General features: G+C 40.4%; 4 protein-coding genes, 1 long non-coding RNA gene and 1 pseudogene across 7 annotated transcripts; 1 reads left to right on the top strand and 5 right to left on the bottom strand.

Annotated features, from left to right (window-relative positions):
- Positions 1–5,317: 5,317 nt before the first annotated feature.
- LOC124864678 (C-type mannose receptor 2-like) lies at positions 5,318–33,018 on the bottom strand. 2 transcript variants are annotated; one of them, XM_047359550.1, is made up of 29 exons: positions 32,714–33,018; positions 26,926–27,324; positions 23,370–23,543; positions 23,096–23,260; positions 22,024–22,137; positions 21,662–21,805; positions 21,379–21,570; positions 20,942–21,096; positions 20,751–20,855; positions 18,190–18,305; positions 17,952–18,100; positions 15,106–15,323; positions 14,850–14,992; positions 13,776–13,872; positions 13,557–13,686; positions 12,589–12,621; positions 12,321–12,487; positions 12,022–12,190; positions 11,765–11,919; positions 11,553–11,658; positions 11,302–11,468; positions 11,114–11,222; positions 10,792–11,030; positions 10,528–10,690; positions 9,595–9,744; positions 9,271–9,384; positions 8,681–8,860; positions 7,478–7,501; positions 5,318–7,399 (listed from the first exon to the last, which is right to left on the bottom strand). In XM_047359550.1, exons 1-29 carry the CDS (start codon positions 32,841–32,843, stop codon positions 7,179–7,181), a joined length of 4,428 nt encoding a protein of 1,475 aa, XP_047215506.1. In that variant the 5' UTR covers positions 32,844–33,018; the 3' UTR covers positions 5,318–7,178. The 2 variants fall into 2 exon arrangements, with proteins under 2 accessions (XP_047215506.1, XP_047215507.1); XM_047359551.1 differs by having other exon boundaries at positions 11,777–11,919.
- On the bottom strand, positions 30,317–32,707 carry LOC124864680. Its single transcript, XR_007037341.1, has 2 exons — positions 32,527–32,707; positions 30,317–32,409 (listed from the first exon to the last, which is right to left on the bottom strand). It is a non-coding gene; the product is annotated as an uncharacterized LOC124864680 (long non-coding RNA).
- Positions 33,019–40,091: 7,073 nt separating the features above from the next.
- Positions 40,092–55,187, bottom strand: LOC124864447 (serine/threonine-protein kinase tousled-like 2). 2 transcript variants are annotated; one of them, XM_047359229.1, is made up of 21 exons: positions 54,537–55,187; positions 53,469–53,551; positions 52,093–52,170; positions 51,927–51,996; positions 51,802–51,845; positions 51,588–51,686; positions 51,045–51,146; positions 48,950–49,042; positions 48,660–48,770; positions 48,409–48,545; positions 48,159–48,311; positions 47,988–48,054; positions 47,796–47,893; positions 45,893–45,974; positions 45,359–45,450; positions 44,820–44,909; positions 44,538–44,707; positions 43,401–43,539; positions 41,428–41,539; positions 40,841–40,948; positions 40,092–40,719 (listed from the first exon to the last, which is right to left on the bottom strand). In XM_047359229.1, the coding sequence occupies exons 2-21, from the start codon at positions 53,547–53,549 to the stop codon at positions 40,546–40,548; spliced, it is 2,100 nt and encodes a 699-aa protein (XP_047215185.1). In that variant the 5' UTR covers positions 53,550–53,551; positions 54,537–55,187; the 3' UTR covers positions 40,092–40,545. The 2 variants fall into 2 exon arrangements, with proteins under 2 accessions (XP_047215185.1, XP_047215186.1); XM_047359230.1 differs by lacking the exon at positions 51,588–51,686 and having other exon boundaries at positions 54,537–55,186.
- A 159-nt stretch (positions 55,188–55,346) lies between these two features.
- Positions 55,347–63,380, bottom strand: LOC124864448 (tRNA N(3)-methylcytidine methyltransferase METTL2-like). The gene is given in 10 exon segments (XM_047359231.1): positions 55,347–55,815; positions 55,923–55,988; positions 57,158–57,264; positions 57,374–57,513; positions 57,592–57,652; positions 57,737–57,786; positions 60,918–61,153; positions 61,156–61,173; positions 61,392–61,480; positions 63,175–63,380. Coding segments are annotated over 10 exon segments (1,059 nt in total). The 5' UTR covers positions 63,327–63,380; the 3' UTR covers positions 55,347–55,675.
- Positions 63,381–65,976: 2,596 nt separating this feature from the next.
- LOC124864449 lies at positions 65,977–101,672 on the bottom strand (annotated as a pseudogene).
- A 24,912-nt stretch (positions 101,673–126,584) lies between these two features.
- Positions 126,585–127,882, top strand: LOC124864754 (reprimo-like protein). Its single transcript, XM_047359657.1, has one exon. It carries the CDS (start codon positions 126,934–126,936, stop codon positions 127,267–127,269), a length of 336 nt encoding a protein of 111 aa, XP_047215613.1. The 5' UTR covers positions 126,585–126,933; the 3' UTR covers positions 127,270–127,882.
- The last annotated feature ends 16,297 nt before the right edge of the window (positions 127,883–144,179 follow it).

The following is a 144,179-nucleotide window of genomic DNA, read 5'->3' as shown; positions in this document are numbered from 1 at the left end:
GCTGATTCTACTTGCGAGGCCAGCTGCACACAGAATGCTCCAAAGCATAGGCTTCTCAGAAATGCAACCAAAAATACAAGTGAGTGATAAGATGTGATAATATATACATTCAACCTAACAGGAAGAAATTGGCGTTTTGAGGAACCAGATCGGCCGGTTACTGATTAATCCAGTCAAGTTAAGCTCAAAACTGGTCAGTTTTGATCACATGGCATTTCCAAAATGATGGCAAGAGGAATCTTCTTCTTAGCAAGTGATTATCCTAATGATAATTTCTCATTCTCTGCTGAATCTCAGCTCACATATTTTATCATAGATACTTAAAATGGGGTTGGTGCTAAAATCGGAGGAAACAATGTGAGACCTAATTAGGGCAATTAAGGATGCTAATTACATACCTGGAAAAATGGCCAATAAAACAAAACAACCATCCCTTCCCTGAGGACATAGACTGGAAACAATGTGTCTATAATCCCTTCCAGCACATTCCTACTGTCCTTGGCCTGAGAAGGAGCAACATCCCGCAGGCGAAAACACATTCTGGTCTGGCACAGGAGATAACTGCATCACACAGCCCTGAGCCACCCAGCCCCTCCTTCACCAACCTGTCTGTGCAGCACCATCTTTCCTCAAAGCCTTGCAAGTTTTCAGGAACAACTATCCCTCAGAGCAGAGGACACATGCAGCCCGTAACTGCAGCACAAAGCCATAAATTATTTAAGATCATTAAAATTGAATATGGGCAACATACTGAGAGCAAGGTATTTATTTGTTTATTTTTTTTGTTTTTCTTGTTTGCTCTTCTGTTGGCATCTAGCTTGAGTTTCTGCTGGTACGGGAATTTTGAAATGTGCACCTTTTAATCTGTATAAAGATTGGTCAATTTAACCCCCTCTCTATAGGGAGATGACACACAGGGCTATTATTTATGACCATAAAAACAATTTTGATTTTAGAATCGGCCTAGAGCAAAGGAGCGAAGAGGTGAGAAACATCTTCATTAAATAAGACTAAATAAATGTACAAAATAAACCGACCATCCATCCGTCCATCTGTCTGTTCATCTACTATACCAACTTAATTCTTTCAGATCATGGAAGGGGGGTACATATCAATAATTCTGTTTTTATACAAAGAATTGGCTTTTAGGATTTTAAATGTAACACAGAAACACGAACACAATTAAAATATCCTCATTTGCTGTTATTGATTGCCTGTCATGGAATAAAAGAGTTTTGCAATATGATGTATTTTCTTCTTTTTGATGTTTTGCCACATTCTTACTGTCAAACCAGGTGTGATACTTTGGCTCTGACATCACCATCCTGTTTTATTTTTACATTTTATAGTTCTGGATCAACTAACTGTTTTGGAATTTAGTTTAGTTTCAATGCACTGATCCCTAGGGATCAGATAATTATTATCTGAGTTCATCACAAAGTGAGTCAGTTAAATTTTCTGTTTTAAGCATTCTGCATGCAGGGGTGAGTGAAATTCTATCAGTGCAGACAGCATGAAGCGTTCTCCTACGACATTGTGTCGCCTAATGGCATTGAAGCAAAAGGCAGATATGCAAAGCTGTGATGAAGGAAAAACAGCACACAGAGGTGCAGGCATCAATAGCTCCATGATTGGCTTCATCTATGAGAGAATGAAGATTTTACAACATCAAGTCAAAAACAAGCACTTCATTTGACTTACCTTGAGGGCATTTCTCTGCTGCATTTCCTCTAAACTGTTCATCATCAGGACATATAATTACTCCAAAATAATTACATGCAAAAGCGTTTTCTCGTCTATCACCAGATTTTGAGTGGCAGAACAGACTTTACAGGCAATTATTCCAAAACATTTCGAATACCCGTAATAAGCCCAAATTATCTGCATGACCAGATACATCTCCAGCCACAAATTAGTTCTGTTGGTGAAACTAACCTTCTGAAAAGAGTCGTCATTTGAACTCTCTTTTTTTTTTTTTTTTTGATGGGAAAAGATGGTTTAGACTCAACTTATTCAAGATCCCATCATGAACATCTTTAAGGCCTTATCCAGTCATTTTCCCACAATAGTAAGTAGAACTTGAGAACTTCAGATTCCAAATGCAGCGAAAAGGACAAATAATGCAGTATGAAAAAAGTTGCAAAAATCAATGGGCAAAAAACAGTTACTGTGGGGTTTGGCCATTATCTTGGCCGGTAAAATCAAATATTATATAAGCTATCAGACTTTAAGCTGAAGCCAATTGATTTTAAAAGCTAACAGCAGCTTAGGGTAGAAAAACATCTATTTTTTATCAAGCACCTTCTTTTGATAAAAGCTTTCTCTCCTGCTGGTTTTCACATTGAACGGAGCACAATCCTGTTCATTTCTGCTATTCTCTTTTCATTTTCTCAGTGAAGGTGTGTCTCTCTTCCACAGCCAGACCAACAGCTGCTTCTCCGTTGGCCGGCCTCCAAATGGAGAATGACTGAAGAGAGTGAATGGGATTTTAATTTCACTTGTTAATGCTGTTTTTCCTCATTCTTCCCCTCCCACAACCCACAGTGCCAACAATACAAGCAGAAACGTTTAGGAGGGAGGCAGAGGAACGAGGGATAAACAGCAGCTTGTGTGTGGCATAAGAGTGCGATCTAAACATCAAGCTTGCAAATTAAGAGGATATTGATGAAGCATGAGTGAAGAGTTTCACTCTCCTTTCTTTTCTCTGTTGTTGGTTAATTAATCATGAAGTGGCTCAGAGGGGGTTAGCAGAAATCAAGCGGTGAGATAGCTCCCAGACCACCACCAAGTGTTTTCTTTAGGATGAAAGACACAAACAACAGTTCTCTGCTAAGTATTTAAGGTGGGAAAAGTATGAAGAAACTGCTCACAAACTGTATAGAAGCTACTTTAAACATCTGAAGTGGAAAAGTTAGATCATTTCTCAACGAGAGATGACAACTTGTAACTTCATTCAGCTGTTGCCAGGGAAACATTCCTAATTCTGTTTCTCAGACAATTTGCACATGTAACCTGCTGTATGAAACACCTGGCAAGCCAAGATCAACAAAGTGCTTGCTCATTAATGTGCAATGCAGTCAAACGAAAATACAAAATGCTATTTGGTTTAATTCCTATTGAAGACGCAACTTGAGTCTGAAATCTCTGAACAATAACATGCTTAAACTGTAAGAAAACATAGGCAGACATGTTCAAAATGATGACTGTCAAGCTTGTGAAACTTAAAAATCACTGCAAAAGCACAAAACCCCTGCATTTGTTTGGAACACGCAGGAAGGAGGGGGTTGGGGTTGAGTTGTGACATCCATCCTAAGTGAGATGGATTACACAGAGCCAAGTGGATTTGAATAACAAGCAATTTACTGGCTCAAATGTGATGCTGCAGAGGTGAAAGTCTCCTGCAAGAGGAGGCACTGAGCTCCCATTACACCAGGTGCTTCTCTGAAACCATTCTTCGGTCTCTCACTGAGCTGACCTGTTCCAACATGCTGGTTGATGAAGCTGTGGGACGTGTAGAAACTCTGCTTTAACTGATGCTGTGAATTTCAGTTTCAGCTTCAGGCAATTGTGAACAGAACGGAACCAGAAATGCTTTAAAAAGGCCATAATCAAGGGCAATTGACCTAAATTAGCTGAAGAGGTTCTTTACTATCTATAGAAAAAAATTATAATTTCATAGAAATCATAAAACAAACATTGACTGTGTGCTTTGCACCACACAGTCTATGCGTCTATGTGGCAACCAATTGGAGCAAGCGGCAGATGGCCTCTCTGGAGAATCCATTAACCCCTGAGGTTACCAGACTGTGACCTCTCTGGGTCAAATCTAGCTCGGGAGAGCCAGTAATTGTTGTTGAGTCAACATGCAGGACTACTTAATAAACTGAACCGAAAAGATGGATGTGGTCATCCGATTATAGAAGGATGATTCAGGACCATTTTATTGTTCTGGGAGACACCTTATCAAAAAGGTATCCATCCACCTTTTGGATTAAATGCTTAATTCTGTATCTTTCGTGTGTGTCATGGTTCTATTAGCTCAAATCATCCGTTCTGAGAATCATATGATGTTTGATGCTTAAATTGAAAGGAGTTTTAGGTTATATAAATAAATAAAGAGAAAAGAATAGAAGGTGTAATGATCAATCTACAATAAAGAGGAATCTCAGACACAAAAACCTAATGAAATTGATTAAACTAATTTATTGTTCTTTCATTACATTAATTTTTCTCTTTTTTCAAACTACAAGAATATACACTATTAATAAATGTTATACATGAAGGATCAAAGTAATATATTATTAGAAGTTTAAAATAATTTTCCTTTATCTTACTTTAAGTGTTTTTTTTCCTTTATCCATAACATTCATTTGGTAACTCAATGCATTATTAAGAAATGCATTTTGGGTGACAAATCTTTATTGAATAAAATTAATATGTGTAATTCTTATTTTTTTTATTTTATACTATCTCAGTGTTCTGTTTTCCCACGTAGTGTCGAAGGTAATTAAAATAAGATTCAATGTAGATATTTATATATATATATATACACATGCACATATATCTAAACATTTGTTTAAAATATAGTGATCAGTTTCACTTTATGGAAAACTGTAAAATCAACATGATTATTAATCTGAAAAACACTTTACAGTCTCAACAAAGAGACAGGTCCTGCAGAATGAGCCAAAAGATCTAAAGTCTGTGTAGCTTCTTTGTAATGTATTTTCATTACATTTCTAATCATTAATAAAGTTTTGAGTACAGTTTCTTTTGTTGCAGGGAAGTTTTGCCCTTCTGTTTTAGATGTTTCCCTGTTCCGGCACATCGGATTTCAATGGTTAAATTACGTTAGCGTGTCATTAAGCTCTGTAAATGCTTGGTAACGAGCTCTTCAAATAAATGAAGTGCATTAAACCAGGGAAAAGCCAGTCTGTTTCTCTGCATATTCCATACTTAAGGTTAAATCATCTTTAATTCAAAGTGAATATTTGTAGTTATACTTGAATAGTGGCTAAAAGACTGATTAAAAAACCTTGGAAACTTGAATTTGGACATACATAAATCTTCACATGGAAAATGTGTAGGAAGCCTACAGACCGTGATGGAAAACTGACAGCAGCCAATGAGGCAGTCAGTGGGTTAAATACACTGGATGAGGTGTGCCCTCTTGTGGAAACAAATCGACACTACAGTACAAAATTATTTTCACTTAACTCAACTAAACTGAAAAACTAACCAGTACGCTTTGAACTTTTGAAAGGTTTTCTGAATCCGTCTTGTGTATCAGTGAATAACAGTCGATGTTAAATCAGAATCTGAGGACATAAACTTTATTAATTGCTTATAAAAATGTCACAGAAATTCTTAGGCATTCCAACAGGTCCTTTGGGTTTATCCACAGGGACACCAGACCTTTTTCACAGACAATGTGGAGCAAAGCGAGTGCACTATTGCATCATTAAACCCTCCCAGCTGCTGCGACCTGTACATGAATCCACCAGCAGAAGACAAGCTGTCTCTGATAAACTCTTCCTTTTCTCCACCTACATCTTGACTTCTCCTTGCACTCCTCCATTTACTCCCTTTTCTCCCCCATCCTGCTTTTCCCTTTTATTTTAGCCCCCGTCCCCCCCTCCGTACTGGCCATTCTGACCCTTCGTGTCCCTAAGCTCTCCTTCTCTGATTGGTTCCAGACGCGTCACTGAGCTCTTCTTGCCGACTCAACATACCACAGCTGGAGACCACGTACGCACATCACACACACCTCTCTTCCTCCCTTCCCCCTCAATCCTAGTTTGTTTCTCTCCCTGCTTTTCACAGCAGCTTAGTGAAACACCAAAAACCTCAGACTGAAATGGCTCCAAAGCATTCCTGCAAGGAGAGAGAGGGAGAGAAACATACTCTGAAGGCTAAAGGAGAATGTATGAAATCTGAGGATGTCAAAAACACAGTAGAGATGGCAAGTTTCTAAATTTGGCTTTAAAAACTCTTTGGCACTGAAACATGTATTTACAACATTAAAGATGTTTTCTCTTGCAGGCGGTCGAAGAGATTAAGAGTTGGCAATTGTTGCAGAAAAGTAGAACATAATGTGCATCTTCGGGACAAAAACTGAGATGATGCAACATACATAGACGTGAACCGGAGGTCTTAAAAACACGTTGCATCATCCAGCTTTCAAATTACAAACCCCACTATAAAAAGATGCGTGCAGACACAATGACTGTGCTCGAAAACTGCTGAATCAGCTCCAGATGGTGGCACAAAGAGCCAAGACAAACAAAAGTTAGGAATCATAGAGATGAAACTGCTCGCCTGTGATTAAGACTAAAGGCAAAACCACAACAATATGGATTTGGTGGCTCCAAAATCCGATCGTGCATCAAAACAACCCCCCTGGGTCTGGCTGCACTAAAAAAAGACATGTCCATTTGAAGACCAACTTTCAATGCAAACTCCTACTTATGTGCACAATTATAGTGTTCGTCCTCACAGACAGTTTGAGCTCAGCAGTCCCTTTTACACTTTTAACACGTTCACATCTGGACTTCTTTCTTCCTCCTCCGCCGCTAGCCTGACAGCCCTTGCTGACGTGTCAGATCGGAGAAGAGGCAGGCTCATGAATACCACCCACATGCATCATGCCTTATGCTTCTCTACAGCTGCACAGATAACCATAAATCAAACAAAACAAACAAAAAATGCGTTCAAGTTTGGGTTAATACTGACATGACAACACGGGGAATCTTACAGAGGAATGTGGTCCTTAAGGAAAATATGTGGCAACAGACAATGAAAACAAAGTGGATTTTAGTCTTTCAGTCAGAATGGGAGCAAGCCAGGAGAACTCTGTATGCTAAAACTGATTTTGGAAACAGGCAAGAGGTAATTTCATAAGACTGGTTTTGTGCTGAATATTTCTCAGCTGCAATTAAACTGTTCACAGTAGATCAATTGTATCTTGCTTATGCGTTTTGGAAGAAGCAGATGGATGTATCTGATTAGTACTTTTTTTTTCAAAACTGGAGATTCAATTAAAAATAGAAACATCTGCTGTGCTCTACACAGCTATTCAGCAACAAAAAAACGCTTTGGTTTAAAAAAGTAAGAAAAAGTGTATCAGAATCTAAGTCTCTCCGGTTCGAGATCGGGTTTGGTCCAGGGTTGGTGCAGAGCTACTCCGGCTGCTCGTTCAGCTCCATGTCGGACACCAAGATGTTCTTCTCGGCCTGCTCGCCGTGGCCCGAGTTGGTGCGGCTGTACCGAGCCCCCTCAAATGAACCATGCGACCCTGCAGTTCGCCGCCGGTACAGGTAGATGACAGTGGCTATCAGCAGAACCAGCACCAAAGCCGTCACAATGACGACAATCAGAGTGGGCAGGTGGTCAACATCCACTGGGAAAAATGACAGAACGGTTAGTACGGAGCATGCGGAAAAGAAATCAAAAAATGGATGAATAAAAAGTGACTTACATGTTGCGGAGGATGTTTCAGCACCTGAAATGAAAAAGAAAATAATCGATAAGCTCCTAGTTTTTAAAAAAACATTTTACAAATAAAAATCTGAAGTGCAGTGTGCATTTGTATTTAGACCCCTTTATTCTGATTCTGCTAAAAAAAAATCAAGTGCAACCAACTAGCTTCAGAAATTCATGAATAGAGTCCACCACTGTGTAATTTGATCCAGGCAAAAAGAGCATTAACAGAGAAGCAGGCAAGAGGATAACTTTGAAGGACATGGAGAGATCCACTGCTCAGGTGGGGGAAACTGTAGACAAAACAACTATTAGTTTTGCAAGAAGCAAATCTGAGCCTCCATAAAGGAAGAGTGGCAAGATGGAAGCCATTGATGAAAGAAAGTCATAAGAGGTCCTGCTTGAAGTTTGCCACAAGCCATGTAGGGACACAGCAGACATGTTGAAGAAGGTACTGCGGTTAGAAGAGACCAGAAATTAAACTGTCTGGCCTACAAGAAAAATGCTGTGTGTAACAGCAAACTATCACTGCACATTACCCTGAACACATAATCCCCATAGTGAAACCAGGTAAAGGCAGCATCATGCTGTGGGAATCCCTTTCATAACCAGGGACAATAAACCAGGTCAAAGATATTTGGAAGGGAAAATCTCTTAGAGGCTGCAGAACATGTGAGACTTTGGCGAAGGTTCACTGTCCAGCAGCACAACAACCCCAAACATACAGTCAAAGCTGAAATGCAATGCTTTGGATAAAGGCATATTCATGTGTTAGGATGGCTCAGTCAAAGTCCAGACTTAAATCCAACTAGGAATCTGTAGCAAGACTTAACTCCTGTTCAGAGATACTCCAATCCAATCCGACTGACTTGAGCTATTATTCAGATAAAAAGGCAGAAACGCATGTCTCTAGATGTGCAAGCACTTGCACCTGTTATTGCAGCAAAAGTGGCACCTTCAAAGCATTGATTCAGTGTAAATATGAATACATGCTACACTTTTCAGATATTTGCATTACTAAAAGGTTAGATTACATTTTTTTTCTTCAACTTTACAACACTATTTTGTGTTGGTAATTCAAATAAAATCAGAATAACATAAAATGACGTTTGTGGTTGTAAGTTCACTAATGTGAAAAAGCTTGAGGGTTATGAATACTTTTGCATGCACTGTCTGACTAGAGTTCCTTGTGTGTACATACTGCGAGGCCGTTTGCAGATCACCCCATGCGTAAGATTTCTGCAGGAGCCGGGTTTCCACCGACCGCTGTTGCTCTGGATCCAAAAGCAGGAATTGATCGAAAGCACTGAGAATGCGACATTGCGTGCTTCCCAGTTGGTGAACGGCATCTCTGTGTCTTCGTTCCACACAAGGCGCCTCTCTGTGACAGGAGCACAAAGCGTGATGAGAGAAGCTTGGAAAAAAACCAACCTCTCATACTGTGTTGGGCCTCAGCTGTGTAGTTTTATTGGATTTAATCTCCTCATTAAACAAGCTAAGCATATTTCACGCCGCTTTGCCCAATTTGCACACATAACACATTTTAAATTAATTAAGCTTTACAAGATAAGTCACCTTGCTTTATCATTACATAACAAAAACTGCTCATCAGGATTCCTTAATGAAATATTAAATGATCAACTTAAACTGTGGCTAAAACCTATTCAATAAAACATTATCTGAAAATAATTGATTAAAGGGAAATGAATAAACCTGTAGTTTTAAAAATAGAATGGTTAATAAGTTCTGTGCAGGAGGGAGTTGAGACTCTCAGAGGTAGTACTACTGGACCTTTTACGCTGATGCCTAGCCAAGCTCCATGCGCCTGTTCTGCATAACTTTGTATATGCGCCCATATAAAGCTGTTCTCTGCCTCATCCAGGATGGAGAGTAGTTCTGCTCCCACTAATGGAAAAAGAATAACACAGACAGAGTTGGAACACAACCAAATTGAACAACTGTGTTATGCGGTCAGTAAAAGAGTGCTAAATCTAGAAGCATATTGACGTGTTATGTTAATTATGTTTGCTGCAGAGAAGGTCAGAGGTGCAAAGTTATATGAGCGGTGTGGGAAAGTAGTGTTGGTTTGGATCTGCTGCTTAGGTGCTTTCTCACTTTTTTTGCAGGATGTGAGTGCATCCTGTTGCAGCTTAAGAAGCTGCAGGTTAAAGGCATAGCAGTGGTTCCTGAAGGGGACCCAGGCCCACTCTCCAATAGAGTGGGGGCACAGTCCAGGGTAGATCCACTGATGGCTCACAGGCTCATCTGTAAGGATAACAACAGCTGAAGTGAACATACAGCAAACTGCGCAAATGTTTTAAACTCTTCCATACTTACATACAAAGAACAAATATGTGAAAAAGCTCATATTCTGTGTTAGGTAAAGTACTAGATTTAAGATAAAAATATGGCAGCCTTTGCCGGAAACCAAAAATGGGTCATCAGTAGGTGTTTCTGCAGCATAGTGATCCAATACATATGGCCAAATCAACACAGGAAGAGTTAATCAGACAAAATCAAACGTCTTCAGACTCCAGACCTGAGTCCTATAGAAAACGTGTAAGGTGAGCTGAGGAGAGGAGCAAAGACCCAGGATGATCGAAAGCGGTTGTTCAAAGAGAAGTGGTCAAAGATTGCTATTGTTCTTACTCCATCACATTAGAGATGTTGCTGTTTGACAGTAAGAGGCAGGAGAAAAAGAGGTCTGGGCTAAGAGTGAATGTCTAGTGGAAGCTTAATGGTGTAAAGGTTTTCAGTTTGCTGGCATCAAGTTCCTAAAAATGGGTCTTGTCTCTAGTGTTTAATGCAAACATAACAGACAGGACTGAAAATGAGGGAAAATGCACCGAGAGTACAAAGAAAAATCCTTGAAAGATCCTTAGCTCCAAAATAAATATCTGTGAAGACCAAATACGACAGAAGTCTGGTTCCTTGAAAGCCAAATATAAAAATATTTTTACGCAGCTTGATATATGATCCTCGAACTACACAGGATCCGCTGAGCTTATGAACGTTCAGTTTACCCCCTTTTGGTATTTAGATACATACCACTTATTTGACATATAGCAGCCTCCAGTTTAGCATCACAGGGAGTCATAGTCCACTCTCCTGTAGTGATCATGTGACCACATCCAGCCATCTGATTGGGCTCTCCGTCTTTCCAGTTTGAGTATTTCACCTCTTCATCACCTAGCCACGTAAAGCTTCGTCCCTGAACATATACGACAAAGCAAATGCATTTGCTAGATACGCTCAGACTGAAAGAAAAATGAACTCATTGATAATGAGAGGATGGTCAGTTTGTGGGCTTACGCCATAGTTATAGAGAGAAATCCAGGCTGGCTGGCGCAAGCTGTTGATAAGCAGCATCAGATAGGCCTGCTGGTAGGGATCCTTCACTACTACAAGGGTCCCGTTCAAAGATTCACAGAGGTACAGAGCACCAGTCCAGTCAAGCCGCTTCTGCACAACCCGATAGGTCACTCCTCCTAGCTCCACCGGCTTTGACAGGGAGGCAGGAATGAGGATCGGAGCAGGAGGCAGGCCCCGATCTAAAGTCAATTGTAATGATTATGCACTGTTTGCTTGCTTATCTATTGCACACCATTGTTCTGTTTATTACTGATCATCATACCTGGCTGCTTTTGACAGATGAAGCCATTGTTCTCCATCTCACAGGCTCGGGAGGCCCACATCCCAGTTTTCCTCTCCGGGTTGCCGTGAATCATCACCGCACAGTTTCCCTGAGGCAGCAGCGAAACAATCAGAACAACAACAAACCAGAGAAAGAGGCATAAAAGTAATAAAGAGCACTGGGAATACCGGTGTCTTGTTGTGATGTGGTCCACTGTTGTCGATTGGCTCTCCTGGTGCCCAGTTGGTGTAACTGAGCAGGGCAGTTTTGGTCCACTTGAAGTGGCCCTTGGAGTCTGAGGTCAGACCCACCCAGAGGTCAGTGCTGACGTTCTTTAACAGGGTGGTGATAAAAGCTGTGAAGGAAAGAATCAGCTGTATCACATCTGCTTCACATTGCTGATTGTACCTTTATGTTGGCTGAAGCCTCCTATAATTACCTTGATCTAAATGATTGGATACCAGAGCCAGCATGCCTCGCTGGCTTTCACATTTCAACTTGGCTGCAGACCATGTGACCCGAGGTGACTCAAATACTTTCAAACACTACAGACACGGTAGATGACATTTCATTAAAAAAATTAATTAAGGCTCAATTAAGGCTTGGGCGCCAAGTTTGATATAATACATAAATTATCTTGAAATCCAGGACCTGCAGATGCACCTTATGCTGAAAAGATGACCACCCATTAGTACAGCCTGAAGGTGGGTGAGGAGTTGATGGCGTCGGAGGGATAGTCCCTGTCACGTTCACCCTCTTACAGATGTACGGCAGGTCAGAGTGACACTTCTGATCCGCCCAGTCTCCTATTTACATGTGACAGAAACACAAGCTCACCTGGTGAACATCTGTTTGGTTTGTTTCTGATTGGATTCATTTTTGGCATTACCTTTGATATTTGATATTACCTTTGCTCGCTAACATGTGGATACACTTGCGATCGCGGCTGACCGCTTGTGGCCTGCCGAGCCCCCATGAAACGTAATTGAGCACAGAGTGATCGGACCAGCGAAAACGCCCGTCATTTTCATAGGTGTGAAGCCCGAGCCACCAGCTGTCCCCCCCTGACTTTACCATCTACGGTGAGATCGAAGAAAAATTTTCAAAACGGAAAAACTAACACAATCATGAATTCAAATTTAATCTGTCAGCGCTTAACAAATGGTTTCCTCCAAATAACGGGAAATTTTGAAAAAGACTGCAGCACCTTGCTTAAAGTGTTGGCCAGAAAAACCTGCTCCTCAGCTGAGTGGATCGAGGTGAGTGAAGAATCAAACCAGGAGCAGATCCTCTGGGCCTGCTCCCAAGTGGTGCGATGGTCAAAAAACTTATACTCTGCCTCCTGGAAGGTGATCCACTCTGGAGATGTGGGCCCTGATTGATAAACAATAGGAGAAGACACGTGTGACGCATTCAATGATCTAATTTCAGTGCATTAAAAGAAAAATTTTAACCAAAATGAAATTAAAACAGACCTTCTGTTACTTCTGGTACCATCTCCACACTTCCTAAAAACACACAGAAAAAGAGAAACATCACAAATGTTTCTGCCTTTAATGTAAAATATATATGCTGTACCACTCATATTAAAATAAACAAATATGCAATAAACTGGTTAAATAAGTGTGTACACCATTATTGTAATGATTTGTTGAAACCACTCTGGATTCAGTTCAGCCATTCCATGTTTAAGATCCCACCTCCAACCAATAACAGATGAACCTGAAATAAAGTTCAGCTCTCCTGGTTGGAATTTCTTGACATTTGTTCATTTGCATCCTTCAGCTAAAGTCACATTTTCAAAGAGGTTAAAGAAGATCAAGATTTTCTGATTTTACAAAGTTATCAGACAGAAAAAGAATACAAAGAAAATCCACAGCGTTATGTTTGTACAGAAAAGACAGTCATATAGATATGAATTAATGGTTTTACTAAAACTATTTCTGTATAGTTCTGGTTCTGTTCTACATGTGACAACATTCTCTTTATTCTCAATGGTTCTGAACTAAGGAGCAGGGTCAAAAGATTATTTTTCAAGAACAGCATCTAGGACTGGCTTAAATCTCCCAAATCCTAGTGGAAAGGGGTGCTATGGTCCAAAAAAGCCAAAGTTGGGACTTTAGGTCCACAATTCTCAAATCTAAGTTTGGCCCAAAAAACAACAGAGCACATGAGGAAAAACAACACCAAGTCCACAGGGAAATGTGGTGGTGGCAGCATCATACTCTGGGATTACTTTTCCTGAGACGGATCTAGACTTTTTGGGATGGATGAAATCATCAGTAGGTCCAAATTGAAGTCAGTATTGACCCAAAACCTTAAGGTGTGTGGGAGAAAGCTTACTGTGCACCAGTACAGAATACCTACATCTAAAATGATGAATTTGTATATGAGCATAATGTAGAGGGGCTTAACATTAATGGAAGGTCTAGTGATTTTATACCTCTGGGAATCTTGCAGATCCAGTCTAACTTGGAGTCACAGTGCATGGCCAGCCAGGTCATAGTGCCCAAATCTGCTGCAGCACACTGCCGGATGTTGTAGTAGTAGCGGCCAAAGTTCCGGTATGTTAGCTGAGATATGAGTAAAGAACGTGTCTTTCAGTCATTCATGTCAGTTTGTTTCTGGAAATGATGGATGTTTGGATCTTGTTTGCACCCACAGGCAGTCCATCGCTCCACTTCCAACTGCCGTTATCCATGGGATTCCTGCGGTTCAGACCGATCCAAAACCAGTGCTGCTCATGCTCCTCTGACTCTCTGTGGGTATTAATATCATCATTATACTGAAAGTAGATGTGTAGATAACAGCAGATACCGTCTCCTGCGCAGAGAATAACATCCCAGGTAAACATTTCTAAAAAACCATAAAATAAATCCATATTCTTGCAACAACATAATCTCACACAACAAATCTCTATAGGATATGGGATAAGATGTTTATGGAAGAATGTTGACTTAGTGTCTGGGAAGCAATTTGTATATTGATTTTCACATATTCTGGATCATTATGTGCTGAAAGACCCAATGGTGACCCATTTTAATGTTTGCTGGCAGAAGCCTCCAGGTTTTTTAAAAACATCCTGATAGTTCATAGAGTTTATGTCATGCACTCTAACAAGTTTCCATAGGGGCTTTGGAAGAGAAACAGGCTCACATCATCACAGATACTCCACTGCACTTAACAGTAGACACGGGGTGATTTATCACATTTTCATAGTCAGTTTGAGTCTGATCTGGCCAAATCACATGGTTCAAGTTAAAGCCCCTGTAGACTTTAAAAACCTCCACATGTTACGTTTCTCCTGGAATGTCTCCGAAACAACGGACTGGCTACACAAAACCTTTAATGGTTTATACGGACACTCGGCTGCAGTTCTTGAGCTTCTGACTGACATGTTCTCTTTTCTTTCCCATTTTGTAAAATGGCTATAAGAAATGGAACTCTATTTCATCTTCATAAAAAGATAATTTAGTGATATTTTATTGGATATGGCAGAGGTGTCAATAATAGTAATGCCAATGGGTTTTTTTCAAAAATATTTAGTGTGAGATTATGCAAGTGGAGCGCAGGATGAAATCACTTTAAGACTTTGTACACATCTTTACCAAAAGTGCCAATTATTGTGGACGCTGCTGTAACAAAACAAAAAAGCTGTAATAACTGTGTTACATAAGCCCCCTTTGATACGATTTCAACATTTAGTGTTTTTGACACCCTCACAGTCCATACCCACCCAAATGTCTCGTGGAGGACCTGAAGGACAAACTGCTCCTCATCAGGGCTGCTGATGCTCAGCAGGTTGGCTCCGTATTCCCGGCAGAACAGGTGAGCATCCAGCCACTTCTGCTTCTGCTCCAAGTAGGAGGAGTGAAAGACCTGCACACAAGCCTGAGGTCAGTCCATTTACAAATACAACAGAACCTGTTTCTCCAACTTACAGTAAGGTGTTAGTACTTCGTGCTGAAGTTGTAAGAATGTGCAGAATGAACCTTGTAACAGTAGCGCAGGTTGCTGTTGCTCTTCCAGCCATTGGGACAAGCACCGCTGAGGCTCGGGGTGGGCTGTGGGGCAGGAGGTTCAGGGCTCAGAGATGTGTCCTGGTTCTGGCGACAGATGAACTTCGCCTTTGCCGAGGCACACTCCTTCACCTCCCACAGACCGGTCGCGGAGCCTGTTGCCATAGCAACACAGCCACCGTGGATGTTCGCTAAATCAAAAAGAGGGCGAGAGGGTTTATAAGTGGAAAATTTGATTTCTCTTTTCCCACGAGTGGAAAAGTGTTTGATCTGTTCTCAAAATGCACAAAGCACAAGTAGAATAGTCTGTGCACACTCTACTGCTCTCATTTTTAATATGAAAAGAAAGAAATAACATGCTCATTCATAGTTGACAAGCATTATACATAGTTAACCTGCTCTCTCACACATATGTAAAGATATCTGCTGACAAAAAGAGTATGAGGACTTGACTGTGTCAGTTAGACCATATAAATACAAGTTACACTTCAAAACGTGAAAAACTAAATGAAAATATTTGCAAATTGTTTACAGAGGTTTTCAAACATTCCCCTTTTTGCAACAGAAGTACTACGACTGTAATATAAGAGAATATCATAGAGTTCTTATATTGCTGAATCGATCAGCTACTCTGAAGCCAGACGGTTCGACCAGCCCTGTTTTATGACCACATCTTCAGGTTTTGTTGGGAAATTATGTCTATTATGAATCAAACTTCCATTACAGCACAGTGAGTACTCCTCTGTTGAGGGTATATTAAGGGATATCATGACTCTATGTGTGCCGTTACATAGCTTTTTTGCTAAATAAATCCAAAACTGGTTCATAGTCAAAAATGAACCTTAGGTTTTAGTGATGTGAAAACCCCAGGAAGTCGATTAGACTAAACTTTAAAAATTCCCTTGAGCAAGAAAACGAATCAATGAAAAACATTCAGAGAAAGGAGAAAAGAGAAAATAGATGTGGAAGCAAGTGAAACAAAAGAGAAAATGTAAACAGAAATTAGAACAAAATGGAGAGAATGCTAAGAGAGCAAAGCAGTAATCAGAGCAAAGGGTAGCTATTTTGGAGAATCTAAAATATAAAAATGTTTAGAGTTATTTCACACTTTTTTGTCAGTCAGTCAGTCATTTTCTATCGCTTATTCCATAGTGGGTCGCAGAGGAGCTGGTGCCTATCTCCAGCAGTCTATGGGCGAGAGGCAGAGTACACCCAGGACAGGTCGCCAGTCCATCGCAGGGCGACACACAAACAACCATGCACACAGTCATTCATACACCTAAGGTCAATTTAGAGAGACCAATTAACCTAACATGCATGTCTTTGGACTGTGGGAGGAAGCCGGAGTACCCGGTGAGAACCCACACATGCACGGGGAGAACATGCAAACTCCATGCAGAAAGACCCCAGGCTGGGAATCGAACCCAGGACCTTCTTGCTGCAAGGCAACAGTGCTACCAACTGCGCCACCGTGTTTACTATATTATTCCATGTGTGTTCATTCACAGTTTTGATGCCTTTAGTGAAAATCTACAATGTAACTAGTAATGAAAATAAAAGACCCTTCAAGTGAGAATATGTATCTAAAATGTTTGACTGGTAGTGTCGATGTAATGCAACGTGACAAGAAAACATGCAATAATGCTGATGAACGTTACATTGATATGATTCGCAGCAAATAAACAAATACTTAAGAACACGGACTAGATGTTGTTCTGTTTTGGGTATTATTGCAGTCACATATAAATGCAAGGAAAAGTTTAGACAATATAGATCAAATTAGCTAATATTTATTGCAATGAATGCAGTTCTTTGTGATTGTAATGTTTAATTTAATTTAGTGCAGCCCTAATATGTATCAGATCACCCTGTGGAGGCTTGTAAAACCTTTGTAAAATACAACATTTGTCTTGCAGGTGAATCTTTTGGCTGACTGGCAATAAAAAGCCCACAGTAGGTTGGTATTTTTTGCGAATCTAGTAAGAGTCCGATAACATATGTCTAGATTGTTCAATGTTAAAAATGTTAAAAAATTTTATTTTGGACTTTTTTGTCCAAAACACCCAATGGAAATCTTAATGACTCTTGATCACTCGGCGTAATTTAGCAATTATGACTGGTTTGTGTGTTGTTGAGCAAGTTTTTATTTTTATAATAAGGCAACAAAATAAGGCTTATTCTTAAGCCTTATTTTTAAGTTTTTTGGTCCCAATATACAGCAAGAGTTCATACAGTTTGAACTGAACCTTTAAATCCACAGCTAAACACAGAAACACAACAAACAAATTGAATCTAAAAAGGCAAAAGCTACAACATTATTTCTTCATTTTTTCCAAATATGATTACATTTACATCCCTGTTTTTTTTTCGTCTGAGTAATTGGCCTGCACAACTTGCTGTCTTTGGAGCATCTGATCCTGCTCCTTTTTTCCGTGGGATCGTTGCCTGTCTTTGCCTCTGATTGGCCACATGGAAAGTCCAGTCTCTACCTGCATGGATTCTTGGTGGAGCTGAATAGGATTTGCTGATGGGGGTCGATTCTTAGAGCTAGCTTAGACTCTTTCTCCTCTTTCAGAGAAGACAGTTGGTAAATATTATGCAAATATGTGTCATTGGGATAGTATTAAGAGAAGAAAACAACATATATCATTAAAATTCAGATTTTTCAGGCAGAGCAATGGGTACTATGCAATTTGTGTGAGAATGACTATTTTTGAAGTGGAACTTGTAATTTTCTAGATCAGCAGATCAGAAAAGATTATCTGACCTTTTTAATAAATTTTATAGCAATTTTATCAGAGCGAACTTGTGAGATTTACCCGGCTGGTCTCGATTCCAGTGGGTGTAGGACACTTCATCTCCACTCAGCCAGCGAAAAGACCCGTGAGTAACCTGGTCATTGAGCCCGATCCAAAATGACTCTCCAGAACGGCCAAACACCAGGCTGTTGGCGAATGCCTGCTCGAATCTTAACAAAATAAAAAATATTCCCCATTAAGCCTTTATATTAGTGCAAAGTTCCATGTAGATCTAAGTATGTTTGTGCTTCGGCTGTACCTGTTTGTAATAGTAACAAGGGCGGATTCCTGTGCCTCACAGGATTTTCTGGCCTCATCAAAAATGGACAAGTATTCTCCGACCCAGTAACAAGCTGGACTGTGCCATTTCCAACCCTGAGAAAATGTAACTGGGAATTAAATCCTTCCTCAAACAAGTCAAAAGAGTCCGAAATAGCAAAATACGTGCTGTTTAAACTCCAGACAGCAAAATCTGACAGATATCAATAAAAAGAAAAATTAAATTAAATATGTTACAGCCAAGTAAATAACACTGCAGAATGAAATGCTCATGTAGAGACACACAGAGATAACATTTTTTTGCCATAAATTTTTCCTGCCAGGTCATGCATTAAATCTGTGAACCTGTCCAAACACAGAGTTCTGCCAAATGAGGTGAGACTCTGGATGAAAATAACTTAACGTTGTGAGAATAAATTCTGCCCAATTTGGTTTTTTTGCAAACCCAAATTAGGAAAAACGTCCAGGTTCTACAGACGTCTCAGTTGCTTGGGAGGACAGATCTGCTGAAACAAAAACCGCTCCTCCCCCTTTTTTTGAGGTATTGTCCTGATTAAAAGTGGTAAGCCAGCTCCTTAAACGTTTTACATTTTATCACCTCACAATCAAACCTTAATGCATTTTATTGGGATTTTATGTGCTTTACCAACACAAAGTAGTGCAGTGGAAGGAAACATTTCACAAATAAAAATCTGAAAGGTGTGGCATTCGTTTGGGTTCAGCCCACCTCAGTCAAAGCTCTGTAAAGACCATATTTTCCTACAATTAGAGCTGCAAGTCATTTGGGGGAATATCTCTGTCAGCTTTGCACACAGAGGAACTGAAATATTTGTCCATTCTTCCTTATAAAATAGCTCAAAGTCAGTGAAATTAAATGAAACATTAAATTTCAAGTCTTACCACAGTTCTTAATTGCATTTAGGCCTGGACTTTGGGCCATTCTAACACATGAATGTTTCGATCTAAGCATCTCTATTAAAGCTCTGGCTGAATGTTAATATTGCTGTCCTGCTGGAAGGAGACCCTTCATCCCAGTATAACGTGTTTTGCAACCTCCAACGGGATTTCCTTCAGGATTGTCTTGCCCATTAACTTAGATGTAGAGCCTGAGAACCACAGCAGGATGTTTTTTGTGTGGTTTTCCACCACACCAAGGATTTTGTACATAGAAGTTCAATCTTGGTCTCGTCTGACAAGAGCACCTTCCTCCACATGTTTGCTGTGTCCCCTACATGGCTTGTGTAAAACTTCACACAGGATCTCGTTTGGCTTTCTTTCAATAATAGATTTTTCTTGATACACTTCTATAAAGGCCAGATATGTGGAGTGCATGACTAATATTTGTCATGTTGATAGATTTTCCCACCTGAGCTGTGGATCTCTCCAGCTCCTCCAGGGTTAAAATGGGCTTCTTGGCTGCTTTTCTGGTCAATGCTCTCACCGTCTGTCCTGTTAGTTTATGTGGCCGACCATATCTTGGTAGGTTTGCAGTTGTACTGCGGTATTTTTATTTTGATGATAGATTGTTTAAAGCTCGGTATATTATTTTATAAGCTAACTGGGTACAAATGCACAACACAATTTCTTTTTTAAAGAGATTTTGAAAACCATGTGTAATTTTCCTTCCACTCCACTATTATGCCGTACTTTGTTTTTGTATATTGCATTCAATCCCAAAAATATACATTAAGTTTTGTGGTTGTAAAATGACAAAATGTGAAAAAGCTCACTGTAGATATGAAGCTCTGTAAAATAAGAAGATAGTATCTGTTAGCAATACTGACCAAAAGCAAAGTCTAAAGTCTTGACTAGCTAAATAATTTTGACACAAATGCAAAGTAGTGCACACACACAATTATGATTTAATGTTGTTCTTGGTATGGTGGTGTTGATGTTCTACTTTCTCTTTATTTATTTACATATGAAACACATAAATTGGAAGCTGGAAACTGGAATCTCTGGAAGCAGATGAAATCGACTGCCCAGAACCGCTCCTCGGGGACAGGGTCAAATTCTCAGGATCGATTTAAACACTTTAAAGCTATACTTGGTAAAAGCAGGCTACCAAACAGGCTTAAAGGTACACTGAGGATAAAGACAATGATTTCTTTTTATCACAATGATCTAGCATTTATTTAAACCCCCTATGACGGGTGGAAATTTCTAAACACTTTGAGCTACGCGAGGTTCAAACTCTCAGGAGGTGATAATTATTAGCTTTAAAACCACAAACAGATGGAGATGAGTTTTAGAAAAACTGTTTCTGTTTGAAATTATATAAATATTTGGGGTATTTTAAAGTCAAACAAACAGATCATATTCCTGAGGTGGATTTTATCTTATCAGAGATTAAGCTTTGAGAAGCATGAACACCGGAGAAGGTTAGAATATAAATTTTGCCTCAAGATGGGCAACAAACCATCCGCAGGGCTTTTAAAAAATAACTTTAATAAACAAAAATCAAAAGAAATAATGTGTTTTGATGTGATTTAACACGAATAAACTCTAGCACCAAACACAATGTAAGAAAAAGTGTAACACCTGTTTGCACTCTTGGTTTTGTGGCTTCCCGTCACTCTTTGTTCCTTGTTTCTTGCAGATGAAGGGCAGAGTCAGATTACAGGGGCTGTCGTCCCAACGGCCGTCCTGCACACAGCAGTTGGTTCACAACACTCACCCTGCATGGGTCCGTCAATGTCAGCCTATTATGTGAAGGTGCAGAGGTTACTCACAGGGCCCCACATTGAGACGCAATCTTCCTGGGTGTTGCGGAAGTTGTTGGGTTCAAACGGGTGCCAGAAGGTGAAGATAACGGGCGTGTGGTCGGTCCACTGGAAGTCCATTTGCATGTCAGTGTCATGGAGCCCTATCCACAACTGGTCGAGGTCTGAAGACAGAAAAAAACAGACAAATAAAAAAATGTATCCTTGTAAGGATTTATTTCCTTTTAAATTAGGCAAACTTTTTTGATCAGGCATGATGCTGTTTCCTTTTACATATGCACAATAAATGCTAAAATCAATTTCTGGGAATGCACCAATCAAAATGTCTATTACACTCCTTAACTTCAGGTTTCACTAGGAAATGCTGAAACACACAAGTTTACAACAAATAAAAGAGGACAGTGCAGGAAAAGAAAGAGTGGTCGAGTGCTATTACAATAAGTCACCTTTCTTAAGGCTGCGAATGATGAACTCCAGCTCAGGTAGAGTATGGATGCTGACCAAGTTGGCATCCATCTTCTGGCATGCTCTCTGAGCTGCATTCCACTCACTCTTCTCTGAGGAGAGCTTGTAGCATCCAGCCTGGAAGGACTGCCAGCCCACATCACACTCATATTTGTGATCATCTGCCCATGAATCTGTAGAAGAAAACCCAATAAATCTGTCTATTTAAAGACTTTAGACAAATTTGAACACATCTGTTTTATTTAGGAAAGCTAATTTATGGACCTGTAGTGAAAGGATCCAGTGTGGCGTTGGGCCTCTTCTTACAGGCGTACGGCAGAGCATCAGAACAATCTCGGTTCTGCCAACGTCCCAATGACTCAGATTTGACCACGACGCAATTCTCCTCCTCTGCGTGACTCGGCTGGTCTGAAGTTGGGTAAAATAGACAAACTTTAAAAAACACAAAAATCACCAATTCACTGTGGCTGCTCTGTAAAACTCACAAATGGATGTTTGAACTGAGAGCTCAGCTATTTCTAAAACGAGTCTGCATGTAGGCCTTTGTGGGAAAGGAACATAGACAAAAAAATGATTGCAGAGTATTTACAAAAACAAAGAGTTTGAGGTTGCTTTTCTAGTCTGACCTGGATCCCAGTTTAGATATTTGACTGGTGAGGAGTCGGACCACTGCCAGCCTCCACTGAGGTCCAAGTCATTGAGACCGATCCATAACGCAGAGCTGTAAGCGTTCAGAATACCTATAAACAAAGGAAACAAGGTTCTTAACTAATGTGAGCTTCAATCAACCAAAATTATGCATTTGCAATTTGTACGGCAAAATAAAAATAACACAAAATAGTCACAACTAATACAAAAACAAATCATGTTGGATCCTAAATACACACAGGAAAGGTCACCAGTTGATCAAACAGGTAACATCATATGCTCTGCTGACAAATAAATCACCAAATAACCCCAAAACAACAGAATTCTCAGAGAACATATATGCAGAATTTGGAAGAATGTACAAAACTGCTTATAATAGTTACAGATGAGATTAAAATGGCAACAGTTCCTGCTGTAAAATACTAACAAAACCTCCTGAAGAATGGCCAATGTAACATCCAGACATGAATGGAGTCAGCAGCCCTATTTGTCTGTGTTGCAATTATCATAAAGTCTACATTAATATCGTAGTTTTAAAAATAGTTATAGGCAGCAAAGTTACCCTGAATTCCCTTTGGATGTTAATTTCTTTTGGAATTAATAAAGTATTTATAAATTTAATTTGAACTGAATTTATCGATAATAACATTATAATGGACAACATGGCTGCTAAACCTAACACAAAAAAACGTCCACGTGTGAAAACAATCCACTTCTTTTTAATCAAACTGTATTGGATAAATATATACCTTAATTTATTTATATGCACTGGTATTAAAGGGATTGAATTTAGCCATATTTGGCTCTATTTATTTTTTCCAAAGTAATTTTGTGTAACCCCAACTTGCTTCTTAAATAAACTTAATTGAACTAAACTAGAACAAATCAAATTAAATACATCTTTTCAGAAAAACATCACCATTAGTGCCTTAGGTTATGTTTCTATCCTCAGTTTTTGTAAACTTGTGCAAGTTAAACTGTCATGACAAAAGCACGACAGCACATTTAAAGCATCTGTTAGAAACTTTTTAAAATAATCTACGTATCTACCATTGATGTAGGTCTGTTCATGTAGCTTGCTGATGCTTAACAGGTCTGCTCCCTGCTGCTGGCAACTGATCCGAGCCTCACTCCAGGACAGAGTAGCTTGGAAGTTAAACTGATAACATCTGTCTGTTACAGGGTCAGTATCCCAGAATGTCTCACAGCTGCTGCCTGACAGGGACAGAAAGGTTTGAAACAATAGTCAAAGGGTTCAGATTCTGCAAAGTTACCATTTATAAATATAGGAATCTAGTTTTGAACATATCAGGTGATGACTTACCCTTCACAGGACAGAATCCCCAGAGTTGGTCTCTGTCATAGTTATAGGTGGTGGCGCACCAAAGGTGGCCATCTTCTCGCCCAGTGCTTGTGCAGTCGTGAAACCACTTGCCCTCATACATGAAGGGAAGGTAGCAGGGTCGGCCATAAGAATTCCCCTGGATTGTGTAGATCTCTAGACAGAAAGCAGAGGAGAGAATTTAGATATTTGTGTGGGCCTTTTAAAGTTCAAATCCTCAGCTGGGCTGACCTGGAATTACACATTTGTTTTCTCAAGAGGCAAACACAGAGGATGATCTTACAATGAAAAACAGGAAGTCAAACAGTGGTGATCGCCACAGTTCTTTTTTGTTGTTTTTTTGCAAAACTAAACATCTATTTTCATGAAAAGATCAGCAGCTATAAAAAGAACAGAAAGACTGTAGACATCAATCAAAAGCATCACAAAATACTACTAAGAGCTGCAGTTTTACTGTCTAGATTCAGATTAAAAAACACAGCAAAAAATGAATAAACTGTAAAGCATGAGAAGCAAGGGAGGAAGAGGAGTTTTTTCCAAAACAAGTCAGGGCAATGGAGGTGGAGCAGCTGTAAAACCACAGAGAAAAAGCTTTCTCTTTCACTGTCTTCTCTCTCTGCCTCCCTTTACTGGACATGACTAAACCTAGGGGCATTTTTGTAAAGCAGCAGTGAGACTATTTCACACAGAAACTTGTTAAGATCGCTGGCTGAAAGCTAAAAACTTAAAGCACACAGCTATCCGGCCACATGAAAGCAAAAAGAGAGGAGAGATGATGAAAAAAGAGTAGGGAGATGTTCTGGTTTTAACTGCAGTCAAGCAGAACCTGTTAACTACAGACTAGACATCACTGAGGCTTGCAGTCATTTCTGAAGAACATTTAATATTTGCAGGAATGACACAGAGAGCAAGAAAAAAGGCTTAGCTAAGACACACAATGGTTAGTTTTAATCTGAAATGAAAACTTTATATACAAACAAATATGCTTAAGGCCAAGGAAAACATTCTGTATTTGATGGAGTTTACAAACACTGACAAGACTATTAATAGTGGGCCACATCTTCTCCTCAAACATCCCCTGAAAGCAGCATTCTCCTTTATCCATTTGATGAGATACAGCTGTGGAGTCCACAAACAGTGAGTCTATGTGCCGCACAGAGGTGGAAACATTCAGGAGGGAGCAGGGTCACAGGGTCGTTGCATGGCTGAGCGTGTGTTTGGGGAAATGTTTGAGATGCACTGGCATCTGTTATCCTTGATTTATAGAAACAGAAACACGTTCCAGAGAAAAACAGGAAACAAATATATTCTGCCTTGTGGTATGGCCCAGTCATGAAGCCCACACCCAAAGCCAGACAACCAGGAATTCCTCCAGATCATTTTGGATCTTTTAAAAAATTCCCTTTTACAGTAAAGACTCAGTAAGACAGTTAATTTTACGGTTGTGTTCAATTTCCTCGGGAGCCAGTGTTGTGCATGTTTCATAGTGCCTTGCAAAAATATTCATGGCACTTGAGCTTTTCCAATTTTTTGTATGTAAAAATATGAAAGGTGTCACATGCATATGTATTATGTCGCCCTTTAAGTGAATCCTCTGTAGACCCTTTAGCTGTAGTTGCAGCTCATTTGAGATAAGTCTCTACCAGCTTTAAACATCTACAGACTGAAATATTTGCCGATATTTTTTTGCAAAATAGCTGAAGCTCGGTCAGACTGGATGGAGAGTGTTTGTGAACAACACTGAAACGTGAAAGTCTTGCCACAAACCCTCAGGTGGATCTAGGTCCTGACTTTGGCTGGGCCATTTAAACACATGAATATGCTTTAATCTAAACAGTTCAATTGTTGTTATGACTGTATGTTTAGGGTTGTTGTCCTGCTAGAAGATGAATATCTACCCCACTCTCAAGTCTTTTACAGCCTCTGTTAGGTTACCTTCCAGGATTGTCCTTTATTGAGTTCCATGAATTTTCTTAGAAACTCTGACCTGATTCACTGTCTCTGAAGAAAAGCATCCCCACAGAATGATGCTACCAGCACGATTATTCATTGTGGGTAGGGTGGGTTCAGGCTGATGTGTGTTTCCTCCACAAAGCATTTTTCATACAAGCGAACACGTTCGATTCAGGCCCACCTGCCCATAGCACCTTCTTCCACATATTTGCTGTGCTCCCCACATAGCTTGTAGCAAACTTTAAACAAAACTTGGTCTGACTTGCCTTCAGTAATGGCTTTCTTCTTGCCACTTTTCCATAAACGCCAGAGCATAACTAACAGTTTAAAGATTCTCCCACTTGAGTTGTGGAGATCTGCAGCTCCTCTCGAGTAACTCCAGAGCATCTTGGCTACTACTCTGATTAATGCTATCCTTGTCTAACCAGTCTGTTTTAAACTTTTTCTCTGACCTGTCTTGTGTGTCCCCTGGTCTTTATAAGGCCTTGGGTTTACTGAGGTTTTCAAACACATTTCTAAGGCCTTCAAACAACATCTGTATTTATACTGAGATTAATTCACACACAGATGTACTCTATTTAGTAATTAGTAGTGGTACTTCTAAAGGCAATCTATTGCACTGAATTTTTATTTAGGGGTATTACAAGTTTTAGATTTTCTTCGGACCAATCACTGATTTGCATTTATCAACTTCTATCAAAATTTTCACCCAATTGGTTTAAGTTCCTTTAGCAACCCTTGCTAACAAGCATTCAAACAAACATGAGCAGAAATAAAGGCACAAGCTAGAACATGCCTCAACACAATACTTAATAAGAAGCTCTCACTAAATAGTTGGGGTGAGAACTTATATTGGAGGACACTCCTCATCTGGATGAATTCAATTTTGCATTCTGGCTTTTATAGTTTTATATGAACTTTTATTTATCCAGGGTGGAATGATTATACAATTACAAACTTCAACTTCAAGACAAGTTTTTTTTTGTGGAAGTGTTTGGACTGTAAAGGTTGTTAAGGAAATCAAACTTGATTTTATTCGGTTTAATCCTGAAATCAGAAAGAAAATAAAACACTTTGAAAAAGAATTTTTACAGCAGTTTAGTTTAAATAGGCTATAGTGCTTGTTTTTCTTTCTTTATTTTACCATTACCTTTGTGAAATTATGTGTTTTATTATGTTTTTTTGTTTTTGTTTAAAGCTGTGGGCTTCATTCTTCATTGTAATTTTCATTAGTAAATCTAACAATAAATACAGATATTTCTCACCCTGTGACTCAGTGGGAAAAGTAGTAATCTTGCAATCCGAACGTTGTACTTTAGATTCCAGCTTCCTAGTGCCCATGGGCAAGGCACTTAACCTCAAGTTGCCTGCCGATATGCATATCGGTGTGTGAATGTGTGCGTGTTTTTGAGTGTGATTGGGTGAATTTGGCTCTAGTGTAAAGTGCTTTGGGTGGTCTGTATGACTGGAAAAGCCCTAGATAAATTCAGTCTATTTACAAACTCAAATAAAATTCTTATAATTGATGTATCTTAAATACTACAGGTGTGTGAAACTAAACATGTCTGACTGCAGTCATGCCTACCTTGATAAGTTTTAGAGCAGAGATCCTGCTCATCACCATACAATCTCCATTTGGCTGAGGTTGAGATAGCTGACCCGTTCCAGGATGCTTGGGATTGAATGAGGCTGTTGAGCTTATCCAGGACCTCATCGCAGTTCCAGGTCCACTCTACTCTGGGGGGCTCTCGATCACATGTATACACTGCCATTGGAGGATCATGGAAACTGTATGTGACATTTCCCGTGTTCAAACCCAGGCACAAAGAGGCACCCAGGTTGAACAGGCGGCCCCGAGACACCCACTTCCATCTTTGGTAGGGTTCCTCACAGGATGGCGTCAGGCTCAGAGAGTTACCCAGCACCCCGAGGCACTTATTAGTGCCCTCAAGGAAGAAAGCAAAATCATCAGGCTCCACCGGTGCTGTGCACAGAGAGAGGGAAACAACAGCAGTAGTCAATAACACTGATGAAAACAGAATTTTGTGTTAACAGCTAAGAAGAGGTCAGGGACCGGATCGATACAACAGATAATGTACGCTCAGCTGGGTTTGAACTAGTTTCAGTCATAGTTGTCAAAGTGTAGCTTCTAACGTTGTAGAAATGAAACATCTGAAGTCATAAAATAACTTCTAAAATTCAGTGTGAAATTACACAATACAACCCGAAATGCATAACAGTGTTAAAAGCTGCAGCATCAGTTAATAATCCAGTTCATACTGTGCACTGCTATTAGTGGGGAGCAATATTAATGGGTTGCACTGCTGAAAAAGGAACTGCTGGTGGTTTTTTGGGGATGAACGTCTTTTTCTTTATCAATAGGGTCTGTGAGATGAATCTGAAACCTTTGACATGAGTCCATAGTAATTTTAACATCTTTGGCAAAACTGTGGTGTGCTTGATCCTTATAGAAGATACATTCCAACAAAAGGCTTAAAAAACGTTTTGAGAAGAGAACTTGTTGACCTTCTAGTGGGAGGAGACACCATTACAAAGACGTTTTCCTCCAACATATTTAGAGTTTCACTGATAGAGACTGGTAATCAACAAACCAAGACTGATAAGCAGATAGAGCTTTAAATATAAACTAAAGCTGTTTAAAAGAAAACTGCCAAAATAAACAGAACTCTCCCCTCCTGAAGTTGATGTTGAGATGAAATATAGAAGAAGACATTCCTTCTCGGCAGGCCCCGGAAGTGAGTTTGTGAACGATTCCTGGACTTTTGGGTAAAAACATGACTGAAGGAACAAATAACATCTTGTTCTGTTCTTATGTACACAGCGGCAATGGATCATCAAGCTTTGCATATGAATCCTTGTAATTTGAAAGAGAGGACTGACACTCTTCTTTGTCCCTTTGTTTTAGCTCCTTACTGTCAGTGTTTGCACATCTGGTGGGTAAAATGCAGGAAACTCTGAATAGGCCCAAACATTTTTGAAGAACACCAAAGATGTCAGCATTTTTGGGAGTTTATAATAATGGTAAAAGTCTTCATTATTTAAATTTTGCTTTACATTATTTCCTAAAAAGCTTTTAAAATAGGGCTTAATAAAAAAGAGAAGTGGGACCTCCTTACTTCCAGTTTACTGTGTTCCTCCCGCAAGACTAAAATCAAACCAAATGTGTTGCCTTTAAAGGGCAAAATAGCATCCCAAACTTTTTAGGGAGGTCAAAAGATTAAAAAAAGTCCAATTAATTTAAGAAACTGATTTCCTTATTTAAAAGAGGATGTACTGCTTTAGATCAACATAACCCAGAACTGGGTCAAACTGGGAAAATGGAAGCAAATACTGTCAGCGTAGATGATGATAAAAATCCTGCCAGTAGTTGCACTGTAGTTGAGAATAAAAATATAACTGAAAAGAAAGAGCCATTTATAATCAGCATTTTGCAAACATTCTTATATTTAACTATGTCTATTCATCATTTCATAAAAATAAAAAATTCGCAGTAACTGTGCACTGCTCTGAAGGATATTTTCAATTTACAATATCTTGATTTTGTAAATATCTGCTTTCCAGGCTCCTGGCCTATACCACTACACTAGCTGTCTTCTGACCATCTGTTCCCAACTTTCACATAATGGTATAGATGTATTCAAAACAGTTAGGTACTTCGTCCTTGTGCAACATCCATGTTCCCTTTTTGATGAAAATAGGGCACTTATGGTTTAAATGGGGGCCACTTCTGGAGTGTTTGGGGCAATAAAAACATGAAATAAACAAACCAATGTGATTTGTGAGTTTACTGTACTTGAATGTCAAGGAGGACAAGTTGAACAATAGTGTAAGGTCGCTTCTGCCTGCTGATCTTCAACACTATAATGAAAAACAATTAATTATGGGACAAAAAGTGTTACTTTAGCTTGCCTCCATAAACAACCCAGGAAGATCAAAGTATGAGGAGATAAATATAAAAACAATAAAATTTTACTGAGTTTTTAGGTAATTTCTTAGTACTTTTTAAATGTATTAGTATTAGTATTTATTTATGCATTTTTTAATTTACATATTACAAATTAATTTTTTCTGTGCTTTTCTCTTTCATCTTCACCCATTCTTGCCAATTTGGCAAAAATATACTGTAATTTATGAGCTAGCACATTATTTTATATAAACAAATATTGTATAAAGTAAACCCAGATTATTAAGTATAATTAGATCACCTGGAAATTAAATTAATTTGTTAATCATGTCCAGATGTGAAACCTGGGTCACCTTGCTGAGATTATTTACCCAACTCAGTGCAGAAAAATTGAAGCAACAGGCTTTGGACCCATTGGTTTTTCTATATATCTTTACCAATGAATAGCTTTCAGCTACATCAAATAGTTTTCTTGTCTGGCATGATATTCAAGCACCTAAAACTTACACGGTTTAATTGCACCAAACAGCAGCAGTTGCTTTGCACGCCATGCACGTCCGCTTTCTCACCAAAGGGCGTCTGTCTCTTTGTGGAAGCTAGTGACACGACATGGAATCTGTATATGATCCCAGTGTGTCTTTGCATGTGATTGGCCGGATCAAAATAAAATCCCACGCCTGTTTGCATCGGTTCTTATCAGAGCTGAGCAGAAGAACCTGATGATTCGGCTCTGCCAGAAAGAGGTAATCTCTTTCATCTGGGTCGTAACGCAAGCACCTCACAAAATTTCTAGGAAGGTAAAAACAAGTAAATTATTATACCGAGGCAATCAACAAAAAAGTTCAATTGTATTTAATTCAGATTATTTATAGCGATTATTCACAAAACATATCAACTCAATGGACTTCCCCTGTTAATAATGCAAACCTGCTTTTTTTTATAAGAAACCAGCCATCCCATTAATTCAATACAATTAAGAACTGAGTCAATAGGGAAAAATATTAAGAAGGACCTACTTCTGTGGAGTCCCTTGAAGGCTAAATAGCAAAAATACTTTTATGAAATACTTTTATTTTGAGCCAAAGGAGCTTCAGGTTATTGGCATACACAAACGTGATGAAGAGAACAGAACAATTAACGCCTCTCATCTCTGTTAGTAACCATATTATTCAGTTAAGACCATAAAATACTCAAGTATGGTTAATATGTATATTTTAATTTTTTACATCTCATGAAGACTTATTTTTGTGCTATCTTCACAATTTTTTTTACTTTTGCCCGCACACAATTGTAAAATTCTACGTTTCAGCATTGCTCTTAATTATTTGTTGTAGTTCATCTCTGTTTTGTGAAAACAAAGTAATGGTTGCCTTAACAACTAAAATAATTTGGTATAATCTCACTTAGTATTAGTCATTTTAATAAAAATAAAAAAAACTAAAAGTATTAATTGTTAATAAGAGCAAACAAATGCTCCAATATATCCCCCTCATCTTGATCCACAACCAACACACAGAATGTCTCCTATTATGATGTGCATACAGGTCAGCCTCCAAACAGCACAACAACCTGAAGCTGAAGTTCGAGAAATCAAGAAGAAAATTCCAGCAGGAGCTTAAATTCCATCCTGGAAAGGACACGACTGGACGTTTGATGTGAGGAAGCTTCTTGCAGATTAACTTGAAGTCACCGAGGCCTGTGAAAGTGAAGCAACAACAGCTCTCCTCCTGTTATCTCAACCTCCTCTTCAACCATTTTCCTCTTTTCCAACGCTGATAAGTTACCAAAAGAATAAAAGGAGATGAAATCGGCATTTACGAGCAGCCAGCAACATTTTCCAAAAGCAGCACATATTCCCAGAATCTTGACCTCATCAGTTATTGAGGACATTATGCAAGACTTCTAGCTGGTTAAGCAGCTGCAAGCCTAAGTTATGAATATTAGGTTTTAAAGAAAAATCTTAATGGACTCTTTAATATGTTGAATATTGAATACAACCTAATGCTGCTGTCAGATCATAGCAGCAGCATTAGTCATTTGATTTTCTCAAACTGTTCTTGTTCTCTAACCTTATCTTAAGAGATGCCTGGTATAAAAAAAATAATAAAAAAAAGGTCATTACTAGTCACTGTGACAAAAAGGCAACCAAATAATCTTAAAATTGCCTGCTGAATATATTTTGTTGGTAGTTGAAAAAGTTTTATCTCATCCCAGAAGCATGAGAGGAAGGAGAGCAAAAGGATTTTGTAAAAAGCATGACAAAGTGGGACCTCAGGAGAAGAGTGTCAGATTTAGACACCAGATATATAAATAAACTGAGCGTACGTTTTCTGTCAGTTATTCACAGACATTTATCACAGCTTAAAGCTACATTTCTGACTAAAGAAAGAACATTATAGAAATCTCCCTGGATGTTATTATACAATATAAACATTTTTGAAGTCCTACTTGGTAAAGAACAAAATACTAAAGATCTATCAATTAAAATAAAGAAAACTCCCCTTAAATCCTCCTGCATGTCACGAATACTACGACATACCCTTTCTCCACATGCATTTGGTGAGATGAAGAGACAACAAAGCCCAACAACAAAACAAAAGAGACCATGAAAACTGTGCTCAGATCAAAGAGTTACACTCAACGGAAACTATTTTTATGATGAATCCAAAGAGAAAGGCTTTTATTTAACAAACCAGCTAATCTGCATATCCTTTCACAGGCATATAGGAAACTAAGCCCCCATAAATGGGCCAAAAACTCTACTGTCAAGTTGTTAAGCCACTGGTTATATCCCTGGCTTTATATTCAGTAAATAAAAATACATCATATTTAACATATTTAGATCATATAACATTTGAAAAAAAAAAATCTATAAATCGGTGATAATTTACTTAGCTTCCATAAGAGTTTTAAACTTTTGGAGAAATTTCAAATTGATCTTGAGGTGAACAGATGAAGCCAAAGCATAAACCCTGTTAACGAGGTTCTTTTTGGTTCTGGAATGGCCTGGTGTCTGTTCGGATCGGACTGTCGGTGTTAATTGCAGCCTGTGACAGGCCGAAAAAGGTCACATCTGCCCGCAGGGAGTCAAATGAAGCGTCACTTCACAGTCTGTGGCTTTAGTAGTTCAACCTAAATATCCATCTGGGACAAAAGCAGAACAAAAACAATCGGTGTTTTTCTTTAAATGAAACTGTAAAATATAGAAATCAAGCCCCTTCCCTGCTCCCCTCATTTGTCTCCACATCTGGTTCCACTCACTGCTCGGACTTTTAGCTCGCAGCTTTCCACAACACAAAAATCCCGAAACATCATCTTTTTAAAATCAGAAGAGCAAACTAAAATCCATAACACGCATTTAGGTTAAATGTCCTGACAAACTGAGTAGTTGTGCCTTAAAAAAATCACGCAAGAATGTTTTTTTTTTTTTTTTTTTTTTCCTTCTCACCCGTGTCGCTCCTCTTCAGTCCCAGACTAAATATGAGTAAATATAAAGTGCATTTGTAAAAAAATAAAAGTAGCCCATTCGTCCATGTTGGCGCAGCAATCTTGTTTCGGTGTTGCTCGTTGCTTTGCATGCTCACAGGAACACAGACCTAACAAAAACAACTCAAACGAAGAGAGGAGAGGAGGGGGGAGAAGCGAAGCCGGGGAGCAGCAACTGACCGAGGGGGTTTCACTCAGGGACGGCGGCTGGAGAGGAGCTGCAGGAGAGTTTGGCCGCTAGAGTTCGGCCTGCCTCTCCGTCAGAAGAGGCAGAAATGAATGGAGCAGAGTCAACAGTGGGAGGTTCCCAACATGAGGTCCGGGGGCTTTAATGTCAGTGAAGTAAAGAACTTAAAGTCTGTATCTTTGGTATTCAGGTTTTTTGATCTGTCAAGTTTGTACTCGGTTTCCATATTAACTCAGCAATGTTTTGCTCTTGGCTGTTCGTATTTATAACGTTTGATTTGCACAAATATTGATATATAACAAAATAATTAAAGCCCCAGATGTTTTCTGAATATGGAGGACCAATCCTGCCATAATTAAGAATATATAAAAAAATAAATGTGTGCCATTAAATGCAAACAAATAATAAAACATAGAGATTTATTCAATAATTGATCAATTAATCAGATATAAATATATAAATGTATTTCTATTTATAACCTCTATTTTTAATTAAACCACTACTTTTCAAATCATATTTTTTCTATAACTCTATATTTTTGCGTTGTTCATTTAATACAAGTGAATTTCTTGCTGTTTTATTTTTCTCAACAATTTTTATTTGTTTCATTTTTTTTTACCATCCAAATAAAATTTTTCTCCTCAAAAATATACTATTTTTCACATTATTTTACTTTCCTTTGATTTCTTAAACACTGATATATTTTCTCTTCTTAATATATCCCTGTTACATTTTTTTTTACCCAACAGATTTCCCTGTTCCCATTTATTTCCCTCTTTCTTGTTTACATTACCCTGTCTCTGTATTCTCTTTTCCTCTTCAACATGTAACTGGAAATGTAAATACGAACGGGGCGGGACTGAGACAGAATGGCATCACCGCCCCAGCTTCTCTCCTACTGGCTGAGGTCAAGCCTCTAGGAAGTGGATGCTGAGCCTCATTATGGCTGCCTGGTTCTGTTAAGGTGCTAACAGAAAAGGCCAACAAAACTTCTGTCATGTTGTTGCTAAAGAAGCCAGGAGTGTTGTGGATTTGGTGGTAGATAGCGCTGTTGGACTGGATAGTTTACTGTGTACTATTGACTCTAACTGAGAGAAGACTTCTGTTTGCCGAAGTACCAAGAGGCATTCAAGTTTACGGACCAGCTTTCAAAATAAAAGCATGACTCAATGATAGACTGTTTTCACAATCTAACCAGGAAAAATATACTACAAGAACTTCAATGTTAAATTAGCATCTTTAAACATTTATAATGATACATTGTCACATGAAAAATAAATAAAATATAGTTACATTTATAAAGACTGAACTCCTAATCAGGACAGAAATCACCCTTGAATGACAGCTTACTTTAAAAAGATTATTAATATGGTGAATAATATTGGCCATATTTACAGCGCTATCTACCACCAAATCCACAACACTCCTGGCTTCTTTAGCAACAACATGACAGAAGTTTTGTTGGCCTTTTCTGTTAGCACCTTAACAGAACCAGGCAGCCATAATGAAGCTCAGCATCCACTTCCTAGAGGCTTGACCTCAGCCAGCAGGAGAGAATCTGAGGCGGTGACGCCATTCTGTCTCAGTCCCGCCCCGTTCGTATTTACATTTCCAGCTGTACATTAAGGAGGAAAAGACAATACAGAGACCGGGTAATGTAAAAAAGAAAGAGAGAAATAAATGGGCACAGGGAAATCTGCTGGGTATAAAAATACAACGGATATTTTAGAGGGAAAAATATATTGGTGCTTAAGAAATGAAAGGACAGTAAAATAATTTGAAAAATAATATATTTTTGAGGAAGAAAACATGTTTTAAATATATTTGTATGGTAATACATATGAAAGAAGTAAAAGGGGCAGGAATAATAATACAGCAAGAAATTCCCTTGTATTAAATAAAGGACTTGAAAATGAGTGGTTTAAATAAAAAGAGCGGATTAAAATAAAAATATATACATTTATATCTGATAAATTAATAAATTATTTAAAAAATCTCTTCTTTTTATTATTTTGTTGCATTTAATGGCACACTAATTTATATTTCTAGCTGCGTTTTGGCCCAGTAATTATTTTATTGAGTCATTTATTTATTTCTGTATATATGCTTAATTATGGCAGGATTGGTCCTCCATACATTTGTTGCATTGAGCATGAAAAATAAAAGGTTTTATAAGCTTTCATAAACATAGTTTCAAACAATTTCTGTCCGTGTAGATTGATTCAGTTCAGATTTGACCCATCTGGATGTTTAAGATTTTTAAATCCAGACATTCCAAATTCCTTTAAAAACTGTTCAATAGGGCTTTACTTTAGCACCAACAATTGTATATCATCAACTTCATTAACCATCACTAGTGAACGGCCATATTTTGTTACAGTGGTACCACTGTACACAACACTGGGCAGCACCAAATTCCCACTTGCTGGAAGTGCAAAAAAGCAATAGAAAACTTGTTTGGGGTGAAATTAAGTTATATTACACAGGTCTGAAAAAAACAGATCTTAAGTCTGTATTTTACTGTTATCTTCAAAATTTTGAGACTTGCCAGAAAATGCAGAAATATTTACCCAGTTGTGTCCAAACTGCTGGAAGAAGTTGGGCTTATTTATGTGGAGAATTATAAGGAAGCTCCCTCCTTTGATAAAAAGCAACCAGACACATGGGTTGGACCGATGCTTCACTGCTGTTAACACACAGTGCTTATCTCCTGGATAAATAACTTTCCAGATGTCAAATCAGGAGGCTTCATCAGAGAAAACAACTGTACAAGAAATCTACTGTGCTCCATCATTGCAGTTCCTGCTCAATTCCAGTCTGTTCTTGGACAGAAGTAGCATCTTTGCTGTCTCAGGTTTGTTGTTTAAAATTCTTTACCTTAGTTAAAAAGATTCACTCACACCCACTTGATTCCAGTGTTGAACAAGCTCTGCACTGGTGGCAACATGAATCCTCTGGGACACTTCAGGAATAGATCTGGAGCTTACATGCGTGGACATCATGAGGCCCCTTCTATAAAGACGTTTTTATTTACAGACTCCTGTCATCTGCAGAAATACTCGGATGATTCTGCAGTCGTGGGGTGGATCAGAGATGGACAAGAAGCTGAGTACAGGAAGGTGGTGGACCGCTTTGTGGCATGGTGTGGAAACAATCATCTCATTTTGAACGTGACTAAAACAAAGGAGATGATTGTAGATTTTAAGAGAAACAGGAATAAGTCAAAAACTATTTCTATCATGGGAGAAGTGGAGGTGGTGGAGGAGTATAAATACCTTGGTGTTCACCTGGACAACAGACTAGAGTGGAGATGCAACTGTGAAGCCATCTACAAGAAGGGACAGAGCAGACTGTACTTCTTGAGGAAGTTTAGGTCCTTTGGTGTTTGCAGCAAGATGCTGCATATCTTCTATAAGTCTGTTGTGGAAAGTGTGATCTCTTCTACCATCATCTGCTGGGGAAGCAGCATCAGAGCCAGGGACTTAAAAAAGCTCAACAAGCTGATAAAGAAGGCTGGCTCTGTTCTGGGGACTCCTCTGGAACCTCCGGAGATCATTGTGGAAAGACGGATTCTTCATAAAATGAAGAACATGATGGAGAACCCTGAGCATCCTCTTCATCAGACTGTCCTACAACAACAGAGTGTCTTCAGTCAGAGGCTTCTTCAGATCGGCTGTAAGACGGAGCGCTACAGGAGATCCTTCCTGACCACAGCCATCAGCATCTACAACGGCTCTTTGTGGAAACCTTCATAATATGAGCTACAACAACATTTATTTTCCCTTTGGGATTAATAAAGTATTTTTGAATTGAATAGAATTAAAGCAACTGAATCTCTAACCCTAAAGTTCTTGCATGCAAAGTCAAGATGGCTGCAACTTTTTTTAAGAGCTAACTAATCTACCAATACTTATATACACAAAACAAGAAACTCGGTCTACGTTTGACTGAAAGGGTAATATCAACTTTTTTTTTACCACAGTAACAATATAACAAAAGATTTTTCTTGCCAACATTTTAAGCTCAGTTTGTTGTTTTTTTTATAAAGATCTAAAACAAAATGTGTGAATTGCAGCTACAAAAACGGAAGCAGCAGAATTTAGCGGATCTGTTGTTGTAGTGGCAGCAACGAATCTTTCGGAATTTAAACAAATCTTACAGTAATATGTTCTGAAAATATCTGCTCAGGACCTTCACAGTGTTATCACCCAAATCATTACTAATTTTTCATCCCACTGGGGACTTGAAGCTTAGCGTTGATTTCCTTTAATACTAATAATTTAATCATAATATAAACTACATTTTCATGCTCGTATAGTCCGGTCATAACTAGAATACCCAATTTAAACTTGTCTACTAAAAGCTGCTATATGTGGAAACATAATTGCAATTACATTTCTGAAATCCACAGCTACAATTTGTGGCCTCAAATTTATAGTTCTAGTATTAGTAAGCACTCCACTCAGTAAATGTTAGGTTCTAATATGACAGATGCATTAATGCCGTTCTTTAGATTCATCTGAAGGCAGAAGAGTGAGAACTCGGTATTCGCACCAGACTTGTGCACTCTAGATACCCTTCAAGGTGTTTACCCATTTGACTGCAACAGTATAGAAATGCTGCGCTCACTCATAAAAATAAGCTCAAGACTGATGCAAACACAAGAAACCTTTGGCCCAACATGATTCATTTATCTGGAAAGTTCCCAAGATATAAATATAAGCAGTATAAACCTGTTTTTTTGGTCATGTGCTGAACATAATGAGAACTGAAGCCAAATATATGGAGAAAAATGACTGAACACTGATAACATTCTCATTTTGAGCTGCATTATGAACTGAATCTTTGCTCTGACAAAAGCACAGAGGAAACAAAGTAATAAGAAGATCAGAACAACAAACACAGTTTAACCAATAGTATTTAATGGTTTATGAGACTTTCTGCTGAAGCCCAAACTCCCCCAACAGTACTATTATGTAAACCAGTCCCTTGCATTTTATTGGCCAAAAATAAATTCAAACATACCTAAATAAATATGTGTTTATCAAAAAAAAGAGGGAGCACAGAGGTGTTGGTGGGTGGGTTGGGTCTTTGCCCAAAACAGTAGCAATTCTAATGAAAGGCAACATGAAAACTGTTTTCCTTATTAACTAAATCAGATGAACATTTTTATGTAAAAGGGGGACAATCCTCTGGTGCTTCCACTCCATGTCGACTAGCACAACTCTAAAACCATTCATTATAAAAACAGGTGGAACACTGCCACCAGCTGGAAGATAAAAGCTTTGGTCACAAGAGTTTAGACTAGATATGAAGGAGAGGGTCGGTGTCATGGACAACTCTGTAATCCCTCGTCAAAAACTAAGTGGGTCTGAAATTTAAACGTGGCAAATTTTTAAAAACAGAGTTAGATGACACGGTGCCACGGGCTTTAACGGTTTCAATCAGTAAGAGCCCAGACCGACTCTCTTGTTTAGCATCGGGGAGAAAACGGCAAACAAAATGTTCGGGTTTGTGAAGTTCTGGCTACCTTGGACCAGAGAGGCTCATGCACGGTTGTATGTGTGAAAGCGCATATGAGTATGAGGCCTTCTGCAGTCCTTTCCATTTGGCCAAGCTGAAGCCATCCTACAGGTCCTTCTCAAAATATTAGCATATTGTGATAAAGTTCATTATTTTCCATAATGTCATGATGAAAATTTAACATTCATATATTTTAGATTCATTGCACACTAACTGAAATATTTCATTTCTTTTATTGTCTTAATACGGATGATTTTGGCATACAGCTCATGAAAACCCAAGATTCCTATCTCACAAAATTAGCATATTTCATCCGACCAAAAAAAGAAAAGTGTTTTTAATACAAAAAACGTCAACCTTCAAATAACCATGTACAGTTATGCACTCAATACTTGGTCGGGAATCCTTTTGCAGAAATGACTGCTTCAATGCGGCGTGGCATGGAGGCAATCAACCTGTGGCACTGCTGAGGTCTTATGGAGGCCCAGGATGCTTCGATAGCGGCCTTTAGCTCATCCAGAGTGTTGGGTCTTGAGTCTCTCAACGTTCTCTTCACAATATCCCACAGATTCTCTATGGGGTTCAGGTCAGGAGAGTTGGCAGGCCAATTGAGCACAGTGATACCATGGTCAGTAAACCATTTACCAGTGGTTTTGGCACTGTGAGCAGGTGCCAGGTCGTGCTGAAAAATGAAATCTTCATCTCCATAAAGCTTTTCAGCAGATGGAAGCATGAAGTGCTCCAAAATCTCCTGATAGCTAGCTGCATTGACCCTGCCCTTGATAAAACACTGGACCAACACCAGCAGCTGACACGGCACCCCAGACCATCACTGACTGTGGGTACTTGACACTGGACTTCTGGCATTTTGGCATTTCCTTCTCCCCAGTCTTCCTCCAGACTCTGGCACCTTGATTTCCGAATGACATGCAGAATTTGCTTTCATCCGAAAAAAGTACCTTGGACCACTGAGCAACAGTCCAGTGCTGCTTCTCTGTAGCCCAGGTCAGGCGCTTCTGCCGCTGTTTCTGGTTCAAAAGTGGCTTGACCTGGGGAATGCGGCACCTGTAGCCCATTTCCTGCACACGCCTGTGCACGGTGGCTCTGGATGTTTCTACTCCAGACTCAGTCCACTGCTTCCGCAGGTCCCCCAAGGTCTGGAATCGGCCCTTCTCCACAATCTTCCTCAGGGTCCGGTCACCTCTTCTCGTTGTGCAGCGTTTTCTGCCACACTTTTTCCTTCCCACAGATTTCCACTGAGGTGCCTTGATACAGCACTCTGGGAACAGCCTATTCGTTTAGAAATGTCTTTCTGTGTCTTACCCTCTTGCTTGAGGGTGTCAATAGAGGCCTTCTGGACAGCAGTCAGGTCGGTAGTCTTACCCATGATTGGGGTTTTGAGTGATGAACCAGGCTGGGAGTTTTAAAGGCCTCAGGAATCTTTTGCAGGTGTTTAGAGTTAACTCGTTGATTCAGATGATTAGGTTCATAGCTCGTTTAGAGACCCTTTTAATGATATGCTAATGTTGTGAGATAGGAATTTTGGGTTTTCATGAGCTGTATGCCAAAATCATCCGTATTAAGACAATAAAAGACCTGAAATATTTCAGTTAGTGTGCAATGAATCTAAAATATATGAATGTTAAATTTTCATCATGACATTATGGAAAATAATGAACTTTTTCACAATATGCTAATATTTTGAGAAGGACTTGTATACTTTGTTTTATTTTCTCTTTTTACGCTGAAAAGAAACATCCAAAACACTCAACCCAATTTTTACCAACACAGTGCCAAAACTCATCCCTTTGCTGCATGAGTCATCCAGGGCTTTGACCCCCAGAACAATGCCATTCTTTTGGGAAGGCAGGACAGGTGGGCTGGGGTGGATAGACATCAGAGGGCTGTCGGGGTGGGCGACAGTTTCCATTCCCAACCCCTGCATGACTTCTCACCCACCCCACGCTGCCATCTGACCAGTTTGCCTTCAACTCTCCATGGCAAGGTGAGATGCTGTTAGGACAGCGGAGACATCCATTCCTGTCCTATAAAATGATCCAGTCAGTCATTTAAGGGGCATGAGTTCAGTTTGAGGCGCTGCTATTGGAGAAGCTGGATGTAGAGGCCACGGCTGTGCTAGAGGTGCCCAAGGAAGCCACTGATTTGCGGTTGTGGGGCATTAGAAAGGGGTCACTGGCCAGCTGGTGCACATCGATGCGGTCCTCCTTACGGTAGACTAGACAGCGCCTTATAAAGGCCTGAAGAAAGACACCATGAGACAGTGGGATTAATGATAAGGTAGAAATATATGAGTTATTAAACCACAAACAAATTTGCTTAGGTGTGGCTTTGGTGGTGTGATGACATGGAAATAAATACCTTCGCTTCAGGGGAGACTACAGGTTTTGGAGGGAACTGAACTTCCGTGGCCTTCAGGATTGTGTTCTCCTGGAGGATGTCCTGCTGAGACTGGTTGTGACCAAAAGGCTAGAGAGAAAAAGGTGGAAAGAGGGTGTTAGTTTTAAATTTTTCAGAAGCCTAGACTCTACGAAACCTAAATCCAAAGAACATGACCACAATGAGTCTACACACACACACACACACACTCTTGTTTTGCTATATGTAGTGAGGACCATGTGTTGACTCCCATTGATTTTCAGTCCTTTTCAACCCTTTCTATGCCCTAAACCTGACAATAACCCTAAACCTAACTATTACCAGTGCATGCCTAACCCTAACCTTAACCTAAACTCAATTCACATCTTAGTCCTAAACCTAACCGTTAGCAAAATAGGTTGTGAGGACCAGCAAAATGTCCTCACTTTGGTACAAACGGTCCTCAATTTGATGGTGAAATCGGGAAAATGGGTCTCACTGTGATGCCAAGACAGGAACACACACACACACACACACTCCAGAACTGAAAACTGCTTCAACATATGGTGACTTTTTATCTTGACTCCTACCTTGCGACCATATAAACACTGGTAGAAAATGACACCCACAGACCAAACATCAACCTTGTTGGAGATCTTTGGTGGCTCCTTGCCAACCACAAAACACTCAGGAGGCAGGTACCTTAAGAGGAAAGCGGAATTCATTTTAATTGGTTTATACGTCACAAAACACTGCCAGGTCTTTCAAACCCGCAACCCTATGTCTTTGTCCAATTACTTCTTGTGACTACATAAAATTAAACCGCGTAAAGGTATACAAGTGACTCTCAACAAATTACAATAGGATGGAGACGTTTTTTTCAGTAATTAAATTTAAAGACAAATGTATAGATTCATTACAATAATTTACTTTGGGTAATTTTGATAACTATGGCTTATAGCTAATTGAAACTCAAAATCTTTTTTTTTTAGCCAATTAGAATATTACATAAAAGGAATAGAAAGAGATTTTAACACATAAATGTTTCAGCCTACACAATCGTGGCGAAGACTGCTGACTTGATGGAAAGTTGAGTGGAAGGAAAAAATGTGGTAAAATAGGTGAACAGCCATTAGAGTTTGGGGGGTCTATGGTGAGACAACCATAAACAGATGTGTCCAGAACAAGGACTACTACTCCTGAACGAGATATGACATCAGAGGCATATTTCCTCGGCTAAGAATAAAAGCAACTAGATAGTTTCTCAGTGTTCAGAAGTCCTGTTTTCAGAAGAAACAAAATTTTGCATTTCCTTTGGAAACCAAGGTCCTGGAGTCTGGAGGAGGGGTGGAGAGGCACAGAATCAAAGTTGCTTGAGGGCCACTGTGAAGCTTCCACAGTCAGTGATGATCTGGAGAGCCACCTCCTCCACTGGTGTGGGTCCACTGTGTTTTACAAAGTCCAAAGCCAACGCAGCCATCTACCAGAAACCTTAAGAGCTCATCATTTTTCCCTCTGCTGACAAGCTTTATAGAGATGCTGATTTCAGTTTCCAGCTGGACTTAAATAAAACAACTTGGACCGGCTCAGCAGAACCCCAGGCTGATCGCATCCATGTCACACTACATTGATGCAGTAATTCAAGTTACTGTATATATTGTAAAGTACATTTACATAATCTTCAGTGGACAAACGTTTTTTTTTTCTATTAAAAAGCCATTTTTTATTTGTTATACATGAAGATTTTATTTATTGAGAAACTGAATTTGGAGTTTTTATTAGCTGTAAGCCACAATCATCAAAATGAACAAAATAAATAAAATACACCAGACATTTATCACTGTGTGCTATTAATCTATGATTTTTCACCTTTTTATTTATAATTTAATTTATTAAGATAAACTTGAATAAATAAATAAATAAATGCATATATAACCTGGAGTTACAGATTCGTTACTTTTCTCCCTCTGCTTTGCAGCGTTATGCCTTCAGTTTGCATCAGCAGGCAAGGATGAAAACATAATTAACATTGTAATAGAACAATCTACATCTAACAGACAAATTTACTGTGCTTCTTTTTGTAAACTGTCTCAGTGTTACTTTTTTACTAAATTCTTTATTTGCATATTCAGTTGCATGTATCTAGCCGTTTCGTATCCCTTGTTTGTACTGCCTGTTGGTGGCAGAATGTTTGTGGTAAATTAATCAGAGTAACATGCTTTTCTGATATTATTTTTTTGCTTTACATTAATACAGCAGTTTCTGACAGGTTTTCTCCTTGATTAATAATTTCTATCTTCCAACATGTAGTTTGGGGGTGCCCGAGTCCAGTCCTTGACAATTACTATCTCGCTACACTTTTAGATGGATCCCTCAGAATCAAGCTGCTGAATTCAACCACCACAATTAAGTCATTCAGCTCTGTGGAGGCCTGATGACAAACCCTTCAATTGACTTAAGTTTGTTGGAGCACAGATGCATCTCAAAAGTTGCAGGATAATAGCTCTCAAGGATCGGACTTGTGTACCCCTGATTTGGGTGTTGGTCTGAGAGCCAATCTTACCAGTATGTTCCCGCTCCCTGTGATGTCAGCTCCATCCCATCCACTGAGTTGTAGCTGTCGTCATCCATTATCTTCGACAGGCCAAAATCTGTGATCTTAATCTCGCCACAAGCAGTGCCGTTCACAAGCAGGATATTACCTAATGAGGGGAAAAATCACTGACATGAGTTGACATTTTACTATTTCATGCCCTCTCTCTCTATAGATGATGCACCTAGCCCTGTCATCCTGTTTAACCTGGTCTGTTTTGAACAAAACCAATTAAGGACCACTGCCACCAACTAGATGTACTGTGTACATCTAGTTGGTGGCCTCAGAGCTTTTCTGTTTAGCTGTGTGTCTTACATAGCTTGAGCCACTAAAGGTACTCATGGACTAATGACATGTTCTGTGTTTTCCTTCGTTTCTGTTCTTTCTTCTCAAACCTCCAGTATACCAATGCCCCATTTCCACCAGTCCCTACTCAGCGTGGTTTGGCATGACTCCACTTCCTTTTTAGGCTTTTCTATTACCGTTACCAACGGGTAGGTTAGAACGTTGCCATTTTCAGTACCTCCTTGGATGTGGTTCCAACCATTTTAAGTGGTGCTGAAAACACTAATAACTAACATCTTCGACCCTTCGTGCTACGCTGGGCTTATTGTATATATGACCACTATAGCAACCTAGCATCAGCTTACCCTCACACTTCTCCGAGATTGTATCCTTCAGTTTGTTGGGAATGAATTAGAGTGTGTAATTAAATTTCAATCTGTCTATACGCCTGGATTGGTTCAGATTGATTGATTATATATATTTCTGTATATCAATTGGATCTTTTGTTTTGTAGTGTCTTGAGGTGATATTTGTTTTAATTTTGCGTTGCATGAATAAAATGAATTGAATCTAAATTATTACAATCTGGATCGTTAGGAAATGCTGAAAGAAAAACTGATAAAGTCACAAGCTAACACTAATTTAGTCTCAACACCTCTTCCCTTAAAATACCGTTTAATAAGAGTTGTTGGGCTCCTGAACCACACACGAATTAATATCAGACCAAAAACAACAAAGTACACAGAAGATTTTTAATATCTGCAAAAAAAGAGAGCAATCAGAACTGCTAAAATGAAAAAGAAAAATAACCCAAAGACTCACCTGGTTTAAGGTCGTAGTGGATAATGGGCGGTCTGATTTCATTGAGGTACTTGAGGGCGTTGACGATCTGCATGATGATGGAGCGGCCCTCCTTCTCTGACATAAGCTTGTGCTGTTTCAGGTAGAAGTCCAGGTCGTTGCCCTCACAGTACTCCAGCACTGTGCAAAACCTGCTCAAACAGAACCAGGGGGCATTCAGCAACTTTCGAAGTATTTGATGCCCAATAAAAAATACAAGCAAAAGAATAATTCAACTGTCATTGACTTCTTCGAGTGACTTACGAGTCAGTGTCAAGTGAAAAGTAGTCATAGAGTTTAACTATCCGTGGATGATCCAGCTCTTTATGGATTCTATATTCTCTGCACGCGTGTCTGGAAACCAAACAAACAAAAGCAATAAGAACATACCACAACACCTATGATTAGTCACCAATGCACAAGGTTCCTAAACTTTTTTCAACAAAAAAAATTCCATATATTTCCAGGCTCAACTTTCCAGAGTTCTTGTTTCTTTACATTCATTGTTCACATATTTCTACAAAGAGCAGGCTTTAAATATAAACCTGCAAAAATAAAACAAAATAGAAGGAGGGAAGGACCTAAGGAAGAAAGGAAAGAAGTAGAGTATGAACTAAGAAAGGAAGGAAACATTAAGACAGTGGGATAGGAAATAAAGTCTATATTTATCTAGACCTGAGAAAATCACCCAAATCCAAATCAGCTTCCATGCTTCTCTATTTTTTACCCAGACTGCATACATACTCTAAATGCGTAGTCTATCGCTATGGAAAAATGTTACGAGAATAATATTCAACACTCACTTGTGATAATTCTCCTTCTTCTCATCCCTCCAGTTCTTGTTTAGCTGGTGGATTTTAATGGCAACGTACCTTTGCTCTGTTAAATCAAAGGCCTGAAAAAGGAAAACAGCCTCCAGTTAGATAGAACGTACATATGGCTTTGTTTTGCTTTAGCTGCACCAAGACTTGCCTCACATTAAAATGACTATGTTCATTAATCATTTTAACTGTGCTGACAGCAGATTCCTGGAACTCTGACACTTTGGCACAGTGATTAACCTCAAAATGTTAGGCTGAAGTTAACATGATACCAGCTAAGGATTGCACAGCACAAGTACAGTTTATTACTACAATGTGAACAGCTCTGAAATTATAAAGCAGAAGCAAATAGGTTGTTTTAAACAGACGCTGAAGATTTTGTTTGTTTTCAAGCCTGTGGAAATACTGTACTACTAGAAACAAAGACTTGAGCAAGGCAGGAATACAATGCAGCTAACGTATAGACAGGCTGACTTTTCCTCTTACAGGTTAGGAAAATAAATGTTTTGGTCTCACCTTGTAAACTTCACTAAAACCTCCTCGCCCAAGCAAATGGAGCAGCAGGTATCTGTCATTTAGCGTAGGATGATCTTTGAATCTATGATGAGGGGGGAAAGGATGGATATACAGTAAATAGGACGTAGGAATGAAACTGAACTCAACTTGTGTGGTTAAACTGATTTAATCCACTTTGTAACAAGGGAGCACTTACTTTTCACATAGGGCCAGGTGGGTTGGATAACTATTGCCCTTAATAAATGAAATCACCATTTGAAGACTTCAATTTATGTTTACTCAGGTTATTTTGGCCTGATAATAAGTTTTTATTTGAATATTTAAAACGTGATACAAAAAAGAGCTCTGTAAGAGGACAAAGGCATCTCTATCGCACTGTGACAAAAATTAAAGAAAGCCCTTATTTATGTAATTCCAAATTAAAACGCCTGACTAAAAATGACAAATACAATTAGACTTAATTGGATATAAACAAAAGCAGGCCCACATTCCGTCAATTCCAAAAGAAGAAGAAAATTACATGCACTTATTACCTGCATGTGTTATTTATAGGGTTGGGCCTCGAGAATTGATAGGAACCAAGACCAACATTCCGATACCCCGGAACTGCCCCAAATGTGGACATTATGATTCCTAGTTTTTATACCCAGTACGCTGACTGGAAGAAGAAGCCGCTTTAATCAAAGACATGACCAGTCGACTCAGTGCAACGCTTGCAGTAAGGTTATATTACGCAAAGGAGGGGGCACAACCACAATTAAACACCTCCGAATTCATGGTGTAGAAGTAACGGAGCGCCCTGGCTTTGTCGCGATGCGCCGACACTCAGCCTAGCACCGCACTGCAGTCAGAATCAGGTAGTAAAACAAACAAAAAACCTCTCGTGCCAACACTGAGGCAGCTAACCGGTTACACTCGACTTAAAACGGTGGCTCAGCTCAAATGCAAATGTTACCCCGTGTGTTTTTGATAGACAAATGACCTGAAATTGCTGGTTGAACTGACTCCGCAACGTGTTACTTTGTTCCCCATAGTGTCCAAGGGAAATAGGTTGGTGCAACAAATTAAAAAGGAAACCATGTGGGCCGCGGCGCGGCGCTGATGGTGTAGTGGTTAAGCGCACGATCATATACGGAGGCTTCAGTCCTCGAAGCGGCCGTCCCGGGTTCGAGTCCCGGACCCAGCGACATTTACCGAATGTCTCCCCCTCTCTCTACCCATCTTTCCTGTCTGCCTACTGTCAAAAAAATAAATAAATAAAAGCCACTAGTGCCGAAAAAAAAAAACGGAAACCATGTGAACTTATAAAGCATGTAAATGTTTTTTGACCCTACCTCCTAAAAGAATCAGAACGCTGGGAACTGGAATCCTTCTAAATTCAATGATGCCCAACCCTAGTTATTTACAGGTTGGTCTGGCTTAAATTTGATTAATTTAGTTATTAACGTGATCTACATAATTAACCGTGTTTGAAAACACGAAGAAGTCAAACTGACTTGGTTGAGCTACTCTCATACTTCAGCCTTTGATAAACTTTTAGAACCCAGCTCATGTGAACCTGTGGCTGATCAACCATAACTAGAACCGAACCACCTGATATATGAACACATGCAAGTACCGTCAGACTGTTTGGAGAAATAGTAACTCTGGACTTTATTTAAAAAAAATTTAAGAAAATAGGGGAAAAAAAGTCATTAAAATTATTTGTGTTGACAAAATATTGCCGGGTTATTTGGTTCAACGTCAAAGATTCCTTCGACTAGTTGTGGTATTGCTGGTTATATTTAGCAAATCTGAATGATACTGTACTTATGTGTAGGAAAGACAAATATATTCCATGTTCAATAAAAAAAAAAAAAAAACATAATGATTTTGTATTCCATGTCTGAAAAGGGAATCTTACTGGGAATTATCTTCGTTGTGGATCCTTTTCAGCTCGCGTATGTGAAGGTTTCTCACTCGCTCCAACCTCTCCAGCTCCGCCTGGATCTCAGCTTCCTCCTGCAAATCCAAACAGCAAAGCAAGAAATCAGCATGCAGAAAATGATTACTAAACAGATCACAATAAGGGTAAAAAAAATACATCATGCATTACCTTTTTAAGATACCCTAATCTCAGTTTAAAGATTTCCTCCTGCTCATGGTACTCCGCCTGTGATAACCTGAGAGGAGACAGAACAAATCTTAGCATAAGCTCAAATATGTAGATGTGCTTGGAGGAAGAGAATACCAATGTCAAAGAGAAGATAAAGAAGAAAAAGTGTACGTTTCGCTTTCTGTCCCATTGGTCTTGCTTTTGCGTTTGTTTTGCTCCAGGCTCGGCGGCGGAGCCTGGGCCATGGAAGGCGGCTTGCGTTTTGCCAGCAGCTTTCTCTGCCTCTCAATATCCTCCCGCTGAGAGTTGATCCTCTCTTGTTGTCTGGAATGCACATAATTATACAAATCCCAAAAATGTGTTTTGACTTTCTTTTTAAGAAACTGCTAAGTTAACAAAAAACCTCTGTTTATAAACTCACTTGATAAGATTCTGGAATGCATATCCATCTGTCCACTGCTCAGTGAAGGATGCTCCATGTCTTACTGTAGTGAAATGGCCCAGTCGAAGTCTATCCTGCATACTTTTATCTCGGCAAGCCATTTTCTCCTGCTTTGACTGGACCGCAGAGGAAAACACGAACCAAAACATCATTGATCGACTGTCCAGTACACGACACGCACTGAAGAGCAACATTTTCAGACAAATCACAGCTCTTGTAAATGAACATACTTTTTCAATCAGCAGCTTCTTGGACATAGTAACACACTTATTTAAGCGTTCCTTGTATCGTTCCAGCATCCTCTGCTGCTCATCAATTTGTCTCCTGAGATCACAGTTTGCCTGGAACAGAAATCACAGAGAAGCAGGAAATAAGCACACATAAAAAGGATTATTAAACTTCATCACACATGCACAAAATCAACACATGCGTGAGTAGAAAACATTTACAGATAATGTGACATTGAAAAAAATAAAACAGTGAGCTAAGTGGCAGGGATGAAATGTAATGAGATTAGTACCCGCAGCAAATCGTCTATTCGGCCTTCCTTCTTCTCCAGGTCAGAGTTCTTGCTGTTCTCCAGGGCTGTTAGTTTCTCTAATGTAAGGTCGGACTAAAGAGTACAGTGAGCAAAAAAGTGGTCGTTAATGGTGGGTTCCTTCTGAACAACTGACAAAATCAGTGCAACAAGGAGTTCCGTGTGGTCCAGTTTGAAATTGTAATCACTGATGTATGGTGCTTCCATATTTTGTTTTACAAACACTGACTTCAGTGCATTCAGTTTGATTCAATTTGATGGACCCACATAAAGTAGCAAACAACTGAGAAAATGCAGGAAAACGATACATGGTTTTCAAAGTGTTCAGCCCCCTCCAATCCAATACCTCTAAATAAAATCCAGTGCAACTTATTGCCTTCAGAATTCAACTCATTAGTAAATACAGCCTATGTGTGCTTAAATGCAGCTGCTATGTGAAGGCCTCAGAGGTCTGCTACAGAACATTAGTGAACAGAATCTTCAAGCCAAAGGATCCCAGCTGAAAGATCAGGTATAAAGTTGTACAGAGTTTTAAAGCAGAGTTCAATCCATCATCTGAAAATGGAGAGTGTATGGCACAAGCGCAAACCTACCAAGACATGGCTGACCAGCTAATTAAAAGGCCAGGCAAGGAAAGAGTTAACCAGAAAAACCGCCAAGAAGACCACAGTCACTCTGGAGGAGCTGCAGCGTTTTACAGCGTAGCTGGGAGAATTGAGAGCACAGCTATAATTCATGGACTTCACAAATCCTTAATGTTAGAATGACTATAAGTAAGCCATTGAAAGTCAAAACAAGTCTTGTTTACAGTAGGGGTGCACCAACAGCAGTTTTCTGGCCGATCACCAAACTTTAAAAAGCCTGACCTGTCGATTACAATATTGGCCGATACCGATTTTTTTGTATAACTGACACTGTCAACTGTTATAAGGTCACACTACACCTTCAATATTCCAATCTTACTTTATTGAAAACCATTGAACAATACCATCAAACAACACAAACCTGTTTTAACTGCACATGAGGCAATGCTCTCAGCATTGCAGTTCCTGTAGCCTTTCATTTTCTACATTTTAAATAGAAACAAAACTTCCACAACAGGTTAGACAAGTCGATAAGATCAGTTGATAAGACCGGTATCACATGTAAGTATCGGCCAATTACCGATGTCCAAAAATTAAGGAAATCAGGGCCGATCGATCTGTGCACCGCTAGTTTGCAGTTTGCCACAGAGAATGTATGGATACAGCCAACATGTGAAAGGAAGGTATTCTGGTGAGAATTGACCAAAATGTAACTATTTATGTAACCTTTGTGCAAAACGCTATGTTTGACAGAAAACTAAAGCTACACGTGACCCTGAACACACGCCCCACAGTGGTGGCAGCATCATGCAATGGGGCAGGTTGTATTCAGCATGGACAGGGGATGAGGGGAAAATGGATAGGGTTAAACACGGGGCAATCTTGGAAGAAAACCCATTAGGGGCAGCAAAAGATGTGAGACTGGGGCGGTGGCTCAACTTCCAGCAGGAGAAGAACCTTCAGGGTTCATAAAACTGTTGGAACACTGAACCTCAAATATACAGCCAGAGCTACAATGGAATGGGTTAGATCAAAATATATTTAATAAATCTGACTCAGGCAAAGTTATTTTTCAAGGATAAATGGAGAAAACAAAAATCTAGTCTCCAGATGTGCAGAGCTAGCAGAGACATACAGTAGTCCAAAAGATTTGTACCTGCAGGTGCAGTGACAGGTGTTCAAGAAAGTACTGACCCAGAGGATTAATACAAAACAAGCCACACTTATCAGATTTTCATTTGGAAACAATGGGGTGAAAACCATATACTCTTTCCCTAACTTCACAATTATGTACCATTTTATGCAGTTCTTTCACATAAATTCCCCCCAAAAAATGCATTGAAGTTCAGCTGTTGCATGACAAAATATGAAAGCCTTTGAGAGCTGGGAATACTTTTGCAAGGCGATATATATGCCAACCATGCAACCTCTTGTAAATTATAAATTAAGTTAATCAGACAAAGAGGCAGCCGCCCAATCAGTGTGTCATGTACCTGTGTAGCTTTGTGGAGCATGTGAAGAACAACAGGCTTCAGTGCACATGTGAAGTGCTCCGTGTTGACGGAGCTGATGGACGAAGGGCTTCCTTGCTGCACCTGAAAGGCAGGAACATCGTTCAGTGAATACATTTCACATGGTCAGGGCGCTATGCATATAAACTGTCCTCACTCTAATAATTTATCAGGACCTGGAGGAACATGTCTTCGCAAAACATGACAACATCCAGACAGTCTTAGGTTGTTTCTTTGACATGAAGAGATGAAGAAATCCAAAAGGACAACCAATTTAATAACATCTTTTGCCACCCACTGTATGTTTGGCTGAGTGAATTTGCTTCATAAATAGGAGTTTAATAAGAGATTTCAAACCAACCAACCATATAATCACTCCTAGAACAGGTGTAAACACATTTGATTTGTCTCACTTGTAAACAAATCTCACCAGTTGGTGTTAGTAACAAGTATGGAATAAATAGTATGACAGGAAAGAGTGTTGTGAAAGGCATGAAAAACACCACAGAGTAAGACAAAGCTCACCGTGACGGGAGGGTTGGACAAAGAGTGTTGTGGGGAAGAGCGGACCACTGGAGGAATTCCCCTAGCAGGGCTGGTACCAGGACCGCTACCTCCCGCAAACTGACAGAAGAGGAAAACAAGACGCCAGATAAACAGAAAGGAAAGGGGTAAGGAAGAGGTTAGAAAGTAAGAAAGAAAAGATATGTGTTGATGTTGATGTAACAGGAGCACTCACCTCAAAATAATCACTAATTTTAAGCCCCTTTGCTCCTCCTTTGCCTATAGAAGAGAAGAAGAGGGTTAAGAAAAGGAAATGTGTGTCAGAAATTATGAAAGGGTCATAAGTGGGGATTATCTTACCTTGGCTGCTGTCAAAGTGGTCCGCTTTGCGTTTCATAACTCTCTGCTCGTTCGCCTTTTTCTCTGGAGTCTGTAAAGAAAGCAGTATGAACCAACCAATCTGTAGAATGGGGTATCTGCAAGGGTCTGCACAAATAAATCTTCTCAGCATGTATGAGAGACTAACCTCCAGCTCTTTGTCGCTAAGTGAACCCAAGCTGCACAGACTCTGATTGGATGACTCATTCTGATTCTGACCCGAGCCCTGTTGACACAAATGCAGGATTTAAATACACACAACAACAAACGTTAGACATATGTACTTGTATTCCTACATTCAACATGTAGGAACTTGTAGAAAAAGGAGGACAAAATCATATGCTAGGAATACTGAGAGACAAGAATGGAGATGCAGAGGTTTGGCTACACACAGTCACCATAAATCCCAACTGTGTGGAGACCTGCATCGGTACTAATGCCGGTTCCCTAGGTGATCCCTGTCAATCAAATGATTCACATCAGAATTCAGCAGGCGCTGTCCAATCAGAAAGAGATACTTATCCATTCAGAGCACACTAGAGCTCTCTCACTGAACCTTCCTAAAATGGCTGAACATTAGGCATGCTGCTGGAGACCCATTCCTCTCTCTCCATCTGCCACCTTTAGATAATGTCATCCATTTTTGCTCTTTTTCACCAGTCTTAATCAGCCGTTTCTAGTATGAAGAAATCCACTGAGAAGATGTGTTTCTATCTAAAAACAAAAAAGATAACTACTATGGCTGTTTTGTTATGCAATCAGCAACTATCACAGGCCACATCCTTCATTTTATCAAAATGTGTTCGATCCCTTTGTCCTTGAAGGATAGGGCTTTACTTTTCAGCTGCCTCTGTGTTTTACACAAACAGCAGCAATTCTAGGTCAAGGAGGAAAAATGAAGCTACCCTGTGACACTGAAGAAGCTATTGGACCACCAAACCACACACCTTCACTCCCACCCATCTTGTACTACAGGGTGAATGTGGCATGATGCCTTAGTAAGCGTCGCCATTTTCTCTGCAGCTCTGCCTACGGTTGGCACAGGGCCTGCACTTGGCACAGACTCCAGCTCCCTAACTGTTCCAAGATCACCTTCTTCTAAGACTGACAGCTCCGTCTATGTAGCGAGGCTGGGGCCGAAGGGGGGAAAAAAAAGGCCACTTCTGATTACACCTGGTCATGAACTATTTCCACATTCTTCTTCTAGCCCCTGCATACCCCGTCCTGTCTGCGGCCTTTTTGGCAGGGGCAGCCGCTCGCATATACAGTCACTACATCATGAGCCAAGGAGCGATGTCACGTCAAAGCTGCCAAAAAACACAGACAAGGCTCAACCTTCTCCGGAGACAAAGAAAAGACAGGAGCCCAAGCTTGTTCAGGCTGAAAGGCGGATTGGTACTGGAGGTAAAGTGGAACAAAAAGGAGTGATTCACAATGATGCATAATGATCTAAATCTGTGCCCATGAGCACTTTCAAGAGATATTTTCCCCAGCCCAACCTTTGTTACATCCCTGCATACAAACCTTACTCACTCCAACCCCAGTAAAGCGAGCCTCCAACAGCTCCTGTCGCCGGGGGTCCAGGCTGTGCAGTTCCTCCATCATGGCTGTGGAGACAAGAGCGCAAATTGAGGAAGGCATTCAACAGCCTGGAATACTGAGATGGAGGACAGATGACGGTTTCAAAAGACACTGGTTGTGATGAGTCATGGCTGTTTTTAGCTATACGAATGTGGAAAATTCCTGCTCTGGGTCATCAATAAGTTTGACAATGTTTTATATTTATATCCAAAGAAGCAAAAGCCATTGAACAATTTGTATTCAGCAAGACACCCACAGCATGTAGTGCACAACTATAAGCAAACACTGACATTTAACATGCATCATAGACGAAGGCGAGATGTGTAAAGTCACTGCCTGGAAATGTATGGCATCACTTGATAACGGCTTGATATGACAGGCCTAAGTTTCATGGCGCTGCTGTTATAAAAGGTCACTAATGGAGGGACTGCCAAGGAACACTCACGGCAATGGGGAAAGGGCAACAATGGACAATATGTGGCCAGTTTGCTCACCGGTGCGAAGGTTTAAAATTACACGCCTAATACTGGATGCTATGCATGTCTGTTACCTACGGTTTGCTTTTATAAGTAAATATATTTAAATTGTACAATGTAGAAGTGAACTAAATACTAAAATACGTGTTTAGTTGCATCAAAATAGGAAAAGCGTTAATTTAAAACACAATTAATGAATTTTCGGTAAGCTAACTTAAGGTAAACGAGCTAAGAAGCTACCGGTGCTCGCCATCGGCTAGCAATTTAAGCAGCTAACAGTTAGCTAATGATAAAAGCTTTGTTTAAGAGGATAAACCAATACAAGAAATCAATAGTTTGATTAATTTTGATCCAAGTCAATTTATAGTCATGGCTGAATATTTTCGTTAAAAAATACTAACAGTTAGGCGTTAGGGTTCCAACGGGCTAGGGTTAACCCTAAAATAAGCATCATCTGCCACGACATCTGGGCTCACTGGAGCAAAACATCCTTCAAACGAAATTCTTTTGTTCGAAAGCCCGTCCAGATACTCACTGCAGCCAAGATTTCCTCCGTTTTCTGGAGCTGTTGTCGCCGAAACCCCCTGCGTTGTCTCACCGGTGCTCGGCAGACCCTCCCAGGCTAGGCCGCATCCAAAGCCACGTACCTCGCCTGCTGGATGTTGACGATCGAGAAGCGGACGCCTGCTGCGCAGCTTCAGGTAGACCACGGAGGATTCCCTCGGAGGCCTCGACAAAACTCCGGGTCTCCCAAACCCGCCTTTCTATGCTCCTTAGACGGGGATCCCCATCATGTCCCTCGCTCCGAGGGTCGTACCGCACCGTGGTCTGTTGTATCTCGCTCCAAACAATGGCGACCCTGGAGAATATGCGCTTTTCAGCAGGTATAAATAATGTCTCTGAGCTAGTGTAGTTGCTCCCCTATATTTATCTCCCCCAGTGGTGCGGTGAATTTAGGGACCTAGCCGGCTCGATCAAAACAAAGTTCGTCACCAATTTCTTTTCGAGATGCAAAAGGGATCAAAACGACATCTGTTTTCGGAAGTTGTTTCCTTGGAAGCGTTTCAGCTGAATCCGGATCATTTCGGTTCGGATCTCATGTTTTTGCAATGTAAACAATAATCAGGAAAATCTCATATTTTCTCGTGAGATCGTTTAAGTAGTTTCACCTTCCTTCACTCTAGGCCTGCCCCAAATCTGTTGTCGGACCAGTAACAAACCCCTTTCCACACAATGAAATTTAACAGTGCCCACCCCTACCAACACTTCTGATAAACAATCAGAAAGTTCCCATCCTAATCGTGTTGTACAGACTCAAGATCAACATTAATTCAAACGTACATGATTTTCCGTACTAAGTAAAACAGTTTTAATTTAGCATGTACAAAAAGATCATATACAAAAAGATCATGCAATTTATTTAGGAAACTGTACAGATTAAAACCAATCGAAACCGTTTTACAGAGGCAACCAGTCCATTTTCAATTACACAACTCATCAGCAGAACAGTCATCCATTTGGGGACTCTCTCGCCAAATAAACGTGCAAATAAAAAAGGTCCATCAGCTTTATGGCAGCCAGTTTAAGAAGAACCCATTCAACTATCCCATTGTTTCGAATGTCTTCCGGATAAAACGGCAATCTTTGTTATTTTAGGTGAGATTTTTCCTCGTCTCACAAAGCCTTGCGGTACTTGCACTGGATCCAAACCCTGTACATGGTGAGCTGTTTCCCTCTATTCACCTGGAGTTGCCTGTCCACAAGGTTCTGCACCTTTTCCAGTCTGGCCTCGGTGAACAGCTCATGAAGCTCATCTAAAACACAAAGAGGCACAAAAACGTGATTATATTCATGTTGAAAGAATAAATCAGTAGGGGAAAATAAAGGGAAAAAATAAAACTTAATGAACAGTCATTTTCACCCTGAGTAAAGAAATACACTCGAGTTCCATCCCCTCTGACGTAAAAGTTTTCTGAGAGGCATCTCCCTGAAAAAAACAGAAAAACACACAACCAGTTACATAGTTTATCTTTACCTCATGACGGTCTAAATAGTTCACAAAACATTTCAAGATTTGGCTTCAAGGAGAAGGGGACATAGAAAATGGATGGATTTTATTAAATGTAGTCTGCAATATTGCTCAGAAAATTCAAGCAGGCATTTTCACTTTGTCCTAAAATGTTAAGGAATTATAGTGTTTTAAGAGGCCAACAAAAAAAAATCTGAAATATTCTTTTAAAGGTAACCTAAAAGTAAAAGAAGGTTTGAAGGTAAATGACAACCAAGAAGTGTTTCTCCTTTATAACAATACAATTATCCTTAGAAAAAAAACAAAACAGCAGGAAACAAATTATTACCTTCTAACAGTTTTATTAAAACATGGAAAAACACAGAACTATTATTTCTGCAAAGTGAAGGCAATGGTCACAGATGTTACAGGGACTAATGATACACAGTAAGAATAGCAATAAATTATTTGACTAAATAATGCAGAAATGTATGCAGTGGTCCCAGACTACAAGGAAACCCGACTGAAGAACAAATGCGAAAAAACACACAGAAAAAAGACTATCGTAAGCTGAACACGTCAGTCGTGCTTAGCAATACTCTGTTCTATAAACTAAAGCCTTCTATGACATCTCTGAGTAACAAACGTAATCAGACGTTAGTTTGATGTAAGGGTATTTTTTATCCAGTTACATATCAATTTAGAACAAAACAGCAGAACAAATTGAATGGCGTTTTCTCAACTGACAAGAGAGAAATTGCTCCCTGTGCTTTAGGGGTCACCTGGAGCTGGATAGACGGATCGGGGCCTTGTTTGCCGTCCTGCAGGTTTTGCTCCTCTCCCCCCGGGTAGAAAGGAGCTGAGCCAAAAAGCAAATGCTCCTCCACCTCAAAAGGAGTTGAGGTAGTTTAGGCATTTGACCAGGATGCCTTTTGAGTGCCTTTCCTCTGGAGGTTTTCCACGCATCCCGTGACCCGATCTTGAATAAGCGGATGCCACGGACGGATTGACAGTGGCATTCTGTATTAATTATGGCTAACAATTTGTAACATGAGTTTGACTGATTTTAAAGCAAAGTCTTCCCAGTAGTTTTAAGAGAAATTGGTTGCAATTAAAGACATTTTGAACCTCCGCACAGCCTGACTGACCTTTCTTGAAGCGCAGTTGTGCCATATCGTAGCGTCCATAGTCCCTGAGCAGCATCACGCCACCTGGTTTCAGCAGACGTGCTAATCTACTGATGGAGGCCTGCATCCTGAGATGGAGGGGAAACTCTTACACAATGTCTGCAATACATTAAAGCTAATGCAACATGTATGCAACAATCAAAAGACAAAAGGGGGCAAAGCAAAATGTTTTCATACTTGTCAGGATGCAGAGCTGATAGCACAAAGATCAGCACTATAACGTCAAGAGTTCCATCAGGGATAGGGAAGCCGGCTTCAACTTCACTCAAGTCATGAACAAAGGCAAAGCAGCGCTTCGAATCGTACTCTGGATTACCCTGATGATGAGAACATTTTAGTCAGTTACATATTAAAGGTCAGCAGAAGCTGTTCTTTTATCAGTCCAAACATCTCACCTTCACTAATTCCACAGCAGTGCTGGAGAAATCACAGCAGTAAACAAAAAGTCCAGGATCACTGCAAAAGGCAAAGCAGCAGTTATATAGACTTCAGTCTTTTTCAAACACGGGGTCAACATGTGATTTTCTTGAGTGATCTTACTTGTTTGTCTTGAGAATTGGGAAAACTGTGTTCCCCACACCACAACCAACCTGTATAGACATGTTATTTATTGTAACATTAACGTTTTTAAAGAGATGTGCTGAGACAGTTTCAGGAGAATTAACCGTTTCAGAAACAACAAATGAAGTAAAATGTGCTCTGTTCTAAAGCGTCTGCTGTTTGAATGTTCAGGAGACCTTACTATCAAAAATCAATACAAAATCCAACTTCCATTTGGATTACATTTATTCAGCGAAATAAATCTAATGTTAAAAGGAGTATTTTTCACATGAAATCCTATTTACCAGGTATTTGTTAAGACATATTGTTAACAAAATACTAATTTTTACACATTTCACAAGACCCAGGTGCTGGGTCCCATCCTAGGCTCTCTTCTCTTCCCACATGATTTGGGTCTGGGGACTGAGATGGCTACAGTAAGAGGTTGATTTTGCGTTTATTTGGCCATATGTTTAGGATCATTTTCAATGGCCCCACCGACAAACCATTTTTTATTTTCTAGCACAGCCATAAGCTTTTAATATAAAATGTCCTGGCATTTCATGAAGTTAATGATGTCATGCACTCTAGTTTCCCAGGGACTTTGGATGAGAAGCAGGCCCACTGCATCACTGATACCCCACTATTCTTAAGAGTGGAGATCAGGATCTTTCCAATAGGTTCATCCCTCGTTTTACCTCAGGCCCACCTCACAGTTTGTTGACAGAAAATATCAATCTTAATCTCATGTGAAAGATCAGTTAAATTTACTTCATATGAAAAATTAGAAGTACCAATAATTGTGGCACTGGTGATCTTGTTAAAAACAATTACCGTATTTTTCGCACTATAAGGCGCACTTAAAAACCTTTAATTTTTTCAAAAAATGACAGTGCTCCTTGTAATCCGGAGCGCCTTATATATGGATCAATTGGTTAATTGGTTGATCCATACTGGTTGTACACGGCGCTCTGTCAAAATGTTTCAGTACGACTGGTAAACTACAAAGCCGCACCGCTTGCAGCATTACGGCTACCGTAGTCAGGGGCGTCGCCGAAGTAATAGCGGTAAACACCTGTACTGTGCTTACTCCTACTCCTAGTTGTGTGTGTATAACGTTTGAATGTACTGTTGCAGGAATTGCCTGAACTATATGTGATTAGAAGCTCAGTGTGTGGGGTGTATGTTTCGTGTGTGTGTATGGAAGATGTTGACATTACTCCTCCGGACAGAGGTGGCGCTGTGTGCTGCCGTAGCTGAGAATTAAGAGTGAAGGAGTGACGTCGGTATTATTGTGTGTGTGGGGTGGGTAGAGACGGCGACCGGAGCAGCGGTGTATGAGTCTGTAAGCCCTGTGTTTTTACGTGCTGCAAAGTCATTAAAAAGAACCCCGAATCTCGTCAACAACTCAGTGTTTTGATGCTGTTTCTTCATGCTCAACTCAGCAACGTATGAGTGAGGGAGTTAACCCCGAGGAAACTAGTAACTTCGGCCCTGGAGAAAGCGTCTCCCCTGTGTCATCAGACTACGGTCAGGGGACAGAAACAGGAAAGGTTAACAGTACTAACGTTTGATTTAGTGCATCAAACTGTTTCTTTTACGTGTTTACTGAATCAGGGGAAAGTTCCCTTTCACGTTTTAACTAACGTTTGATTTCAACTTCAACTTCATAGACTCCAATGCATTCCTAACGTGCGGTTGGCTCTATTCAATAGAATTCTATGTAGAGGAGACCTTACCATGAGAGTGAATGGAGTTATCAGAATGCTGGTTTGTAGTGTATTAATAAAGTTTGACTGACTGACTTATCTGACTGTTTTGTTGACATTCTCTTTAGCACAGCTCCATCTAGTGGATGCATAACGCAATCCCAGTCAAACGTTTGACTGTAGTAGCTTCTATTCTATGCGCCTTATAATCCGGTGCGCCCTATATATGAAAACAGTTCTAAAATAGGCCATTCATTGAAGGTGCGCCTTATAATCTGGTGCGCCTTATAGTGCGGAAAATACGGTATTTGTTAAAATTGACATTTTCCCTCCCACTTCATAAAAAGGCTCAAATTGAAGGTTGGATTTTAGAAATTTTTCAATGCAGGATGATGCTACTACAATAAACAATGAATGTAAAAAAGTTGCAAATACACACAGTGCCATGCAAAAAGCAGCCACAGCGCTTTAACTTCATAACATTTTGTCACATCACAACAAACCTCTGTGCATTTTGGGGGGATTTTATGTGACAGACCTACAGAAAGCAGTTCATAACTGTGACATGGAAGGAAAATGATGCATCATTTTCAAAATATTTTACAAAAACTATCTGAAAAGTGTGGAGTGCATTTATATTCAGGCTTCCAGAGTCCATTATTTACAGGACAAGATTTCATGCACATTTAGAGAGTTTTGCTCGTTCTTCTTTACAGAACAACTCAGGTTCAGTAAGATTTCATGGATGGCGCTCATTAAGTTCTGGCTGTATTTTTAGAGTCGTTGTTCAGCTTAAAGCGGAACCTCTGAACCAGTCTCAACTCTTTTGCAACCTTTAACAGGTTTTACCAGGATTTCCCTGAAAAACCCTGCATCCTGCTTCCCATCAACTCTGACCAGCCTCCCTGTCCCTAAAGACAAGCATTCCCACAGCATAATTCAGCCACAATCCAGTTTTAAGCTGAGAACATTGTGTTCAAGCTGATGTGCAGTTCCAGTATTTCTCCACACAGCATCTAAGCTAAAACGTTTCATTTTAGACTCATTTGACCTGAGCACCTTCTTCCACATCTTTTCTGTGTCCCCTGTATGGGTCCCATGCATCACAGAATAGCTGTACTTATACTGAGAGTAAATAACACACACCTAAACTATTTTGGTAACTTCTAAAGCCCAATGGTTTCCCTGGATTTTATTTAGAAAATTAGAAGTAAAAGAGTTTGTGTAAACCACACGAAAACCATGTATATTTTTTCTTGCAGTTCACAATTATGGAATATTTCTTATTGGTCTATCACATAAAACCCGGAACAGTATTCTTTTATCTAATATTTGAATCTATAGAATATCATTAATACGAATCTATAAATCTAACAATTTCCTGAAACAAATAAAAACTGTATTTAAAAAATGTTAGTTTAGAAAGCCTGTGGTAGAAATGTGGCCAACTTGCTCCTAGAATAATCTCTTACCTCCAGGATGCGATATGTTGCAGAGGAGCCTGGAGAGTCAATGTTGTCGTCAGACAAAGTTGCAAAATCCCTGCATTGTTTTTGATCAAACTCATCCTGCTGGCTGATGTCCATGCCCAATGCGTTTGGATGAAGTGCATGGTTCGGGTTACACAGTGGGGCCAGCTCTGGAAACTCTGTGAAGAGCCAATGACGGTCTTTGAAGAAACGATTCTCGTGTATCGTGTAAAACCACTGGCCCGGCTGTCGTATTCCTCTGGAAGTAAAAGGACAGAAGCTGGTATTGAAATCATAAAATAACACACTTCATACAACAGAATGTGTCTCCTTCTCAAAGGAAAATATAATGATAATAATTCTGAAGTAATTATTGCACACAAATATATATATTATCATAAAAGTATTGAATAAGCAACATGTAGAGTCACTCTGGGAGAGATTAACAGCTATTATTCTTCAGAGTTAAAATCTAACCTTGTTTCTCTGGAGGCAGAGGCTGATTGTTTTCCAAAACCTTCTTCTTTGCAGCTTCTTCCTGCTCATCAGTCCACTCCACATTGTCCCTGGAGACCACAAAACATCAAAACCCAAAGTTCATGAAACAGTGGTGTGACTGACAGTAAAAAAATCCATGTCAGTCATTTTCATGTGGTATGATGTAAAATCAAATAGGTTAAGTCATATGCTCACTTCCCTTTACTTATTGTTCATGTTGTTTTTACATATTTTTATGTTTAGATCTGTTTGTAGGTTTGACTCTGAATTAAAATTCCAATGGCAAATAGTTAGGTATGCTATGATTATTCAACCATTTGCCATTTGATAACTAGGGCTTGCTGGAATTATTTTCTTTTGTTTGGCACATCATACATTCAACTACTATTAAATGTGTTCTGGTCACGATGTCTCTGGTAATCTGTGACAAATATCATCTATAGAGAATCGGAAACAACCAGCTCTATAATAAAATACTGTGATGAAGTTAGCCCTTAGTCTGCTCTCTGATAAAAAATAGCATCACCCATACATGGTGCAATAAGGTAAAAGAGCAGTAGGGGTGCCACCACTGCAGTAAAGGTGTCGTGACCCAAAAAAGTAATGGATCCAAATGACCACACCTACCCAGAATAAAAAAAAATCATGTTTGATTACTTTATTAAGGAAGGATATGAAAAATGTAAAGGATAACCATCAAATATCAATTTTATTTTAGGACATTCCTATTGCCTTCACATACCTTGATTTTTGAAGATATCAAAGCAGCTCATAATGTCATTCTACCATTTAAAAATGTCTCATTTTATTTCTTCTAGCTTCTTAAAGGTGACTCTTTGGATTTTTCTTAAGGAACGGTTTTCCAGAATAAATAATTTTACCGTAGATATTTGAAGATATGCCTACTTAAAGTAGCTCATGATGCTATTCTGGAATATGCTTATGCCTCGTTTACAGGATTTTATTTCTTCTAGCTCCTGAGAGACGACACAAAACTCTTTAGATTCTACTTTACATCCAGTAAGGCTGCAGGATCTCCGGATAATTCCTGGTTGCTCTTCCTGTCTGGGAGAGAGCATCCTCCCGCCACAGCAGGCCCAGTTCTGCTTCAGACAGGAGAGCCATGGCATGCCAGATATATGAGGATCACTGATAGCTGCTCCTCCATATTTGGTCCAAGAGCCATGGACGGCATTTATTAATCTTTGATGGAGTATATCTACCAAAGATTTCTCTCCAGTAAAATTACCAAATATTTAGAGAGTTTTGCTTTACCTCTCAGTAGCTAAAATAAAAGAACCTCAAATTGAGACATAACTGTTTCTCAGAATAGCATTATGAGCTAACTTAACTGGGTAAGTCTCCAAAAAATCTAGTTATGTTAAAATAATACGTATGGTATAAAAACATTGATATTTAACGGGTATGATGTTTAATTTTCTTTCCTTAACAAAATATTCGAGTATGACATTCATTTTCATTCCATGCAGCAGTGGTCAGTCAGATCCAGAGACCTTTTTTACCGTCATCGGTACCCGTAATGCCCCGTGTATGGGCCCAGGTAGTTTTTAGAGCAAACGTCGGCCGGCTTGTCCGCCTATTTCGACTCACTTGGCCACAGTAAAAAAAAAAACACAAAACGTGTAATATTACATAAGTATGACGCGCAGATTAAAATCTAAAGCTAGTATTAATAATGTCTGATCCATCCAAAAAGATGCACATGGACCCTTTCCATCCTGTTTGGATCTGCGGTACCGACCATGCGTTGTGCTGGAAGACCTGCCGTGGGTCTGTAAGGAAGCGCGTCCCGAACTGAGGTCTTTTTGGGTCCCCTGAGGAAGAATTTGACAGCGTCAAGCCGGTTTCAGTGTTTCCAGCCTCCATTCCGTCCACGGTGCGGGGCGCCGCCATGATGGATCTGACGCAGAAGGGAGTGATGCATTCAGGGACAAGCGGAAAAATAGCCGAAAGGATTAAAATTAAAACACACTTACATTTTATACCAGTGAAAAGTTAGAGCTATTTTTTAACACTGCACGGCTTTATCTCAATAAATTCAAATATTATGGACAACTTAACTTTTTCAGTAATTTAGTGATTTTATTAAAATGAAACTAATATATAGATTTATTACAAATACAGTGATTGTTAATTTTGATAGTGATGGCTTACAGTTGATGAAATAATTTTCTCAGAAATGTAAATATTACACAGGATTTAAAAAAACGAGATTTTTAATATAAAAATATCATCTAAATGAAATGTGTAAATACTTGGTTGGGGATTTTTTCACTTAAATCACTACATCAATGTTGTGTGGCTAAAGGTGATCAGCCTGTGACTCTGCTGCATTGTTGGGTCTGGTGTCTCGTCTTCTTTTGGTATTACCCCAAGGATTCTCTATGGGGTCTAGCTCAGTTGACTTTGCTGGCCAATCATGGCCACCATGGTTATTAAAGCAGGTATTAATACTTATGGCTGTGTGGGCAGGTGCCAAGTCCTGCAAGAAATGAAATCAAAATCTACATAAAGCTTGTCAGCAAATGGAGGCATGAGCACTCGCAAAATGTTAATATAGATGGCTGTGCTGATTTTGAAATTCACAAAAACACAGTGGGCAAGGCTGCCTATTTGGAAACTTTATACTGGACATCAACAAACTAGGATTCTCTGTATCATTACTCTTCTACTTTGAGTTTTAGATAAAATGCTAACTTTACTTCAGTCTGAAAAGAGGAATTTGGACTAAGCAATAGACACTAAGCAATGGTCTAGTCCACAGAGCAAGTAAAAAACCCCAAGTTTCAATGAACTCCGACCTTAATTTTAACTTTTAAATCAGTCAGATATCATTGTAAAACATTGCCTGAATAAAGGGCGTCCAGTCAAAACGTATGCATGCTTTTATTTTCAGTAAGTTAAATTTTTGTAATGGTTTCCATACAGGCCTCTGTAAGAAAAAAAAAATCAGTCAGATAGCTGCAGCTCAACCAAATACTGCTACCAGAGTCCTGACTAACAGCAGGAAATGGATCATTTGCATTTAGTCCTTAATGATGGCTTAAAATGTTGTTGGTGGTCAATAAAGTAATTATGGGTCTTGGACCTTAAATTTCAGAGTGGTAGACTCCTCAGGTAATCAGAGACGTGCTCAGCCAGTGTTCACAGGATGAGAACTAACCAACAGGAAGTAGCATTTAGTTTCTATGGAAACTCTATCCCTGGAACCAACCGCCAGAAAACCTGCAATGTGCAGAAACTGTTGGCTACTTTCAACCAGGTGTGCAATTTTTTCAATTTTAGCATTGCTTTCTTTTTATGTGATGCATAACAGTTTTTTATTATTGTCTTAATGTATTTTGTGTTTTTATTGTTGTATTTGTTTCCTGTAAAGCACTTTGTATTACCTTGTGTATGAATGGGGCTGTACAAATATTCCTTATTACGTCCTTACTCTGGGGAAAACCATAATGTGTGCTTTACCATTTTTGCTACTCTAGGTGGAGACATCTACAGGGATTATTTTCAATGCCAGTCTGCAATGTTATCTACATGTCAAACAGAGAGAAGATGTAAACAGTGTTTGCTTGTGTAGGCAAGTATGTTCTGCCGTAGTTCCAAGAAAAGGCTCTTGTTTTCCTCCTGTGGAGATGTTTCTCCTGTTTAAACGTGTTGTGCATTTTTTTTTTGGCGACATTGAGCATTTAGTTATTTTGTAAGAAAGTGCAGCATGTTGAGAGAATGGTTTCTTGTTCTCTACCTCTTTGGAGGGAACATGTTTAAAAACTATATAGAATAATAGATTTAGGTAAATGCCAAAATGTCACAGACAAATAAGTTCATAAAACTCACATTTTGTACCTTGATTATCAGTCTAACATGTGCATGAATAAAAAATTAAAATAGCTCTTTTGCTGAATTTCCCAAAATGTTTATTGGAATTAAGTAAACATACAGAGTCAGACTGTTTCTGTGCTAAGAAGTTGCTTATTGCTGTACTTCAGAAATATGGATCCTAAACAATATCTGGGATTTGATCTTAAAAAAATGGCTCTGACATTTTGGAAGGAAAACATCATGAGTCAAAAATGTTATTGAGGTCAGGTGTAATAAGTTTGCCCACTGTAACAAAAAAAAAACTTGACAGGCAATTGTGAGATAGTGGATTGCACAGTTCAAAAGACAGAGAGCAGTAAAACCAAAAGGCACCACAGTTTGTAGCATTATCTCCCATTTATATCACCCAAATGCTATCTAAATGTAAACTCTAAAATTATTTTAAAATTCCCTAACAGTCTATACAATATGGCTTTGTCCAGTGCCATGCAGCACATCTGTGCAAATGCAAAACAAAAATACAATATAAAAAGCAACAAAATAAGCCTAAAACAAAAAACAGTTTGTGCATAATACATATTAGTCTACAGCAGGTTTGTATTTCCAATACAATCCTGACCCCAGATATCATTGTAAATCTGCAGCAACAAAAAAGGTTCAATAATTAGTTATAGTTGTTTTACATTCAGTTTCCCCGACAAAGGTTTTCACAATAGAAGTAGGAAATGAATACAAAAAATCTCAACACCAAAAGTAGAGTTGGAGAAGCTGTCAACAAAAACACAAACTGGAAGATTTAAAAATCTGTTGTCTTAAGTGTAAACTGAAAATCAGAATTTAATTCAATCCACATACGAAATGTAGAAACACACCCTCGTAGACACTTAAAGCCTTAGAGCGAGCAGCCTGGGACTCATACTAACAGTTTTGTAATATTTTACATTATCCACAATCCTCACATTGAAGTGTTGACAACCACAACTACCTTTCTGCATCAGTAGCTGGTCTAATGACAGTGTAATAGATCTTCTTCCATCACTATCAGTGCAGCTACATTCTATCAGTGTCGCCAAACCCCTGAGCTTTTTCCTTGCTGCATTTAGCCGTTAGTTTCCTCTGTATGCTACATTGGTAAAAGTGGAGGTGGCTCCTTTGTACAAAGGATTGTTACCCTGGAAGATGAACAAATAAATAATTGAATTTAGCACAGCTGCATTCAAACGTTTGATCCTCAGATGAGATGTTTTAAGTGCTTTTGTATCTTTCATGCTTACCGCATCCCATTTGGCTTTGGCTCTCTCCTCCTCAAACTTGGCAAACTGTCTGCGATCATAGATGGTATCCAGCAGTTTCCAAATGAGCAAGCCATCGAGACCCAAGAGCAGAATGGCTCCGGCCACTGACAGGAGTGCCACTAGGATGTCAGGACCTTGGGGACACTCTAAGAAATAGATACTCATGAAGTTTGGCTCATTCTACAGAAACATCCACTTTTGGAATGGCAAGATGTCTTAATTTTTTTTTTTTTTCTAGCATTTAAACTTGTACTACATTGTTACATAAGTCATTTACCTTATGAATGCACATAAATGAAAGCTTAATTAATTTGTTTGTCTTTGGTACATTTATCTAAATACCACCTGAACCGACGTTTTTGTCACTGGTGTTACCACACTTTTTTTCCTAACATTTAAGGCTTTAATAAAACATTTTGACTCAATCTCGTCAGCACATGTAGTCAGAGTCAGACAAGAATTATGACAATGCAATGTATTAAGGTTTGTTAAAAGTGTGATTGAATAACTTTCATTTATTTGCACTACCATGTATTTACAATAAAAATAGTTGAAAAATCTTATATAAACAATTAATGATACTGTCTTTAAAATCTTACCTTATGAGTGAAACAAAATGTATGGATGTAAAATTATTATCATGTGAAATATAACACATTTTATGAACATGACATCAGAAAATCTCACAGTAACATCAGTGACACAATGAAACACCAGTGACAAAAGCAAATATTCTCATTTTAAAACAAATAAACTTTTACATCATACAGGTTCTTGAACATTTTAAGAACACATGAAGTCCATTAACAAACAACTAAACTGTTTAACTAAGTTAAGATTAAGATTCAATTGTTCACTACTACAGTGAAAAGTGGTCGGGTTTCCACCAACAAACATGGAACAATTTATGGTTCATGGCAACTTTTTTCACTTGTCCAACTTCCCCATGACGAAATCCCAGAACTGCTGCTCAATCTGGACTGAACGCTTATTGACTGCCCGGGGCTCTGGAATCAGGCACGTGATCTGGTCATCGCTGTACCAGCTGACATCATCTCTGGGGCTTGGCCAGAAGAACTTATTAAGTCCATTCAAAAGTCATGCACTTGACTTTTATGTTGTCTTATTCCAGGTGCAGGTTGATGCCAGGGTAGGGTTCGTCATCATAACGTACAACACACCACTGTCCAATGTGATGGTCTCCGATGGCATTTGGTCTAAATTTCCTCTAAGTTTTATCAGTTGCCTCCATTGCTACAAGAGCAACCTCCTGTAGTCTGTGACATGGACAATCAAACACGCCCTGAGCAGCCCGGCAGAAACAGCTTATGTTCCTGTACTTGAGAATGTTGGGAGACACGCTGAAGACCTCATGTATTTTCATGGAGCCTTTAACGGTGAACAGGGGCACTTGCCTTAAATGTTCATCTCTCTGATTAACCTCTCCCTCACTTACATGAAACAGTTTCACTTTGCTTGTGTCTTTTAACAGAAAAAGGTCTGTGCATCTGGGATATCTTTCCCTTGGCGAACCAACATGTCAGCTGTTCTCTTCAGTGTGGCCCCTACTCCATCTGGTGCACCCTTTCCATGACTTGGCTCGAAGAAGTTCCATGTCACGACTGAGAAACCTCTTTGGTGTGGTTCAGTGGATATGATGTGAAAGTTTGAGCGGTTTTTGTATTGTGTGGCAGGTCCATCACTAAAAAAGTGAAGGTTTTGGACATTAGTGTGGTCCTTTGCCAGGAACTGAAGAATAGGGTCCAAATGAGCCCATACAGCTGCAGGGTCATGCCTTCTGCTGGGGGAGATTGTACAGAAAGGCGTAGGGGCTTGGTTTGCCAGGTAAAGCACTCCGGTGTGAAGGGTCACCTGCTGATAAGAACCCCCAAAGTATACTGACTGAATTTCATTGGAGTACTTGCAAGCATAATTCTCACTGAAATCGACAAGGATCACTGAGTCTTTGACAGTGAGGCTCTCTCTGATATTCGTGTATGCATTGTATTACAAATGATTATTGAAAAGGTCTCCTAAAGTGAAAAAGCCTGTCCTGGAATTGGGTTACAAGCTCATCCTCCTGAATTCATAAATCTTTTTTGACAGTAATTTTACTTATTTCTGTCTCACCATCTAGCTTTGAGAAGGACACCTTTTTCCTGGCACCACTGGTTAGATTCACCACCCTATTGGAAAAATTGCTCAGAGGGTAGGTAGACATCATGCAGTCCTCACAATCACCATAAGCACGTCTTGGAGGTGCTGCAGATTGTGCTGTCACGCATTTCCTCTAAGTTTTTGCAGTCTGATATGCCGAGTCTGTATAATTTGTCCACCATGTACTGCAAATTTTCATGTGTCTTACACTGGCATGTTTCTCTGTCCCTCTCTTTTGGTGGAACCACCCAAAATGGTCTCTGACGCCAAAAGAAGGCATAAGAAATTTGTTGGTGTTCTGATACACATTTCTTGTGAAGGTTCAGCAACGAATCAGGAGTCTCCTCTGTCTCTTAACCTTCCTGAGCGTTACTGTGTCCCCCTTCCGTGTGGTCAGTCTGCTGACATCATCCCTTAGGAAAAACTGTCTCTTTATGCCAGTTTTCTTTGTTTTTCTTCAAGAATCACAACCAGTTAACTTCTTGCAGTATGTTTTGCATATTATTTTTTTATTAGCTTATCCGATACTAGCTGTGCAAGACTTTGTTTAGATTTTGTGTTTTTCAAACCTCTGTATTTGTTTTCAATGCTCCCAAAACAGCAAAGTGACATTGCAGGGATTTCCTCACTTCACTGCTGACTTTATGACCTTGAATAATTCTTTGTGTTTTAACTTCTGGACTATCCAGACTTGCATGCTGCATTCGTCTCTTTTGTTTCTTCATCTTTTCATAACGTCGTCTCAATCTGATGATCTCATCTTTGAGTTTTCCTATTTCCCTTTCTTTTTTCTGTGCATCTTTCCTACATTGTCTCCTCCCTTGTTGCAGTTGTCTGTAAATTGAAAATATATATTTTCATAATGTGTCTTACTGTCTTTTTTCAGTGCATGTGAATGCTGATATGTCTCTTTGTGTGTGTCTGTGTGTGTGTATGTAAGAGAAAGAGGAAAAGCCTGTGAAGAAAAGATGGCAGGAAAGTCAATGTGAGATTGCATTAATGGAAATAGCCTGACAAGCTAATTCAGATGTGTCAGATAATGTAAATGATGTGTAATGTATACAGTTCAGTTTTATTATTAAGCTTTACCAGTTTCAATATTAATTTCTGGTTTTGTAACAGTTCTGCTTATACTGTGAAATGCTGGGATCTGTTGATGATGGGCGGGTCATTGCTCCTGCTCTGGCCTGTCTCTGCCTGCATCTTTGCTGACGCTGCCTCCAAGCCTTTCGTTCTACCCTTTTTTTCCTTTTCTCTTAAATCCTGTATTCTCTTTCTCTTCTTTGTTTCAATGTCTCTGGTATAGCTCTGCTTCCTTTTCTCTAAATACTCTGCTCTTCGTTCAGGATAAGCATCCCTCCGCTGTCTATAAAGACACTGCTTCTCAGCTGCACTCAATTTAGCCATACCTGACCAAAGAAGGATTAACAGCAATTATACAAATGAATTATTTTTATTTCGTGCAAAAGAGAAAAAAAAAAAAAAACTAAATAAACACCATTAAATAAAATGTATCCACACATCTGGAGTAGATGCTGTTACTGGTTGTCACTGGTGTTACCCATAACGAAGGTAACACCAGTGATGGTAACACCAGTGACAGTTTTCATGAAAAATGCATTTAAAAAAATGGCTACTACAGAGCATGAAACCACATGTTGTCTATCATGATAAATTCACTAAATTATGTAGTTTAATACTTTTGCATTGAATTTGTTTGCAATTCCCTGCCAATAAAGTGGGTCACACTAAAAGCTTTATTTGAAATCATGAGATAAATGTGAATATTTCTGAAAACTGAAAATAGTGTTTTTACCATGGCAGTTCTTCGTAGATCTTCAGGAAAGAGGTCAGAGGAAGTCAAGTGATGCCATCAGTTTGATTTCTTTTTCCAAAATAAAATATTTTTGATGCATGGTAACACCAGTGACATGACTGCAGGGGACAACTACGTTTTGAAGGTATTTAATAATATTAATTTTGCATTTTGTTTTAATATGTCATTTATGTCATATATGTGATAGTTATTTATAAATTTGTGCATTTTGAATGGCAGAAAAAACTATTTTTAATCTCAAAGTACAGCACTTTCCCTCCATAAATGACTGTGGGGATAAGCACTTATGCAGTGGTTGGGGTTCTAAATAATTGATTAAAAAGCAAATATTACCAAGTTGATGGTACCTAATGGTTTGATAGTATAAATAATATGTATTTTAAGAATAAAATACAAAAAAAACATGTAACAAAAATTTTTTTCAAAAGTAATATTTCTTTAAACATTAGGGACAGAAGAAAAATTGATGTTTCTGTAGAATAACAGTTTAAAACTTTCAGATCATCATTAGTGTTCTATCATACTCAGTATTTGACTTTCTGTGGCGCTGCACAGTGTAGCTTTGCAACTGGCATCAAGAGGGGTTCTTTAGAAAATAACACATTTTTTAAATGCACACACTGTGCCTTGCCAAAATTGACAGGAACAAAATCTTCTGTACCAATAATGTACCTAATGTACCATTTTACTGATAGTTTATCCTCCCAGTTAAAGTTAAAAAGTTTCACATTACCTGGCTCTTTCACCACATACAAGACAGATTTGCCAATTATATTTTCAGAATACTGGAAGTGCACAATGCAGTCATTTTCATCTTTGTAGGAGCAGTTCACCGCTTTGACTTCTTGTAATTCTGCCAGATGGAGAAGAAGAAGAAAGGGTAATAAAAAGCTATCTAACAGAAAGTTTCTCCTTAGGGGCAACATGTTTTGTAGGTCAGCAACATACTTCAACCATAATACAATGCAATCTATGTAAGTAGTAAAGGCATGCAACAATTCAACATGACCAGGGTCACATAAAGGAGATCTGAGAAAGCTCTCAACACTCACCGGAGTTCTAATCTATTTTCTAACTTAACTTGTCCACAATTTTTATTTCATTTTTGCAGATTCTGTTGCAGCTGTTGTCACTGATATACTGTCCTCTCTTGAAGTGCTGACACTCGACACACTGCCTGCAAGCACAATAACACTTCCAGTTTTACACAGCCCAGACAGTTTAAACCACATTGCTGTAGTTGCAGCAGGTGGAATTTTCATAAAAGAAATAATTAAATCTAACACAGAGATATTTATGTAAAATTCCAAACTCTCAATGTTGTGCAATTGTTTATATTCATTTCCATGTCGGGTACAATGGCATAGAGAATGAAAAACCAAATTGTGGTAATCATGCAGCACCAACATAACACAATAGTCAACCAATTACAAAGCATTGATAGTGAAGTTTCTTGCTCAAAAGTGATGAATGTATAATCTGCATTTCATCCTGCGAGGAGAAGGAAGTCAGAAAAATGCAGGCTTAGAGACACTAGCTTGTAGAAAAGACCAGATCTCTCCCATTTCTAACCCATCTGACACCAACGCTCAGACAAGGTGGAAGATGTAAACAAAGCTGACGGGAGAGATGGAGAACATTGACTGGTTTTTATTACTTGTGTGGTTTTCCCATCTAATAATGGTAATGCATGAACATGTTTACCACAGTGGATAATATCATTGTAATATACTCTAGTTAGCTATAAACATAACATGTTACATTTTTAAGACAAAACTGAACTGCACAATGCTCCAAAAAAACATTTCCTCTTAATATGTAACATTGACTTATTTAATAAACCAATTCTTATAGCATGTATGTTCCCAGGGATATGGATATTATAACTTTAATGCCATCTTGTGAAATCTGTAAAAAGTATGATTTTATAAAATGTTAAACCTGTAGTACCTGCTGCTCATGCAAATTTGCAAATACACAAAACAACCGTTCTACACCAAACCAACATCTAGAACCTGCAGGAACAAAATATTTAAATCCCAAAGTAACCAGTGATGCTCATTATGATCTAATAGCTTTAATGATGTTACAGTCTGAATTTGAGGATATGTGTCAATACAAAAATTCATGTGAAGCTGCATAGATCAACATACTTCTTTATAGTGCAGGAGTCAGGGCAGGTGGGGCACTTCTCACAGGTATCTCCGTAGGCACCGGGTTGAGTGCACTGACAAACCCCGCACTCACAGTTACCCCGGCCACTGCACAACAGCCCCAAGCTGGACACGCATGTGTCTGTGCGGGTGGTGCAGTTACATTTTTCTCCTTTCCAGCCAGCGTCGCACTGGCAGAACCCACAGTTACACTTCCCATGATCTGAAAGAAACAGACTGGACCAGATCAGTTCAAATGTTTGATGAGCTAAAAGGATTTGTTTTTAAGCTAATCTGTCCAAACAACAATGTTCTATCATGTTTTGACTTTATTTCAGGTTCCTCTGCAAGTAAAATTAAATATATTCTGCTTTAGTGCCAACAAATTGTGTTTAAAGGTTCCCCATGTTTATTGGCACTTCTGGTTTAAAAACTTTTTTTTTTTTAAATGGGAGCTTAACTAACAGCGGTGGCAGAATATTTGGTACAGTTTTAAGCTATTTGGCTTTTCTGCTATGAGAGCAGCTACCGGTTTTTGTCCATGAGGTGGAAGCACAGCTTTTTAAGGCTCTCTTCTTGGCAAAGCTTCTGTTTTTAGAGTGGCTTAAGTTTTCCTGATTTCTATATAGTAGCTAACTCTAACTCTGTATACCAACATAGAAAGAACTCCTGATTCTGTGTTTTTGTGCACCTGCTCTGGCCTCTCAATTATCGGTTGTTCATGGTGGATGGACACTAACACTGAGCTGGGTTCTGCTTTGGGTTCCTTTCCACTGTAACCACATGCTTGCTTAGGATGATGGATTTCTGCAAAGTTAATGACTGTATGCTGTCAATTGTGTTTCCTTAAACAGAAATCCTTTTACCATTTGGCATAATAAATGGAATTTGTCTGCACCGTATGTGTTTGCGAGGACTGAATTGGAATGTATGTAATTGAATTTAGAATTGTTTGTCTGACAACATCAAGTAGGCCAAAATACCTCAAAAAGCCTGATGATTAGGCCCCAATTCCCCCATTTAAGAACAAATTAGAAACAAGTCCTTTATATTTATTAGTCTGGAAAGGGTCACAAAGGTATTTCTGCAGCATTGGGACTGTGATGAATGTTCCCAGGAGTGTCTGGCCTACCAAAATTATTCCAAGAATACATCAGCAGTTTATCCAGGAGGTCACACAAGAATCAGCGACATCTAAGGCCCTGCCAGCCTCCCTTTCCTTAGTTAGGGACATTGTTCATTGCTTCAACAATGAGTCAGATACTAGGAAAAAATGCATCCATGGGAGAGTTCCCACAGATTCCTACATTTTGGAAGTGTGCATCCTGCTACATCTTAGATAAAATAGCAAATCATTCCCAAAAAAACCAAAAAAAAAACCAACGAAAAAGCTTAATTTCAAACGTCAGATGTGGTGGTTGTAGTGTGATTATCTTGGACTGTTTTGCTGCCTCGGCAACCAAATAAAGTACTGTAAATGACATAACAATAAATTCTGCTCTCTACCAGAAAATCCCCAAGGAAAATATCTATCCACCAGTTTGTGACCTTAAGCTGAGGAGCACTTTAGTTACACACCAGGAAAATGATTTAAAACACACATGAAAGTCCACCCCCGCATTGCCCAAAGAAGACAAAGGAAAAGGGTTTGGGAGTGGCCTAGTCAAAGTCTATGCCTAAATCCGGTTGAAGTATTGTGGCAGAACCTTAAACAGGCCATTCATGATAGAAAATCCTCAAATGTAACAATTCTGCAAAGAAAAGTTGGTCAAAATTCCTTCAGAGCAATGTAAAAGACTCACTGCCAGTTACCAAAAACACTTTATGTTAGTTGTTGCCCCCAAGGGTGGCACAATCAGCTATTAGGTTTACATTTTCACATACGGTCAGCGTGGTTTGTGTAACTTTTTCACTTAAATAAATATCACAATTTTAAATACGCATTTTACTCAAGTTATCTTTGTTTGGTATTAACACTTATTTAATGATCTTAAACATTTAAGTGTGACAAGAGCAAAAAATAGAAGAACTCTGTAAGGCGGCAAATACTTTTCATAGCACTCTAAGTACTTTTATTCAGTATAGGAAAAAATCGTCTATTTAGAAATAATTATTTTTAATTATAAAACTAGTGGTGCTACACATTTTGGTCCTAGTAATAGTTATAAAATAAATGCAACTATAGCATACTTAATGTATGTATTTGTGTGTGTAGGAAGTTTGAATTAATAATCCATTGCTTTCTTTTTCCTGGCTTATAAATACAATTTGACACAAATGCTAATATCCATTTAAAATGGGAAAGAGAGGAGAACATGAGTCATGGCAAATGTGTGTTCATTTTCATAATCAGGAAATGGCTAAACAAAAATAGTCACTTGCCTAACTGGAACTTTGACCAAAATGGATGGACAAGGGCCCTTATTTTGTCTCTGCACACAGTCAGACAGATGCTAAGGGAGGTAAAAACAAAAAATCTTCATACTATTAGAAAGTTTAAGTATTATTTGCATGGCGAAATTGTACAGTTGTGATAAAAATTCCTTTATTACAAACCTTTTTATGTATCTTTGCAAGCTGTGTTAATAATGATGGAGGGTGCTGTGGACTTTTGCTTAGCATTGTTTGAGGTATGACCTACCAGTCTTTTTTTGTAAACGGAACATTGAAAATAGCATGCTGTGGTGTGACACGTTCTCTATGATCCATATCTATTTCCCCCCCAAAGTAGCAGTAAGTTTAATAGTTATTCTTTCTATTGAGAAAGACTCTATATATCGGCAATATCGCCGTAATTCTTGGCCATAGAGTATCTCGTGTCTTACATCAGTTTTAATCAGATGGGTGAGGCTAGTCAAACAAACTACGAAATACAAATTGCTTAGTTGCAAAGATAATAATCAATACTCATGTGGGATTAAGTATTGTTATATTTCTATTTGTGGCTTTTAATGATATTGGAGCTTTCAGGCAATTAGGGTTTAGTCATTGCAATGTTCTCAGAAGTGTGTATGTGTGTGTGTGTGTGTGTGTGTGTGTGGGTGTGTGGGTGTGTATAGCTATATTGGTTTTGTGGCATTGAGGTTGTTTCCTGAGTCTTTGCAAGCATGTTACATGTTGAAATATGAGGACCAGTGAATGATGTGTTTGTAGAATCTGTAATACTGAAATTATCAATTTGGCCCAAGTGTAAAGTCTAGGGTTGCTATTTGAGAACCTAACTGTTATTACTGCCATTGAAAACAACAAAGATACCCTAATTATTAATAATTCAAGCCAAAGCAAAGAAAAATTCCCATTTTAATTAGTTTCCTTTTATGTTGCTTTTTAGATCTAACCCATTTGGAAACTGATATGTTCATGAACTTAATTATTATTGCTTATAATATTGTTGCTTATCCTAAGCATCATAAGCTCATTATGGGCAGGTAATCATATAAAATACACCCTCAGATTGCAGAAGCATAGGTAGCACAAAGCCAGGTTATTGTTAGAAGTTAGAAGTGTTACACCATGACAACTATTTGTTGACTGAATCTCAGAGCGAGCTCTTCTCGCTGGATTACAGGCAGACACTGCATCAGCACATTAGGCAACCTGTGAAACAACAGCAGACCTCTGGAGAATGCTATGTTCTTATTAGAAAACCAAACAGGATTTTGCACTGGATGACTAACAGCAAAATGTGTGAGTCACAGCCCAGCTGGATTACTCTGTCGGAGTCACTGGTCCTGAAATGTTACACAGCATCCAAGGGGCTTTGATTCAACAGCTTAGGGAGAAATCATCCTCTGTTGTAAACTTAAGAAAACAATTACTGTGTATCCAGCCTATTTAATATAGTTTCTTCTTTAGTTAGGGATTTTATTCTTATGGCTACCCGTGGTGTCAGTGGATAACAGTTTTACATAGCTGTATAAAGCCACTGCATAATCTGCCATGCTACGTATTTCTAGAAGCTAATAACAGCAATAGAAACTTCACCGGAACTGTCACATGAAAAAAATGTTTTTGTAAAAAAGGGTACTCGAGCTGTTACATCGTGCTCATCTATTAATCACTTGCTGCAGTTTTGGAGAAGTTTAAAGAATGGGGTGACTCAATAAATGACAAAAAAGAGGAAAACAAGACGGAGCACTAAGACAGAGCTTGGTCCTGCAAAAAGGAAGGAGAGCAGAACGGCAAACTGCCAAAAGTGGAATGCAAACTTTCCTGCTCTCTTTCCTCATATTTATGGGCCCCGGAGCAAGGCGTGCCGACTCCTGCCTCAGTCCCACTGCCCTCAGCAATGGAAAACATACACAGAAAAAATTACAGAACAATATCAAGGATGGGTTTTCTTAGCCCTAAGCCACGGCTACATTCATAGTGGTACCGAAGGACTCCAACTCTTTAAAGGAAACATTATATTTATACTAAGACACATACATTTATCCAAAGCACACAGAACATGTTCCTCTGGATACAGCTTCATGAGTGTAAATAAGCTGCATTAAAAGTCAGCAAAGTCCCTTGTTGGGGGCTCTTTAAAAGATGTTACAAACCTTTCATGTTTGAGGCAGTGTGCCACCTCCCCAGTGATAAGAGCTGGTACAAATTCAATTCAATTCAGTTCAATTCAAAAATATTTTCTTAATCCCAAAGAGCAATTAAATGTTGTTGTTCTTCAAAGACCAAATTTTATTATAGAAGTAGCTTTTGAACAGCCACATATCTCAATCAGTAATAGGTAAATGGAACTGATCATCGTACTACAGTCAAATGTTGTACTGGCATTGATTTAAATGTACCTTAATTTGGACATGAAATCTAAATGTTGATGTAGTGCATGCATACCCAGACTCACTTCCAGGACGTTTTGTAAGGGGTGGCCAGAAGGTGACCTCTACATCTTCAGTAGGGGCATACCAAAACCAAAAGCCTTGACAAAATTTTGGCGGGTTTATTTATGTGTGTTGCTATGGAAGACCATTAGATATTTATATCAGATAAGAAAACTGATCTTATTTAGGATTTCTTTTAAACAGCCCTATAAATCCACGTTTTCAAGTATTTCCAGTGCTGTAATACACTTAGGCTGTTCAGCCATCAGTTTGTGACCTTGAGCTTATGTGCACTTGGGGTATGTAGCAGGACAATGATCAACAGCTTACCAGAAAGTACACCTCTGACTCAAATGAAGAACTAAATAAATAAGTAGTAAAAATTTGAAAGTGGACTAGTCAAAGTCTGGATTGATGTCTGTGGCTGATTTAAAGTGATTCTGCAAAGAAGAGCACATTTATTTGTAGAAATATCCCCATCAGTATTACATGGGTTAAAGCTAACAGTTTAAGAAAAAAAATAAATACCAGATCAACTGAATGCTATTTATTGGTTTTAACAGAGCTTTTTTACAGAGTTTTTAACTTGTATTTTACTTTAAATACGCTTAATAAATGTCAACAATTATCTGTGTAATTAACCTAATGCAAATAAAAAGAAACATTTGTACAATCAACTTCTTTGCAACTTTTGAGACTGGAACTGTTTAGTGATGGTAAAAATTTGATTTGGTCTTGACGTCTCTTGACTAGTTATTAACTTTAGCTCCTGAGAGAAACAAATCTCCATTTATAGAAAAAGAGACATTCAGAGAGCTTTCAACTGCAGGAGCTACTAACTGCTCACTTAATGTGATATTTTTGAACCTAGTGAGCCCTAAAAGAAGGTTTTGTGGTAAAAAATGATCACAATATGTCATCCTTTCTTCCAAAAAGACACACAAAGCTGCACTCCCTTTAAATGTAACAAGAGCCTTGTTGCTGTGAAAAGTAAAATATGAATTTTTTAATTTGCTAATACTTGACGCATACATACCCAAACTACTGCAATAAATTACCCAAAAAAAATGCAAGGTGTGTGTTATTACTTGAGTCACAGAACAATGAGCTGTGCAAACTTGTTATAGGGAGTTAAAGCAAAACATTTAGCTCTAGTGAGAACATCAGTCATATCCTGGCACCAGTAACTGGCTCCCCAAAGAAAACAGTCTCGAGTAAACGCTCCAATGTTCTAAAAGAGAGCTGTGCTGTTAATGGTTAGCAATTTGATTACTCTATGTATGTAATTATTTACATGTATTTGTAAACAAGGAAAGATTGCATATATATTTGAAATATGAACTTTTTTCAGTTTTTCAGCTTGGCAACAGAAAAACTATGTAAACTCCTTCAGATAACAGAGCAGAGAGAAAGCATAAAGAACTATGTAGTCAAACTCTAAGGAGAAGGACAAAGAAAAGGGAAGGGAAGGGCGGATAGATCTTTCCTGATTAACAGAACTCGCTGTAAGCAACACTGTTAAACGTTTAGTCTATTGTTTGACACATGTCATCAAACATTATTCTTTTTTTTTTTTACCTTGTCCTGTCCAGTGGAGTAGCGCTCAGAATTGTGGTCTGAGTGCCAAGAAAAAGCCCAACAGATTTACTTTACTAAGTGGAGCAATACCACTAACGCTTTAAAGCTCTGCTTGATGTTTATAAAATAAACTTTATTAGAAACTGCTTTGGGATTATTTCAATTGTTACGGACATGGAGACAGAAATGAAAAGAAAAAAAATAAGAAGCAAGAAAGAGAGAGAGAGGTGGGGCAAAAAGGAAAAGGGGAGAGAAGGAGAAAAGAATGGAGTAAAGAAAGAAGGAGGAAGAGAATACAAGATAACACCCTGCTTGCTTCTACACTGGCAGAAACTTTGATATCAACAGCTTTTTTACCAAAAAGTGCACGGTACTTATGAATGCAAGATATATTTAGTGGTAAATGCAGCTCATTATAGGACATTTGTGTATCTGTTAATACCTGAATCTAAACACTTGTGAGTCTGAGTGTGAGCGTGCTTGTGTATACAAGGTTTCTCCATAAAAATATGCAGTAGCAAGTGTGAGGAGTCACAGAGCTGAGCCGCAGGACTTGGGACAGATATGGAGGAGATCCAAGGCACAGACATCCAAAGGCCCCCCAGAGCACAGGAACCCCAGGAGTACCACCGCCGGTACTACCGCAACTCCCTAGAGAAGAGCAGGGGAGAGTCCCAGAGGAACCACCCAGCAGCCACAGTGCAGAAGCCCCAGGGAGCTGCAGGGACAAGCCCACAGGAGAGAATTTAAGTACACCCTTTCATCAAACTTTTTGACAGGTGGGTGGGACTTCCGGTGAGGGCGGGATTTCCGGTGGGCGCCATATGGGCGCCATGTGGTTGCCATGTGGGCAGGAGGTCACGTGGTCAAGCAGGTGGTGTGTCCAAGTAACAGTGGATGCTGATTGGTTGTCGTCATTAGGGGCAATACCTTAAATGAGTCAATTAAAACACAGGGGTTTGTTTGTTATAAATAGAACAAGACAAATATGGTATTATCGGAAACTGTTTGGCATCAGCACCAATTAAAAATAGAGGGGGTGTGTTTGTAAGCATCGTTAAACCTTAAATAACCCAATGAAAACAATAGGGCGTGCTTTAGTGTTTACTTTAAATACAGAGATAAAACTCTGCACTTTACATGCAGCATTCGTTGGAAAAAAAGAACATCCGTTCAACAATGGCTAGAGTTAAGAGAGTTTATCGTCAAGCGGAGGAGAAACGCAATGCGTGCCAAGATGATGATGATGAACAAGCAACTGGGGTTATATTTTCATGTATGAAATAGGAGAGCTTTGCCTGTATCAATTAGATCAAGATGAGGTATTTAATGGATCACTGGCTCTGTGTACACTCACCCACAGCGACTGGGCTGTGTTAAGGCTTGCAATCCCGCACCTTAATGATAGCCCTGAAACAGTCTCAAGGCAGGAGAGGGAGGAAGAAGAAGAAGAAAATGAACTGTCTCCTCGACCTGTAAAACGGGCGAGAATGTTTCATATACCATCCGATGTTGAAATAGCTGAGAGAGAACCTCTCTTTAGCGCAGTGTGGGGGTCAAAAACCACAGCAAATGGCCGCTGGTCTTTTCGGGCAAGCAGACGCAGGAACAACCGGACGAGTCCCTCAGATCTGTTTGTGTTGGAGGCTTTCAATCAAGACTGCGGCGTATTCAAGACAATGCTGGCTCTGCCGTTTGAAGCTTGGGCAGAGAAGATGAGTGAAATTGGACATCGTCTTTCCGACCTTTTCCAAAAGTCACGAAGTTGGATCGATGTCATGTCAGTGAAAAAAAACGCTGACGTTTCCTGTTTTACGTTTAGAACGAACCCTCTTCTGAGGACACGCCCCTTCCTATGATATATATATGGGGGGATAACTGCAAGCTCACAGACACTGAGAATCGTATCATGAGAATGAGTGGATCGACACCATACAGGGATCTCTACAACCACCGAGCAGAGATCCACTTCTCTCCTGAGCACGATGAAAGCTTCAACATTGGACCATATCATCCGCCTTCCCCTGACCTCTTCTCACCATCCACCTCAACATCCTCATTCTCAGAGAACCACTTCAGTCCTGCATCACCTACAGGATACAACATGAAATATCTACCGCTTTCTCCAGACCTCTGCTCACCATCACCGCTATTCATGGCTGAGTCTGTAGACGCGAATGTCCTGCCAGAAGACATGAAGGTGGTCGTGGAGGAGGAGGTAGCCACCGGCTACTCACCCTCTACCAAAGCCCCTACACAAACCCTGGGATGGATGGAGGACCCTCAGCCTTCAGCAGAGGATGAGAGTAACCAGGAGGACGAAATTGACGGTTGGTTCTCAACCACCCTCATCAATACGGTGAAAACAGCGATACTTCATTTATTCAACATAACCTCTTTGAACTATCTCAGAGAAACCTGCTATGGATGTATAACGAACCACCCAAGCCAACGTCAACACCATTGCCTGGAGGTACTGGAGGAGGATTATTACCAAGTCAACTTTCAACGCATCGTACGACGACTCGTAACCCCCAAACTCGTTCCTGCTATTCAGAATCTTCTGGTACTTCGAAGCATACAAGCGGATGACTTCAGAGTGAAGACGATTGCCAAGACGGTTTTATATGAACTGAAATCGGTACAAGGCATCCACAGTGCAATAGCGCACGTTTATGATCGCATGGTCGATGAGAAACATCTCAAACAACTTAACTCTGTTTCAGAGTGCTATGGACTGACAAACTGATCTCACATGTTTGATGACTTGTTGTATCATTTTTTGTTTTAGTATTCCAGTACTTTAGTTAATCTGCATTATATGATTTTTCTTCTTTTTTCTTTTTACTATTAAATACAATTAAAGTAGGAACATAGTAACCTTTCCCAAAAGTGTTGTTTAAAAGCTAGTAGTGTTTGAATTCATCTGCATTTTATCTGATTTTGTTTTCTGGTTGTTTTTTGTTTATATTAAATACAAAAAAAATAAAAATAAATAAGGATAAATCTAACCTCCTGTGTGTTTTTTCTCATTATTTAACAAGTAATCGGCAGAGTGAGCATAAGGCAGAGATGGCACGAAGACGGCTGATGAAGAAAGTATATTATAGCCCTTCAAATCCGGGAAGTTTTGGGGGTGTAGATAGGCTGAGGAGGGTTATGCAAGATGAAACGGGAAAGAAGGTTGCGGTTGAAAAAGTTAAAGATTTTTTATCAGGAGAAGATACCTATACTCTACATAAACTTGCAAGAATAAAGTTCCTGAGAAACAGAGTTTTTGTCACCAGACCATTGAGGCAGTTCCAGGCTGATCTCTGTGACATGCAAGCTCTGGCCATGGAAAATGATGGTTATAATTATTTATTAACAGTCATTGACATCATTTCAAAAAGGGCATATGTACGAGTTTTGAAGAGGAAAACAGCCGCTGAGGTGGTAAAGGCATTTGAATCAGTTTTTACAGAAAGTCAGATCCCCAAAAAACTTCAGACTGATGCCGGTAAAGAATTTTTTAACAAGAAATTTAAAGTTTTAATGGAGAAACACGGTATTGAACATTTTGCCACAGCGAGTGAAGCAAAAGCTTCAGTGGTCGAGAGATTTAACCGCACATTAAAAACAAGGATGTGGAGATATTTTACAGCTAACAATACCCGGCGGTACGTCGATGTACTGCAAAACCTAGCTAGAAGCTACAACCATTCCTACCACTCCAGCATTAAAATGAGCCCTATGGAAGTGACCTCAGAAAATGCCTTTCAAGTGTTTCAGAATCTGTATGATGTCAAGTCCAACAGATATTGCAAGGACTCAGTGACAACGTTTAAACAAGGGGATCTTGTCAGAATATCCAAGGTCCGTGGAGTGTTTGACAAAAAATACGAACAGAGTTTTACGGATGAAGTGTTTACAGTGTATGAGCGGATACCCCGTTCTCCTCCTGTATACAAACTCAAAGATTTGGATGGAGAACCTATCGAGGGTTCCTTTTACGCTGAGGAACTTCAAAAAGTAAAAATATTTAACGACAAGATGTATCAAGTGGAAAAAATATTAAAACGACGTACGGTCAAGGGAGTCAAACAGGTTTTTGTAAGCTGGAAAAACTGGCCTGAGAAATTCAACAGTTGGATCAAGTTTGATGAACTTCGAAACGTATAAAAAAGGTTTGCACTAAACCTCACAGTTGACACAGCATCATGAACCGTCAGGTAGAGGATGATGGCTTTTACGTTACTCTTCCATCTAATGCTAGCATGGAAGTGTTTAAAAATAATACCAGTTCAAGTTTCCGTGTAAATTTAGCTCAACATATTGATTTAGAAGGCCAATGGATGGTTGCATTAGCCGAGATTTCATACCCTCATACATGGCATAATTTACCGGATTATGATGCCTACTTTGAATGGAGGAAGGTTGGTGATGTGGAGATCAATACGCAAAGGATCAGAAGTGGCTACTATAACAGCGTTGTTCAACTCGAGACAGAGATGGAAATGTTTTTCAAAAAATTGAAATCGGGTTTACGCATTAAATTCAGCAAAGTTCAAAAGAGATTTGCATTTCAAGCAAATAGTCCGTATGAAATACGCTTCTTCAGCACTCTAGCTTATATGATGGGCGTGAAACCAGGGGAATGGATTCATGTTTCTGAACCAAAACTGGCTCCTTTTCCGGCGGATATAAAGGCTGGTTTCTATCACCTATACTGTTACAGCGACGTGGTCAGCCCTCAAATAGTAGGCGACACTTTTGCACCTTTACTGCGGACCGTCAAAGTACAAGGCACATTCAGTGATATGATTACTCAGACGTTTAACCCCGCCCACTACCTTCCAGTCTCCAGAAGACATATTGAAAATATCAATATAGAAATTAAATCGGACCAAAACGTTCCTGTAAATTTCGTCTATGGAAAGACCGTCATAAGACTACACTTCAGACCGGTGATATCACAACGTAGCCCGAGATAAATTTTATTTGTATAAACTATTCCAGAGATATGTATATAACCTCTAAGATTGATTGGTTATCATTCATATTACGCTGGTCATTCAACACTGCATCAAGCAGGCAAGAGAGAACATGGCACATCTAAGTCTGAGACGTGATCCAAATCGCTTTGTAAATTACTATGTAAGTCAATCAGGCGGTAATCTGCCAGGGTTTTATGGGGCCCCGGTCATGTACGGACGCGGAATTGGATCATTATTTTCAAAATTATTCCGCTTCGTATCCCCTCTGGTTAAAAAAGGATTTGCAATTGCAAAACCCCATCTTAAAACGGCTGCATCAAATATCGCTTCGGATGTCATCGGTAGAGCCGTGAGTAAAATGAGTGGTTCTACATACACCGACGGTCAAGAAGGTTCAGGAATTATGGTTTTATCCAAAAGACCCAGAACAAGACCCCCTGGTGATCGTTTAAGGACGGTTAAAAAATAACGACAAACGCAAAAAAGGAGATCAGTCGCAGCTGACAAACGAAGAGGAAGGAAGTCATCCGCAAGTTTTGATATATTTAAATAATGGCTCTTTTACATAACAAATCATCAGAGTGCACGCTGGCAGAGTTGGACTTATTTTCTGCCCCGATGACGCAGCTATCGATTGAAGATAAAATTTACACCGAGATCCAGCCTTTATCAGCAATCACTGATGGAGGGCCGATCGAGTTTTTCATTCCGGGAGACGGAGAAAAGTATTTGGATCTCAACGATACGCTGTTGCATCTCAGAGTGAAAATTACTAACGAGAATGGAACAAACCTGCCAGATGATGCACCTGTAGGGCTCATCAACTACCCGTTAAACACCATCTTCAGTCAGTGTGACGTCACTCTCGGAGATCGAATGATTTCACAATCCAGCGCTACACATCCATATAGAGCCATGATTGAGACATTGTTAAACTTTTCTGAGGATTCTTTAAAAACCCAGTTTAGCTCTGGTCTTTTTTATAAAGACACTGCAGGTGCTCTGAACTCTATTGTTACAACTAACGGCCCTAACCAAGGTCTTAACAGCAGAGCAGGCTTTACGGCAAATTCCAGGAGGTACATCTCCTAGGCCCCCTGCATGCCGACATATTTTTCTGCGAGAGACTTCTTTTAAACTCTGTTGACCTTAAAATTAAACTTACAAGAGCCACCGATGCCTTTTGTCTCATGGCCGCAAGAGACTCCACTTACAAACTCAGGATATTAGGAGCATCTCTTTTTATCAAAAAAGTTACTGTCTCTCCAGCTGTACGACTGGGGCACGCTTCAGCTTTAATGAAAGCAAATGCTCTGTATCCACTTTTACGTGTGAATGTAAAAACATATTCCATCCCTGAAAATTCAAGGGTATGCAACCAAGAGAATCTTTTCTTAGGCGTCTTTCCCAAGTATGTGGTGATTGCGTTACTGGATCATGACGCTTTTACAGGAACACGCAATCTCAATCCGTTTGACTTTAATCATTTTGATATGGAATATTTAGCTTTGTGTAAGGATGGCAGACAAATTCCTGCTAAAGCCTTCCAGCCAAATTTAACCAAGGTCATTCAGTGAGAGAGTATTACAACTTGTTTACGGCTACAGGACGACATCTAAAAGATCTTCCACTGAGTATATCACGTCAGGAATTTAATCAAGGATACTCTCTATTCACATTTAATCTTAACCCGGGTGAGGACACAGATGCTCTATCTCCAGTTTCCAGTGGGAATTTAAGATTGGAAATGCGCTTCAGAAACCCGTTGCCTCATACCACCACGCTGATCATCTACGCTTGTTATGACTCTATTTTAGAGATTGATTCAAAGAGGCGTGTGCTGGTGGATTATTATTAATCTAATCAGGCATGAATAATCATGAAATTGAGAGCCTGATGCGTCATCTGCTGGGAGATTTGTTTTGCGGTGTGTGGCTGTGCGACCAGCTGCCGCTGCTAGCTGACAAATTCCCAGGGCCGGCCTACTTTATCGTGAATACACATCCTTCACACAAGCCGGGGGAACACTGGCTAGCTCTGACTTTGGATGAGAATGGTCAATCCAGCCTTTTTGACTCTTATGGATTCTCTCCGGATTTCGAGTTCTACCCGTCAAGCATTGTAACATTTTTAGAAGACAGATCCTCAAAAATATTGTATCATAATAATCAGCTTCAAAACACTCTGTCCACTGTGTGCGGTCACCATTGCATTTTTTATCTATGTCATAGAGCGTGCGGATTATCAATGCAGCAAGTGTTGTCGAAATACACCGGAGATGTGATTAAGAATGATTTAATGGTATCTAACTTTGTGAAAAAATATCAGAAATGTGTCATTAATCAAAGTTGTACATTTTATACTCACGGAACATGCTCTTTGGAGATGTTTCTGGATTGTTATGGAATTTAAAATGTCTTTTTTTTTTTTTCATTGTTTTTTTTTTCTTCTTATGATTTAATATTTGTGTAATGATATCATATGTTAGTGTGTGAAGTAGAGAATGAAGTTAGACTTGAAAAATATAATCAATAAATATTTTATTGAATAAAAGAAATAGACTACATGTTTCATTTTTCTTATAACGGTTTATGGTGAAAATGTAATCCATCGGGGTGGTAGTGTCGTCTTACGAAGAGACCTTTTTGATCTCCTATCAGCATTTTTTGGATCTTCCAGCTCAGATCTCGACCAGTAGGGAGAATGAGTTATCTGCCTTCTTCTTCTTTTTCTTCTCTGCTTAACGCTGGGGGGTGTACCCCCATTTTCAATCGATGTACCCTCTGTTTTGAAACGTCTATATTCTTCACGAGCATAAGGGTTAATGACTGAAGATATAGGTATGTTTACTTCTGACAAGGTGTGTAGAAAATCAGACCATCCTTGGGTTTGTGATGCTCCAGATTTTTTAAACGGAAGCATGACATTTTTCAACAAATCCATCATGTGGGACCCTTTTATAACATTTCCTTTAAATACAAATTCACCTCGCGAAGTCCAACTCTCACTTCTTTCGGATAATTTCTTCAAAATGTACTCGGCATTTTTACGATTGTGTTTAGGTAGGCTTTTCAGTACTTCCGTAAGAACCTGATCCTTAGGGGCCTCGTCCTGCCCTGGGCCTTGTTTTTCTTGGGACCGCTCATGTTCAGGAACCTCTGTGTCACGCTGCAGCGTTAAACTGACCTGCTGTTTTTCTTCTTTGACACCTTGCTTAAGTAAAGTCAGATACCTCTGGAGAAGAGCATCGTATCTCTTGATTTTTTCATAAGAAGTCAAACCCGGCTCGTTTAATATCGCTCTCATTTCAGCATCCAAATTCTCCTCCGCCGTCTGTCTGATGGACGTGTCTGACTGGGTCAGACGCTTGAATTGATGAGGTGAAATGAGAAACATCTTCTGCGATGTTCTGAGAGACATTATCTCCTGATGATTCCACCCACTAGATCACCGATCAAGGGAGCAAGAGCCGTTAAGATGGGGAGAATAAAACCACCTCGTTGCTTTTTGAGAGCCAACTGTTTAGTTTTTATCCCGGTTCTTTTATCACCCAACAATCTGATGATATTTCTTTGTTTCTTCAATTGTCGGTGTTGAGAGGGTGATAGTTTAATGTTACCTTTTAGGATATTCAGTGCAATCTCGCACAGAGCCTGAATAAAGTTGGGAGAGCAGTGTGCGAGAATATCTTTACGTTTCTGTGGACAGGCCTGGTACAAAGCTCTGAATAATGGTAAATTCCTTTTTATACGCGCTGACATGATGACTTACTTTGTTCTGGGTACGTACACAGCAGGCCACTGCTGAGGAAGTATGCCCGTTCTCAGTCTGAAATGTTCTGGGCAGGTAGGCGTAAAATTGATGATTAAATATCCATGAGCTTCTCTCGTTGCATCTTCAAAACTCTCCAAGAAGAGACTCTTTTGAGATGGAAACATTTGGCGGGCCAGTATATTCAGCTGGAGTTTATCTCTAGGGTTCTTAAACAACACCATATAATTACAGTTCAAACTAATAGTGCGACTGAACTTTCCCTGATGAAAAACATTCTGAGTCAACATCATAACACTCATATTACGATGGTGACGAAACTGGGTAAAGACCTTCATCACGTTTTCATCATCTGAGGCTTGAGCAATAACATCGTCTAGAATGATCAAATGATTCTGATCAGGAGGAAACAGGTTTTCATCTTCAAAAGAATGAGGCAATCCTTCCACAAAGGTAATATTTTTATTCATCTTCTGCAATTCAGCATACATGGGTTGAAAAGATGTGTAAATCCATACAATATTTTCTGGAACAATATCCATGACATGATTACAGTTTTGTAAAATACTTTTTACAAAGAAAGTTTTCCCGCAGCCGCTGGGTCCAACTATCATACATGAGAAAGGTGCTCTAAATCTAGGATCAAAATCAATCTCCTGTAAATCCATGTGACTTTTTATTTTATTTCTTCTTCAACTCTAATAACCGAAAGGCAGAGTTGTCCCGTCAGAAAAAAGACGTCTCTTATCATACACCAGTCGAAACTTTTTAAGAAATGTCGCGTTTGTCAAACGGAATCTCTTTTTATCCCTCCTGATCGTGTGTTGAGGGATTTCAATGACACCCTCACTTGACCCCTGTAAGTAGCCCTCAACCAGCCCTTTGATGCTGTCAAAATTGACCCTCTCGCTGCATTCATGCGTCTGAGTGATGCCTTTAGCACGTATCACTACTTTTTTACGGTTTTTAGTTTGGTATGCATAACTCTTGGGTCCTGTCGATGCAAACTCCGAAATGCTGTCACCATCTAACTTGTCAGTAAGATCACCCAGATAATTCCCCAATTCCAGAGGAGTTTCACCACTTTTTGTCACATAAATCAAACTGTCCATGTCAATATAAATCAATCTGTCCTGTAACTTCTCCATGCTGCTGAGAAGTTTTAAACGTGCATAAGCGGTGGTGAATGCTGCTATAAACACATTGTTTGCCTTACTTGGAGGATATATGACACGTTGCTGTAGTTCCACTGCACTACACACATTTCAGGGTTGAAAAAATGAAAATAGTTAACCCTGTATTTACTCGAGAACATGAAGCTGAAAAAGTCTTCAGGGTTAGTGATGACTGTGGTCTAAGACAGATCACTTCTTTGCGCAAATTTCCCCCAAAAACTGTTTAAACACAATTTTGCAACCTGCCTTTTGGCAGGATTCGGGTGCATTAACTTTCTCAAGAAAGCTGATCACCCCTGGGTCTGATTTTTTCATTTCAATCCACTCATGCTCCCATATGACTTCGAGACGAAGGCCGTACACAGTTTGTAACACCTTGCTTCTCTCAACAGTGGCTGCGTAAAACTGTTCAAATGCGACCCCTCTCAACGGACACTTGTCATGAGGCATGTAACACTTTTTACAGCCGTGGAAAAAACAGCCGTAAAATTCAAACGCAACACCGTTAATCTCTGCATACCCATCCACTGAATATGGCCCGATTTTCTTTTCACCCCTATTTAATGCATGCTCGATAAATATGGCTCTGCTGTCTGCAATCCAGCCGAGCCATTGAATGGACGCGCTGGAGAACGTTTTACTGCTACGTCTGTAGTCCAGAGGTGATGGAATGGCTAAGGTTTGAGGAGGAAGGAAATTGGTTACAAAAACCTTCATGCAGGCTGATGCTATTGTGATACTTTTAAACGGATCCACACTTGTCTCCTTAAAGAACTCGTCTCTGAATTTTAAGCATCCTTGAAAAAGAATTTCAACGTCATTTTTACAATAACGAATAGCTTCTTTCTTAAAGTCAAAGACCTCTTTGCTCGCTTCTCTGTACCAGCTGCTAAACACCTGTTGTTCTTGAAGACTCATGTGTTCTACAGCGTAGCAGGATGGAGGAGGAAAAGCCCCCACATACTGGAGATGTTGTTCAGAGGAAAATAGGTGGGGAAAAAAACCCTTGCTTTGATCGGTAATGCCTAACGCTTTCGGCATGGCACTAAGCTTCATGCACATGAAGGACAGGCTATCAATGTATTTTAACCTGTAATCAGGGTCGGTTAAACAGAGAAGTTTACTCCCTACCATGACGATATGAGGTTTAATCTCTAACTGCAGCATTGCTGTGAGAATCAGGTAACCATCGTACCCCCGCGCATTGTGCGCTATTAAAGTGTAACCTCTGTACTTTGGCCTCCTGAAATGCAGGAGAAATTTTTGGGTGCAATTCAGTCCATAAGCGTACCATTCATCACCTTTCAACGTTTTAGCACAGACCAGAAAGGGGGTATGCACGCCGCTCTCATTGACGAGGCATTCGAAATCATAAAAAATCAGTTTATCATCAAGCTGATTAATTGCACTGCAAGGCAGAATGTAACACTTATGATCATCGCATGTAATGTCTAGGCTGGGGGGTACATTTTCACCACAAATACTGCATTTTACAGTGTGGTTTATTCGGTTTACTGATTGGAATAACGTATATCCGTTTGCATACTTTACACAGTTTTACCAACTCACAGTCACTCATAGGCCTGTCAGCACTATTTCTGATGCGCGGTTCCCTGTGTCTACTGAAACATGAGGAATTACGACAGATTCTTTGACAGCCTGCACAGCTTACAGGATTGCTAATCTCTTGCATACATTTATATGTTCGACACACTGGACAATAACCTTCACAATGGTGTGTATTTGCATTATCATAGCTGGCGTAACAGTAATTACAAATATATCTGCACCCCATAAAACCTTTGAGATTTTTTATCCCATAGTAATGACCTTGAAATAACAGCAAAAACAGAGGGTTTGAACGATCAGGGAAACTGGTCTCAAATTTACACAGAGCAGTAGAGCCCGTGGTTCTGTGAAACACTACAATTTTTCTCTTCAGAATGGTTTCAAATTTACCAATATCACTAAAAGTAACTGCTGTTTGCTCGTCGAGGCCTGCCTGATGCTGCCATCTCCTCCCCAGTTCTACAGCACGGTGATCCGTGAGCTCAGGATCAGAGACGTGTGCGAGGCTGATTGCAAAACATAACTGATTACCGGTATTGTTTATAATATACAAATGACGCATTTTCTTATTAAACAGTTCACAGTCTAACGTTCCTGCAGCTTTACGCTTAGAACCTCCTGCTGGGTCATTAACAACCTGAAGAACAAATTCCATGTTATTATCTACAGGTATATTTGCATTCAATTGTACTAAATCGTCGAGGAAGTTTTCGAAAGCAGGCAGGATCATATTTCCATCATCTGTAACAGTAAATGTGATGTGACGATTGAGATTTTCACCCCCTAATTCCAGCTGCACAACGTCGTTACGTCTGGTTAACGATCTCGCAGCGTCGACTAATTCAATTATAATACGCATGATGTCTGTATAGAATGCTGCTAAATCTGGAACGTTACTTGGACAGGGCGGCGGTATGGTAAAAGGTCTCCTTATTTCATGGTTATTAAAATGTTCACGTTCAACCACAGCTGGAGGGTTTCGTCCTATTTGATCAGAACTAACTGCTACGTCCGTATTGAAATGACCCCCGTGCTGATCTGCGGCGTGTGACGTAGAAGGATTCTGATAACTGTCAGGTGGATAATTTTCCTCAATGCTGAGTGGAGACGGTGCGCTATTTAAATCGTAAAGAGCCTGATTGATTACGTTTAAAACGTCACCGTGCCGATCTGCGGCGTGTGACGTAGAAGGATTCTGATGAGTGTCAGGTGAATCATTTTCCTCAATGCTGAGTGGAGACGGTGCGCTATTTAAATCGTAAAGAGCCTGATTGATTACATTTAAAACGTCACCGTGCTGATGTTCATTTATTACATTTTCACTGTTAGCAGGAGATGCATTTAAAACGATGTTATCTGCTACTTCTGCATTAACGGGAATTTCGTTAAGTTCAATAACTACATTTCTTATTTCATCCAGGGCAAGTCTGATTCGGTTATCCATTTCTATGAACATAAGAAACAAAATAAAATAAAACTAACCTACAGAAAAAACAAAAAAAACAAAAAAGAAAACACAGTGATCAGTTCAGTTTAAAATCACCTTGATGTCACCAAAATGCTTCTTTAACAGAATCTGACATGCTACCAGAAGCGTTAACGATGAGGCCTTATTACGAAGATCCCGTGAGGCTGTAGAGACTGTCTTCCTGCGTTGTCCGTTTCTGTAGCCAATCTGTCCTACTATCAACGTTACCTCTGTAAGGAGAATGAACAAAAAATAAATAAATAGATAATAAATATATATATACATATTGAAATAATCACATTAAAGCTGGAAAAAAAACAAAGGAATTCAAATTAATTCAGTATGTATGTATGAATTAAAACGTACCGTTCATTAATCCACTCACTAGCGTTGCTCTGCTTTGTAGCGCAAAGAGTCGCTGTCTTTTGGCCGGGGTTAAATATTCTGTAAAAACAGAAGACAATAAAAGTTATCTTACGCTGCGCAGCACAGCGTTCATAAATAAAACAAAAAATAGTTTTTAAAATACACAAGTTTTTTGTTTTTTTTATCTTACTCCGATTCTTTGCGGTAAAACCTCCAGATTTCACTTCTTGTTGAACTGAAACGGTGCCTCTCTGCTGAAAGCTGTCTTGATCTTTGAAAAGCGACCTTCTGGTGGGCGGATTCAATGTGGCATCTTTGGATGTATCTGTAAACAGGTTTATATGACATTTTATTGAACTATGCTTAAAATACATATATATTGTTTTTATTTAATTTTTATTTATTTTTTCTACCCTGCTGCTGCTGCTGCTCGACAGCTGTGTCTTCCACAGAGCTCTCAGTCGAATCTGTAAACAGTTTTTATCTGAGGTTTAAAATACATTCACTCTCAAAGAAAAATAGATAGTTCTTAGGACTTACTTACTTTCTGGTGGTGCTGGTAACTTATCCGGTGTGTCTTCAGGGGAAATGATGATAATTGACGGAGGAGTATTCAAAGAATCAGTTTTAATTTCTGTGTTAAAGGAAAGTTCAGTTGTTGTTGGGGGTTTCTCTTGTTTGGAAATAATTCGCCTTCTCAATTTTGACTGTCGATTCCAGCCACTGAACCCTCCAACTTGATCCTTCGGATTTACTTCTCTCATCAAATCTATAAATTGAAACATTGTCAAGGGTTAACTATAATATATATATATATATATTTTATTGCATTTAACATTTACTTACCATAATCTGATTGTGTCAAGATGAAATCATCAAGGTCATCAGCGGTGGGTTCTATGACAAAGAAACAAATATATATATATATATATACTAAAAGTTATACTATATAACTAAAATTATCATTCCTTTTTCCTAAAATGGAGTCTCTCATGATTCAAAAACAAACACATCATTGCTAGTCAATTTGTAACTTGGAAACAGTATACTGAAGTTCTTTTTTTTTTTCTGTTAATCTCATATTCGTCTTACCTCTTTCAGCTGCTTTTCCAGTATGTTGACGCAGAAGCTGAAGGTTTTTCTCGTTCCATCGATGTAGTGAAGCACAATTTTTTTATTTACTTTTTTAGGTCTTTTCTATTTTGAACTGATTTAGACTGGCTCATATATTCAACAAATAGGTCCTGCTGTAAAGCAAAATTAACTTACAATTCTGTCAGGTTACACAGTTCCTTTATTAGGATTTCATGTGATAGGTCAACATTAAGTTGATTATACCTTTAAAATATAAAAGGATGCATGTCTTTTTTTTTTGTTTTTTAGATGTATTAATGCCTGCAAAAACATACAGATTATTAATAACACCCTTAAACACACCCCTGTGTTTTAATTGACTCATTTAAGGTATCGCCCCTAATGACGACAACCAATCAACATCCACTGTTACGCCCCTTGGACACACCCCCTGCTTGACCACGTGACCTCCTGCCCACATGGCAACCACATGGCGCCCACATGGCCCCCACCGGAAGTCCCGCCCTCACCGGAAGTCCCGCCCACCTGTCAAAATGTTTGATGAAAGGGTGCATTTAAATTCTCTCTCACAGGCCCCACCAGCAGCTGTCTACGCCCGAGCCATGGACCCAGAGACCCGAGACCCTGGGACATATCACTTCCCAACCAGAGGCCTGAGAGAGCCCAGGGGTTCAGGCCCCGACAAGCAGCCACGGGGAGTGAGCCAGCACACACCAAAGCACCCAATCCCGGACACCAAGAACCACAAGTACAACAGTGGGCAGAGACATCAACCACCGGCAGGTAGTGTGGCGGGGAGGAAATAGGCGCCACATTTGATGGGGCACCTAAACTTATCCAGGAGAGGGAGCAGTCCAAGACCCAGCCTGACACAAAAAACAGGCACACAGTCACACATTCCCACCCTCAAGCGTACACATAAAAACACTCAAACCCACGCACCCAACGTAAAGACAAACAACAATGGATGTTGTACACTCACTCACACCCCATACATACTCTATGCTCCCATGTTCAGGCGCCGATACCCCATAGGAGCAACCAGCCCCCGGACCCAGGAGGTGGTCCCCTTCCCTCCAGGGGTGGAGACAAGCAAACCGCCAAAGCACCTGAACCTGGGCTGGGCTAGCCTTAGCTGGTGCCTGAACTTGAGCGACCCCGGCCCGGCATGGTTACCTGGCTGGTGCATGTTTCCCTCTCATGAACTGATGGGCTGGGGCTGCTGGTGCTGGCCGGATGGTTGGGCGGGCTTGGCGGTGTGCTGCTCTGCTGGCTGTTGTGTCCTGGAGGGGGATCGAGGTATGGCCTAGAGGGTGGCGTGGAGGGGTTGCAGCATGTGGGGTGGGGGGTTATGTCCTCTTCTTGGATTTGGGGTCAACGGCATTTGGATCGGCTAAGCGGCAGTGGTGGAGCTGAGCTAGATAATGTTTCTCCTTGGGCTATCGTTGCAGTGGCAGTGATGTGGAGTGTTTGTATGGTTGCAGGGGTGTGGTAGGGGACGCCGGCCCTGAGTGCTTACCGCTGGCCGGGGACCTCTTGCTGGGTGAGTTTGTCCCATCCTGGTGTGGGGTGGGGGGTTCCATTGTGGTCGTGGTGCTTGATGGTGTCTGCCCTGATGCGCCTGCAGGCGGGGGCTGGGGTAGCGCTGCGCTGTGTGGTGGGGGCAGGATGTGGCGGGGGTGCTTGGAGTGGGGCTGTGTGTGGAGCTTGCGCTGTGTGGGTGTGGCTTCGTCAGCTTTTCGGGGATGAAGCTCACTTGTGGGGGTGTGCCACTGTGCTGTGGGAAGGGGATTCAAGGCGTATGGGTTCAGGGGCATGTGTTCAATATCTTTATCCTGGTTGAGGGTGGCCCTGTGGGGAAATTGATGTTGGGGTTCATTGGGGGTGGGGGGCTCATGGGGTTAGTATCGGAATTCATTGGGGTTTGGGACTATTTCATCCTGTGACGGCTCTGGTTGGCGGACTAGTTTGGACCGTGTAGAACCCTCTTTTGTACATGCCCCCTCTCCAGATGAAGATGGGGATCGTTGGGGACTGGGGTCGGGACTGGGGGTTGGGGTCCGGTCCTGGGTCGGTCAGGTTCAGGCACCAGCCCAGGCTAGCCCAGCCCACATTGAGGTGCTGATGCGGCCTGCCTGTCTCTACCCCTGGAGGGAAGGGGACCACTTCCTGGGTCTGGGGGCTGGTTGCCCTTATGGGGTATCGGCACCAGGACCTGGGAGTATAGAGTATGTATGGGGAGTGTGAGTGAGTCTACGATGTCCATCGTTGTTTGTCCTTACGTTGTCTTTACGTTTCCTTCCCGCCACACTACATGCGTGTGGTTGATGTCTCTGCCTGCTGGTGTACTTGTGGTACTCGGTGTCCGGGGCTGGATGCTTTGGTGTGAACTGGCTCACTCCCGGTGGCTGGTTGCCATGGCCTGGACGCCTGGGCCCTGTCGGGCCTCTGCTTGGGGAGTGATATGTCCCAGGGTCCATGGCCGGATCTGCTCGGGTTAGATGGCTGCCGGCAGGGCCTGTGGGCTTGTCGCTGCATGTCCCTAGGGCTTCTGCACTGAGGCTGCTAGGTGGTTCCCCGGGACGCTCCCCTGCTCTTCTTTGGGGGGTTGCAGTAGTCCCGAAGATGGTTCTCCTGGGGTTCCTGCTCTCTGGGGGGCCTTTGGATGTCCATGGCTCGGATCTCCTCCGTATCTGTCCAAAGTCTTGTGGGGCAGGTCTGTGGCTCCTCGCTATTGCATATTTTTATGGAGAAACCTTGTATATATATATATAGTGAGGGAAGAATGGAGCGGGAGATCGACAGACGGATTGGTGCGGCTGCCACAGTAATGGGTGCGCTGTGCCGGTCCGTTGTGGTGAAGAGAGAGCTGAGCCGAAAAGCAAAGCTCTCAATTTACTGGTCAGTCTACGTTCCTACCCTCACCTATGGCCATGAACTTTGGGTCATGACGACCGAAAGAACGAGATCCCGGATACAAGCGGCTGAAATGAGTTTCCTCCGTAGGGTGGCCGGGCACTCCCTTAGAGATAGGGTGAGGAGCTCGGCCATCCGGGAGGGGCTCGGAGTAGAGCCACTGCTCCTCCACATCGAGAGGAGCCAGTTGAGGTGGCTCAGGCATCTATACCGGATGCCTCCTGGACGCCTTCCTCGGGAGGTGTTCCAGGCACGTCCCACCGGGAGGAGGCCCAGGGGACGGCCCAGGACACGCTGGAGGGACTATCTCTCTCGGCTGGCCTGGGAACGCCTTGGGCTCCCCCTGGAGGAACTGGAGGAGGTGTCTGGAGAGAGGGACGTCTGGGCGTCTCTGTTGAGTCTGCTGCCCCCGCGACCCGGTCCCGGATAAGCGGAAGACGACGAGACGAGAGACCTTGTATATACAAGCACGCTCACACTCAGACCCACAGGTGTAAAGCACTGGCTGTAATACTCCACTTGTGAAAGTAAATCTGTTGGGCTTGGCACTCAGACAACAATTATGAGCGGTACTTTACCAGAGAGGACATGGTTAAAAAAACATGCAAGGTAATTCGAATGGGAACTGACTGTGAGTGCGAGGACAAGTTATTAATATCTTTTGTTTGTATGATAGACTGGCAAAAAAAAAAGAATGCATCCATCCATTCATTGCATATGCGCACCTATCCTAGCACCATGGGGAATAGTCTGTCTATCACTGGATGACACGGAAACACACAGAATAGGCAACCATGCACAAACACACTCATACCTAAAGACAATTTCGAGTAACCAAATAAAAGTCACGTTTTGGAATGGACACACACAGAGGAACATGCAGATTCCATGCAGAAAGACCAATTGCACGGATTTAAACCCAGGAGCTTCTTGCTCCAAGGCATTTGCAGGTTCGCCCTGTGCATGGGTTTTCTCAGGTTAATGCGAGAATTAGGCACTGTTAAATGCCGTTTGTTGTGGGTTTTGCATGCATGGTTTTTCGCCTGCCTCTCAATCATAATTCAGCAGCTTGATGAGCCTACCACACACCATCATGAGAGCACCATTTAATGGACCATGACCTGGTAGGACTCTTTAGGACTATTTCAGGATGCAGCCCAGTGAACTGTCACACTTTATCATGCAAAAAGAGGAGCCTGTTGAGTTCTCAATGCACCATGGAAGACCTTGCCAGGACCCTGCATAGACCATTCATGTATGGTTGTTTTCTTTAACTTGTAGCTGGGTCTTATTGCAGAGGAACGGCACCGTGAATTAACAGTAATGGTAAATGGACTGAACTTATATAGCGCTTTTCCAGTCATACAGACCGCTCAAAGCGCCACATTCACCCAATCGCACTCACTAACGCTCACACATTCATACACCGATACACAGATCAGTAGGCAACTTGAGGTTAAGTGCCTTGCCCAGGTGCACATCGACATATGGCAGGAGGAAGTTGGAATTGAACCCTCAACCTTCTGATTGCAAGATGGCTACTCTTCCTACTGAGCCACAGTCACCTAATTGTCTCTAAGTAAATTAGACTGCCTAGTTTTTGTCAAAAGACTGTCAGATCCATGAAGGACTTCCTCATAAGTTGTTTAAAACTACAAAGACAACTCCTGCACCTTAGTAAAACACTGACAGAAAATCTTGTACATACTCACCAGAGCAAATAGCTCCTTTGAAGCGCAAGCAGTTGAAATTGTCACATTCACAGTACTTTCCCCAGATCTGACCAAAACCAGTTGAGTGACAGGAGCACTGTCCACATAAACAGTCTCCTCTTCCACTGCATACTGGGCTGTCTGGTTTTGAGATGCAGTTGGCATCGTCAGATGGACTGTATTCCTCCAGTGAGCACTCACACCGTGGACCCAGTCGACCCTTGTGACACTGGCAAACCCCACACTCGTAGGTCCCATTGCCGTTGCTGCACACTGGACTATCAGGTACTGCCTTGGCCTCACAGTTGCAGCTACAAGCAAAGTCTACTATAACCTCCAGCGAATCCTTGAAGCCCTGAGGCTTGATGGTAAATGTGCGGCTTTTCTTTTTGGAGCATCTGCGCTGCTGAGCTTCGACACTAAAAGACACCTGTGGAGTGAAAATTTCTTTGATAAAAGATAAACAAACACAGAAGAACCATGCAACATATTGTATTTACAGTTTTCAAACAGTACGTACCGTGTCCCCGATCTTCAAACCAGAGCAGGACTTGAGTCCATGAATGATCTTTCCATCGAAGCAAGTGGCGTTAAATGAAAGATTCAACTCATCTGGGACTCCCAAAAGTTCCAGCTCCACTTTAGACCGAATTTTCTGCACATATAAACACATAAATGTTATTATTAGACAAGGATAACCAGACCAAATGGAAAACTGAAGGAATAAAAAAGCTACTCAAACCATACCAGCCCTATGTAAAAAATATTTGCCCCCTAAACATAGTAAGTTCTGCTACTCGTGGGGGCAGCAACTACCATGAACCCTTTGCACTGGTAATGAGTCTTTTGACCTACTGTTCTTTGCAGCATTGTTTAATAAAGCAAACTGAAAGGTTTTCAAGCATGAACAGCCAGGTTAAGGACATACCACAGCATCTCAATGGGATTAAAATCCAGACTTTAACTAGATCACTCTCAAATCAGAAATGTGTTATTTTTCTTTAACCATTGAGATGTGGACTAGCTGGTATTCTTCAGATCAGTGTCCTGCTGCATAACCCAAGTGAGCTTTAACCTTAGGTCACAAACGGATGGCCAGACATTCCTCTTGAGGATTTCCAGCCAAAGAGCAGAATTTCCTGTTCCATCAGTAAGAGTCTTCCAGGTACTGAAGAAGCAAAGCATCAGCTTACTATAACTCTACCACCCCTGTATTTGACTGTTGGGGATTATTACCATGTTTTCGGCAAATGCGAGACAGGCCTTTGAGTTTTCTTTTTGATCAACAGTGGTTTTGGTCTTGGAACTGTCACGCTGTTGCCCACAGTGTCACGCACTGTCATGATTACTGACCTTAAATGAGGAAAGTGAGGCCTAAAGTGCTTTAGGTGTGTTTTTTTTTTTGACTTCGTGAAATAGTTATTAGTGCTTTTCTGGAATAATTTTGGTTTATTTTGGTTGCTGGCCAGTTCTGGGAAAGATCGTTACTGCTCCATGGTGTCTCTGTGGGTCAATAAATGGTTTCACTGTGGCTTGGCAGAAAGACCTAAAAGGACTGTTCATCCCTTTCCCGAATGATATATGTCAGTGTATTTGTTTTTCAACTTAATTTGTTTAAACTGGGACATGGAGTGCTGCTTTTAGAAATCTTTTAGCCATTTTGCTCTTGTCATACAGGTTGTGTTTAATTGATTTCTTGGTTTTACAGGAAAGGGAGTAATCAGGCCTGGGTAGGGCTAATGAAACAAATTTTTCCAGAAAATATTGTTAATTACTGTAAATGAATGATTATTATAATGGGTGTAATTTCCTCTTCACATGAAGCTACATTGGTTTGGATAGCTTTTTCCATTAACAAAGCAATCATCACATAAAAACTGTATTTTGTATTAATTCAGGTTTTATTTATCTGATATGAAAATTTGTTTGATCATCTGAAACACCGAAGGGTGACCAAAAAACCAATAGAAAGGAAATCTGTAAGGAGGTAAATTCCTTCTTTCACAGCAATGTATTTACTAAAGCTGTTATATACATATATAAAAATATGTGAAAATATGTGTGTACCGCATAAGCTTCCTGAATCAGCTGAATAACATTCCCAGAGTCATCAGACAGCATTCCCACAGTTGTGCTTGGAATCAGTTGGCTATAATTCTGAAAAAACAGCATATTTTAAAGACAATAATCCATTATTATATTTAAAATATTCATGTATTCTTATTTTTTACCTGGTAAATGGGCACGACATGCCTTGTCACGGCAAAAATTTAATTGATGTTGTTTTCAGACATCTTTTCTGTTATAAGCCCCAAGGAAGGATAGTCCTGGGAAGCACAGGGATTAGAACAGCTCATAAAATAATTTAATGTTAAACTACAGTTTGTCATTATAATTTTTAAAAAAAATACCAGAACAGTTGATTTTTTGTAATTATTGTCAGTGTCGAGGTAACATTCGCCATCATTGGGCTGGACAATGCCAGCTATGCGTCCATCCAGGGCGAAGTGACTTATGGCATCAGTAGTCAACAATAGAAGATGTGAAGCATCTGGACGCCACCCAATCTTCTCCTAACATAGATGGACCCAGAAAAATATAGGACATGAAGCAAAAGGAACACATTCAGTCTGAACATCAATCTCTGAATAGTTTTGAGTCTTTTTTTTATACCTTGCACACTATTGCTTGCATGATAGCATCAAATCCACCCTCAGGACTATCCCTATTCTTGGACACCTTCTGTTTAACCACCTCCTCAGTGAAGCGAGACACTTTCTCTGTCAGTGACAACACATTCTTGAAGCTAAACTGGGGCTGGCATGGATTTGCCGATCTGTTTATTAAGACGCAGAACAGTAGTTAAAAAGATCACTTTCACGTTTTCAAACTGCACAGACTTGTGGAGAGTAATCTTGACTACTTTAACTAATCTCTAATGCAAACGCCAACCACTAAATGATCCTACATACCTAAAACAAGGGTTAAGAACAGCTTCTGGAGGGTAAGTGTACATATATGGGGACATGGTCTTGTCCACAAATGCTCCAAATCCCATGCGTAGATTACTGGTTGTTTTGCCCATGGTCTCAGCTAGCTTGTTGCCCAAGGTTTGCAAGCGGAAAAGATCATCTTCCATTGAATTTGAGAGATCCATCAAGTAGTAGAGATCCACGGGGTAATCTTCCACCTGTTTCACACTCACCTTGAAACGCATGGTATCACCTGAGAAGAAAAGAAAAAAGTGGGATGATATTTTTTAATCTGCAAGCAGCTCCAGTGCATTCTGGAGCATTTATCTTATTTCTATAGCCTTTAAGACCAACATACCCAGTCTTAATGTCATGTGGAGTTTCTGAGGCCTGATTTGAGTTACATCGGCCGCATTTGAAGCCTTGTCACTCAGAGGATTATCCTTCAGAATTTTAAAGGTGCTGGAGGGAAACTCTATAGCTGCTGCACTGCACCCTTCTTTATTTAGGTTTTCTTTGAGGTCGCAGCGAGATAAACTAGATTTTCCCATCCCAAATTCCTGAAAAACAGCCACATCCAATCTGTGAAATGAGAAATCAGCCTCTGTTTCTGGGCAGATTTGAGAGCATAGTTAGTTATAATAGATTTCAGAAGAAATCGGTGCTCAAGAGGAAAACGAGGACAGAGAAGAAGTCAGAGAAGCCAGGATAGAATAGAGATAGACCAGAGACAGAAACAGAGCCAGAGAGGAACACAGGAGACAGAAAGATGGAGTAAAATCTTGGGAAGAGCAACTCTTGCCAGATATGGCAGAAATAGAAGAAAAGATTGATTCTATTTGATTTCTTTAATTCCTTTTTGGATACTGTTAATACCAACTTAATTTTTCCAACAGCCAAGCCCAACGACCAGCAACTGATCAGTGATCCTGAACTTTTTCTTTTTATATTTCTGACTGTTTGGCCCTGATTTTAACTCTTTTTTTAACGCTTATGAGACATGCAGAATTCACGTCAACTTTGTGAGTGTATGAATTTTGGTCTCTGAAAGCCCACATTACTGAGAGTTGATTTTATGGACCAAGAGGTGGTCCACTGCACACTGAAAGCAGTGTGCAGTGTTTGAGACAGATGGGAAGTCTTGCTGCAACCAACAAAAGGAACTAGAGCAGAGCCAGCTAGAGCATGGAAGGATCTACTTTAGGGTTCCAGAGACCTTGACAATAAGGCCCATCTAATGTCTTCATTCAGACCAGCAGCAAAGACAAGGGCCAGGCATTGAGACAGTGTTACAGGCTGTGTTCATCTTTTTTTTAATTAAGATTTTGGGCCAATAAATCTGTTTAAGCAAGACCTTCATCAGGTTTAATACTCATTAGTTTATCACATAAGCTTAAAAGGATTTGAAGCTTAAATATACATCATGTTAACTTTTTACTGCTTTACATTATTTTCTCTGTGCTGTTATCAAACATTTTATTTATCACATTTAACCACAGTTAAATTGGTAAATATCTGCAAATAAATCCCCATATGTTTCACATTATTTCTTCTGTGTGAATCAGAGCTTCACAATGAAACTGTGTTCCCATCAACATAATTAGCATATTAAGGATTTAATTTATAATTTCACCTAATTAAGAATTGTATTTATAATTTTATTTATAATTTTATTCACAATTAGTTCTTATGCTCAGATTAAACTTTAATTCAGCTTTAAAGGCATACGTGTTTCTAACTCCATCCATCATCCCATCAACTCTGGCCAGCTTCCCAGTCTCCGCTGAAGTAAAGCATCCCCACATCATGATGCTGCCACCAACATGTTTCACACTGCACATGTTGGGGTGGTAGGGTCATGTGTCTTCCATCAGACATAGCATTTCACATTTTCACCAGAAAGTTCAAGCTTTAAATTTTGAAAACCACATGTCGTTTTCCTTCAGCTCTACAGTTATGCACTACATGCAATTAGTCCATCACATGAAATAACAGATTATGAATATTGATTAAGGTAATGTGTGCATTTTTACCTCCTGTGAGCACCATGCACAGCTAGAGTGAACAACAAGGCATTGTTTTCGAGGAAGGCTTTCCACAAGGTTTAGGGAAGGGTTTATGAGAAACATTTACCATTCTCCAAGAAGCACATTTGTGAGGTCAGACACTGATGTTGGACAAAAAGTCCTGGCTCAAAATATCTGCGCTAATTCTTCCCAAAGGTATTCTGTTGGGTTGAGGTCAGGACTTTGTGCAGGCCAGTCAAGTTGTTACACATTAAACTCCCTCATCCATGTCTTTATTGCCCTAGGTTTGTGAACTGGTGTGCATGATGTTGAACCAGAAAGGGATCATCCCCAAATTGTTACAACAGAGTTGGGATTATGAAATTGTCAAAAATGTCTTAAAAAGCTAGCAACTGCTAAACCCAGATTAATCCATTGGATTGCCAGACAAAGAGGAATGTTTCATACTCCAGAAAACATGTTTCCACTGCTCTAAAGTCCAGCGGTGGCATGCCTTACACCTCTGCATCTGATCCTTTGCATTACACTTGGTTATGTAAAGCCTGGATGCAACTGCTCAGTCATTGAAACCCATTCCATGAAGCTCTCTATGCACTGTTCATGAGCTAATTTGAAAGCCACATGAAGTTTACAGTGGAATATTTAGTAGCAAGAAAATTTCTTGACTGGATTTATGGCACAGGTGGCCTCCTAGGGTACTACAGTGGAATTCACTGAGCCACTGAGAGACCCATTCTTTAACAAGTATTTGTTGAAGAAGTATGCATGCCTAGGTACTGGATTTTCTTCAATTGTGGTCATTGAAATGATTTCAACGCCTTAATTTAATTTGGAGCGGTGACCGGATCCTTTTGGTAATATGTAAAATTATATCAGCTTCCAGCGGTATCCAGAGTCACAGACAGTTTTACAGGTTATAATTATTTATATTAAATCCTGTACATTTCAGTAGTTTGATGTAACGTTTTGTGCTGTTTTAATATCACAGAGTTTAAATAAGGACAATTAAGTTCCATGATATCAAGCAAGTAGCCTACGTTAAGTTTTTTTTAAAGTTTTTTTATTGGTGCAGCAGGGAATACACGGAAATCGCCTCGCCCTAGGAAGAGCATCCCGTCTTTTTACTCCCTTATAAGGAAAGGAGAGTTTATAGGAGCCATCCAACATTGTCGCCCTGTTTAAGTCATCCAGAAGATATTTTCCTTCATTTTCCTTTAAGAAGACAAAGTTAAATAGCTACAATCTCCTACAACCGGGTTCTTTTATTTTTACCATCAACAGATTACTTTTGCAGATTACTCTGCAGGTGGATATTTGAAAAGTTGGCAACGAAATAAAAAGTATTTAATAGGAAAATATCTTACCGCAAGCGTTTGATGCAAAGAGAAACAGAAAGGCTAAACAGTGTAGTAAAGAACCCATGGCTGGAGAGCGCTCAGATCCGTTGTTCCTTGTTCTCTTCTCAACTTGTGTCCGAGTTGCATCTGGAGAGCTTCCCCCATGCATCAGCGTGAAGGGGAACAGCAGCGTTTATGACATGCTCAGACACGTACCTGTACACTCATTCATTTGGTAATTTGTGATGAGATGATAATTAATTAACCTCAGATTGCTGATGAATTTCACAACTTTGTTTTCAACATCCAGACGAACTACATGATTTTATTTATGGGCATCTCTATCAAATCGTTGATAATTTTTTCTGTGTAAACTCAAAATGATGCCCTTGTGCAAAAGGGGTTCACAAATTTCCACTATAGCTTATTGTTTTTTTTAATAAACGCGATAAAGATAAGCATATTTTAATTATAATATCATAGCCAAAAGGAACGAAAACGATGCAACATGTCTGGTTCTAAGGGATGATTCCTATTCTTTGTAAATGTACACTATTTCCAGTTACAAGCGCCTCCTCCCTTCGTTTTGCAAGATTCGCCCTTTCGTAATGATGCAGGTTCATATTATTTGTGAGAGATTATAGCCTTAATAAATATATTCTACTTAGAATTTAAATGGAACTCGGTTTGAGAATTGACATAAACATTAAACTTTTCTTAACACTGCCTCGATTTGTTGCCTCAGTCGGTAAAAACTGGACTGACTTTCATTCAATTAAGTTGAGCTGCTGTGTGTCTGCTCTGCCCTCTACTGGACAGAAGCGGTTACAGGATGTGACAATTGTTAGGAAAAGTAAGTCAAAAAGTGAGGACAACAGCTCTAATACTTCAAAGTGGCATTGTGCAGTATATGTTTAATGTTTCTTTAGAAAAAATTGTTTGAACATGTCTAAATGTCCTGGTCAGATGTTCAGTTTTTGCTCTTTTGTCAGACTTTCACGTTTCAGATTATTAAACAACTTTCATTTAGTTAGTTTTCATTTAGCCATTCAGAACTTGCTGGTATAGATCAATGTCCTGTCAAGTGTGTTCAAGCTAAATGTCATAAACTGTTTAGACATTCTTCTTTAGAGCTTTCTGCTAGAGAACAGAGTTTGCTGTTCCATCACTTACTGCAAGCCTTCGAGGTCCCGGGACAGCAAATCAACCCCATACTGTCACACTACCACCACCATGTTTGACTTAGTTGTTTTTTTGCAAAAGCTGAGTTAGTTTTGCATCTGATGTAATGACAGACATACCTTCCAAAAGTTCTGTTCTGGTCTCATCTGTCAACAAAAATATTTTCCTATCTTAGTAGTGATTAATATTTTTTGGGCAGGTTTGTTTCGATCTTTGTTCTTTTTAGTCAGCAGATGGTTTGGCCTTAGGATTCTCCTTTGGGTGACAGTTTTGCCCAGTCTCTTGCTTATTGTTAAATCCTGAATGAGTTATTGATGCAGTCTTGTAATTTGGGTAGGTCAGTCTTTCTTTGAAAAGTTACACCCTTTCTCTATTTGTTGAAAATGGCTATTACTGTGGTACATTGGAGCTCCAAAACCTTAGAAACGACCATTTCAAGAACTGTTAGGTGTAATTAACCTTGTTTCTTATTTTAATGGATTTCTTTAAGGGCATGACGTGTTGAAAATTGTAAGCCTGCTTCATGCTGTCAGACAGGTTCTACTTAAGATATTTGTTGATTCTACAGACCTGGAAGTAAAGGGACCTGAGTGTGACAAGTGAAACTGAACTCCACTTTCCAAAACATTTAATTATTCAGTTAATTAATGTTATAATGGCGTGAGGCAATTACTTTTTTACATGGATAGAAAAGTTTATTTCCCTTAAACAATGAAATTATCACCTTGAAGCTGCATATAGTTTACTCAGGTTATCTTTGTCTAAAATACAGTTTTATTTGATGATCTGAATCCTTTGACTGAGACAAAAATGGGCCAAAGTCCAAAGAAAAAAGACCTCAGGAAACCTCTTCAGAAAGAAATTCAGGGTCAGGTAAAACTTTACATTTTTCTTCAAGTTTTTAAAACAAAGATTTGATTGTATGTCTGTCGCAAGGCATGTTAAAATATGTGTAAAATAATAGATGTTATTAACAATTTCACCTTTGCAAATTATTCAGGGCTGTTCTGCCCCCTTTCTTCTGATGTTTCTATAATAACCCGAAGGTACAGAACTGAAATAGAATGAATGTATGTAAGAACAAACACATGGCAGAAAAGTAACCAGATTGTGCCAACTTTAAAACCCCGGTTTATGAATCTGAAAAATGACTTCCACATAAAAGCTTGTTCTTTTCAATATTTAATGTTGAAAATAGAAGAAAATGTATGGAGGAAAACTCAGACTGTTGCACAGATATTAACTTAGAAGGAGTTTTTGTGTATGCGGATGTGTGTGCCGGGGCTCACAGAAGCAGACAATGCTTCTTATCTCTGCACTTGTCCATTTATTGAATCTTTATCCATAAGCCCCCTACTATTCTCCAGTCTGTTGCTAAGTTACTGCCATCCTTGTCCATAACCTGCTGCAAAGAAGAAATGACAGAAATAGAGAAATAAGTAGGAAAGCTATAATAGTTAACTGTTCTGCTGGCATCAAGCTTTCAGTGTAGGTGGACGGGAATAACACACAGGTAGATAATACACAGTGAGCAATGAAAATCCCTCTTCAGTAATGACTGATTTGGATCTATTGGCTCCACAAGGCACCTGTAACGAACAGCCCGTCACATCAATGGCAATTTGGAAAGAGTTACTGTATGCTCTGCTTGTCTTGAATAAAAAAAAGCTACAGACTGGGTCAGATGGCAGCCAATTAAGAATGAACAAGAAGGAAGTAGGGGGAGGCATGTGGTGAGAATAAAAGGGTCCTGACCTGCGTTACAGATCTATCTGGAACCCTTAAAGCTTTTCACAGAGTCTGAAAAGCCAATATTGAAACAGGATCACTCTCAGACAAAAATCAGCATTTGATTAACAGGAGGCAGCTTATGCTTTTCTGCTTTGGAAGGTGCAAGGGTCAAGTGTGGGGCGATATGAGGTTTTTCTCAGGTGATTAGTCTGCGGGGTTTATAAGAAGCCCCCATCTGTCGCTGATCTGGGACATTGTGTATTTGTGTTGTGCCGCACCTCAATCCGATCTGCCTTCTTCTGCAGCCCCTCTCTGGAGCTGAGGCTTACATTTCCAAATCCCTTGGGGTGAACGTTTATATGAGGAGAAAATAAACATTAATAAACATTCAGCTGAGAACACATTGGGAAGGAGAAATTAAAAGGAGGGTTCCTCAGGAATGTCTTCACATGCAACAGTGCAGATTCAAAGAAAGGACTTAAAGAGAAAAACTGGATGAAAGAGGGTGAACAAAGAGACAGAGGAGACAAATCTGCGATTTTCAGATGTGTCTAAATGTAAATGAGCTTTAACGGGTGCTGGCTTCGTGCATAGTCTGTCTCCTGTCTGTGCTAGAGCAACAAAGAAGGAAAAACAAAAATCCTCAATTAGATTTTTGAATCTGGCAATCTGTTTCTCAAACAAAGATTTTCATTTGAGCCTTTTGAAGCAGGCAGGCTGAAATGGAGGACGCACGTGCAAATATCTCTGCAGTAAACTGCTTAAGGAAACTTTATGACTGATGCTTGTTTAGTGGAATGTTAATGCGAGGCACCAATCTGCTGTGGTGCTAGAGCAGTTTATATTGGAGTAATTAATGGCTGTATTACATCTCTCTCATTAGGATTCCCAGAGGTGGAAAAATCCTTAAGATCAAAAATTGGCCTTTGACATTTTTTATAGTAGCTTAAAAAAAAAAATCACAGTTCAGTCTCCCTAATTTGTTCTGGCATTTAATTGCGCCATACCTCTTCTTTAGCAGAGGAACGGACAGAAAGACATCTTCACAGTTCAAAGTTTGCTTTGATCAGCTGTTGCAGGGCCATCTTAGGAAGCATTCCTAAATGAAAGGAGATGTTTGGAAGAATGTCAGGTGAGCATCACAAAGGGAAGGGCATGCCTTTAAGAAATGTAATTGTGGGTAAGAAGCTAAGGTTAGGAGCGGGGGCGGGGTCAAACATAATTTCTCTGTTGCTGCAAATGTCTCTGCTTGGTTTTTTGTTGCTAGGCTGCCACTTCCCTCATGTTGAGTGGAACATTTTCCTCTTCGCATCAACTTCTGAGGGCAGAAGAACCGCAGACAGGGCGAATAATGTATTAGCATGTCAAAAATCGAATTTTCCGACATCCTATAACTTGAGTGTTTTATCTTTGTTTAAAGGGAGATAATTAAAATCATGTAAATCCTCAAAAGAGGTAACTCTGAATCCAGTTAAATGTCAGATGAGTCAAAGCTTAAACAGTGGACTTTCTGCTTAATGAAAGCAACTTGCCAACAATAGGGGTTGAAAATAGAAACATATTTAAGTGGTGACATGTTTTTCTTTTGGGATTTCAACTTTGTCTATTATAGAAGAAGGGCGTGGTTTGCTAATTCTTTTACTTACTAATTCCTTTAATTGGTGTCTATAGCTGGAAATCTGGATATTAGCATACTGTATACTAATGATGTTATAGGAAACATGCACAAAATAGTTCATATTAGTGCAGGTGTCATGGTTCTAGTTTTCACATCTTACATTTAAAGGAATAAAACTTGGCCAGATTGTTATTTTCTAAAAGATTATTTTGAAACTTAAAACGCAAATAGGTGTCCTGGGCCATATCTCAGTTGAGATAAGGCCCAGCCCCTCTCCATGACCCTGCACATATAAGCAGGCATAGACAATAGAGGGATGGAAGGAAAACCCAAGAAGTATAGCCTTCAAACAAATGCATCATAAATACTGTCTAATAATAAAGCAAATAATTGCCATCTGACACAAGAGCCGTGTGCTTGTATTGAAGCGTCTTAGAAGGGGTCTTCACATGCACAACTAATTTTGTGCTGTGACTCATAATTAGTAATGATCTACAAATAGAATTGCATTGTTTAGGCTTATTAAACCCATGACTTCTGGCTGGAGGAACTTTTATTGTAGTGGCTGTTAATTGCCAGTATTATTGGTAATACCAAGACCACAAACAACTGAACATAGTCACTACAATAATTAACCATGTAAGCTATTGGCAAATAGTCAAAAGTCAATAAATAGGTCATAAAAAAATCCTAGAACTTTAATTTTACAGATTTGTTTCTGTGTAATATTTTATTTAGTCAGTATCATTTTCAATAATTTTCAGTCAGTAACACTATAAAGTTGTGAAACTCTACAAGACAGAAATGTTATGAAGAGCTTTGTAAATTTGAAAAAGTCATTGCAGTCAGTGTTTCTAGTTACATTGTAAGATACTTATATTTTCTAATTATTTTTATTCAAAAACCTTTATTGTTTTACACTGAGTGCCTCCCAGGACATATAAAGAAAGGATTCGGGTATTGAGTTGTAACAGGAGGAGTACTCAAGTACAGGCAAAACCAGAACAATGAAGCAGAGACTGATGAAAAGTTTAAGTGAAGTTTATTTACAAAGGGTGGAAGTAGATTCGTCCTGTAAGGGAATAGGAAGACATTACTTGAGTAATCCACAGGAGAATGGGTGAGAATAAAGAGGAGAATGTATTTGTCGTTCTTACAGGCTCTTGGGAGAGAGGTAAGCTTCGGAGGAGGAGGCAAAGGATATCCAGGAGGAAAGTGATTCCGTCTTCGAGGTAAGTTTGTGTTCCAATCTTAACAGTACTTCCCCCTCAAGTGTCGCCTCCAGGCGAACCAAAATGCTTCTCCGGATGAGCCTTGTAGAAGTCCGTGATGAGGCTTGGGTCCAAAATAAACGACGTGGGAATCCATGTTCTCTCCTCAGGTCCATAGCCCTCCCAATCCACCAAGAACTGGTGTCCACGACCTCTCCTACGAACACTTAGGATCCGTCGAACAGTGTAGACCGGTTGGTCATCTACCAACCGAGGAGGTGGGGAGTCGTGGTTGCTGGGGTTCAGTGGGCTCTGAATGACAGGTTTAATTTGAGAGACATGGAAGGTAGGATAGATGTGCATAGTCCTGGGAAGTTGCAGTCTGACAGCAGAAGGGTTGATGATTTAATGATGGGAAAAGGTCCAATGAATCGAGGAGCCAACTTTTTGTAAAAATCCTTCAGGTGTATATCACGAGTAGATAGCCATACCCTCTGACCCACCATGAATTGAGGGGCTGGGGTCCGATGACGATCCGCCATTCTCTTGTTTTGTTCCATCGACCTCCCAAGAGCCTGTTTAGTCTGCCTCCAAAACCTCCTACAATGCCTGAGATGATGCCGGACCGAGGGTACCGAAATCTCCTGTTCCTGAGAGGGAAAAAGAGGATGTAGATAGCCCAAGGATGCTTCAAAGGAATGAGTATTGTGGGCGTACTCAACCCATGCTAAATGAGATGACCATGAAGACGGATTATTGTTGATAACACAACGAAGTAGTGACTCAAGTTCTTGATTAGCTGTTTCACACTGACCGTTAGATTGAGGGTGTTAACCAGAAGACAGACTCACAGAAGTGCCGAGAGCTCGACAGAATGACTTCCAGACCTGCGAAACAAACTGTGGACCTCTGTCAGAGACAATGTCAGTGGGAATGCCATGTAACTGAAAAACATGTTGAATGATGAGATGAGCAGTGCCGTGTGCAGAAGGAAGTTTAGGTAATGGAATGAAGTGAACAGCCTTGGAAAATTGATCAATGACGGTGAAAATGGTGGTGTTACCTTCAGACGGAGGTAGTCCCGTGACAAAATCTAAGGAAATGTGAGACCATGGTCGTCCAGGAATGGGGAGTGGTTGAAGAAGTCCACAACAAGGTCGATGCGAGCTTTTGGTTTGAGCACACACAGAGCAGGCAGAAACAAACTCCCTTATATCACTGTTGATTGTAGGCCACCAAAAATGCTGTTTAGCAAAGGATAACATTCTGTTGTTTCCTGGATGGCAAGAGAACTTGGAGATGTGAATCCAAGCAAGGGCCTTACTGATAGCAGTCTTAAGGACAAAAAGACGATTAGGAGGTCCTGTACCTGGGTCTCGTTCCACTTGCTGTGCTTGGCAAATCTCATTCTCAATCCTCCATATGATGGCTCCAATGGTGCAGGAGGGGGGCAGAATGGGCTTGTTGCACTTGGAGTTATCTGAGGAAGAGAACTGTTGAGACAGGCTGTCAGGCTTGACGTTTTTAGACCCTGGCCAGTAAGTAATAGAGAAGTGGAACCTTGAAAAAAAAAGTGACCATCTGGCCTGTCTGGCGTTCAGTCTCTTGGCCTGTTGTAAGTAAACAAGATTCTTATGGTCAGTCAATATGATGAACGGAACCTCAGAGCCTTCCAGCCAGTGTCTCCACTACTCTAATGCCAGTTTAATGGCAAGAAGCTCTCGGTTACCCACATCATAGTTGGCCTCAGAAGGAGATAGAAGTTGGGAAAAGAAGGCACATGGGTGTTGACAATTATCCTTGGGGGAACGTTGAGACAGGACGGCCCCCACACCTGAGTCCGAAGCATCCACTTCCACTATGAACTGAATGTGAGGGTCAGGATTACACAAGATGGGAGCAGAAGAAAACAGTTGTTTCAACTTACAAAAGGCACCCTCGGCCTCAGAGTTCCACGAGAATGTGCGGAGGGTGGAAGTAAGTTTGGTAAGGGGAGCTGCGACTCGGCTGAAGTCCCTGATGAAGCATCTGTAAAAGTTCGCAAACCCCAGAAATCGTTGTAGCTGTTTTCTGTTTTCTGGTCTGGGCCACTCTGCCATTGCCTTGACCTTCTCGGGATCCGTCCAAACCTGTCCACTCTCAAAAATCAGTCCCAAGAAAGATATGGATGAGGCATGAAAATCGCACTTCCCTGCTTTGACGAAAAGTTGGTTCTCAAGGAGTCTCTAAAGAACAGTGCAAATGTGTTGAGAATGTTGCTGAGGGTTCCTGGAAAAAATTTATATGTCATCTAGATAGACAAAAACAAACTGATTTAGGAGGTCCCTCTAAACGTCGTTAATGAGGGCTGAAAAACTGCAGGAGCGTTGGTGAGACCAAAAGGCATCACCAAATACTCAAAATGACCCAATGGTGTTGTGAAAGCAGTTTTCCTCTCATCGCCCTTCTTGATGCAAACCAGATGGTAGGCATTGCGGAGATCTAACTTTGTAAAAATGGTAGCCCCTTGAAGTTGTTCAAAAACGTAATATATCAGAGGGAGTGGATATTTATTCTTAATGGTAATGTTGTTAAGTTCTCTGAAGTCAATACATGGTCTCAATGATTTGTCCTTCTTGGAAACAAAAACAAATCCCGCCCCCAAAGGCGAGGTGGAGGGACGGATGATACCAGATGCTAAGGAGGATTCAATGTACTCACGCACAGACTCCCTCTTGGGGCCAGACAGGTTGTAAAGTCTGCTAGAGGGGAGGGGAGCCCCGGGAAGGAGATCAATGGCACAGTCGTAAGGGCGGTGGGGGGGAGAGAGAGAGCCTTAGATTTACTGAATACTTGGGCCAAGTCATGATAACAAGGGGGAACAGTAGATAAATCGACCTTCTCTGTCTCAGTAGAGGGAGAAAAAGAGGACACTGCAGCCTTTAAACAGTTCCTTGAACAAAAATCACTCCATGAGTCTAATCTCCCTTGAGACCAATTAATGATGGGGTTGTGTTTTAGAAGCCATGGGAAACCCAAAACCATTTGAGCGTGTTCAGACTGAAAAACTAAAAACTGACCCATCTCATGGGGGTTGCCAGAGATTACAAAATGAAGAGAGAGAGTCTTATGGGTGACGGAGGAGAAGGTCTGTCCTGTGAGAGCCATCATAGAAATGGGTTGAACAAGTTCTTCAGTGGGGATGCCAAGTTGTTCCACCAGGTTGTCACTAATAAGGTTTTGCTCGGCCCCTGAATCAATAAGGGCCGAAACAGGAAAATTTATATTGTTGACACAAACTGTGACTGGTAGCATGAGACGGCTCTCAGGAGAAAAATCAGCAGCACCCTCCCGTATCTCCTGAACTACTGGTGGGATCGGCCTTTTAAACGAAGACGACAGTTTGCAATGAAGTGACCCTTCTTGCCACAGTAGATACACTCCTTGGCTTCAAACGTCTCTTTCTCTCTTCACTAGACAGTCTAGTGTGCCCAGTCTGCATGGGTTCTGCCTCTGAATTAAGAGTTACCTCAGTAATCGGGGAAGGGTTTACTGAAGACTCGAGTGGAGGAACCAGGACTGTGGCATGCTGGGAATTGTAGGCCCTTTGATTGTTTCTCGCCCGTAAACGGTTGTTGATTCGAATTGCTGCTCTTATTAACTTATTTACATCCTCAGATTCATCTCTAGTGGCTAATTAGTCTTGTACTTGGTCATTTAGAGCACTAGAAAAAATACCTTGTAAGGCAATATCATCCCACCCTGCCTCCTTGGCAGCGATCCGGAAGTGGATGGAGAATTTGGCGACAGACTGACTTCCTTGTTTTAGCGAGATTAGCCTTATAGGCCCTGTCCCAATACCCGCACTACCACCCTTGTGTCCCTGAATTGCGCGTTCCCGTTGATGGTTTCTAGTGCGTAGTGTGTCCCAATTCTCCAGAGTCGTCCTTTGCCCTGGCCCCTTTGTGCCCCACATCCGCCCTTCGGCAAAGCCCACATCTAAGCGGACTTCGCCGAAGTATATTACCCACAATTCACCGCTGCAGATGACGTTCTGAGCAAAAACCAATCACAGCCATCAACGTAACCAGCCATCAAATCAGAAAAATAAGAACTGCGTGAACTTTAGATAGCAAGCCGACAAATATATTTTTTTACTGGTTTTCCAGGCTCAACACTGTAACATACCACTGGGTTCAGAGTGAGTCTGGGCAGTCAGTAGGCCATAACACTGAAGTTACCTTTCAAACAAACACTGGCACGGCGAGAGTCTGGTGTATAAGCCTCCTTCGCTTCCTGCACTTTCTTCTCCTCAAAACAATCGCTTGTTGCAGTTTTAAATAGTTTTTTTAGCAGCAAGACTGTGAAAACAGCGCTGGTTCCCGCCCTTTTTGATGTTGCAGTTACGGTGCAGAGGTGCAAGTCGATGACGTAACCCCTACTGTCCCAATTCTCCAATTTTGCACGCTTGTAACCTGCGCACTTCAACACCTACATGCACTTGTACAAAGTAAACACTTCATAGAGGGGCGTAGGGTGTAGTGTGGGTATTAGGACAGGGCACTAGAAGCGGTCTCCTGATGAAGAGGGAGTTCACAAGTACTCTGGAAATCATGCAGAAAAGTGGAGAAGGAGCAGTCATTAACAGATAGGGAGCGAAAATAAGCGTGAGCCCACCTTAAGGCGTCACCTTGAAGGGCCGAGATGATGTAAGTAATCCGAGCCGAGTCGGAAGCAAATATTGGCCCTGTCCCAATACCCGCACTTCCACCCTTGTGTCCCTGAATTGCGCGTTCCCGTTGATGGATTCAAGTGCGTAGTGTGTCCCAATTCTCCAGAGTGGTCCTTAGCCCTGCCACATTTGTGCCCCACATCTGCCCTTCGGCGAAGACCGCATCGAAGCAGACTTCGCCGAAGTATATTACCCACAATTCACTGCTGCAGATGACATTCTGAGCAAAAACCAATCACAACCGTCAACGTAACCAGCCATCAAATCAGAATAATAAGAACTGCGTAATCTTTAGACAGCAAGCCGACAAATATATATATTTTTACTGGTTTTCCAGGCTCAACACTGTAAGAAACCACTGGGTTCAGAGTGAGTTTGGGCAGTCAGTAGGTTTTTTTAGCAGCAAGACTGTGAAAACAGCGCTGGTTCCCGCCCTTTTTAATGTTGCAGTTACGGTGCAGAGGTGCAAGTCAATGACATAACCCCTACTGTCCCAATTCTCCAATTTTGCACGTTTGTAACCTGCGCACTTCAACCCTTACATGCACTTGTACAAAGTAAACACTTCATAGAGGGGCGTAGGGTGTAGTGTGGGAATTGGGACAGGGCCAGAGTGGGAGCTCTGTTAAATGCAAGACTACATTGAAGTAAGAAACCACCAAACTGCTCGGAATTACCACTAAAGAATTGACTGGGACGAACTTCAGGTTCCTTGAGGGTTGAGGGATTTACAGCAGTTGCTGCAGCGGAACCGGGCTCTTGTCTTGAGGAAGCTGGAGGAGTCAAGAGAGGTATTACTTTCTGATCCAAGGAGTATCACATGCTATCTAATTCAGACAAATTTCCAGACTGTTTATTTTGTTGAGCGATGATTTGTTGAAACATAAGTTCATTTTGTTTTATCCGTTTCTCTTAGAGTGTTAATAGCTCTAGAATCTGGTCATTGTCTGATTTGCCGTGAGTACTCATTTTTGGCCGGATTATTCTTTTGAGTACAGGCAAAACCAGAACAATGAGGCAGAGACTGATGAAAAGTTTAAGTGAAGTTTATTTACAAATGGTGGAAGTAGATTCATCCTGTAAGGGAACAGGAAGACGTTACTTGAGTAATCCAGAGGAGAATGGGTGAGAATAAAGAAGATAATGTATTTGTCGTTCTTACAGGCTCTTGGGAGAGAGGTAAGCTTCGGAGGAGGAGGCAAAGGATATCCAGGAGGAAAGTGATTCTGTCTTCAAGGTAAGTTTGTGTTCCAGGTCCGTGAGGGAGAGTGAGAGTGGCAGGACGGAGGATTGTTGATCTTCCGGTGAGAGTTTCCAGGAGAGTGAGTCCACTTTTCCAACTTTCGACAGCAGCTAGCTGTGTTTCTATGCTATAACTAGCTTGTAAAACGTTAGCAAGTTTAAACTCAGTATCCGCTGTGTTGTTTATTAATCTGTGCTATATGAAAATGTGCTACGGTTCACAGCATTGTTGTTAGCACCTGAGTTTATGACCAAAATACAGCACTCTTTGCTGCTGTTCATAAGTTGAATATAAGTTGCTATACATTCCAGTCACCATGCAGAGTCTAGAGTGAAGTAAATGTCACCTTACAATTAAACTTAAAATTGCTATAAAATAATTTTGGATATTAACTGTCAAGCATTCAGCATAACCCATTTAATTAGCAAGTGCATGTTTTGTTTTACGGCAGTAAGAATATGACATTAAGTACTAATAGTAATTAAAATCAATTCATGGTGAAGTGGATATTATAGAAGTTGCAAGCTTTAAACATGTAATATAATATCTTTGTATTCTCAGTGGCATTGACTGCACATACAAAAAAGTTCTAGAAAACCTATTGAAAACAAGTTAAATTTTTATATTATTTTTCTGTGCCTCCCCTTCTGTTGATGCCCTGGGTAACTGCGTATGTATCCCATATTAAAAACTGTTTCTGTTTTCAGCTCCTGTCCTGGCTTGGTTTACAAAGAAATTCTAAAATTCATGTGGGCCAAACTTGCAAGCAGTATAAACATCCTTTGGCTCTTTGATACCTGCAGATTATTGCAAAACACCCACTCCTTGTGCATATAATCATGCTGCAAGCGATCATGTTTCTTTTGGAATTTAATGTGCCACTCCCAAGTAGTCAATGCGTCTTGGATACGTCATCTCTCCAAAGTAAAGGCATGTCATTGCTCCCTCCCTATCTTTCTCCATTAAACTAAAATAACTTCCCCAACCATCTGTCACTGAGCTCACAGGCCTTCTGTTGCTAAGGAACAAGTCAGACACTCATGTTCATGAATGCAGCCTCATATTATTTTACAATATCTACATATACATTTGCCCCAACAATCACCTATAGTTATGCATGTTATTGTCACATGTGCACCAAGGAAATGTATGGTAAAAATCCTTAACCTGATGCTCTGCAGAGTCTGATGGTAAAATAATCAGCAGGTCTTTACAATATGACTCATGTTAGGCTCTGTTACGAATAATCTACATGTTTTTAGGGCTACTGGATGTAAGTACAAGCAACAGTCTGTAATCACTCTGCAGTGAATAATTAAAGTTATTACCTTGATTTATATCCTTCAGACAAATATTCTATAATGAATTAAAAAGCATAATTGAATGATTTCATTTTACTTTATACAAAAACTATGCTCAACCAAACTTTCTGCCCCACCTGGTACTTAGGGGCAGGGATCCGTCTCCGGTTGGCCGTTCTTGACTGAACCAGTGACATTCTGATCATCGATCTCCTGGCCTTTCTCCATATTTTTTGGCTCCTTAGGGCAGCCGCTTGGGCGGACGGAACATTAGCTTCTCTCTCCTGAACTGAAAACATGGGTTGCTGGAAACCAAACACAACATGAAAAGGGGACAAACCAGTGGCACTTGATTGCATAGAGTTCATGGCGTGTTCAACCCAGGGCAAATTTTGTGACCACTTGGTCGGGTCACACTCACATAAGATACGAAGTTTGGTTTCAGCTTCTTTTGTTGGCTCTCTCGGTTTGGCCATCAGACTGAGGATGAAACCCTGTGGAAAGACTAACAGAAATTCTCAACAAAGAACAAAGCTCCTTCCAGAAACGTGACACAAATTGGGGTCCTCTATCGGAAACAATGTCATTTGGGATTCCATGGAGCCTGAAAACTTCATGGGTCAATATCTCACCCATCTCCTTGGCAGATGGAAGCTTCTCCAATGGCACCAGATGAACCATCTTTGAAAATCTGTCAATTATGGTTAGTAGTACAGAGTGACCATTAGAAACCAGAAGACCTGTCACAAAATCCATCGACGAGAAGGCTTGGCTCGACAACATTGAGTGCATTCAGCAACAAAGTCTTTGACATCCTTGACCAGCGATGGCCACCAAAACTGAGTTCGAACTGTCTGAATGGTTCTGCTGATTCCTGGATGACAAGCTAAACGAGAGCAATGACAAGACTCCAGTACCTAAGGCACAAGACGTTCAGGGACAAAACAGCGGTCAGGTGGACATGATGGTGGGATAGGCAGATCCCTAATGGCTTCCTGGACCTCACTTTCCACCTCCACTCGGGACACAGACAACCTGACGGTTTCAGGAAGGATAAACTCCTGTTCACCCGCAGACTGAGATTCTTCAGGCTCTTGAATCTGGGATAGGGCGTCATGTTTGCCATTTTTACTCCCTGGCCTGTAAAACAGGGAGAAATTAAAACGACCGAAAAACAGAGCCCACCTAGCCTGTCTGGGGTTTAGCCGTTTTGCTGATTTCAGGTACTCCAAGTTCTTATAGTCAGTCCACACCATAAACGGCTCTTTAGTCCCCTCCAGCCAATGTCTCCACTCTGTCAATGCCAACTTGACGGCCAATAACTCTTTGTCTCCCACGTTGTAATTCCGCTCAGCCTGTGACAGAGTCCTTGAAAACAAGGCACATGGGTGAACACAATCATCCTCACCTCTACAGCTCCGACCCCAGTGCTTGAGGCATCCACCTCCACAATAAACTGTCTCTTTGGGTCAGGAGACCATAACACTGGAGCTAACGTGAAGAGTTCCTTTAACCTATTGAAGGCCTTCTCTGCCTCCTTTTTCCACACAAATTTCACCTTTGAAGAGGTAAGAGCGTTTAGGGGAGTAGCAACCAGGCTGTAATTTCTAATAAACCTCCTATAGAAGTTTGCGAAGCCCAGAAATCTTTGAAGCTGCTTGCGATCAGTTGGAACAGGCCATTCCAATACGGCCTTAATTTTGGAGGGGTCGACAAGCACTTGATCTGGGGAAATGATGAAGCCCAAAAAGGAAGTGGTAGTTATGTGGAACTCACATTTCTCTGCCTTGACGAACAACTGGTTTTGGAGAAGATGCAGGAGAACAGCTCTGACATGTTTTCTGTGGGTTTCCAGATCTTGAGAATAAATTAGTATGTCATCAAGATGAACAAATACGAATTGACCCACCATGTCTCTTAGAACGTCATTGACCAATGACTGAAAAACTGCAGGAGCATTAGTAAGTCCAAATGGCATGACCTTGTATTCATAGTGGCCCGTAGGCGTGTTGAAAGCCGTTTTCCACTCATCTCCTTCTCTGATTCGGACCAGATGATATGCATTCCTTAGATCCAGCTTAGAAAATATCTTGGTTCCCTGGATCTGATCAAAAGCTGTGTTCATGAGTGGTAAGGGATATCTATTTTTAACTGTTCTCATTAAGGCCTCTATAATCAATGCATGGTCTCAATGAACCATCCTTCTTCCCAACAAAAAAGAAACCAGCACCTGCAGGAGAGGAAGAGGGTTGAATGTGCACTGCCTTTAATGCCTCATCAACATAACTCTTCATGGCCCTGAGCTCTGGACCAGACAATGAATAGGTTCTGCCTTTAGGGGGTAATGTGCCAGGAAGCAAATCAATAGCACAATCATAAGGTCTATGGGGTGGCAGAGCTGTGGCCTTGATTTTATTAAAAACCTTCTTTAAATCATGGTATTCTTATTTGCAAATGTTTCGTCCATGAAGTCAGTATCTGCTCCTGAATCAATAAACACAGCCCCCTGCAGAGACAAAGAAGAGGTTTGAAAATGGGCAGGAAACAAGAAGGAGGAGGCAGATAGTTGACTTCGGCTCAGTAGAGACCTCCCTTCCTCTGCTGAGCCTGTCTTTTTAATGGACACCTGAGTGCTAAATGTCCCTTCTCTCCACAATAAAAACAGAGTGAGCTTGAATCTTCTCCGACGATCTTTCTCCTCAGGGGTAATCTTGGTTCTGCCCAATTGCATGGGCTCACAATTATAATTTTCCTCATTGAGAGGTGACCGACTCCTTCTTTCATACCGGTGTGCAGAAACCTGAGTTAATGATGAGCGACCCTTCTCATGGCGCTTCTCCTTCCTTCTCTCTGCCAGCCGAATATCAATGCGAGCAGCCAAATCCTCGAGTTGTTTCAGGGAAGAAGGATAGTCATGGGTCGCTATCTCATCCTTGATGTCTTTGTTTAATCCTTTCATGAATGCATCCATTTGTGCTGCCTCATTCCAATGGCTCTCTGCAGCCAACAAATGAAAGTCAATTATGTAGGTCGAGACAGGCTGATTATCCTGTTTGAGGGACAATAATCCTCTTGCGGCCTCACGACTTGGAATGACCGGGTCAAAAACTCGAATGAGTTCCTTGGGAAAAGTTTCATAAAGATTACAAGATACAGACCTGTTATGCCATTCAGCAGTTCCCTACTGTTTTGCCTTTCCTGCCAGCAGAGATATAACAAACGCCACCTTGGAACGTTCAGTGGGAAAGGATGAGGGCTGAAGCTCAAAATGAATTTCACATTGAGTTAGAAAAGCTCGACATTGGTCTGAGTCTCCCCTGAACATCTCAGGCGGAGAGAGGCGTGGCTCCCTTACCTCTGCTGTTGTCCGTGTCACTGGGCGTGGTTTCTTTGTGACGGTGGCGGCTCGAAGACAAGATTGCCAGAACGTAATGTGAAAATTATTTCCTCCATGCCGGAACCCAACCAGGAAAGGGTCTCATCAATGTGGGTACGCCACTGTTGTGCTGCCGATGGGTCAATTTTTGGCCAGATTTTTCTGCTATGAATCAGAAAAAGGTGGACCCAAGATTCCACCAGACACAGTACTGAAAGTTTAAAAGGTTTATTCAGCCACAGGAAAACGTCACACAGGTAACACTCCTCACAGCTTCCAGGAATCACTGAGGCAGAAAGAGGGATTAGTGACTTGTAGTCTCTCCAGATTTTGCAGGGATCAGAAAAGCCACTAACCTGCTTTTGTCTTGAGTGGAACTTGAAACCCAGAGGGGAAACCTCAGTGGGCGGCAGGTGGTGATCTCTACAGCACAGGTACGAAGTGACTCCAGGCTGAATAATCCGAGGGCTAGGCTGGCTCAATAATCCAAGGACAGAAACAGGGTCAACTATCGGAACAAGAGGCGTCAGGCAAGGGGCAGGCAGAGGCATAAACCAGATGCAGGAAACAAGGTCGACAACCAAAATCCAAATAGTCCGACAGGGAGCAGGCAGAGGCAGAAATCCAAAAGGCAAGGCAAGGTCAAGAACAATTATCAGACAGGAAGGAACGCTGGATATCTACTCACACAATGGCTTTCAAAAATCTGGCACCGTCTGCTTGTCAGAGTCATTATATATCAGTGAAGACACAGGTGCTTGGCATTCTACAGATTGCACTACACTGCAGCAGCCACCAGGTGCATCTAATCTGCTGATTGCATCCAGGGAGACAGGGTAGAGCAGACGTGCCAGAATCATAACAAGTTCAGCTTCCTTTATGTGAATTATTCACCTTCCCTCAGTCTGCCAGTTTGCTCTCCTCTACAGCTGTCCCTAATCCCATGATTAACTCACCTGCATTCAATGTCATTTTCCATTCTCACCTCAGTGTATAAACTCATTAGCTTTGATTGTTCTTTGCTGGTTCCTCCCGTTACTCTGACTGTGCTCCACGTCCTGTTCTCCTTATGCAAGACCTGTAGGTTTTCTGTTTCTGGTATTAAACCTCCACCATGCTCATCTGTCCAATATCTTCCTCTCTGTCATTTCATTGATTTAAAAAATTTTTGGCTAACTTTTAAAGTTTTAAATGGTCTAGCCCTTACATATTTAAGTGTCCTCGTCAACATCCACAAACCTTTGACATCACTCTGGTCAACCAGCAAGTATATCCTTGATGTTCTGAAGTTAAAGCATCGAGCATTCGATGTGGCCGCCCCAAGACAGTGAAATACCTAAACCCCGCACTGTCCGCCCCGTTTTAAGTGGGAAATAATTTATTTACTTTTACAAATTTTACTGCTGTTGTTTTTATAATTGCAATTTGCATTGAATCTAGGTTGTAATGAACATTAACTAAACGATGCAAATATTTGATCACAAAAACCTCTCAAAAGCCTCAAAATGATCCGCAAGTATAATTTCCATGATCTTTTCTTCATTTCAGGACAAAGTGTTTATAAGGACATGGGCAGATGATACCATTCTGTCATTTTGAGTTAATAGAAGGAGAGAATAGTTGCTTTAAAAGGTGTTGGTAATTGAACTCATTCTTATGTCAGCCATAGTTGTCTCCGGGAAAAATGTGCTTTGGCCATCGTTGTGCATCAAGCAGGCTTCTTAGGGGTACTGCAGTGGCATGGGGGTAAAATGCATGACCCACATTCAGAGGCTTCAGTCCTCAAAGCAGTACGTCCAGGGTCAGACTCCCAGCCCAGGCGACCTTTGTATGTCTTCCCACTGTTGAAAAATTTGAGAAATACAGGCCACAAAAAAACATTTAAAAAAACAAGCACAGATATTCCTGCTATAGAATTGTCCCAAAATCAGCAATTTCTTGAATCATAAGGACTTTCAAGCTGAGGAACTCTGGTAAATGTTTCAAGCATCTTAGAACAGTCTAGCAAGGGTCAGAACCATCTCCTAATTAGGACAAAACTCACTATTTCCACCACTTCAGAGCTTGCTCAAGAATGGAAAAAGGGAAGCATAAGTGTTTTTGCATACACAGTGAGGCGTAGAGTTTGGGTTGCTAGTATGGTTTCAGAAGGAGCAGCAAAGAAGATCAAAACATTTCACAGACTGAAATACTTCAGGAGCTACCAGTATTGGATTGTATAGGATTTGAGCTCCCTTCAGACTGTTTGGTGACTAAAGGATCAAATTATTAAAATTGTGGATCCATGGTCCATTGTTGAACATCAGTATACTTTAGAGAAAACTGGCAAAACAATGTGAAAGTTTGTGTGAAGACAAATGTCTCACTCTAAACCTTCTGTAACTACAACTGTGGCGATAAAGCAGGCAAATGTTTTGAGGTTGGGAATTAAAATAGTTACACTCTTTTGCATCAGCTACAATTTGTCAAAAACATGGTAACTAAAAAGGGGTTTTATGTCCCTTGTTAGAGACATGCAACACTTCATAGAAAAAGGTACACCTGTGTGACACTCTCCAAAAAGTCATTATAGAAATGTTTGTCCAAGTGTTTAATCTTAGTCACAAAAAGAAACTTGTTTTGTTGGAGCATGTTAGCAGCATTCAGCATGGAAATTTGCTTCAGGAATTACAAAAACAACTGCAATGTGTTTGATTTCAGCAGGTTCTCTGGAACTATTTGGGATAACACCTATTTAAACTAAATTAACTTTCAAATATAAAAAAGGGAAACAAACATTAACCACCTGAAGGCATATAAAGTTCCCCCAAATTAAATCTTGCAAAACAAATTTTATAAAATGATATGAAGCCTCAGATTATAAAGGAACATCGCTGTTCAACCAATGAAAATGCAGGAAAGGGCATTATCACAATAGCATACTTATACTGCATCTTCATCTTGTTCACCTTTATTGCTGCAGTTATGCACGTTTCATGTCCCCTTGCAGAAACCTGCAACTCTTTACAGAAAAAGTAATTTCGGTGTGACACTTTCCAAAAGGTAATTATAGAAATGTCTGCTGTTCAAGATTTTAATTTCAGTCACAAGCTTGGAACTGAAAACAATCTGCACTGAACAAGCAAAGGAGCCATTATACACTGCTCAAATAAATTAGTGTTGCTCAGTGTTGGCTTTGGGAGGTATATTCTTGGAGAGGAACACACAGACCTGTACAGGATAAACAATGGCAGCCTGACTGCCATTAGGTATCGGGATGAAATCCTTAGACCCACTGTTAGTCCCTTCACTGGTGAAGTGGGTCCTGGGTTCCGCCTGGTGCATGAACATGTGGCAAGAGTATGCAGGCAGTTCACGGAGGATGAAGGAATTGATACCATTGACTGGCCTCCAAGCTCCCCTGACATAAATCCAATAGAACTTCTCTGGGACATCATGTTTCCAATTCGACACCACCGAGTTGCACCTCTGACTGTCCAGGAGCTCAGCGATGCCCTGGTTTGGATCTGGAAGGAGATACCCCAGTGCACCATCCATTATATCATAGGGAGCATGCCCCAACGTTGTCAGACATGCATACAAGCAAATGGGGGCCATAACACAGACTTATAAGTTACTGCAATGAAATTTTAGGATATTGGACTAGTCTGCCATATCAGTTTTTCAGTTTACATTTCTCTGCGACTTCGTATTAAGCCCTCTGTGGGTTGATAATTTCCATTTTCATCAAACGATGTGGCATTCTTTTGTTCCTAACACATTACTCATTCCATATCAGTATGGATTCAGTTGAGATCTGATGTATTTTCAAAGTGTTCCTTTGAAAACATGTCAGAGTGTTAATTTTCTTAAGCAGTGTACATATTTGCTGTTTAGCAATTTTTTATTATCTAGGTCTTAATTGCTAAAATTGCCAAAACAACAGTGAGGTTATTTTTAACAAAATAAGGCTTTAAATAACTAAAGAAATGTTTTTTTCCTGTTTGTCAGCTCATATTTTTCATGTCTTTAAAAACTTCAGCTTCAAGCCTTTAAAGTTATGTTCTATGCCTTAAGCCACTTTGATCTAATTCACATTTTGTCACATACAACCACCAGCTCCAATATATTTATGGGGATTCTATGTGACAGACCAACACAAAGCATTACAATGGTAAAATGGAGAGAAAGTGAAACATGGTTTTCACAAAAAACTTTTGCAGCCTTTTAACAAGATTGCTCTGTGTTTTTCTTCTTCCATCCTTTTATCAACTCTTTACAGTTTCCCGGATGAAAAGCATCCCCACAGCATGATGCTGTCACCACCATATTACACAGCAAGGATGAAAGCAAAGGGTTTTGAATTTAGGTCAAAACATAAAATTTTGGTCTCTTCTGACCAGAGCACCTTTTTCACATGTTTACTGTCTCTGATTTGTGGTAAACTGGAAACTGGAATTCTCATGGCTTTCCTTCAACAATAGCTTTCTTCTTGCCACTCTTCCACAAAGGCAAGATTTGTTAAGTGCATGACTAATAGTTTCTTCTTGTTGACAGAGTTTTCCACCTGAGCTGTGGAGCTCTGCAGCACCTCCAGAATTACATTGGACCTCTTGGTTGCTTCTCTTCAATCAATGCTCACCTTGCCCATGTTGTTAGTTTACATGGATGGCCATAGCTTGGTTTGCAGATGTGCCATATTCTTTCCATTTTTTATGATGGATTTAACTGTCCTCTGTGAGATGCTCAAAGCCTGAGATACAGTTTTATAAACTAAGCCTGTTTTAAACGTCTCTATCGTATTACCCCAAACAATGTTCTCTAACAAACCTCTGAGACCTTCACAGGACAACTGTATTTACAATGAGATTAAATTCCATACATGTGGTTTCTATTGGTAGCACTGAGTTTTATTTGGGAGTATTATTGTAAAAGGGGGCTGAATACAAAAGTTTGCCACAAATTGTAGATATTTTTGTAAATAAAGTTTAAACCAGGTACGATTTCTGCTCCACAGATTTTTACTACTGTGTGTTGGTCTATGACATGCATTCACAATAAAAAAAATGAAGTTTGTTGTTGAGACTTGGTGAAATGAAAAAAAAAATGCTTAAGAGTATGAATGCTTTTAAAAGACACTATATTTCAAAATCAGTAAACAATATGTATCCATTAGTATAGGTATATGTACTTGAATTTATCAGCCTTCATATAGTTAAGTTCAAAATTATTCTCACCCCTGTCAGATTTAGGCTTTAAGGAATCTTTAAATTTTACAAACATGTTTCTTAGTACTGGGTGTGGTATTAACATTTTGGAGCCAGCCAGAGTTCTGGCTTGGATCTGATAAAAAACATGTGAAGGAAGCTAAAGATTAAGGTGATGACAACGAGTCCTTCAAACATCAAAGACTTGAAGCTCATAACCAAAAATAAATTGTCAAAATGCGAGTGAAAACATGCAAAAACTGGTCAATAATTAAAAGAAGATGTGGATTGCTGAAACTTTTCCATTGATTATTGTAAAAAGTTAATAATTTTGCCATTTTTAATGAAAATATAATTAAAGCAGGTTATTTTAATTGATTTTCTTTCTTTCTTTCTTTCTTTCTTTCTTTCTTTCTTTCTTTCACTTGGGCGCATGCACACAAGCACACACCTAGTAGCCCACCTGTATTCTCCCACGGTGAGGGGTGGCGGTGCGCTCCGAGGGGAGCTCATCATCACTTTAAACGCAACACTGAAGGAGCGCTCGCAGCGAGCACGGGCGCACAGGGAATACCTTGTTACACCGGAAGAAAACTGTGTCCATCTTTGTAAGTTCCCGAAAAAAACAACCTCTAATTTGAAAAAACTTACTTTGTTTGAAGCTGATACGACTGTGGCAGTTTGGCGAGGTGGTTGCGGTCATTACGCACGAAAGCAATAGCTAATCTCAATGTCTGGCAGGAGAGCTGGAGCTCAGAAGCGTGTGGTTTAGTTTTCCTTATGGTTTTTGTTTAAAGATTCACATGAACCAACATCTTCCTCTGACTCCAAGTTCTTGACTGTGCGCCACTGAAGCGAAGTCGCGTGTTTTGCTGCTGATAACCCACAAGGAAGCATGAATGTTTCTCTTTTCAACATGACCCAGGGCGCGCTGTTTAATGGAAGCCAGACCCTCGCCGAGGCGCTTGATACATATTCAAGTAACAGCTCAGAGACCGTGATGACCGGTGATGGCGGAGGGTCCCTGGTGCTGCTGCAGGATGAGCGCAAAGTCTTTGTCATGCGTGTGGTCCAGATCGCGGTGCTGTGCGTCCTGTCGCTCACCGTAATGTTCGGCATTTTTTTCCTCGGATGCAACCTGATGATCAAATCAGAAAGCATGATTAACTTTCTGGTAAAGGACCGGAGACCTTCCAAAGACGTGGAAACTGTCATGATTGGGCTCAGCTAGAGGACAGATCTCAGGCGCTGTGGGAGACCCAGACTGGGGATTTGGTGCGGATTTTAGGATCTGCATCTGCAGGTACCCATCGAAAATGCTTGATGCGTGTCAAAAGGAACGATATGCTAAGAACTTTACATTTCATTCCGAAAACTGACGACAGGAAAGTATACCTAAACGACCAATGTTTGTGCGTAAAGTTTGTGCGTAAACTTCAGACAGTTGTTTACACGTTTACAACGATTTCTTAAATATTTGCAGTGGTTTTGATATTGCCAACTTGAAAAAAGTAACCATAATGTTTACAAGCTGTTACCTCATGTTTTGTTTTTCTTTCTCTTAAAAGGATTGCTTTAAGAGTATATCTGCAAGCATGATTGCTATTTCTTATCGTTTTACGCCTGCCAGTGTAATCCGTGGACGTAATGTAGGTATTTTCTCAAGACAAATTATTTGTTTTGTTCTCGTTGGGTAAAAACACTTTAAAATGCAGATATTTTGTAGATTATTTTTGAAAAAAAAAATCCTCAGTGACAGCTTGAGGCAGTGATTGTATTACTGTGATTGTATTAGCATGCTCGCAGACTGATCTGTAAAGTGATTTTTTGACACGTTTTGCACTTTTGAAATGGCCGATGCTGCATGAAATACTTTGTACCAAAGTGTCGAAACTGCAGCATGCAATTAAATATTGAAACTCCCTTGTTCTGCCTTCTCATCTGTTACTGATTCTCTCAACAGAAAGTCATATTTATTTACTTTTTACTTATTCTGATTCATACATTCTTGAAATATATATATATACAGGGGTTGGACAATGAGACTGAAACACCTGTCATTTTAGTGTGGGAGGTTTAATGGCTAAATTGGACCAGCCTGGTAGCCAGTCTTCATTGATTGCACATTGCACCAGTAAGAGCAGAGTGTGAAGGTTCAATTAGCAGGGTAAGAGCACAGTTTTGCTCAAAATATTGAAATGCACACAACATTATGGGTGACATACCAGAGTTCAAAAGAGGACAAATTGTTGGTGCACGTCTTGCTGGCACATCTGTGACCAAGACAGCAAGTCTTTGTGATGTATCAAGAGCCACGGTATCCAGGGTAATGTCAGCATACCACCAAGAAGGACGAACCACATCCAATAGGATTAACTGTGGACACAAGAGGAAGCTGTCTGAAAGGGATGTTTGGGTGCTAACCCGGATTGTATCCAAAAAACATAAAACCACGGCTGCTCAAATCATGGCAGAATTAAATGTGCACCTCAACTCTCCTGTTTCCACCAGAACTGTCCGTCAGGAGCTCCACAGGGTCAATATACACGGCCGGGCTGCTATAGCCAAACCTTTGGTCACTCATGCCAATGCCAAACGTCGGTTTCAATGGTGCAAGGAGCGCAAATCTTGGGCTGTGGACAATGTGAAACATGTATTGTTCTCTGATGAGTCCACCTTTACTGTTTTCCCCACATCCGGGAGAGTTACGGTGTGGAGAAGCCCCAAAGAAACGTACCACCAGACTGTTGCATGCCCAGAGTGAAGCATGGGGGTGGATCTGTGATGGTTTGGGCTGCCATATCATTCCCTTGGCCCAATACTTGTGCTAGATGGGCGCGTCACTGCCAAGGACTACCGAACCATTCTTGAGGACCATGTGCATCCAATGGTTCAAACATTGTATCCTGAAGGTGGCGCCGTGCATCAGGATGACAATGCACCGATACACACAGCAAGACTGGTGAAAGATTGGTTTGATGAACATGAAAGTGAAGTTGAACATCTCCCATGACCTGCACAGTCACCAGATCTAAATATTATTGAGCCACTTTGGGTGTTTTGGAGGAGCGAGTCAGGAAACGTTTTCCTCCACCAGTATCACATAGTGACCTGGCCACTATCCTGCAAGAAGAATGGCTTAAAATACCTCTGACCACTGTGCAGGACTTGTATATGTCATTCCCAAGACGAATTGACGCTGTATTGGCATCAAAAGGAGGCCCTACACCATACTAATAAATTATTGTGGTTTAAAACCAGGTGTTTCAGTTTCATTGTCCAACACCTGTATATATATATATATAACTATTATTTGTTTTTAATTTATATATATATTTTGAACATTTATCAAATATTAATGATGATTACAGAAACATTTTTGAAAGCTTTTGGATTTTTTAATTGTAATCACAGTTATAAAGACCCTGCACTCCTTATTTAGTCATTACTTTATTACACTATTATTGCACTACCAGTTCAAAGCCTAAACACACCTTTATTTTTATTCTGGAATCATGGATCCATCCTGTCTTGTATTAATGGCTCAGGTGCCATATAAGAATGGCAGAATGGTGGATTCACATCATGAATGTGCTGCAGACAAATCTGCAGTGACTGTCTGATGCTGTCATGTCAGTACGGACCAGATTCTCTGAGTAATGTTTCCAAAATATCATTCAATACTGCATTGAATTATGGCAGTTCTGAAGGAAAACCGGGATCAACGCTGTGCTAGTAAAGCAGTGATGAAAGTGCAACCTGTTTTACATATGTTTTCTCAGTGCTGAGAGAACAAGAGTTATTACCAATTGTTTAATAATGTTTTTAAGTTAAGAGTTAGGATGATTTGTCTTTGTTGAGGACATAAGCTCATGCAGGCTTCAGACTAATCACTTTGAACGTGCGGATGAATGTCCAGTAGCAAACAAGAACAAAAAAGTGGTTAGTTTTGATCACCTCAGCATAAAGACAACTAAATGTCTGATAGACTCTGATAACTTTATATTTGATTTACATTGCTTTTGTTTGGTCAAGTGCCTTTAAAAAAGACAGTAAAGATGAAGCAGTACATACAATTTTAGGCAGAAAGGGATTCAAAGTTGTGAATGTCGGTTGTCAGGCTATGACTACACCCACGTCTGACTATCTGTCTTCATTTCTGTTCTTCTTTTCCTTTGTGATCTTGCTCCTTCTCCATCATACACACCATGCAGATGCAACCAGAGGTTTCATTAATATTTCTGCACTTGTTAGGAGAGCTGGGGTGCATGAATTCTTACAAACACACCCAGAAGGTTAAGACTGGATAAGGAAGAGGCCTTCAGGAGTGGGGACAAAGACATATACAGAGAGGCAAAGTACAAGTTTGGCAAGGCAGTGAAAGAGGCCAAACGATTGTACTCTGAGAAGCTCCAAAACCAGTTCTCAGCCAACGACTCTGCGTCTGTCTGGAAAGGGCTCAAGCAAATCACCAACTACAAGCCGAAAGCCCCCCACTCCATCAACGACCGACGCCTCGCCAACGACCTGAACGAGTTCTACTGCCGCTTTGAAAGACAAAGGGACAGTCCTGCAACCATCCCCCACGACGCCCCCCAACAGCTGCAGCCACAATCCACCACCCCCGTCTCTCCAACCTCAAGAGGGGCCTTGGCACCTCCAACCCCCACCCTGAAGTTCCCCCCCACCAGCCCCCTACCCACGCCGAGGACGGCTCTTTCCATCCAGGAGAGGGACGTCAACAAACTCTTCAGGAGACAGAACCCCCGGAAAGCTGCTGGTCCGGATTCTGTCTCACCAGCCAGCCTGAAGCACTGCGCTGATCAGCTGTCTCCAGTCTTCACAGACATTTTTAACACCTCACTGGAGACATGTCATGTGCCAGCCTGCTTCAAGTCCTCCACCATCGTCCCTGTTCCCAAGAAGCCAAGGACCACAGGGCTTAATGACTTCAGACCCGTCGCCCTGACCTCTGTGGTGATGAAGTCCTTTGAGCGCCTTGTGCTCTCACACCTAAAAGACATCACCGACCCCCTCCTTGACCCCCTGCAGTTTGCCTACAGAGCCAACAGGTCTGTAGATGATGCAGTCAACTTAGCCCTTCACTTTATCCTCCGGCACCTGGACTCCACAGGAACCTACGCCAGGATCCTGTTTGTGGATTTCAGCTCTGCCTTCAACACCATCGTCCCAGTTCTGCTACAGGAGAAGCTCTCCCAGCTGAGTGTGCCCGACTCCACCTGCAGGTGGATCACTGACTTCCTGTCTGACAGGAAGCAGCGCGTGAGGCTGGGGAAGCACGTCTCTGACTCCCTGACCATCAGCACCGGTTCCCCCCAAGGCTGTGTTCTCTCTCCTCTGCTCTTCTCCCTGTACACCAACAGCTGCACCTCCAGTCACCAGTCTGTCAAGCTTCTGAAGTTTGCGGACGACACCACCCTGATCGGACTCATCTCTGATGGTGATGAGTCTGCGTACAGATGGGAGGTGGACCATCTGTTGGACTGGTGCAGCCAGAACAACCTTGAGCTCAACGCTCTAAAGACAGTGGAGATGGTTGTGAACTTCAGGCAGAACCCAGCCCCACCTGCCCCCATCACCCTCTGTGACTCCACAATTGACACTGTGGAATCTTTCCGCTTCCTGGGAACCATCATCTCCCAGGATCTCAAGTGGGAGCCAAACATCAGCTCCCTCATCAAGAAAGCCCAGCAGAGGATGTTCTTCCTGCGGCAGCTGAAGAAATTCAACCTGCCAAAGACTATGATGGTGCACTTCTACACAGCCATCATTGAGTCCATCCTCACCTCCTCCATCACCATCTGGTACGCCGCTGCTACAGCCAAGGATAAGGGCAGGCTGCAGCGTGTCATTCGGTCTGCTGAGAAGGTGATTGGCTGCAGTCTACTGCCGCTCCAGGAACTGTACACCTCCAGGACCCTGAAGCGGGCAGGGAAGATTCTGGCTGATCCCTCCCACCCCGGTCACAGACTCTTTGAGACTCTCCCCTCTGGCAGGAGGCTGCGGTCCATCCGGACCAAAACCTCACGCCACAAGAACAGTTTTTTCCCATCTGCCACCAGCCTGGTTAACAAAGCCCGGAAACCACCCTGACACTCTCCCTTTCCCCCACACCCCCCTTTTTTTGCTGACAGGACACCTGTAGCCTGTAACTCTATGCGTTACATTAACGCTCAGCTTGGACTCCTGCTTACTTGCACAATGATCACCTGCACTGTTGTATTGCTCTTGCATCTTATACTGCTCTATATTTACTCTCACTCACTTAAAACTGTGCACATATATTTATATTATATTGTAGATATGTTTATACTGTTTAATTTGTACTGTATTGCACCGACTACGCCAAAACAAATTCCTTGTATGTCCAAAAACGTACTTGGCAATAAAGCTTTTCTGATTCTGATTCTGATTCTGATGCATTCACACACCTGCTTATTCATGCTTGTACAGGATGCTGGTGTTAACGGACTTGGAAATTCTTAGAAACGTTATACGAAAAAAAAAACATTCCTCATCCCATACTGCTTTAAAATGTCCTTATGGGTCTTTTCTGTGTGTCTAAATTTCCTGATCACTTAAAAATTTAAAAAAGTTTAAAGCAATTGTTTTAGTTTAGAGATCTTCATTGAAAAACGTTGGTTTGTGCTCCATCTTTTCTTCAAAAGCCAGTAATGTAACCCTTTGGGGAGGATTAAGCTAACGTTTTTTTGTTTCTGGTCCTGTGCCCATGCACTAATGAATACTTCTTGGAAACAATAAAGCTGGCAGCCTTGAAAATAAATGCTTGTTGGAAACAGTGAAGCTTGGATCCTGTTTCAACGAGAGTATATTTTATCACAGCTCTAAACAACAAGCCAGACGCCAAGACAATGGAGTCCCCTGTGTGGGTTCAGATTCTCTCAGGTGTGCAGTCATTAACGGTTGAAGGATTCGGAGGACTCACTTACAGAGACTCGTGGGGGGATGCACATTGTTTTAGTGTCGTCAGTGAGTCTAAGGTCTCTTGTATTAAAACAGGATGAAGTCAACCAGAATCCAGACACACTGACATTGTATTAATCTAATCCAACGTTTCCCTAACTTCCAAAAACACAGCAGACTTGTGACAAAGTTAAAAAATATGAACATTGCTAATAATGAAACTAAAAAAACTGCATAGTAACAGCACAATCATCCTTAAATGTTGTTATCCAATTTTTGCCCAATAATAACCATTTTTCAAATCTCTTATAACAAATATCCAATCTGAGGTCATATTTTAATTTAATTAAAGTGCTCTGGTTGGAATCTGGATCACTCCGTGAAACTCCATGAAACTGAAGCTTTTTGTAAACCTGAGTTTCATTAGCCATTCCCAGGCCTGATTATCGCCAGACCCATAGAATCAAGACATCAATTAAACAGGACCTGTCTGACAACATGAAGTAGGCTATTAGATCTGTAAAAGCAACACATCCTGCCCTTCTCTAAAGATACAGAAATATAGATGTAAAACCAAGTCATTGCATCTATTAATCTCGGAAGTATTAAAAAGGCAATTCTAAGGATTTTAGACACTTTCTGAGAGATGATTATCATGTCACATTCAACAGCGTAAAACATGGTGGTGGCAGTGTGACGGCCTGGTGTTGCTTTACTGCTTGAAAATTTTGACAACTTGTTGGATTCTGCTCTCAATCAGAAAATCCTGAAGAAGAATGTGATCCAAAATGCATCAACGGAGTGACTGTGACTCAGGTGGTAAGAGTTCGTCCTGTAACCGGTGGGTTGCCGGTTTGAACCCCCGCTGTGTCCATCTTAGTCGTTGTGTCCTCAGGCAAGACATTTCACCCTCCTTGCCTGGTGATGGTGGTCAGAGGGCCCGGTGGCGCCAATTGTATGGCAGCCTCGCTTCTGTCAGTCCGCCCCAGGGCAGCTGTAGCTACAGTGTAGTTTACCATTGTCAGTGTGTAAATGTGTGTATGAATGATTGTAGTGTAAAGTGCTTTGGGGTCTCTGGGGACTTTATAAAGTGCCATACAAGTGCGGGCCATTTACCATTTACCTCTAAATGTTTCAAATAACCTGAATCAAGTCAAAGTCAGTCAGTCAGTCATTACCACTTCTTCCACAGTGGGTCGCGGGGGAGCTGGTGCCTATCTCCAGCAGTCAATGGGCGAGAGGCAGGATACAACCTGGACAGGTCGCCAGTCCATCGCAGGGCAACACACAAACAACCATGCACACACTCATTCATACACCTAACGGCAATTTAGAGTGACCAATTAACCTAACAGGCATGTCTTTGGACTGTGGGAGGAAGCCGGAGTACCCAGTGAGAACCCACGCATGCACAGGGAGAACATGCAAACTCCATGCAGAAAGACCCCCGGCCGGGAATCGAACCCTGGGCCTTTTTGCTGCAAAGCAACAGTGCTACCAACTGTGCCACTGTGCAGCCCCAGGTCAAAGTCATGACCCAAAATTTAATTAAGATGATATTGATGCTTAAAAACCCTCATGTGTGATGGTTTATGGCAAAATATTACACTTTCTGGTGCAAGGGATTTCCTTGAGCAAGTTATTATCAAGGTATGTAAGGTAAAATAATATTTTTAAAACAAAAAAATGTCGATCTGTGGAAATTGTTTGAATAGACAGAGATAATTAGTTTGAAAAATGGCAAGAAATGGAAAAATGAGAACTGAGTAGAGAGCGCGATCCATGTATAGAGAGGCTTCTGCCCTCGACGCGGCTGTCCCCTGGTTTGAGTCCCAGCCATGGTGACCTGTGCTGCATGTGTTCCCCCTCTTCTGTATGACCTACTTTCAAGAAATGAAAGTGCTGCAAAACAAATCTTAAAAGGCATATTACTTACTTCCCTGGAGAAAAAAGTTCAAGAAAGAAAACTACTGTTACAGAATGTCAATAAAAGATACCTCAAACATAAAATATAAAAATATGAAGAGATGAACAGAAAGGTCACAGAACACCAAAAATAAAAGATTTGCTGTACAAGCATCCATAGCTATACTCAGTTATACTGTTACCCTTTAGTCCAAACTGACTTCTCTTGAGTTTAGCAACATATAAACTGATATGCACACCTTAGATTTAATCAGATTGCTCCTGTTGTCTGGCCAGAGTATTTTAGGAGGGCATCACCCTTTTGTGCCAAGGTCAAAATAACGTAAGCGTAAAATAAAGACAGAAATGTTTCACTAAGCAGGGAAGAGGTCAACAAAAATAACCAAACACTGTTTAACATGGCCTTAAAAGAAAGACCAATAATAGTCCACTTCCACAGAGGAACAAGTTGAGACATTCAGTATTCAGAATCTATAACAAGTCATCATTAAATGCTACTGCTGGGCAGCCTAATGAGCTTCACAAAGCCAGCCTGTTAATTTGCCACTTCTAGGCATTAAGTGAAGATAAGGCCAACTGCTGAGCCAATATTGTTCTAAATAAAGACCCCACACTTTACATAAATGTTGAACCCAATATTGACATGCTTTTAATGGCAATCTGCAGCATGTTAATAAATCCATTAGTCTACAATGTTACTGAGACCCTTAAAGTGCTGCATTTAGATTTCAGCATGTGCCTATTGGAAAAAGGCACATTTTCTGGTCATACTCAAAGGGCTGTGTGAAGGTTCGTGTGTGTGTGTGTGTGTGTGTGTGTGTGTGTGTGTGTGTGTGTGCCTTACCTTCTCTGATTGACGGGTGTGATTGGCAGGTGCATCCTTGCAGCTGGTGCTCGATTAGGCCAATCAGCAGGAGCATAAAGATGGGTAGATCCCCTGAGACAGATGCTTCATTGTTCGTACGCGCAGAGTGGTCATCAGACCTCTTGTAATCTCTAACTTCATGTTCTTCACCTCACCTCTTGTGTCCTCCTTTCAGGAAGACACCTGTTCTCCAGTCCTCAAGTCCTCCTTGTGGTCTTCAGTCCTCTGCCTCCTCGTGGACCTCTCCATACCATCCCTATCCACCCTTCACCACTCCATTCTCATCTCCATCTTCCCTCTGGAACAAGGAAATAAAAACCATCAGCAATCCGCTCCACACACTACAACTTGCCAACCTCAGTCCCTGTGGATTCATTTTTCTCCCTGGACCATATTCTGCCCCAACAACAGTAAGACTCAGCTCCTCTGCAGCATCATTGCATATTGTCAAACATCACCTAATACAATAACCACTTGCCTTTCCTCCTTAGTGCCATCCTGGAACCCCCTCCTAAACCTGGAAGAAACATAAATTTTCTTTGTTGTCTCAATAAACTGTTTAAAGAATCATAATTGTTGCCAGCACAACGATTTCACTAATAAACACCATATTTGTGAATGTTCTGTGAAAGCCTTGCCACTTTCTCACATACATGTACCTTTTCTTGACTTAACTGCATGTCAATTGAAATATTCATATTAATCTTGATAGTTCTTTTGGTAATCTCTAATGATATAATTACAAATGATTATAACTCATAGAAGAGGACTTGTCCTCATGACTGGAAACCAACTATAATTTGCTAAGAAGTTAATGTTGCATTTTTGCAGGGTTTCAGGATCTGACAACAAACTGTAACTGTGCATCTGTTTCAACAAGTGTCACCACTGACCTTTTTACAGCAGAGTCCTTGCAGGAAATAATGAACAGCTATTAAATCATGAGCATAATGATGGTGATTAAACCAGCAGTGGCATTTAGAAAAACAGTATAGACAGTTCTCTTTTGAAAACTGGTTTTCCAGTCACAAATGGACAACATCCCCTTGAGAATATTTTATGCATCAAATCATCCCTGCTATCAAATCAGGAAACACTTTGGGCATAAACGTTTTTAATTCCCTCAGTATTTTTGATCAGAGCACAAGATGCACAAAGGATCTGCTATCTATGCTCAGGCAGGTCCCAAAAGGATGAAATGGCCTTTCACAGCCCCATTCAATCTATTTCTAATGGGTTGTGCTGTATTCAAAGGACGGAGCAATAACAATGCATACAGTGGAGCTGAGGAATGAAAATGGCATCTCATGGTGGATTTAAACAAACCTTTATCCTTTAGTATGCTCACAAAGACATGTTAAAGAAAAGTATGGCCTGGTAACAGGTGTCAGATAGATACATTTTTAACTTTTGTCACAATGGAGGATTTTTGAAACCCTGACTGCACAGATGCACACACATTCTTCCATCTTCGTCCAATTCAGCAGCAAACTCATGAAATTTTAAAGGAATCCATTATGTTCTGGCAGAACAGAAAACAAACAACCACATTTTCTCCTTCTTCTCACAGCATGGTGTCATTGGAAAGCTGGCACTCATGCACACACAAATCCTCACCCTAATTAATGAGTTTCATCCACAAAAAGTAAAATCTACATCATTTCACTCCCACAAAATGTGTCTCTGTGCTGCATTGTGCACCTGTCGTTCATTTTATTACTGTGCTGTGCTGCCAGTAACATCCACACCAGAGGATTTTTCCAGTTTTGGGGTAATGTGGTTATGCTTTTGTGCTTTTTTTCCCTTCCTGCCCAGTCTCAAACTTCAGCTGTCAGTGTGTCAATGTAGTCTCGCTCCGGCAGTTCTGTCCCTTCCTCTGGTGGCTTTTATCTGTTGACTTTTTTCAAAAGTATTTTTCATTGACAGCAGAAACCAGTAAATCCACGTTACCACCTGCTGCTAAGTAATAAGGGATTAAGTTAAAGTATAATACAGAACAAAATGAATATTCTAATTGAACCGTGGGACACGAAAGGAAACAACAAATGCATTTTAGTAAAAAGGAATTAATTATTCTCCTTCTGAATAACTCCCATTGCGCATTCCTTGTGATGGAAAATCAAATTGTGGCGATAACAGTCATCATCTCCAGGAGGTTCTGGTTTTATTCATTTAAATTTATGCTTGATTATTAAAAGGACTGGCAAGGCATTAAAGGCATTAAAATCAACCAAACCCATGTACAGTGCTGTGAAAAAGTATTTGCCCCGTACAGATTACTTCTGTTTTGCTTACATGTTTCAGATCGTACTTGTACTTGTTTTCTTCCGCTTCATCAGGGATCAGGTCGCGGGCGCAGCAGACTCAGTAGAGACAACCAGGCTTCCCTCTCCCCAGACTCCTCCTCCAGCTTCTCCAGCGGAAGCCCAAGGCATTCCCAAGCCAGCCGAGATACATAGTACCTCCAGCGTGTCCTGGGCCATCCCCTGGGCCTCCCGGGGGATGGCCCAGGGAGGCCCTTGGAGGCCCTTGGTAGTTTAGTTGGATTGTCCTAGCATAGTAAAGAGTTTGGCGATTGAAATACATTTGACTTTGAGTTGACTTATTTTTGTGAATAAATTATTGTATTTTAAGAAATGTTGGGAATTTATTCCAAGTGTGTGCAGTTTTGCTGTTCAGTAATGCCAGAGCTCATTTAACCCTTTTCACTATTATCCTTTTACCACAGCCTTATTGGACAACACTTAACAGACCGAATTATTATTTAATAAAATATTAATATTAAATAATATATTCATAATAATAATGACAACACTATTTAAGAACTTTTAGCCCACTTCATGTTGTCAGAGAAGTTCTATCAAAGTGATTTCTGGATTGCACAGGTTTAGCAGTAAACAGGCTCCAGTATGGCTAATAACTTTGACCCAAAACATCTGGGGTAGCAGGGGAAATTACTTTTTCACATATTCAAATTTTCTCAGAAGCTGAATTTGGGGTTTTCATCAACTGTAACACAAGTTGCTACAACTGTCAAATATTATTACTGGGCAGATAGACTGAAAATGGGCCATGTCATACCAGTTAGCTCCACCATGTCTAAACATGAAACAGGATTTAAACTACAATATTAATTACAACTAAGAGGACATAGTGAAGTGTAGCAAGTGAAGGCAGGAGCATTTAGAACAAAACAAAGCATATATAGAAATACACAAGTCACAAACTAAAGTCTTCCGCTTTGCAGAGTGTTTAATCTTTATTACTCTGGATTTGTTAGACTGTTGTACTAGCATGTCACATTATTATTTGATATGATATCAGCAGAATATGTTGTTTACAAGCTCAAGCTGGATTAAACATAGGGAATGCTGCCTCTGTGTGATTGTTGGCAAATTGTCTGTGTTGTACTCCTCAGAAAAAATAATCCAACAGACTGGATGGAAGTGCTTCCTTATCAGGCTCTCGTGTTGGTCATAATGTCCTCCTTTGACATGAGGTGGGACAGTTGTTCACTATATGGCTTTTTAAATAATGTATTTTGTGAAATCCTGCACTTGCAATTCACAGAGTTTATCCCTGCAGTTTATGTATTATTATTGTGCAATTGTTGAAAAGTGAATGCACCTGTCGCTATTTACTTTAAATTCCAACCTTAGATTATTTTGCATGAGTCATTACAATTTGCAAATGAATCCTTAGTATCTACAGGTTTTGCTTGACAATGTGCATCTTTCTGAAAAGACTAATCATATTCTGGGTGAACAGATGCTTGCAATGAAACAAACAAGACAGAAAAGCATTGCTAGTGTGATCTTTAGCTGCACAGGTGGCCAAACAATCTGATTCTGCTGAGTTTGTGCATTGATAAAAAGGGGAGGCAGAACAGGCACATCAGTGATCACTACAGAGAAAGACATCTTTTTTTCCTCTGTGCCTTATTCCTCGTTGACATCATAAACTATTCAGAATTAAATCATCAAATGAGCCTCCAACCTGCAGGAAACTTTCAAATGAAGCCTAATAAAGTTATAAATCTCTGTCTGTGCAGACCTTCAGCTGTCAGGTTAAATCTAATTCTCAAGAGGAAGTCAAACATTAAAGATCCTGCTCAGATCAGTCCTGCATCCTGTTACCAACTCAGATCCAGTTAAAGAGAGCTCACAAGTTCGCTTGTGAGGGTGAGGATTAGATCAAAATAGAGAACGTGGACTCAGAACAGGTCGTGTCTGATTAAGTCTGTCCCCTCAAGAGAGGAGGAGCCGATAAGATTGATGGAAAGACACCAGCTTGGCTGCTTTAGATGGAGAGGATCATCATGGGACTAATCAAACCCACAATAAACACAAAGTAAACACCCAGAAGAACTGGAGCTCATTCCGTTTGAGGCGAATTGGATTAAAATGCTTTTCTGTAATGGCTATGCCATCCCACAGGGACATTGGGTGTCTCATCTCATTGATTTCCACAAAAATCAGATGGTGCACTGTTTTACAGCATCATAACAAACCCTTTCACTTGCAGTCAATGCTCCTCGCCAATCACTTAGTCCTAAATGGAAAAATGCAAGTGACTTGTATTTGGTTGGCAAGTATATTGCATATAAATACATTCTAGTTGTGCAGAGACATGTTAATTAGTTCACTTTGTGGTAAGCAAATATACAGAAGGAAGCTTGCCCATGGAAATAGAAGGAAGTGGTGGGGGGGGTCTGTCAGTCTGTCCTGCTCCTACAGGAGATGAGGGAAAAGAAGACAGTCAGAGGAGACATTCTCAAAGCCTTATCGCCCATCACCTCTTTGACTCCCTTTTTACATGGAACAGAGTGGACCACTAAAGACAGAATAACATTCACCCTCTCTGGCCTGTCCTTCAGCCCATTTTGCTTCTGTAGTGTCACTCTTGTCAGCTCATCTCTTTTATCTTTTTCTTTTTTCAACATCCAGCATTGCAAAACCCTGCTTGCAAACAGGCTTCAGACCTCTACCTCCCAAAGGGGGTTGCAGTGACATTATATAGCTCCTGGTGAGAAAGCACAAAGACATTCTAGCTGTCTGCTCATCCAAACCTGAGTATTTGCAGCAGAGATTCATCAAAAATCGGACCTTAACATGTTTGTGATCTTTACTACCGAAAACATCCTCTCTTTACTGTGTTTCTTTAGACTCTACAGATTCATCAGTGACAGGTGGCAAATGAAAGGGGAAGACGTTAAACCTTCAAAATAAATGTCCAACTCCTTGGTGACATTATCTAAACAAATCCAGAATCCACATGCACATGTACACAAGTGTGATTCTGAATGCACACACACATACACACACTGGTACCCTATATAAGGGCTGCGGGCCTGTGTTGCCATAGGAACGGCAAAAGGTAATGGCCATGTTCTTGAGCTTATGCCGCAGGGGGTGAGGGGCAAATGCAGGGAGAGTGGGGAGGGCTGGAACTGAGTAAGTGTTATCCACAACTGTGAAGAGATTTAACTTATAATTTGCTGTCTGTCAACTGAGTCCGATTAAAAACATAAACCGGTGACGAGGAAAAACAAAATAAGTTGAGAACAACCATGCCATGCTAGTTGCTTTTCAGCATAAAGTACAACGAATGTGGTTAATGCTATTAGCTCAGACGAGAAGGAACTGCAGAGTGCAACTTTAATTTCATTGCCTCTGCTGTGTGAATAAATGAACCTATATGGGATGAGTTCATCCTACAATCAACACTTTATTTGTGCCTGTTTGTGCGACATCAGTACACACTGCTCTGAGGTTCAAATAAATACAACATCAGCCTGATAGTAAACAGTTTAGGTACCGGAATTCAAATTAGATTAAGTAAAATAGAAGGATCTTATGACATGCTTTGTTTCATTTTATTTAATTTAATTTTATCCTTGCAACAATCTGCTGTCAAAAAAGTCATAAACTACTCCTAAATTCTTTATATTTTGTGTCTTTTTCACTTTGTCCTCCTGACTTTCTCTCTGAGGTCTACAGAACCAAACTGTGTTCCAGAGAGTTCCCAGCAGAGACCCTGTCTCTACGACGCTGAGTGGAGCAGTTTTCCGGGTCTGAAGGAGGGACAACGGGACTGCGGCACCGTGGTTGCAGCTGTAGCGTGCAGTTCGGGTGCAAGACAGAGCGAGCTGCCCCTCCACCCACAGCTACGGAGGTTTGCTAGAAGCTAACCCTTTTGTTCACTGTAGAAGCTTTTTTCAAACTTCATCGCCCGGACAACTTCTCCTCAGCACGGTTCAACTGAGAGGTTAGGTTTGGGCATAGAGAAGTAATTTAGGATGAAATAATCCAAACATATTATTTTTATTTTATGATGTTTGGTTTGTTGGTGTTGAAACCCAGCTATCTTAGTGCTAGCAGATCATCTGCTCAGCACACGTACTCAGTTTGTGTGTTCGGTGTTTGTGTTTGTTTTAAAGTTAAGAAAAAGTTTATTTAAAAGGTGATTTTAAACACAGAAGATCGTCCATAACGTGCCGTCCATGCTTATACATTTAACCCTTTTATTCGCGGTTGTTTAAAGGTATGTGTTTGATTCTGATGATAAGCTACAAACGTCTTTTGTTAGCTTCAACTGCTAACAGCTAAGAAAAACTTAACTGGCTTGTGCTGGGTCCTGGCCTAAACGTTCTTGAACACCTTTGAGATTAATTAAAGCGAAGGCTCCGATTTTGGTTTTCTCATCTAACTAAGAACACACTCCTAAACCTTATGGAAGATGTATCCTGAATAGTTAAAGTTGCTTATGCTGGAAATAGTTGATCCATCAACAAATTAGACCTTATAGATTGAGTATAGGATGTCATCAAAGTTCATGTACATGTAAAAATAGACAGACAAATACTTTTGGCAATATAATGTATGTCATAAGAGTCAACTGGCCCAGCACTACAAGAAATGGAAACAGGTTGTGAAGTTTTCCAAAGATAATGTACAATAAATATATACACTATAGATGTAATTGTTAATTAAAAGTACTAATTGAAGTCATTAATTAATATGCTGAATAAGTAATTAATGTTGGTGTATTAGTAGTGCAGACACTGCACATTTGCAACAAGAGTACATGATGGGGTGCTCTATGCTAGGCCCACCACAATTTCAAGACCAGCAGGACAAAATTATTGATTTAGTAATCAAAGAAGTCTTAGAAATATGGGAGATAGATTCTTTACAAACTACTTGGTGGTGTTTTGCAGATAGAAAGTGTCCATGTATTGGTGTGAAATTTTCTCAATTGGAATAGTTGTTGCTTGTATAGAGGCAGAATAAAACCTTGTATTGGATCAGAGGTCATAGTTTTGTCCAAAAGCTTTACATTTTGATTTTTAAAATGTTATTTCTGATTTGAATTCAGTTTTTTTCGCCATTAACCCTGAAACTTTTAAAGATCTCTTTTTGACAAAGACAAAGATATTTTTCTAATATGTTTTTGACAGCAAAGACGATATCCTACTTCAGTATGCTGTATTAGATTTAGGGATGTATATGACAGTTTATCACAATAATTCATAGCAATACTTAACAAAAAAATAAATAAAGTGACAGACAATGGTTCAAGTGCATGGGTCCGGGCTGGTTTGTTTACAGGTCTCAAATGGAAGTAGCAAGAAATTAAATGACAATGCATAAGTATAAAATTGGGATATGAAGGGTTTTGAAAATGGTTATTGAGCTGGGAACTTAGAAAACAACTTGAACCACCTTGAAAAAAACTGAAGAACTTTTATCAGACTATGTCATTTTTAAGTGTCAGAGTGTAAAGAAAAGTGGGAAGACTCAAAACCTTTGCACAGTGCTTTATCTGAAAATATATGAATCCAAAATTTTCACGAGTTGTGGGCAGCACTGGATAATAGGAGGAAAAAATTGTTTTAGGACAGTCTGCTAATTACCACAGTTTATCAGTTTTCTTATCTCGCTGAGCTGGTGATCACCTGCTGCTGTGATGCTACTATCTTCCTCTCTTTCTTCCTCCTCCTCACTGCTCGATGCTTCCTTTTGTGTCACATTGCCCACACATTGACAGGGGGGGCTTTTAAAAATAGAGACGATCCACCCAGATTACAGAGTTTTAATTACAGAGCTGAAGATGCGATAGGGGTGTCTCAGGCCTCTTCCACTGACAGGGTGTTGTGAGGGCTGAGATTGGTGAGGAAAGCTGGAAGGCACAGAGGTATAGGAATTTAAACTGTGCGCAAATTAGTGGCATTTTACAAATTGAGGTTCTCGGGCTGTAATCGTTTATTAGACTTGTACCACTGGCTGTACTCTGCTGTGAAAATGCACATCTTGGGTACATAAGAGTTATTTTTAAGACCATCAGGAACATGTGAGGAAAGCAGAAGCAAACAAGTTAAACTCCCTCAAACCAAGATAAATTAA

This window comes from Girardinichthys multiradiatus, chromosome Y (assembly GCF_021462225.1).
Source record: "Girardinichthys multiradiatus isolate DD_20200921_A chromosome Y, DD_fGirMul_XY1, whole genome shotgun sequence".
NCBI classification, from domain to species: domain Eukaryota; kingdom Metazoa; phylum Chordata; class Actinopteri; order Cyprinodontiformes; family Goodeidae; genus Girardinichthys; species Girardinichthys multiradiatus.
Note: the sequence above shows the minus strand (reverse complement) of the source record. Positions and strands in the feature narration are given on the sequence as shown.

What these genes read in the sequence shown, in the direction of transcription:
- LOC124864678 (XM_047359550.1), bottom strand. Translation starts at nt 32,843, where the DNA reads ATGCAAAGCAACGAGCAACACCGAAACAAGATTGCTGCGCCAACATGG. An exon ending in AGTGGAGCGATGGACTGCCT is followed by an intron (nt 13,687 to 13,775) that starts GTGGGTGCAAAC and finishes CTCATATCTCAG; the next exon opens with CTAACATACCGGAACTTTGG. An exon ending in CATCTGTCAAAAGCAGCCAG is followed by an intron (nt 11,031 to 11,113) that starts GTATGATGATCA and finishes AATTGACTTTAG; the next exon opens with ATCGGGGCCTGCCTCCTGCT.
- LOC124864447 (XM_047359229.1), bottom strand. Translation starts at nt 53,549, where the DNA reads ATGATGGAGGAACTGCACAGCCTGGACCCCCGGCGACAGGAGCTGTTG. An exon ending in AATGGGACAGAAAGCGAAAC is followed by an intron (nt 48,055 to 48,158) that starts GTACACTTTTTC and finishes GTCTCCTCTCAG; the next exon opens with GTTATCACAGGCGGAGTACC. An exon ending in GATTAGGGTATCTTAAAAAG is followed by an intron (nt 47,894 to 47,987) that starts GTAATGCATGAT and finishes TTGGATTTGCAG; the next exon opens with GAGGAAGCTGAGATCCAGGC.
- LOC124864754 (XM_047359657.1), top strand. Translation starts at nt 126,934, where the DNA reads ATGAATGTTTCTCTTTTCAACATGACCCAGGGCGCGCTGTTTAATGGA.